At 29.5% G+C, this 121,896-nt stretch overlaps 2 protein-coding genes across 5 annotated transcripts; one reads left to right on the forward strand and one right to left on the reverse strand.

Moving 5' to 3' along the window:
* Positions 1–41,584: 41,584 nt before the first annotated feature.
* On the forward strand, positions 41,585–71,506 carry LOC129962476 (zinc finger protein 782-like). Of its 4 annotated transcripts, none has more exons than XM_056076208.1 (8): positions 41,585–41,826; positions 43,742–44,024; positions 45,152–45,496; positions 46,737–47,008; positions 47,380–47,615; positions 55,271–55,508; positions 58,789–59,214; positions 61,385–71,506. In XM_056076208.1, the coding sequence occupies exons 2-8, from the start codon at positions 43,778–43,780 to the stop codon at positions 62,129–62,131; spliced, it is 2,511 nt and encodes an 836-aa protein (XP_055932183.1). In that variant the 5' UTR covers positions 41,585–41,826; positions 43,742–43,777; the 3' UTR covers positions 62,132–71,506. The 4 variants fall into 4 exon arrangements, with proteins under 4 accessions (XP_055932183.1, XP_055932186.1, XP_055932184.1 ...); XM_056076211.1 differs by having other exon boundaries at positions 43,774–44,024; XM_056076209.1 differs by lacking the exon at positions 41,585–41,826 and adding an exon at positions 41,887–42,334.
* A 4,622-nt stretch (positions 71,507–76,128) lies between these two features.
* Positions 76,129–119,012, reverse strand: LOC129963500 (glucose dehydrogenase [FAD, quinone]-like). Its single transcript, XM_056077925.1, has 12 exons — positions 118,906–119,012; positions 116,267–116,413; positions 113,751–113,956; positions 111,849–112,038; positions 111,272–111,403; positions 104,045–104,166; positions 102,173–102,340; positions 97,071–97,215; positions 90,903–91,051; positions 87,253–87,430; positions 79,532–79,763; positions 76,129–76,387 (listed from the first exon to the last, which is right to left on the reverse strand). The coding sequence occupies exons 2-12, from the start codon at positions 116,406–116,408 to the stop codon at positions 76,231–76,233; spliced, it is 1,821 nt and encodes a 606-aa protein (XP_055933900.1). The 5' UTR covers positions 116,409–116,413; positions 118,906–119,012; the 3' UTR covers positions 76,129–76,230.
* Positions 119,013–121,896: the final 2,884 nt, after the last annotated feature.

The raw sequence follows: 121,896 nt of genomic DNA on the forward strand, positions 1-121,896 counted from the left end.
ACTGAACCCCTTAACGACCCCGCAAAGACTATTAACAATGTGGGCGACAAGCTGGTTTTCGGTGCCAGCTAATTTAGATAAAAGTTAAATTTGGATTGGTATTTAATGTACTGTTTAAGGTTATTTTACAATAGTAAATGTTATTTTCTCTTATAAATTTTGATATGGCTATCTTACGAATAATTACGAATAAATTAAAATTCACTGAAATTTTTTGTTTAAATTTGGGTTTAATAATTTCTCACTAGGTTCTGCAGCCTCTTAACAGAAGACTAAGCAATCTATTCATTTAAAAAAATAGTTTGCTTCTTTAAAAATATTCATAATGCAAAAAAAAAAATCAAAATTCCATTTTATTTATAATTCTAACTTTAGTATTTCAATATTAGATACAAATAAAGCTTAATATTAGATTACAAATAAAATTTTAATTAATAAAATTCTTTAATAAAGTTGTAAACTATAAAAATCCTGATTTATTTTTTTAATAAAACAACTCTATAATTTTTCCCTTTTTCAAAACACTTTTCGCGTTTAACTAACTGGTAGGTTTTTCTTTCAGGAGTGTTTCTTCAATATATTTGAAAGACTGTCTAAGGCGAAGATCCAATTATACATAAAGTTTATTTGTGGATCTGAAGAACTGGTCCTGCAGCTACTCAAACATCTGATGCCACTTAATCCAAATGGACGACCCATTTGATCGAAAGTATATCCTAAAACCACCTGTTCACTTTACAAAAGACTCATTGATACCTTCAGGAATGGTCTTTTTTACTATAAACTTTTTATTTTATATATATTTATTTATTCCAATACTGTCCCGAACATTTTGCACCTGTATGTACAATTTGCTTAGAATTTTTCTGTATTCAAATTTATGAAATGCTCTTCTTTTTTAACACTATTCCTTATTTATATTGTATTATTTTTATGTGTGCTCCTGGTCTTTGTTTAGTCAGTGTTTTATTTTGCTTTTGCTCAATTTTGTTTTTTTACTTTTAAACATTTTTATTTTCTAATTTTACATTTAAACTTGTTCTATAACCAAGCTTTGTCCTTTGGCCTCCCACATTTTGTTTTTCTTTTCAAAGCACTAATACTGTCTTTCTGATAGTAATCATCTTCTGTTGTAGATCAAATACTTTCAAAAGCCGTGGCCGTCGTAGATCGTTCTTCGAATCTTTTTTTTCAAAAGGATTCGATTCACTTTTCCCGCCTACGATTGCCCATCACCTCTGATTGGGAATCATCACGATTCTAGATGCAGGGGCATGCAACGGTTCTAAAGTCAAAGCATACTGGAAGGTAAAATATTGCATCTGCCCCGATTAAGCCCAAAATATCACAAAAGAAACAAGAGAAACTTTTCATATATATATAAAAAAAAGTTCTCAACAACATGCATTTCCAGATAGATTTTCCCTGTCCGGCATATTCTGATGCCCCTGTAAAACCCTCTCCTCTGCCAGCAGGTTACCTCATCAGCAAGTCCACTCCACCTCGGAGGAAAACGACCTCCTTTAAGGCGCAAGAGGAACAGGAACAGAAATAACAATCACAACTCTGCCTTTGCCTTTTTCTCCACTCTAAGAAGATAAATTTCGGGCATTCGCAATAAAGAACATATATATTTAGACAGATAGAGAGATAAATGGGACGGGGAGGGATCTCTTTGATATTCTAGTCGTTGCCCTGTATATACTGCGTTTTTTTTATTCTTGCCGGGCTATTGTCACTTTGGCGGACGGAGAGGGTGAGTCTTTATTTTGGACCGGATTCAGCGTCCGGCAACTCCCGAGTGGGTTTGCCTTTGCGCCCTCAAATCACGCCAAATCCAGCCAAAAAATGGACGACTGATTTTTTTTTTTTTTCGTCATAAAAGCTTCATATTGAGAAGTAAACATTTTTTAATTGATTTTCTTTTTACAGTTTATTCTGTAACTTTATAAAAGAGTAAAAAATAGATTATATTTAGTTGTCATGATAATATTTTTCAATGCCAACATAACCTTTAAATATCTGTAACGATAATAGTTAAACAATGTGTTTCGAACTATGATTGTTATTACAGTAATTTTTTATTACTGTAATTTTGACCAATTCATTTGCTAAAATAATAAGTTACAAGAATTAATGCATGGGGATTGGAAATTTAATAATGATAATCTCCTGATTACATCTGAAACAAAATGAATATTAACTTGAAATGGTTATAACTTTTTGATGCTATCATTTGTGCTGTATAATCACTTGTGCTTGTTTATAACGATGTAAAATCCGTAGAATACTTAAACCTGGTCCACCAATTTATAGTTTGGAAAACGTCAGCAACAGCTAGTAACAAATTATTTTTTCTCTTTTGCAGTTGAGAAATGTCCTTGTAATTATGATTTGATTCCCAAAGAAGAAGGAACCAATTGATATCATTCGCTACCGATTTATGCCAGAAATTATCAAAGTAATATATCGCTGGGATTGTTGCTGTTTCATGTATTATAACATCGTTAGAAATAAGTTTTACAAAATGCTGGGGACTACATCAAAGTGCTATAAACATTTGAAAATGAATATCTTATAGAGGATGTCTATATGATATACACTATTAAAAATTCCAACCCATTTAAATCAAGAAATACTGACGAGTTAAGCAGTTGAATACGTTATTAATTTGTATTTAAAAAGTTATATTAACATTATAAAAATACATTTGTTGCTTTGTCATTAATAATAATATTTAAATTATTTAATAGCTGAATCTCCAATTCAAGCTAATTTTTGTTGTTTGGATACTGGTATTATCATAATATCCGAGATGTTGCGAAAATATTCTATTCATTTAGATTACAAGTATTGTATTTTATAATTTAATTTCAAAATCATAATCATGAAAGAACATAGGAGACTCTACACTGAATAGGAAAACAATAAAAATGGTTTCGTATAACGACGTTCAGTGAACTTGCGCATATCATCTTTCTGATAAATGGGTAAATCATCCTTTTTTACAAATCGAATTTTTCTCATAAATAATCAAATTTATAGGAAAAATCTGAGCAGCAACTATTAAGTAAACGCTCTGAGAAGCTGATCAGTTTATTTTGCAAAGACATATATTTATGCAATATAACCATGTATACTTTGAAGAAATACATATATATATATATATATATATATATATATATATATATATATATATATATATATATTCAAGGTACACATACAATCCGATATTTACGAATTTTAATAAAAAAGAGAAATTAAGAAAGAATTGAGTGATAGAATTAGTAAATGTTGTATGAATCAAATGCGAAAATGCTTCTCCAGTCAAATAGTCAATGAGTAACAATAATAAACAGTCAGTAAAGTCAAAATAACAACAATAAATTATTAACAGCAACAATACCCAACCGTTACAATAAATATTGAAAATAAAGAATCAGAGAATAATATGACCACTCTTGTTTCAAACTAAAATTGTCGTGATAGAAAAAAATATTGAAGAATGAAAACTTGTTGTAGTTAGCAATCTATCAACTTCCTTTTCGTAAAGAAGATTTTAATTTCCGCTTTTGGTTTTTCTCTCTCAAATTTAAAATATCGCACGATTTCTGTTTTGGATGATAATATGGTCAATAAAGGTGATTCGGCCACTTCTTAATTTTTCTCAATAAATCCATTTCTGCTATGCTGTATTCCAGTTAACTAAAATAGTAATAATGAAAAGACGTAAGTAAAATTTTTAGGAAGTCAACTTATTTATTTGCACCAGAAATAACACGATTTCGAACGAAAAAAGTTCCACGCAGAATAAAAAAAGTTTCCAATGTGATGGCAAAAATTCTAACTCCCAAAAAGTTGGAAACTATGGCCAAAATCATAATGAGATTAAAAACAATAATAAGAATTATTTCAACATTCAATCTTAGTTTCATTGCTGCTATTAATATCCCGCCATTATTGCTATTATTATCCCGCCATTTTTCTCCATTGATGACAATCAAAGTATCAAAAATTGACTACTCCTACCCATCCTAAAGCAAACAGAAAAATCTGAAAAACCAGATTCCCGCAACAATATTGGAAGGTACTAAAGTTGAGTCCTAAAGACCATCACTGCCCACGGTAAAGCCTCTCCCGTAAGAGACATATCCAGTCATGATAATCAATATATGAATATTTGTCTTATTTTTCCGTATTCAATATGTTTCAATTTAAGGCCTGTTTTTAATAATATTTTTAAAATTTTATTATACTTTACAATTGAGATTTAATTTCAGAATCAAGCAATAGTTAATTTTTTTAGGTACGTTCAATTTTAAGTACCGCTGCTCTTTTCTTTAATATAATTGTATGTAGAAAGATATAGATAGAAATTTAGAGAAATACATTGCATAATGAACTCGAATGGTGTATACCTTTTAAAATAATAGGGTTTATGAGTGTGTATATATATATATATATATATATATATATATATATATATATATATATATATATATATATATATATATCGAAACTTGAAGTTTAAAAATATTTTGCTGGGGACACCATTAAAAGCAATTCCCAAAAAATATTTTATTTAAATTTTAGCGACTATTGATCTACTGATTGGTCGCCAAATATGACCAATTAATGAATAAATTTCGGGATATTAAATTTATGGCAAAGCTAGAGCACTCTTTCCATTCAGGAAAGTCAGTTGAAATTCGAAACCTAGTCCCGACTAAACCTAGTTATTTCAACTAATCGAAACAGCGACTGCTCACAGACTGACGAATCCGTATTCAATCACATTTCAACATCTCAGCCTTGCGAATACAACAGTTGTGATGTTATGAGTATAATAGCAACGTACTGTATTAGTAATATTACCCATAATTGGTAAATGCCAGGGTGGAACGATTTAACGGCTACTGACTGAACCGAGTAATTCAGGTGTAGGAATAAACCGAATGGTTTCCGCATTGCTTTCAAAGCAATGACTGCTTTTAGAAATTCTGATTTGCAATTGGAAGCAAATGATCGTAAATCAATATTCGTTTTCTAAACTTAAATCCTCCGTCAGATAATACCTTTTTAAACAAGAAAAGATCAGTGGAAGTGGAAGACGGTTTGCTTCAAATAGCTTTTAGAAATCAAAGGATTTTAATTCTCAATAAAGACATTTAATTAAAACCAGCAGGAATGGTCTTCTCATAACTTTCTCGTGTTCACATGAATGAGGATGTTATTTCCTTCCTCCCTCATTAAGAAAAAAAGTGGACCTTGGGAAAGGTTATAAAAGCCACTAGTGCTCGAGTTTTGTGTTCTCATGCACTTTCAAGTGCATTCAGCACACAAATATATATATATATATATATATATATATATATACAGTAAAGAATTATAAATGCATTTCACACAACTTCTTTTGCCAGACTAGTACCAAACTTCGTCAACGCCCAATTTAGTGATCATTTATGGATTTGGTGAAAAAAATGAAGGTTCTAGAGCATACAAGAATAAGAGGATATCTCTACTAAAAGTCGAGATCTGAGATCTTTCTATAAAATTCTATACCCTTTTGAAAGTTATATAAGGCGAAGCGAAGTGCTTATACGAGAAGTCAAGTGCTGCTCCTGAACCAGCTCTGCAGTTGTCTTACACTGAGCGCTGCTCTTTTATTTAAAATTTGGTTAATATCCATTACTGCTTTGCGTATATCTTTGCAGAGTTTACCTTACATTAACCGGACTATTTCTGTAATACCTACTGCTTAAACCTTTATTTTTCTCTATCATCTGTTAAAAACATTGAAATGTGAACGTATCGCTATTTGTTTTTGAAATTATTTTTCCAATTAATAACATTAGAAAAAAGTCATAACTTAAATATCTAAATTTTAAGAAACAAAAAAAAATATTACCTTTTTATTGGCATTGTTTTGATTTTCCACCGTGTATTTTCTTGAATATTCACAAATTTTCAAGAAATGGCTTCTAATAATATTTCAGGTTTGATGAATTGTAAACTTTTATCATGTTATTTTGCTTTATTATTTTATAAAACAACGCAATGCTTTCACAAACTTTAAATTTTCCAATTTCAACATTTTGTCTTGGGGATTATTGAAAAGCATTCTTTTCTCTTTAATTGACTTGATTCCTTCTCATCGTTAATTTTAAACTTAAAAATGAGCAATCTGACCAGAACAAACCTTTTATATGACAAGTAATCACAAACATGTTTTTATTTTTAATTATTATTAATGCAACTATTATTGAAATGGCTGCTCTTGAACTTCCTTTCCTTTAATTATTTTTCTTTCTTTAATTTACGAAACTTTATTTTTGTTCAAATTTTTCTTATTTTAAAAGAACATGGAAAAATATTAATTATTTTGGATTGTGGGATTAAAATGTCTCCAAAACGTGTTATTATAATTATAAAATTCATAATTTAATCGCTACTCAGTTATATTCCTTGGCACTGAATTAACCGTTTGAAATAAAGACCATATTCTATCAAACTTGCTTTCTTTATATCCAACGTTCGTAGGAAAATGAACATCTTTACGTGATATGGTTTGAATTAGAAAATCAAGTAGTAGTTTAAGTTTCACTTTAACTAAACCTTTTTTAAAAAATAGAAATTAAATTAAAACCAAAAAAACATTGACCACCACGAAATATAATTGCGCACTTGGAAAATACTTGGATTACTTATATGGATTACTTGGAAAACTTGCGTACACTTATATGGATTACTTGGACCTCCTTCCCGCCGCATGAAACCGTGGACTTGCGTTAAGGCCGTGAATACTTTGCATTGCAGTAATTAACAATAGTTATGAAATATTGATGTTTGGCCTGAATCTAGCGCTTTTATAGAATCATTTTTGGTCATTAATTGCTGACATACTTATACATTGCTTAATACGCAATTACCAAAAAAGAAAATCGAATATATATTTTGGAAACTGTTTTCGTCTGAATTGAAACCAAATTTTGCCACAAAACTACAATTATAGTCACAAGATCACATCGGATTTCATTGATTAAAGTCGTTGCATTTATAAGTTATTAAGTTTACATGCATACGAAAGTATATATCAACAGGTGGCCAACCTGTAGATTTGGCTCAAAATTTGATAAGAATCTGCATGTTAGAAGATAAATTTGTGTACAAATTTCACATTTCTAGCTTTATACATTTTGCAATTATCGTGTTCATTTATACTTGAAAAGCCGAACAGTCGGATTTCCTCAGAACGGATTTCATTCAAAATTTGATGATAAATCTTTAAATGTGGTGCTAAACCTGTATACTATAATCAATCCGTCTTATTCAAAGTGTTTTTGAATTAGATATTGAATTAGTAGACAGATGGACATTATTCCCGAAATGTGTTTTTCGAACCCAGGGATGTCAGAAACGTGGGGATTTATTAAAATTTTGGGTTTGTCTTGTTTGGCGATTATGATACTTTCTATACGAGAAAGTAAAAAAACTAAAACATAGTAAGCACAAAAAGAAAAATAATCGTGATACACGATTCATAGTGATATGATCGTGTATCACGATGAATGAACCGACCGCCTTTGATGATAAGCTGTTTCACCGTAAATATTGATTATATTTAATTTAAATTAATCTCTTATTCATAACTTGATGTACATGACGATTCTCTCTCCCTCTCTCTCTCTCAAAAAAAAGGAATTTGCCTAAAGAAATCGACTTTTCATGACTCTACAGTTCCAATCAAAATTGAAGTTTCCGAATTATTAGAACTATTTCTCAAATTGCTTGCTGTCTTTTGCAGTAATTTCACTTTATGATTTTCTCATATAATCTGCTCATATAATTAATAAAATATTTCTTTTTTAGCATTCAATACTGAAAGAAAATCATAAATATTTGATGAAACAATAAAAACTATTCTTGAAATTCAAGTAAAAGACATTTCAAAAAATTGATTAAAATTCTTTTAAAAAATAGCATGCCAACTAAATAAATACGATTAAAAAGACAATTTGTTTGATTTGTACAAGGTGTTAAGATCAAAATTGTACTATAATATTTTTAAATGCCGAAAAAAAAAATTCGAAATTCGAATTATTAATTAAATTTTTTAAAGAAACGGTTCAAAACGAAAATTCTTTCTTCTAGACTACATGTATGACGAATTTTGTATCTCTGAGTCTTATCGTCTCCCTTACAGAGGCCCCACACACATGCACACGCACATAAAGAAAGACACATTTCCTTTTAAAAGTATACACTTGAAATTGATTTAAAAAAAGTACTTTGAATATATAAATTGGATTAGAAAGACTTTACACCATAAATCTATTGATCAACGATACCATAGTTGTTGATTTCATGTAATGAAAATTTACAATGTGTAAAATTAAAAAATATATATATTCTAGACAGTTTTAATAAAAATACTTTTTGGATTGTTAATTCCCCATTTATTTCTCATATACTCACCTTGAGCAAAGATTTTTAGTCACTTTCGAAGAAAAACCTAATCTGTCTAGATTTAATCCGAAAATAGGTCGGTTAAGAAAGAGATTATGAAAGCTAGTTGTGTTAAAACCCATAAAATGGATGAACTCACAAAATTTATAACTTGGCATATTATTTGTAATGTATGTAATAAATTTAGGATAGAATATTTATTTCGTAGAATAGTTCATTAATTTTTATACATTATAGAATCTGCAAAAGAAAACAAGTTATTTGTTTTTATATACAATATTTATATTAATATTTAGGCGATCCATTTTTTCATGATATTTGAATCACTTTGTAATAATCAAGAAACTCTCAAAGTGGAAGAGAATCAAAAGATTCAATTTTTCTTATTCATATTTCATTTTAGACATTCTAGTTTTGAAGAAAATGCTGAGTGGTAGGATTCAAATTCTAAAAACACCAGGTCTGTTTTGAACTTTTTAAATTTCTATTATTTTTAATTATCTCTAAATTGCTGTCTGCTTTTAGAATCCAGTTTACTTTGATTTTGCTCTTATCCTATACTTTATACTTTTTTTTAACACTTATGAACTTAATTTTTAGAAGCTTGAATAATTTCTAATCTCAAAACTTTTTTCTAGTTTCTATACTTAGAAATGTTTTTTATCTTAATTTAGAATCTATTAAACTTTCTTTATTCAGAAACATTTTTACAGAACGTGGGGCAGAGGACTATCTTTATAAGATTCAGCCACCCAGCTTGTCTAAGAACGGCAAGTTTAATTAATAATTTTTTTTTTGTACAAAACTAAATTAGTAACAATAAAAATTTTTATATCACCTACACAGCTTAGAAGGCCCCTATCCCTTCTTTACTTTACTTTTCACTTGAACTTGTATATAAAGAAAAAACGAAAGTTAACCCCTTAACTTTGTAGTTTTGTCTGATTTCCAATATTATGGCATTTTCATTTTGGGAATGTGTTATCGTATTGGTTTAATTATGATTCCATATAATACTTCCGATATTCATGGATTAAAGCTCGTTTTTGTATCGAGTTATAACGGCTGTAAATAACTTTATTTTGGATAATAAATTTCAAAATGTCGTGAATTCGATGCACAAACCACTTATAAAGGGTTAAACGCGAAGAACAATTAATTCGACTCCCTGAGAGAATAATAAATATTAAGATGATTTTAAAGGTTTTTAGGTTTATAATAATAAAGTAAAGGAATAAAAATATTAATATCTCCTTCTGTTTCTTCTATTTCTGTGCAGAAGCAGAAAGTTCCACCCTCTGTTCCTTCCTCTTCCATCCTCAGTAAAATCATAGGAAAACAGCATATAGTATGTGTTTATATTAACTAACTACAGAAAATCTAAACCTAAAACTAATTTTAACTAACTCATTTTTAATAAATTATAATTTCGTTGATGATGGTTATTCACGTCCTCCAACTTCCGAAGTTCGTCGAGATCAGTTTAGTTCTAAAATTTTTAATTTCCATTGTTTTAGCTTTTGACGGGACCTTTACAATGAATACAGACTTCCACTCTTCCCACTCTTATAAGTAAAGACGAATGGCTTCAAATTAAATGTCTCCTTGGGTCATTCACTTCCCATAACGAGCTAAATCAGATTTTAACTTAAAGTGCCCCTTAGATTTTCGAAAATCACTTTGACCAACTGAAGATGTCACATTTCCCCATTATTATAAACCTTCAACTGGATATGCTAAACTAGGAGGGATTTATAACTCGTTAAACAAATTCTTGTATGTATATGCTGAGTGATGTGCTATTATAATGCATATGCCGTGATGTTATACACCAGGGTGGTCAGTCTTTGACCTTTATGTATGTATTTTCATGATTTCGATAGCAAGTAGTAAGAAAATCTCAGCCAATGAACAAACATCATGGAAATGAACATCGTAATTCTTACAGACCAAACTTAGGTATTTCTTCATTCAAAGGATCAACGTATGAATTACAAATCAGCATATTGTACCAATAATTGCAATGAATTAAAAATTATTTTCATTCAGTACTTCGCATAACCAAACGTTACACACAACAATCAGATGCAAGGTATCTATCTATTTGATACTTTCATCATCAGCATCCTCATTTAGGAAGGAGGGGACTTGAAATGAATAATTAATATAATTATGAGGCGTTGTAAATTAAATTGGTTAAGCTGCCAATTTCGCTAAATTGAACTAGGCATCATATTTCTGAAATTCAACCAATTGATATGTAATTCAGACAAGTAAAATTCTTTTTGAACGTGTTTTCCCATTTCAATAAGATATACAGTTCGTTCTAACAAAATCGTGATTTAATCGGATTCTCAAAATGCCCTTCAAATCGTGAAATGTAAGTAACCCATACTGAAAGCTAGCAAAAATATTTCTGACAGAAATATAGAGACTGATGTAAATTTCTAGACGACAGCCGCATGTTTATATTCTTTTCTATATTTTATTCGAATAATGCAGTACTTTTGACAATAGAAACAATTATTTCCTTTAAGACAAATTAAAAATATTCACTTAACAAAGATGCCATATTAACCAGCAACATTTTCCCACACGACAAATATCAGCTTATTTGCTGATCAACCATCTGAAACCGGCATGTAAACAACAATTCTGTTTACCAAAGCGGCGATAAACATCGCCAAAGCGCAGCCTGGTGCCGAAGACAAATAACGTCCTACAGTCCACTCCTCGCCCTATCGAAACGAAATCCGTTGCTCATGAGGGCCATTAGGCCTCGCCGTTATGCCTAATCTCCTGAACGTGATGGATCCAGGGCTCCCTGCGCCCCCGTTGCCCCTGACAACCGTCTGTCCGTCATTCGTCACTCCCAGAACTGTCTTCCCAGTGAAAGCTTGACCTGCATTGGGAAGCTTTTTTCCACATAGGTTGGAGTAAACTGTACTCGTGGACGGGGTAACTGTGCCATCTAGTGGATTCCAGGAGAAATAAAAGATGAGGATAGAGGAGTTGGATGTTTCCGTTGTTTAAAAAAAATCATGAAAATTGGAAAAATAAGAGAAAATCTGCTGCAGTTTTAAAAATTTATAAATTACTTTCATAATATTGTCTTAATATTATAGTTTAAGGTGTTATTGTGTTTAATTACAGTAAGATGATGAACAGAATTATATTAACCATCTAAACCATCCATAAGTATAATTTAAATAATTTTTCACAAAATTTTATTTTATTCGGAAAAAATTGAAAATTATTTTCCTTCAGTAATGACAATTTATGAAAACTTTTAATTTCACCTAAACAACTTTTGAATCTTTTATATTTTAAATTTAAATTCAATTAGTCTTAGATTAAAATAATTGAAAAAATACTGTAAAAAATATTCATTATCTGAAAATAAATAATATTTGAGAACAGTATTTTCATATAATACCCTGTATCGAATTTCATGCAGTCATCTGTAGTAAAATTTGCAATGATTTTTTTATACAAAATATTCTTTGTTATTCTTTTCTTATTCTTTTTCTCAACGGAACAAAGAATGCTTTATTTCTAAATAATATCACTTACTGAGGTTTCTTTTTTGCATTTTTCATGATGAATATATGTTATCATGCACAGGGAATTTCAATATTTTGTTAATTAACATTTATATTATAATGTTATTTAGCTTGGAAATATCTAAGTATTTGATGATAATGATCTTAACATAATTAAGGAATTTTAGTAGTGGTCTTTCCAAAATAAATAACTTTTATTCAAACCCTCAATATTTGTCAAATATTATGCAAAACTTGACAAGTATACTGATACATATATGATATCATGTATAATTTCTAAAAAAATGCATTTTCAATTACCATCTTATTTCAAGAAACAGTAATAGTAAGAACAGTAAACAGTAATTTTTTTAAATATTAATATTTCTGAATATATATATTTAAAAAATGAACTACAATTATTTATTTAACTGTCGGTAGCAGAAATTAATAAAAAATTTGTAGATTAGATCTAGAATAGTTATTAGCAACATATTAGTAATTATAGGAGACATCTAATAATACTATTTAATATGGACTAAAATATATCGTGTTAATAAAAGTATTTAGTATTATAGATTTTGCTGTTACCATCATAAAGTTAATTAATGATGATATACTACAAAAAAAAAAAAACCTTTTAAAGCAAAAAGGGAACGAAGCCTATTTTCGTTATTATTAATACAGTTTAGTTATATTAACATCCCGTTTTATGCAAAACTAGGACTATTTTAAGACGGATCTCGTAATTTTGAACAGCGGAGAGATGAGGAGGACGACGCTTGAGATGGTACCCACCCCCCCTATAAAAATTACCATGTCGCTCCAGCAGGAGATCATTTGGCCACTACAGATTTAACACGCGCCAGACCAGCTTACATGATGGTTCTGCAGTGGAATCGGATCTCGAACCTAAAACCCTCGGACCCCTTAAACGAAACCTTAGCACCTGACCTCCAAGACCCAATTAATAAAGAAGATATTCACCGCTGCGTGGGTATATATATGTGTTGTCACTATACAGGGCAGACCGTCAGCATTAAAATTACTAACTTTGGCTTAAGTAAACTTTAAAAAATGCACCTCAGAGCAATTTTTTTTGAAATTTCAATTAACTAAAATCTAAGCGAGATTTTAGGGGATTTTTTCCTCGATAACTTCCGAAAAAATAACTATCCAAAAATATTTTTCAACAAAACATAACTGTCAAATTTCAAAAATACATTTTTTTTTTTAATAATACAATTTAATTGTCTGGACATTTTTCTTCCTTTTTCTTAAGAATTTCTTAAAAAATAATTTTCTAACTGCACCCAAACCCTTCTTTTATTGAAATAAAATTCAAACCGTTTTCGTCATTTCATTAAATACTTATTCGCCTAATTTCCCTCCATTGCTCAAATGTGTTGAAAAATTTTGTTATTTAACTGCTCAGTTGTGAAAAGGTCCTTTGGCAATAAACCGGAGTTCGCTTTTGCTTTCAAAGCCTCTAAAACCTGTCATTATTTCTTGATTTTAAATTATTACCTATATAAGTAGTTTCTAGGAAACAACTATTACGATAAATTGAAATAATATATTTAATTGAGCATTATCATCAAGAAAACTTGTTTCATTATATATAAAACGAATCAAATTTTTCTAACATATTCTAAATACTTCAACATGAATTTTGCTGATTGCTTGTAAGTTAGTCAACCAAGTGCAATATAAACCAGTGACGATTATTCCGAAATTTTCTTCCATTCGCTCTAGTAAAATTTTTATCTCTCACTCTCCAATATAATAACTGAAAACGTTGGATAAAGCAATGGATGCAACAAACGCTCTAATTTATTTTTAGAATCCCACATGTGAGCATTTGTGATTTGTAATATAACGAAGAAAATCGGACCTGAAATTTTTAATTGTTTGACTAATTCTTTCAACGACAAAATGAAACCAAAATTTGACAGGGAATCATAATTTCGGTAAGAAAATTACGAAACAAATTTAACTTATTCAGGTTGGTAAGTTTTTAAGTTATTGGATTTACATACATGTGCAAGTATAGATGGGCGGACGATCAGGCTTCAAACATTTTATTCAAAATTCTATTCAAATTCATACTTTAGGTACAAAATCAGTGTATCCAGTTTTTGACATTTAGATCATAAAGTTCTGTAAATATCGTGTTCTACTTATTTGAACAGAGAAATTTCCTCTAATGGATTTCATTAAAAATCCATTAGAATTCTAAAATTTTGATGCTAAGACCATACACCAAATTTCATCTGTATAGTTCCAGGCTTTTCTGAGTTACTGTATCCACAAACAGACAGGCATAATTCCTTTATTTTTTGGCGGGGGGGGGACTTCATTGAAATCTCCAGTCGAGTTCGAATTTTTAGACGATTACAGTTCTTCCTCTTTGCATACTTCGTATAAGAGAAAGTAAAAAATGCACTTGACCAGATCTTACTACTCTACAATCGAATTTAAAAACATGAAAAAAATTCCAAGAAACATGTTCTAAAATTAAAGTACTCGATTTTAATTTGAATGCGCTTTAGCATATATCCCTTGTAAATCAAGTGAAAACTAATTTGTTTTACGTAAAAATATCGCAAATTAGCTATGGGAGAGGCGACGAGAGGTTTCCCAAAATTGAAGGTCCCCGAAACAATTTTCCACTTTTCTTATTTAATAATCTGGCCTCTCTCTACTCAGCATCAATAAGACAATTCGAAAAAGATGGACCCAATTTAAAGAGGCAGAATAACACAAGAAATCAAACAAGATTCGCCGTAAATTTCTGTTTCAGAATTGTAAATTACAGATAGTGGAAGTTGCATTATATTGAAAGTAATGCGATGAGCAAAACGAAACAAAATAATGCACAATGCAAAAAAGTCACATTTATTAGACAGTTATTACAAGAAATTCTCAATAGTTGAAATTATTCATTGATGGAGGTACTTATGAATTCGAACAATAGCACACTTCAGAAGCAGGCCACCAGAATTCCTAAAATTCTGTTATCTCTATAGTCCATATGAATTTTATTCATATGGAATCCAAACGGACTTCAATGGGTTCTTGAGGTAAATTTAAAAAAGATTTTAATGAATACGTAAATTTATAACTTCTATATAATTTTCATGTTTTCATTCGCTCATCACATTCAGCAGCATTTACTTTACATGTATCACTAATAGTTTTCATCTGCAATCCGATAAACTAACACAATTTGTTTTATTTGATCTGTAGTTGTAAAAATGGTGCCAGTCATAATTTGAATGCACATCGGAATTTGTTAACTGCAAGCTGCGCCGTAGCTGAGTAGGATGTAGGTAGAATGTTTCGTATTCCATTCGGGTATTAAAAACTAGAGATATTGACCGACATTCTCTCTCCCTTTTCGCTTGTAACTGAAGCTCTTCTTCAAACTTGTCTAATTGCATCTTGAAGACCTTTAATATTTTTAAGTTTTAAATATAGTAAATATGTTTTTATATTAATCCAGCCTTGTAATTGGAGACCAAAACCAGCTTCACTATCAAATACCATAACATGACACTTCGACTACAGCATATTTCTGCCCTTTCACGCATGGCACCTCCCCTTCACGCTTTTTAATTGGAACGGGTAAGAATAGAAATTAAGTATAATTAATACAATTCTGGTTGGAAAAAAAAATTAACTGTTTAGCCAGGCAACTCCAACAACAAAAAAAAAACGAACTTCCACAGTTTTGTTGCAATTTCGAGTTATATACAATATTTAATAATTGATGGTCGAGCTAATAGGTTCAGACCAAAATAATAAAATGTAAATTAATTAGTAATTATAGTATATGAAAACTCGTAACCTTTCACTCATCAATTCAATTTATTAAAAAAATTATTTTGAATAAAAAATTATTCAAGAAAATTGTGAGAAATATATATTTACTAATCACTTTTGGCTACTAACCTGTTCGTCCATCCAATTAGTAATGTCAACCATCTTTGATCAATTATATTTTGTCATAAAAAAGGACGGATTATTTTAAATTTTACTTGGATATTAAACACGAGCCTTCTAATTGGTTAATTTTGAATAGGGCGAAATATATCCAATTGTTGATACTGTGTGTTCTATTAAAGTTTTATATTATGGCATCTCTCGAAAATGAAAAGGAGAAGGCATCTATTGATTACGTATTTGCAGTCATTTTTCAAAGGAAATAAAAATGGGAAAAATCGGTTGGGTGGGTGCGGCTGGAGAAAATGTCAAGATTTTATTTCCCACTTAGAGAATATGCGCTAAAGCAGCGTTTTTGTAATTTTTCACAAAAATGGAGATGAAGGGGGGGGGCGACAGCATATGGCAGATAATCACCATTGATAGCCTCATTAAATTGAAACTATGCTAGGCACAAACCCTTCAATGAGAAAAATGGTAACCATCATATTTATTAGAAAATACTAATAATTATTAGTCAATTAGCTTGTTGTTGTTATAAACGAACTTCTAAACCAGTTACAAAAATATTTTCAACTTTTATATCATCCCAAATTTTACAGAAATCTTATATCTTTAAACGAGCAATTCTTGTATTTATACTTATTTCATGTATCTCGGAAACGGCTCTAATGATTCAGATCAAATTTAATGTTTAGATAAGATTTTCTTTTTAAGTTTATCTATATAAGTGTATTTCCTGAAAAAACGTAATTTTACACACACACAAACAAGCGCGCGTACGCAAAACATTTTTTATAACTAACTATTAGTGTCCAAGAGATAGCGCCACAAGTTCAAGCAGAACCTAAACAAAACGAGGTAAACATCTGAGTTTCAGTAAAAATCTTATAACTTTAAACGAACAATTCTTGCATATATATATATATATATATATATATATATATATATATATATATATATATATATAATTATTATATATATATAGAATTATTTATTTCGTGTGTTTCGGAAGCGGCTTTAGCATTTTTTATAATTAATTAACTATTAGAACATTTTACTATTTGCTCTCATGCTGACAATGTCATAATAGCGTTAACTTGGACCCGATTTCACAATGGTAAAACAGAGTGTAAGTTCAAAAATATAAGTAATGATAGATAAGCTATAAAATGAGTACTGTAATATAACAGATTGTTCAGAATAACATGTTAAATTAAGTGCAATGATGATTTCTTTTACTTAAATGACCAGTTAATATGTAGGCAAGATTAAAAAATGTTCATATGTAATTAGTATGTGATTCGTATCTAAATATTTTTCCAAAAAATAGGTATAAAAAAAACTGCCGAAGTAAGCTCGGTCTCCCTCGTACTAAATAAATTAAAATGAAAATAATATAAATAAACAATTTCAATCCAGTGTTTATACGTTAACCCAATGGCCAAAAATATCACTAACATGATTAAATAAGTCTTACTTTTATTATTAACAAAACGAACGCGGGCAGATGATTTAGATATATCTGAATGAAATTCGACTATTTTTGTCGTTAGGATATATATGTAAATATCGAAAAAACTAGACTACGTAGTTTTATTTTCATAGTTCATTTACCGTCACATTCGAAACATAATAATTATTATAAAATAATTGTTAGCCAAACATAAATAATAAACGAAATTCTACTTTTTACATCTCAAAAGCTGATCGCCTTGGAATAGATAATAGCATACTCAAAATTTCATCTCTCCAAAGCGTATTTTGGAGAAAGCACTTAATCAAAATGCATGGTTCTTTTATCAATGAACTTCAATAACATGTTTTGAATTTAAATAAAATGTGCTTACTTTAACACAATCGTACCAATTCCTCATACAGAAACATTCAACTAATATTAATCTTTGCTTTTATTTTTAATTCGCTATGATTCAATTAATTTTTATCATGCGTTAACATTCTTTGCTCATAAAAATTCGATTAATTCTATCTCTTTTTTGCGCTCTTAATTCGCAACGATTCTATTCTTTCACATTTTTCTAATGATAATCTTTCTTCCATTTTAATAAGAATTTTTTAATATTTGTCGTCGATGCTACAAATCTATTCACTTTGGGAAATGTCCGATATTTCATGGGAATGATTGTGCGTTTGCCCTATATTAACATTTCTCCATACTTGTTATAAATGAACTAAGGACCATATAAAAGGATAAACTGCGCAGTTTTTCAAAATATTTTCTGTTCTATTTATCTTAAGACATTTTCATTAAATTTTTTTAAAAAAATTGAAGGTTTTCTCTTAATTTTCATGTTTACGAAAGTGGCAAATTAATCAAAAACTAGAGCGAGGGATCGCCCCAAAACTTTCCCGTCGTACACTCTCTAATAAAGGTGTTATACCAGAGAGCGCCTTGCATGGCACTGGCCTAGAATAGAGGAGAAATGTTAATCTTTGCTGGGAATGTAGTGTTTTTAATGAATCTATCATGTCAACTTTGGTGAGTTATTTAGCTATTAATTATGGCAAAAAGTTAATAACATCTGAAAATTGAATTTGAGATTTAGATGTACTTTTCCCAGCCAATAAAGACAAAATTCAATTTAAAAAAACCTACACAAAATACACTTATAGTTACAAAACCTCATATCAAATTTAATATATTTGACTCATTGTGTTGTTGAGTAATCGCGCTTACATGTTTCTGGAAGTACAGACCGACGGATGGTCAACCTTTCATTGGTTTTGGTTCAAAATTTGATAGGTGTAGATTTTGATTGTATTATACTTATTAAGGAATTTCATGCTACTATAGATGTTAAATCTGTGTACCAAATTTTATCGACCTGGTTCTCTTCATTTTGTAGTTATCTTGTTAAATTACATTCGAACAGCACGACAGACAGACTTTCTCTGAATGGATTTTATAAATCTAGAAATGAGGTGTAAAGATCGCATAACAAATTTCATCCATCTAGCTCAAAGTGTTTTTGAGTTATCTTTGTCGCAGACAGACAGACGAGCGGATATTTTCCAAAAATGTGTTTTTCGAACTCACGGAGATATAAAACATGGAGATTCGTCAATATCTGAAGTTTGAATTTTTTTATTTTACTTTATTTTTTCTATAACACGTATACAAGAAAGTAAAAAAAGCAAAAGATTAAATTAGTCATCTAATATTTAAAAATGCATGTAATTTTTCCTTTGATGTGAATGGCAACATATAAGAAATAACGTCAACAAATGTATACAAGTTTTATTAAATAGTAACCTTTTTAATGTAGTTTAAAAATTTAGAGAGAAAAGGCGAATATGTGATAAAAAATAATCTTTCCCTGTAAACGGTTTACAAAAATGTATTGATATAAAAATACATTTTTTTTGTGTGTGTAAGATCTCCATCATTAATTTTATTCATTGAATTAAATGAATTAAATTAACCACAGGCTGTCATTTGTCGCTAAATCGGTATTATAATGTTCACTTATCCGAGGACAGATAGGAAGAGTTAATTCAATACTTTTTCCCAGCTAATAAAGTTCTGAAATATGGAGATTCACCAAAATTAATATAATTTCATGAAAAAAAATTTAATCCCTAATATTAATGCTTTTTGACGGTGCTATTGAGATAATATGTTCTGTCAAAAAATATGCAAATTTTATCAGAAATAAATGAATGATTAACTTGCTTATTCTTCTTCATACGAAACATAAATAAATAATGTTCATTCTTATATTCCTCAGAATACTAATATTTTTTATAGTTTATTTATTAATTGCTATTACTGATATATCATAAACAGGATATAGTTATGAAACATTTGATGCTTGACAACATGTTATTTGTGATTAAATTTAGTTAGCAATCATGTGTTTTGAATTTAAACACCTAAGATTAGTCAGAATATTTTTATGATTTTTCAAGCAATTTGCAAACATTTCGGAGGAAATGGACATAATAATGATAAAAATTTTTGAAACCATTGTAATTTTTTTTAAACTTATAACTCCACTTATGAGGGGAAACAAAAACACACAGATAAAAAATGAAGATGAACTGAAAATTTTCGAAACACATTTATGATTTACAAGCAAATCAAGGAACAAAAAGTTGTAGATGATAAAAATTCATTTTTTTAACTTTTGAAACACGAATTAATATATTTATTTATGAAGTTGATAAATGTTCAAGATTAATTCTATATTGATACTCTACATTTCTTGTAATTTTTATTGCAAATTTGACAGATTGCAATGGATTTCAAGTCAGTCATAAATGCTGCATAACTAATGGCAAATATATTTATTTTCCCCTATGGTTAATTGGACTCGTTATATTAATATCCAATTTCAAAACTGCATGACAGCTCTTTGGAGAACAGATATCATGATTTTCAAATGATAATGAGGAAGATTTTTGAATAGTGATTCATTTTCGGAATATTCATACGACGAAAATAAGAATTTCAAACCCCGAAAATAGATTTTGCGTTCACAAGGTTCCAAACACGGTTGATCATTGACAGAATCGTGTCTAACGTATACTTTCTTCGATTACAAACTAGGTATCAATATTACGGATATCATGATTTTTCAATCGTGATCAAATGATGTGGACCAACTGAGCAGTACTTCACTTCCTGGATATTCACATCAGATAGATTGCGAGAGATTTAAATCCCTGAATTTGTGTTCAAGCTCACGTTTCCGAACACAGATTGTCATCAATAGTGCTGCATCTAAGACAGGCTATTTTTCATTACGAAGTCTGATTTCCGTTGAATTGCGTTGGTTTAATAGCAATTCTGCTCGATAGCATTGATTGGCTTCTTGAACGATCCTTTGTTGTTTCTCATAAGATGTATAGATAAAATCTATAAGTCTTAAGAGATATATCAATCTATAAAATATATATGCCCTATCTCATAGGATAAAAATAAAAGGATATCAGATCATCTGAAATCAGATCTGATTATCATGATGTTTTGGCTGAAATTAGAAACCAATAAAAAGAGGAATTTCTCAAGAATGTTCTAAAAAAGTACGAAAATATAGCTAATTTTCTTTAATTTGGATAAATTATAGGACTTGTGTTTGCACTGTAGGACGAATATCAAAATATACTGTTTTTATTATCAGTTATTATTATTTGATTTATGTTAATACAAATGCAGTATTTTTATATTTTATTTTCTTGTATTTTTCAAGATGCACGCAAAGCATCTTTGATTATATTGAAGAAAGAAACTGGACATCTTAAACAACAAGTTGATTGCATTCCTGTGTTCTGTATTTTCAAAAGCATTTGTAATGAGTGCTTCTGCTGCCATATCAATCGATATTACCAAACAAAATCAGTGTAAAATGTCATGCTCTAAAGCATTTAATTAAAATTTTACAAATAATGTTTTTTTTCTGTTTTATATTAGGATTTCATTTTTATGTGCTTTAAAATCGCTAAAATGCTTTCTTTCATAGAGAAAAGAAAATTTTATAATCAAATTACGAGTTGAAATAGTTTTAGATGTTGAGTTAAAAACATGAAATCCGTAAATACCTAAACAAAGGCAATCTTCAAACGTTTGGCAGATAGAAGTCTACAAGAGCGCCTATATTTTCATCTTTATCTGGTTGCAAATCAGTGCAAGCAATGAAAGCAATAGTTTTAGAATTGCGAAAGTTTCGAGAATAGCACAGTTCACCACAGAGCGAAAATACTCAGAATGTTCAGATAGTTGAGCTTCTCAGTGAAGTTCGCATGTCTAAATTAATTTCATAAGTCACTTTTGTAATGCAGTAATTTTAATCCTCTTAGGATAGAAATCTACTTTAACATATCCCTTGAATTTGTAGCCAATATAATAGTCCAAACAAGCAAACGAAGTAGTTTTTCTTGCAATCCTTCTTAGTTATCATGAATTTTGATTTTACCGACATAGCACTGTTGATACCTTTGACGATGTGAAGGGGTACATTAAAGTAGATATCAACCCTCACACAAAAAGTATTGCCGCAATGCTCGGAATATAATATGGGTCTCTCTCCTCATGTTCCGACCAGTGGTTTAACAAATTAAATGACAAACGGGACATGGTGTTTTTTTTTTTTTTTTTTTTTTCCCTTTTCGCAATATTTGGCTTTAAATTGAGACATGAATGTGTCAATATTTTTTATCCAGAGATATCCCTTAGACTAGTGTTCGGATAATCTACAAGTCCTTTGTCTTACTTGCCAATGTACTTCTGGGCGTGAAAGTAAAATAATTGTACCGGATTATACGAATTAAATAAAGTGCAATAAAATATTTTTGTTACAGAATAATTAAATAAAGGTTTGTTAATCAAAAATATTATTTCAACGATTTGGCTTCTTTTATATATGATTTAACAAGTAAAACTTTTTTTAAAACATTTTTTTGCCCAACTCTGAGTTTTCTTATCCAATACAAGAAACTGGAAACTTATTTTAAGCAATTATAGAATAATTATTTCCATCAACGAGAATTTCCATTTCCATTGTAGAAAATAAATTTTCCCCAAAAAAATATTTTCTCCCTCAGTGTCTAGTGATATTTTTCCTAAAAGCAAATAATGATGCAGTTTAACTTCATTTAATGTATACCCCTACTATAATACATTTATCACACTTTCCTTTTTAAAAGAGAGGCTTGTCCCCCCAAAAAAAGATAAATATATATGATGATAAAAAAATATCTTCAATATCCACCTAACAATTTCTTACTTCGAGTGATAAAACCAAACATAAGAAAAATATAAAACCTGCCTCCAGGCTCTTTTTTCCCCCCATTACTCTCCTAATGAGCGCATGCAGTTTTAATCGATGAAGCCTCAAATGATGTAGGAAAAACCTCCTCCCTCCATGTTTCTTAGAATGGTTGTCCATCAAACGACCATCGCGCAGTGGCGCAATCCCTCCCCCACCCTCCCCTTTCCAGGGGGGATGATGTCCCTTTCCTCTTGCCACCAGAAACAAAGTTGATAGCCACATCTTTCACACGTCACTCATGATATAGGACCTTCCACGAGCTGTCAGGCGAAAGTTGGAGGTTCTCTTTCAGGAGGGGGGTATTTATTGGTTTCTGGGATGACAACCCGCACTGTTTGACTAAGCAAAGGCAAAAATTGACGGGGTGTTGAAAAAGCAGATTGCTCATTTTGCAGCTGTTGAGACAAGAGGGGCCTCGAGTTGTGGAGATTTCGCTTCGAAAATATTCGGATAAAGAGAGTGTAAACATGTCGCCAAAAATTGTATTTTTGTTTAAACCTGATGACAGAGACAAAATTGATCGACCTAAGAGATTTTAGATTTTCTGCAAATGCATTAGTTTTAAGAGTTTATGAGTTATTTCGGAGGTATCAAGAACAGATCGATATGCATGATCAATAATGAATACCTGACAGTGACTTGATCAGGTATTCATTAAATTCGAATTTCCAAATAAAACGGATGCTAAAGACTTATTTTAATCCCGAAGTGGATTCTTAATGGCGAAAAAAAATGTGAAATTGAAATTGACGACAAATTCTGAAATGAAATGAGGCAATAAACATATCAAAAACTATATAAAAGAAATAACAACACATCTTATCGCATATTATCTGTTGAAACTTGGAAATTGAAGACCAAAAGTACTTCCTATTAGGCTCAAGGATATCGAATATTAGTTTATGATACTAAACAATATTGGAATATCGTATATCGTTTGTACCATAACGCATTATCTCAAAATGAAGCAAAACATTTTACATCTATTATCACAAATTGTCAAGAAATATTGTATAACATTTATACATATGTCTATAGTATAACATTTTGCACAACCTGTGTTCTAGTAGTGAAAATCTTAACCATTAAAATTTTGTTCTACGTTCCTTTTATAATTTTCATTGATACTGGTTTCGCTCCTAAAAGACTTTGGGTATAGTTAAAAAAACTTTAGGGATTAATCTTTAAGTTAATCAGTTTTCTGCTGGTGATGCAAAAATAAATGCACCAATGAATGTTTAATTAATTCTTTGAAAAAAATTATGATTACTTGTTGGAGAGAGGCACCATTTTTATAATTCAAATCATAAGCAAAATGCCAAGAAATTTCCATTAAAAATCCTTTATGTTATTGCAATTTGTAATAAATTATAATATGATGATTACAATAACTATCGTGGTTAAAATCAAATGAAAAGAAAAAAAATTGTTGCACTTCTCTATTCCTATTCTTTGCGATTCTATTTTATTACTATCTCTACTATCATTATTTCTCTGTTCTCTATTATAAAATTAAAAGTAGTTCCCAATAAATCGCATTTTTCTCTATAAACATTATAAAAAAAAATTGCATTATAAATGGAACAAAAGTTATTACCAATTAGAAATAATTTATTACATGATTTTTATTTTGGTTGTTATCTGTGGCAACCATCTATATTCGTATCTCTGAATCAGAAAACCATTTTCTCTTTTCTGGACGGTCCCCTCACTCGGGAGGGATATGTGAACCTGAAGGACTGAACGTGTCTTCCAAATCCCCACGCTTATAAATGACAGTGATGGGTAACCCTGTCTGCGGATTCGAAGTTGACAGTCAGAAGTTTATCAACTCCGGCGAGTGTTGACGATTATTGCCTTCTCTTCGCGTTATCTTATACTGCTGGCTTTATGGCTCACCCCTATCCCTATCCCCTCCTTTTCATTTGGAAAGAATAAATAAAATATCACTTCGTCATTTTAAGCTCGAGCTTGAGCTGATTGTTATGCGGTTTCTATGCCGAGATCGCTTATTATTCCTCTTGGAAATGACTCCTGGTATCGTATGTACGTCAAGCAGGAAAAATAACTCACTCAGCATAAATTCCCTTTGTTTTATCATGCTTAATTTTTCTTTGGCTGTGTAGTATCTGAATGTATTTGTTTGTTTTTGGCGAAGAGGGAAAAAAATGATAATAGTTTGAAACGAGATTTATGTAATGGGATTTCAGTATCGTGGAGAATAGAGGAAGTTTATGGAGGTCGTTGAATATGCAACGAGACAAAGCAATTGCAAGGGAAGACGTTAATTGATCGTAAGGTTACGCTTTAGGGTTGTTTTGAAACATGCGAGTCTATAAACAGTGCGTAGCCTCAAAGTAACATATACTTTCTACAATGGCCCTTATCTGATTATGTAACCCTGTTTAAGAAAGTGCTATTAATTACCACTCTTTTGTAGATTAAAGTTAGTTTCTTCTATGCAAAAACAGAAAATGTTACGTATTAAAGTAATCCGTTGTTACTCGATCTAAGTAGAAAACAAAAGATATTATTTTAAGATTGTAAGTTATCTATTCTTAACTCAATAAAATTTTGGAATAATTTTTTTTAATAATGGATAATTAAGAAACTACTTCTTAATAAATAATAGATAACTAAGACACTATTTCTTAATAATGCTAAAAAATTATATGTATTGTATTAAGACACTAGAGTTGTGTCAGATTATCGAAAACCAAATTTGTGAAATTTACTAGCAAAACTTAAGTATATTGCACACAATGTACCAAATTAGCTTAAAATTGTGCTGTATATAATTTGTGTCACAAAATATAATTTAAAAACTTTTTACTTACGTTATGTCAAGATCATTGAAGTCCATACGTAATAACATGTTTTCCTTTTAATTCATCCATTGCCACATCCAAAAACGCAGGATTATAAGATGCAGCGATTGATATAATACTGAATTACTGAAAACATAAAAAATAAATAAATAAAAAGGAAAGCTTGTAATGAAACTGGACAGTGTTTTTTTAATGTGTCTTATTATTAAATTTGCTTTCTTTATTCAAATGCTTCAGGCTAAAGAATTAAATAAAAAAATGAAAAAAATATAATACTGAGGAAAAATTAAAACCGGCGGGTTCACGATAAGCGACGCTTTATTCTGTTCGAAAGCACAAGATACATGTAGAAAAATACAATGCAAACTTACACAAGACAGAATTTGTGGAAAACTGCAGGACACATACAGCAAACAGAAATAAACAACCGCTATAACACAAGTTGTTCAGGGAAAATACGCTGGAAATTAGCACTTTAAAAAGAGAATTCACTTGACTACTCGCTAGTTGAATCGACTACTCAACTATTGAATGACTCTCGTCTGAGTTTCTTCACTTTTTATTCCTTACATCTCAGAGCATCAAATGTTCTAGAACAGATACTGGAACTTGAGTTCTAATGGAACTATCAACACCAAATTTGTCACCAAGGCTTGGAGCCATTGATCCCATATCCATTCAGCATGCATTAGAATTATCTGTAAAATTCTCTTCCTTACCACGAAACTAATTGCACAAGATAGCAATTTTATAAATTCGTAACAATATTTAAGATTTTTAAAATAATTTAATCACTTTTCAATGACGATTTTACTTATTCGGATGCAGCTATGAAATAAAGGATCGACTATCTTTTTTGGATTTCGAGTTTAGAAATGCAAACTGCCCTAAAATGTGTGTACTTTGTTCTACAAAACTGAACAAATTATAATTTGTAACGAACTTCACTTTTTAAGAAATGAAGGAACGAAGAATGAAGAATTAAGGAATGAAGAAGAGGAGTAAAAAGTTGCATGTTTAATATGTTGTCCTTCAGTCAGGAAAAGAGTTTTCTGATGACGGACCACTTTTTTTCTTAGAGCCAAGTATCCGTTCTTGGTTTACGTTCTATCAAGCAAACAAAAGTATTTTGGCATATGGGGGTTGTTACTGACAATTACTTGGTCTTATGAAGAACAATGCGTGCAGGTTACAGATAGTTTCTGAAGTGTTAAGGAACTGAACATATATTTGCCTTTGAACTTATTGAGCGTAGAAATTTGTACTGTCTTCACAAAAGAATCAGCTGTTATTGTTATACCCAGTGACAGACAAAATAGATAAAAATTATTATTTAAATATTTTTTTGTAATATACCCTGTTTTTCAAACGGACTAACATACATCAAATAATTTATCTTGACACCATACAAATCTATTATAAAATTCATAATCACACATTTTAAAGAAAATCTATTTGGGAATTTATAAATCTGTACTATCTTAGACTCGTTAGTCTATTTTAAATACTTTATATATTGAAAATGTATTTAAATAATAATTTTCTGCTTTTTAGTCTTGTATGTACAAAATTTTATAATCGATTTATACTAACTTTCCGCTGAAGTATACCCGATGACAAAATTTGTGCCAAACAGAAAAAAAGGTAGCTAATTTGTATTATCATCCAGTTCTGAGATATATTGAGAGTTTCAAGTCTCTAGCTTTCTAGAAGTTGCATATTATTAGAATAATTTGAAATGGATTGCAAAGTTTATATCGAAGAGATAAAAAGATTAAAACGGGAGTTAATAAAAATTTGTTAAAAATTGATTAAACAATGAACACAACAACAACTTATCGATGACTTCATATCGATAATGAAAGTTTTGATTAGTTTAAAATTGATTACCAAAATTTGTACCGAATAGACAAATATGCAAATAAGAAACTAAATTAATATTTTATGTCATCTAATTTTGAGCTATACTTAAAATTTTGAATAGTGTGCATATTGAGAAGTTAGTTAAAAATTGATTTCAAAATTATGTACCGAACAAAAAAAAAACACACAGAAAAGAAAACGAGTTAATAAAAACTCGAGTAGTTCAAAAAAATAAAATATATTTTCTCTAACAAGGAAGGGTTATTTTAACTGTCCAAACTAGACTTATGGAGCGAAATTCGCTGTAACTACAAAGTATTTTTTCTTTTATGATCCTTCAGCTTCAATAATTATTATTGTAATTAGATATTATTATCCAGAAAAAGTTCATAGTGAATAAGTATTTTATTTCTGTTACTACTTCGTTGTGCGTTTTTGTGTAGTTGAAACTTGATTTCAGTATCTTGTAATTTTGTTACATTATGACAGTGATTTTGATGACATAGAATGGACACTGAAATTTGTAACAAAAAGTCTATAAATTGAGGGATTATGAAAAAAGAACGCGAGAAAATTTCATACAATTAATAGAGTTATGTAATGAGAATTTCACAGAAATGGGAACATGAATTAGAACCAATAGGAGTGATTTTTCTGAAAAATTTCTCGCATACTTTCCGATAAATGTATTTGTGTAATACTGACACAGTGTCATTGACGAACAATAATTACGAAAGAGCCTAATAGCGTGTGGTCTTTAGTGGTATTTTTTGCGATTAATTAATGGGAAATACATAAACACTAAATTTCCAAATGCATAATTTTGTTGTTTGTTGTTTCTTATGGCACTTGCCATGGACAAGCCCGCTGTTACGAAGACAGCGATTTTAAGCCGGTGGGGGAGCGTTTCTTGTTTTTATAGTAGCGCCAACTAGGGTCAAGAGAACGACTTAGCTACACACACATCACAACTCTTTTTACGCATTTCATTTATTCATCCACAGATCATAATTTAGACCTGAATCAGAGAACGATCACCCCTGATCCAGTACCACTAATGGTATTACTCTCGACATGAAGGACTTTGTGGCCAAGACAGATTTATACGCGCGTCAGCTACCAAGCATGCGGGGAATCTTCGGCCGGTGGGGTTCGAACTCACAACCTAAGGGACGCGAATCCAACGCTCTACCAACTAGGCTATCCCGGCTCTATACGTATTTTTAGATATTTGTGTTCCCAAACGATTGAAACCAAAATTAGACAAGGAACTGCAATTGTAGCAAAAAAATTTCTTAGTAGAAAAATAGTTTCGTATAGTAATTATATATAGTATAGTAAGTATATATAAGTAAGTAAAGTATAGTAATTTTTCGCATAAGTATTGTAGTGTAAAATTTTTCATATAGTTAAGTCACTGCATTTTTTAAACTACCGTATTTACGTGCTTGTGAAAGTACAGACAAACAGATGGCCAAGCCTTCGATGGATTTGATTCCAAAATTGATAAGTATTTACCCTTTAGGTATTAAATCTGTGTACCAAATTTTATTCATCTAACTGTCTTCTTTTTGCTAACGTCTTATCAACTTATATTCAGTTAACCAAATAGACGGATTTTTTCTGAATGGATTTAGTTAAAAAATTGAAGTTAATTTTCAAATTTGAAATAAAGACTATTTACCAAATTTTATCCTTTTATCTCAAAACATTTTTTTAGCTAGCCGGATAAATATTATGTAAACTCAAAAATTCCGTTTCAGATCCCCTTACAAACAGAGCGAAATTATTCCAAAACTGTATTTTTCGGACTCTGTCAGTTTCGTTGAAATACGAAATCGAATTTTTCGGCAAAATATTGGAATAATAAAAATACCAAATTAATTGGCTGAATTTTGGTCAAAAATTGTTTTTCATTGAAAACTCATTCAGTATTGAAAACACAGACTACGTTGAATTTCATCATCAAATAGATACATTTAAATGTATTGCAAGACATTTAAAATCAACTTTAAGTCTAGTGTTACCCATATTATCTCTGCGACTTAACAGTCATTCAGTAATTTTCTAAAATTGCAAGATATAGGTTTACTAATTCCTTTTATTTCAAACTAGCCGCCTTGGCCACCAGCCGGTTCACCAATCTTAATGCTCGTTAAAATTTTAATAATGAAATATTTTATGTAACTCCTATTTTAATAGCTTGTTCATCAAAATATTTTAAAAGTACAAATTTTGATATTCACATAATTCATTCATAATATTATAAAGGCCTTCAACCATAACGTAATATGTATCTCTCTAATTTTCTGTTGGCTCCAGTAGAATTTATGCTTTAAATTAAAGTGGAAATGGTTAAATTGCAATTAATATAAGGAAATTTTTTACTGAAACGAAGCATTTTTATTTAAATATGAGTACAGAAAACGGAGTCGTCCAGTATTTAAACTAAACCTTATGGGCACTAAAGAATATCTTTCTTAATTTATGTAATATCTCAAGAAGTTTTCTGCAAAACTTTCTCAGATTCATCATGAACAGATCAATTAATTAACAATGTTTAGTTTTAAATGCATGAAACTCTAAGAAAATAAACAGAATCGTTTGAAATAATCGGCCGAAAAATGTAAGCCTAGCCTCATTACTGTTGGGGGGGGGGGGATGAGAACTGAAACCTTACTCAGTTGGCGATGGGGAAAATGAAAAGATTTTTTGGCGGGACAGTTAGTTTTTAATTAATAGTTAAAATTCTAATTAAAAATTTTAAAAAAAAAGAAACCCCAGCTTCACATTCCCGACCTCCAAGGTATACATGTACCAAATTTGATAGCTGTAGGTAAAACGGTCTGGCCTTTAGAGCGCCAACACACACACACACACACACACACACACACACACATTGAGCTTTATATAAGTATAGATGATACTAAAAAGTTTTATGAAAACTTCTGTGCTTCCATTAATTATCGATTTGATTTCCCACTTGAGCGATTCTATAGAAATTTTAACATTTTTAAAAGTTGTACACACATTATTACTCTTCGCATCTGCATTCTTGCTCAAATATTTTAAATATTTCTTTTTCAAAAATAAAATCTGTAATCCTCTGATCTTACTGGATAAAACTTTTAATTATTTTATTAAGCTAGAATTTAGCTATTTAAGCTAGAATTAGTAATGAACGTATGTTAATCTTTAAAAAATACATATATTTTTATTTTTAATTTTGTTTCCGAAAAGAATTCGATTTCCTTCATTTCCTCACCATCTATTTCGTTAAAAATCAGTAAATTAAGAAGTTATAAAAACTTTAGAGTTTGTAAAAAACAATACGGAATCATCTCCGATATAGATCATTGCATTATTTCATTAAAAAAAAAACTTGCAAATCATAGAAATCTAAAAATAAAAGTTGCTGACACAGCAACTTATAATACAATAATTACTTTTCAAAAATTTTAACAATAGAATTTTTCCTATAACGTTTTAAAACCTATCAAACGGTGATTATAAATCTTCAGCTAACGTTAAAAGCAAAAAGTAGAGGTTTCAAAAAGTATTTAAGTAACAGAAAATTTCAAAAGACTTTCAAGCAAAAGATATGTTTCAATATTTATAAGATAAAATAAATATTTAAATACCTTTCTTTCACAGGTTTCAGCTATTTTCAATTTAGTCTAGTAAACAAATCCTAGAACCGCCATGTTGGTTTGCCTGGGTATTGCCGCGCATGAGTAATAGAAGTTTATTATTCATTTATCAAATTTTATTGTTTAATTAATTTTCGCGAACATTCACTGAAACCCTTTTTTATGCGTGAAAATAATTTTTTGTGGACAAAATTTGAAGAAAATCCATGCGGTAGTTTGGATTTCTGTAAGGAAAGAAATAAAAATTAGCGTTTTAATTCCATTTACACACATTATAGTCTTAAAATCATTTAATCAATCAATCAATCAAATGTTTTGACGTTTTTGATGCAGTCTTGCTATATTTATGTCCTGCCTCATGCTTCTTTACAAAACATTTTTTATAATCAGGATTGAAACTCAAGCGCTAGTGCTATACCGATGTAATAGCTTTTGAATTTTATGTATATATGTTGTTTTTGACAGCACACGAAGTTCATGCTTGGTATTTGCTGGATGTCTACAATAAATTTTACATCTGTCTTAAAGTGTGTCTAGATTACATATTCTAATTGTACTCATAGCTACCTTTCAGACTTCACAAGCGTTTCTGATGATTGAATCATCAATTTTTTATTGAAAAATTTGCTGTGTCTATTAAAAAATGACAGCCAAACAAACTAGGATTCAAAAACGAAGATTCAAATTTTTGTTTTGACGGAGGAATAAGTAATCGGTTTAGCATCAAAGAAATGTAAGATCTGAAACTGTTAGAGATGGATGTGGGAGAAAAACACTGAAGACTGAATGGAAACCTTTCCATTCAGAGATGACAGCTTTGAAATGAGTATCAATTAAAAAAAATAATCATATCTATATTAACCCTCTGACTGAGTAAGTATCTACAATCACTATTTAGATGCGATGTTTACAAATAAGTTAAAATATTTTTCAAAGAAAATGAACTGATGCTATATGTTACTTGATAATAATATAATAAAAATCTGTAGTCGTAAACATAAACACACTAAACTGCGAAAAATGTCGGATGTAACAGAAAATGGACTGATTGGCAACCCTCGGAAATCGTGGGATACGCAGATGGAGAGTTAAATGTTTGCATAAAAATAATTTCCAATGCTAATATTCTTTTCTGGAATTTCCAGAGTGAAACGGAGTAACTTAAAACTTCACTGTTGATCAAACTAAAAAAAATGCAGCTTTTAGATTTTGTAAAACAAATAATGGTTTTGGAAGCCCAATGGTTGCAGGTTATTATTATTTTTTTTCTTCAAAAAGGGAAAAAACTTGAATAGTTCTGATGGCTTAAAATATAATTATCATGATTTGGGTTGACAAGAAAAATTCTCTGCGAAGTGTCACTTAGATGATGGATCTGTTAAAATAAGAGGCTGATTTCAGAATTATTAACAGAAAGCTCTTGGTTTTGTTTCTGAAAAAAGGAATTCAGAGATATTATTTCTGATCGTATTTTACATGTTTAACCTTTTGGGGAAACAGAGGAGTAAATATACTAATAAATTAATGTTTATGTCCATATATAAAGTTTAGAACGAAACTCTAATGTTATAAAATTCTAGCCCAATATTATAGAAAATACCCATACTAATATTACTGTGACATATCCTAGCAAGATACATTTATTAAAATGGGAAACATCCTCGGGTGCAGAACTGGCATCCATATTTATTCTGATGGTTGTATATATCAGTTTAAGAATATGATAGCCGGCGTCCTGGCATAGGGGTAGCGCGTCTTCCCCGTGATCTGGGCGTCCCGGGTTTCGAGTCCCGGTTTGGGCATGGTTGTTCTTCTGTTGTTCTATCTGTGAGATGTGTGAATGCGCCCTCCTGTAAAAAGGGGTTGTGCAAGCAAATGAATGATGCGTGAGTGGCAAAGTCGTACTCTTGGCCCTAGTTGGCGCTGCTATAAAAAATAAGAGACGTCCCCCTCAGGCTTAAATCGCTGTCTTCGTAACAGCGGGCTTGTCAGTGGCAAGTGCCATAAGAAACAAACAAACAAACAACAGAATATGATAAAAACCACATTAACCTTTAAGTATTGTTATAAAATTAATTGTTTCTGATTTTAGTTTTTTCTCTTTCTTGATTCCCAATTTTCTTTTTCTTTATCACTAATTTCAGTGTCCAATATATGATCATTTATGTAATCTAAATAATTTTCTTTACAAGCTCTATGCACGCTATCCCCATACTCAATCTTAGAAAACTGAATCAGTTTTTCGAAATTATTGTCAAAATAAGCTATGCTCGTTCGAAATGAACATGCCATTCACCATTTACAGGTTAAAGCCATTTGATTTGAAGATATTTTTTAGAAGATTTGAGAAACGCATTTTCAGGATAAAGAAATAGATTTAAAATGAGTATTGCAAACAATGTTATGGTACCATTCAGTAGGCTTAGAAATTTTGAATGATAAAATAAAAATAAGGCTAAAGATTAACATAAAACCAAGAACAAGACAAATGATTGCAAAAATATCGTCTGAAATATATTGCCAGCAGGCAGTTACAAGATATGATATTTTTTTCGTCGGAGATTAATAGAAAAAAAAGCAAGTAGAGACTAAGTGGCATCACGAAGCTAATTAATGGTAAAAGTAAGTAATGTATTTCATTTGAAGATACTTTTTTAGATGATTTAATGCAGGTAAAGATAGAAAATTTTAGTAAAAAGTTAATTTAATCTACCATTTCCAAAACGTTTACAGCTTGAAACATAATAAAGACTCAAATACATAACTTGCCCCCTCAAAATTAATTTAAACCTTAGCAGTCACCTGGCTCACTTGTGATTCACACCCAATATCTTATTATCTCACATTTACTATCTAATTAGATTATCCCTTCTTTACTACAGTTAAGAGATAAAAAAGACGGGAGCATCTAATTAGATAGGTTATGCGAATCACAGATGTAAACCATGAGAGCGAACGTGTTAACTTCTCTAATTTAACTCAGACTAAATTAAGTGGACTATTACTCTCACCGAGGAACTTATTTTTCTATGCAATGTTAAGAAATATTTGGTACAACCAGAGTTTAACCCCCTGCTTGGCACAATTTTCAAAAATCGCCAACAATGGTCTTGCGCCGTGTTTTGCGAAATGTTCAAAAGCGAGGGAGCAGATGTCCAATCATAACGCATAATAAAGGCGAAAGATAATACGTTTGCCAATCTAAAGAAAACGGTGGTTGCCAGCTTTGGCGCGTTATCGCAACTTGGCGAAGAAGGGGGTTAAACTCCGGTTCACCCAAATATATTTTATTAAAAAACTGTCTTTAAATGTAAATTAAAAATTCATCATTAATCACATAGCGATTTTATTAACATGTTCCATGTAAATTGAACACCGCAATCATTCAATAAATCAATTATAATGATGAAAGATATAAATTCTGTTATCAAATTACACTTTACTTAAATATAAGTTAATGACAAAATAAATATTATGCAATAGACCATTTTGTGTTGAATCAATATTAAATTAAATTAAATTAAAAACTATTGAATGCAGCAATTGAGAAAAAGGCCTCTTCCCCATAGAACCATGTAATCAAGTAATAATGTTTGAATCCAGATATTCTACATTCGCTTCAATTGACAAAAGCTTTTCAAAGTTCCATGAAGATATTTCCAAAAAACAATGCATTAGGGTGCGAATCGTTCAACCAAATCAAATGGAGTCTTAAAACAAAACTTGGCATGAAACTTTGCATCATCGAAAGAGAACAATTGCTTAAATGTTTACAAAACACTAAACAAGGTCCGCAAATATAAAAAGTGGATCAAAATATACATTATATGGGAAAAAAAAAAAACTCTCTACAAATACAACGTTCATGGCATAAGATCCTGTTCATATTTGTAGCAAGTTTTTCTACATTTCTTTTAATTAATGGAGGAATGTCTCATGAAATAAAATGAATTGATATAAACAAGCAGTAAAAAACAAATTATATATTTAACAGTTTTCTATTGCAGAAATTTCATTGACCTTTTTTTTAAGGCTGTATTTAGCTTAAAATAAATGATTAGAACCATTCAGCATAGAAAGAAAGAAAGAAAGATTTGAATGTATGCCAATGGATCGTCTATCACTAAGAAGGATCAGTTAGTGAAAAAGAAGAATAGTTACTATAGATACATTAGGTTCAATTTGAGGAAAATTTGCAACTTCATCAGAGATAATTAATATCTGCATCAATTTCTTTACCTTTTCTTATTTGAAGTATGCAAAGAGTTAAAAGTGAAACTATTTAATCTTAAAATCCTCGAAATTGAGATTTTGACAAATCTGTGCATTTCAGACTTTCTTGAATCCGAAAAATATATTTTTGGAATTATATATGTCTGTGTGTGAGTACGATAACTAAAAAAAAATGCTTTGAACTAGATGAATGAAATTTTGTATGTGGTCTTTGCAAAAAATATCTAATTTCTCTCAAATTTTAAACGAAATCCATTTAGAGGGGGTTATCGGAATACAACTACAAAGCGAAAAGAGCTAGATGGATAAAATTTGGAGCATACATTTAACATATAAAGTGTAGATTCGCATCAAATTGAGAGAAAATAAGTCTAGGGATTGTCTGTCTATCTGTCTGTACTTTCACAAGCATGTAAACTTGATAGCGCAAAAACATGGTGGCTCAACTAATATACAATAAATATAAGAAATTTAGTATGTAATTTTATGATCTCGATTTGCCGAAAAAAAGCTGTTCAAAGTACACATTTAGTTTTCTGTTGCTTATGTATTAGCAAGATCTTAACGCACTCTAATAGGTTTTTTCGTAATTAGCATTTGCCAATGGTATGTACTTAATAATATATCAAGCACATTTATTAGAATTTATAAGGATACCCCTTTCGCCAGTATTTCATCACGCTGCACTACAGACACGTTAGTGGAACAGTTTATAGAAGACCATGTGATATTTAGTATTGGAAAACTTTGGTTTCAAGCAGTGTTACCTCTTTTCTCTTCCAAAATGCATTTCTGAAAAATAAATTAAAACATAAGAGTATAGGCCAACAATGGAGAGCAAGAAAAATAAAGGAATACGAGATTTCGAATGCTCAAATAAATAGTGTCAATTTTTTTATATATATATTTAGAATTTGGTAGTTACAAAACAGTTATTTGGAAGACTTTAGAAAATAATGAAATATTTTGCTGGTTTTTAAAATTTATTTTATAAAAATTAATTATTACATTAAAACTAATAGATACATTTAATTTAATAAACAATATACAGAAAAATTAATTACTTATACTGAAAAAAAAACGTAGTTGTAGCTTTTTTATAAGCACAATAGAATCATATTGTGAGTTAGAGCGGAAGCTTTCCCATCAAGAAAGAGCTCATTTCGGTTCCCCTTTCCTTGAGATCAAAGCAATATTTTATCAAAGTTTAAAATTCTTATAATGTTTTTTAATAATTGGAATATTTCGGTCTAATTGTAATCGACTGAAACATTCCACAATTTTTATATTCAAAATATTGAAGCTGCTCTAGTAATACTAACAATAACTAATTAACAATAACAATAGACAGCGCGCTCTAAAGCCTTGTAGCGCTATGAACAGGGGGAATTCAGAATAGGGGATGGCATGTACAGCAAACTTTGATCCGTGCTGTTACATCTATCCAAAAATTATTCCAAAATTTTATATGTAAATTTTCTTTATGTAACGTAGCCTGTAAATAAATAACTGCTACACAAATTCGAACTTTTTACTGAACCCCTTAACGACTCCACTATACAATAATAATTAGTAATGTGACCAATTGTTAAGCCATAATTATGTTTATTTATGTAATTTTATGAAATTTTCTTTCGATATTTTTATGAAAACCCAAATTTACTTTTGCTTGTAATAATATACAATTTCAATGCAACATTTTAAACCCAACATTTTAAAGCATAACTTTCGATATATTTCTTGAAACAGTTATGTTAAGAACACCAAGATTATTATGATTTTGAAGTAAAATAAAATTCCGAAAAATAAATTATTTTCATAAACAAACTTTCGGAAAATTGGTGAAAGTCAATTTAGAAACTTGTTTTTATAGACAAGTAATAAAAGATTTTTAATTATAGAATGATATCAAAAAATAAATATTGCTTTCAAAATCCTTCCATTATCTCGAAAATAAATAAATTCAAATACAAAATCAGTGAGCCAATAATAAAAAAAAATATCAATACCAATTTTGCCTTTCAAACTCTACTAAATAGTATTGATCGAGTGAAAATTACTTAAAATTTGTGAATATACACTATATAGAAAAAATGAAAACATGGAATTCATTTCGTTTAGCCAAAGAAATAAAGTGCAAATTTCCTATAAATAATACTCAAAGCATAAAGAGCTTAATAAAAGTACACAATGCCAATTTTTCATGTAAACCATCAGAATCAATGCAAAAACTTCTTTAAAAAAAGAAAATGATAAAATTCAAACATCTAGGGATGGAAATAAAAACTAAAAACTGTGGATTAAAGTTTTATAGTTTTTTTTAGATTCTAGGAAGAAAAATAGATTGAAAAGTAATGACAATATATTGTTTTGCATATTTACACGATGAAAGAAATTCGTAGAAAAACAGAGCTGTTATAACAATATTTGAGAATTTTAAAATGATATATGTGATAAATTAACTACACGAGAGGGCGCTCTGAATTGTTACTGTGATAACCAGCAATTGGAGAGCAGATTTTAGAGTTCTGCTGCGAATTGGTAGGAGCGAGGATAGAACCTGGAACCTTGTGGTTCACAGCCGAGCAACATGACCACAATACAAAAGCAATTGCTCGTGTGACATAAATGCTAACTGGCTTATAAGCTTTCACCACAGTTCCCTAGATGGGAGAAGAGACGGATGTCCGCCGAGAAGGGTGCGACCGGAAATTGAGAAGACATGATACTCCGTGGAATTCTTGCGTAGAAGAATGCCTCTGCAAATGCCCAGTGTACCACGCGTAGGTGGAAAAGATCCTTTGAACAACTTCAACTGTCCATCTTCATGTAATATAAATTCCCTCTTTATCATTGAATTCTCACTTGTAAAAATCATATAATCCTCCTTTGTTAATCAAGAATAAAAAGATTAAGCTTGTGCATTTTGCAGTGCTCGCCTTAGGAGGTGCATGTCCAATCGGAAACAATTTGGTCAGCACTTTTTTTTAAGTTGCCCAAAATTACGAAAATTCTAGCCAGAGTATATTTCCTCCAACCTTTTGCAAACGTATTCATTATGGAGTGTTTTATATTTCATGATATAATGAAGAATCGAGAAGGCGTTTTCGACGTTTTTACATCTGTTTACGACATTTTTACAAATTAAAATTTTATACAGACCACATAATAAATTTTATTTAATTAAGTTTTTGCCTTTTAAAGTTATACTATTCACATAGTTATGGACAAATAGATAGATAGATAAATAGCTATACCAAACAGATTTAGTCCAAAATAGGGCACAGATTTACAAACCTGAAGTTAAAATCAAATGCTAAATTTATTCCTTCGAGCTTTTTACGTTCTCAAACTATCACATCTGCAGGCATGTGGATCATACACGAAAGGAAATACATTTTTTAATAGCTTTAATTATTTGAAAATTTGATGGAAACTTATATTTTTGGTGTTAAGATCGATTCCAAATTCAGCTGTTCCAACCCCAGGACAATCTCCCCTCCCCATCTTAAACTCTAGATTTCATATAACAAAACAGATGCCAAATTCAATAGTCATCACATTTTAGATTATAATTCCAATAATGGCTTCTAAGAGATTCAGTAAGATCTAAAATGTAAAAATGTATCAACATCTCAAGGTCGACTATTTTAAACTGTAGTAAAAAATATTCTTTGTGTATTTCCTTAAGTAAAAGTTAAAAGAAAAGGAACGCTTTCAAATTCTTAATCCTTTCCGGTGCTATTAACATGCATTTATATGCATATCAATGGCACTAGTATTATGCTAACCAACATTTGCAAACAGCAACTATTGGAATAATATGCTTTTTTATACATTTCTGTTTGCAATTTCGCCGACAGAGACTTTGATTTTTGGTTCTTGTGCTTTCGAAGTTATCGTAGGAAAGTTTAAAATTTCGATTAATATTTTAAATAAGAATTCGATTAATATTTTGGAAGAATCTTTCATATTGAACATCTAAAACTCAGAAAGTAGCAAATCGAATTTGGTATCTGTATGTCTAACGATTTGTCTTGTAGCGCGCATTGAATAATTTTTGCATTATACATTTCATATCATGCAATTTGCAGATAGCACTTGGGTTATAAATATTATCCTGTTAAAATCAGTCTGACATAATAATGTTTATAGATTGGCATACTATCTGTAAACTGCAACATGCATGATGGAAAAAAAAAAGTCCAAAACACTCTGAAAGATTCTTTGCTTTAAAGCTACAAAATCTGGATCACAGTTATTTTTATGTAGTAAATTTTCAATGAAAAAGAGTTTTTCGAAATTTTAATTAAATTATTGATTGAAAATTAGTCGTTTTCTCTCAAAACCTGCTAAATGTATTTAGGCACGAAAATTGCACTTGCATAACTTTAAAATTTAAAAATAAGCATTAAGATTATATCACTTTTGTTTCAGTGAAATGTGTCTCTAATTTTAATAAATTTTTAAAACTATTCTTATGTATATTTTACAACAATACTTTTCATTGGTTTAGTTACTACATTTGTATTCAAGCGTGTTGCAACGATGCTATTTACACCCTTTGCATAGACATTAACGCTACTATGTAATTAAAATTCATTTATAAGATAAAATAAAAATTCCATCTAAAAATTATCACTCTACAATGTTTCGGTCTAGAAGTCCGGATATCTTGAAAAGATTTTTCTATTTTTGTGAAATTTAAAGAAAAGTTTAAAGATGGTTTAATTATTCTAAAGATTTCATATCATTCTTCCAATTCTCATGAAACAGTGACTTTTACTTTTCAACTACGTACTTCAAAATTCTTTTTCAGTGAAAATGACCCATGAATGGTTTGATGAATTCTTTTCTAAATTGTAGTATATTATTTATTTATAGCATATAATATTGCAAATACTCTAAACAATATGTTATAAAATTATTAAAAGACTAAATGTTTGAGCGCAGCATAATCAAATGCAGTTTAATTAAATTTGAAAATTAGTGAGCATGAAAAGCTATATATATAAATATAGATATATATAAACTTCTTACTTGCTGCAGTATATCTATTTGTAGAAATATATCATTAGTTTCTTTTTTACACACTCGTATATAAAAATTGTATATGATAATAATGCTACTCCAAATTTAGAAATATTTGTTTAAATCAGTTTCAAACTTTTTTAATCCGATGATATTTCCTTCAAACTCTTCTTACATAGAGTTTCAGGTCCGCGTCTCAATTCCACCGAAGAACCGTCGTGTAAGTGGGCCTGGTGCACGTTAAATCCGCCGGGGCCAAACGTCCTCCCGCTGGTGTGGTGTGATGTGGAAGTTTGGAGAGGGATGTGCTAGCTCAGGTGTCGTTCTCGTCATCTGACCGCGGTTCCAAATACATGGTCCGTCCCAAAATAGCCCTAGCGTTACTTTAAAACGGGACGTTAATAAAATTAAACTAACCAAATTTCTTACATAGAAGATATTCCAAACCAAAATATCTCCTTTCATCCTTACCATAATTATAATTTCTTATTTTCTCTAAAGTTGTACCCATCATTTTGTAAATATTTTACTTACGAAAAACTTATTGATAAGTTAGTTATCAAAAACAAATAAAAAAAATTAAACTCTTTAAATTTCTTTTCAAAAATACCATTCAGTATTAAAAAAAAAAAAATCTTTGTGATAAAAAAAATGTTTTCATTTTGACATTTCGCATTATTTTCTTGCTATGATATATTTCCATCGCTTTTTTACAAACATTCCTTCAAAAGGTAAAAGGAAACAAAAAAATAATTGTGATCTTAAAAAACTCATTAAAATTTCCAATCTATTTTTTTTCCTCAAAACTTTTGGAATGAAATGACATTAATAATATATTATTCTGCTCAATATACAAATTCTTATTAAAACTTCTAACAATTTTTGTTGGATGACTCGTGCGTTTGACAGAAACGAAGAGGAAGCTCGAGTCTGAAAGAGAGCTAAAGTGCAACGGGCAATGTCGCTTGAACTCGTTTAAACACTGACCAAATTAGGATACAAATTTAGGAATTGCATTTAGGAAACAAATTTATTTTATTTTATTTCAATCAGATTTTTTTTTGATCAAAAATTTTTTGTATTATATTTAATAATTCCGTCTGCTTTGAGATTAAATCAATAATATGAAACTCTAATGAACAATGGAATGTTCATCATAATTCGTTTATCATTCCTTTCTTTCAAGTTATTTCTGAATTGAAGATGGCAATGTCTCCTTTGTTCATGCAGTTCGCTACGTCATAAATATTTTAATGGAGGATAGAAATGTCGTATTGTAGTGGTTCGAGGTTGTCGCTAATGCCCTTTTCGGTTTTATGATATAAACAATATAATAAATAATTCTCCGGTGAACAATTATTGACAAATTTTTCTTTTTAATCAATGAATATAAATTTGGTATTTTCTTGACAGTCTAATGTAAGGGGACGCTTAAAAAAAGTGTGTCGGACTAAAAGATAATAATCTCCTACCCGTCGTAAGTAAAATTTTCGCAAACTAGCCTCGAAACTAGATTATTGCTGTTTTAGTACCGAATCGCAATCCTATACCTCACACACAAATTTGAAATTATATACTAAACACGTATAGAAATGTTACATGCCTGAGGGCGATATTGGAGCATTGCGAAATTTTTCAGTGTCATTTTGCATTATTTTTAGCCTTAAAATATTCATTTATGAGACATAAAACTTAAATCATCTTGGGTGATGTTTCATAGAAAATTATCCTAAAGTTATATCTGTTATGTATCTTTATATGTGAATTGATTGATCTTTTTAATGTTTCATCGAATTGATATCCCCGATCGAATGTGTTCAATTATGAGGACTAATACATCTAAAGCTCAGTTGTTCTATGATAAACCTGACTCCCGATTTGCTGTTCAGTGCATTACTGTTATGAACGGCAAATGCTTCCTTCACTTATTTGATAATACACATGCAAAATTCGGTTTCACTTGAGCTCAAAGAAAACACTGTTTGGTAAGAAAGTATTTTAAAGAAAAATCAATTATAAGTGAATTTCAGTTAGAGTTATTAACATCGTTATTATTAAAAACATTTTACACAAGGATTTAGTGATAACATTCATTTGAACTAGAAAATTGGTTTTGAGTGGGCTAATAAGTATATTGCCTGTGTCTGATTTTAAAGTCATACTTAATTTATGACCAATCAATTTTTAGCTTTATCTAAGATTTAAACTATTTATATAATTATATTTACACTAATGGTCATAAGAATTTGAATGTCATCTAGTATTTAATATAAAATTGTTAGTTTTTTAAAACAATCTACTCCCATTCTTTTTTTTTTCATATTTTTTTAAAAAAATTTACTTCTAAAATGGACATTATTTACTTTTCTATTCCCAGATTCCTGACCACAGAATAACAGGAAAGGCATCCTAGCTAATTCATAACTATAACTTGCATAATTTTTTGACTTGATAAACATATTATTTCTTCATTTTATGAATATTTTTAAAAATATTTTATTGATAAATAAAGATAAAGCAATTACTAAACCTATATTTATCTCAAGACAGATTTTAGTATTTGGTAAAGCTACTGAATATTTTTGAATATATCTCCTCTTCACATTCTTCCTATATTTCTCTGTATTTTACTTTTCATATTCATTCATAGCATTTAATAAAATATAATGTAATCATCTTTCATGACTTCTATTATTTTTATTTTATTAGAATGGATAGTGATTTCTTTAAAAAATAATTTTTGAATTGAATCCATTATTATATTTTATAAAAAAATATTGAAAGTCTTTTAATGCTAAAAGTTGTCTTTAATTATAGTCCATAGTGTCAAATAGCATATTCCAATCACAAAAGATATGAATGCAAACTTATTAAAGTTTCTGATTACTCCATTATTTTATTGTAAATCATTCTGTATTTTATCTGTGCTCTGATTTTATTATTTTTAATTAGGGACCAAAACTTTTAAATCGAAATTTATTCTTAAATTGAAGTTTTTCACTTTTTATTTTATCTGCACCATCTTTAATGAGGCTTTATTTGAAGAAGTCACTAAAATGGATATCAATGAAATAAACAGAAAATAGTGTATAATAATACACAGTAATTATTAGGCCTTTATAAATTATATTTTATAATAAGTATAAGAATTTTAAATTAAAACTATATGTATTTTTATTATACATTTACATCTAAATATATAGATTTCTGTAAATAATGTTAAGATTGTGTTTCTTTTATGAAAATGTATTGAATAGAACATTTTATATTTGCGGCAAACATTTTTCTTTAAAGTGCACATGTTAATATCAAATGTTCTTAAAGTTTAGTATTTTTCGATTGGAAAAATATTATTTTTATATAGTAATTTTTTTTTTTTTTTTGCTTTCTAGTGTGAATGATATTTAAGCTTATTTTGTATTAGAGTTATGGAAACAGGTATTAACTTACCTGAACCTGTGGAATATGTGGATGCAATATGCTTGGATAAAGGTATAATTTTACCAGATGGATGTACTACAGCTACAATTACTACAGTAGATGGAGAACCTGTAACATTCATTGTTTCGCAACCATTGGTTGAAAATGAAAATTGTACGAGATCAGAAGAGGAAATAATAACTGCTGATGATGCATCCAGTCGTAATGATAACGAATTAAATCTTCAAGAAAGAGGTAAGTATGTAGTTAATTTGTTGAGTGCTTTTAATACTTGGTTTCAATAATGCAAGGCATTGTACTGACTAAAATATTAAAATTATCTAGTGATTTCTGAAAATTTTGTTGCTTTATGTTGACTATAACAATACCCCAAATGAAGTTCTGCTGTTTTATCTTGACTATTTCAAGTAAAATTCCATTAGTGCAGTAACATTCAAAATGCGGATCAGATTTACTCATTATGGCAATTTGCTTATTATGGAATGTACAAATTTTCAAAAGGAAATTGCTCTGGATAAATTTGTGCTTATTTTATTAATTGTCATATTGTGGAAAATATTATATTTTATGTCAATATTTTTTTTTTTGTTTGGTTACAGTTGCATCCAGGCAGGACCAATTTGTCCTGTTTTATTTTTTAATTTTTGCACTTTTTTTTATATAATTTTGTAACAAAGAATAAATTTTTTGTCATTAAGAATAAAATTCAGAAGAAAACAAAATATTGTTTGCATGAAAAGTGACCATTATGATAATATGCTAGAGCCATATTCTGAGGATAAAACAAATACAATAATAATTTTTGGAAACTAGTTTCTATATATTCAAATGCATTATTAATGTGTGTCGTTAGTCAGTGTTTATTAGTTCAGTGCTGTATTTATATCAGTGTAATTTTTAATTTTTTAAAATTGTAACTAAAAATAAAGGAAATTCTATTTAAAATGACATGAAATAACTAACTCTTGTATTAAGATGAAATTCTATACCCATTTCTTTCTATCCTCCAAATTATTATTGTAGCTATTTAGTTGAAAGTCTTTATTTATCTTTAAAACACATACAAAAAAAAATAATAAAGAATTGACTTGAATATAAAAGAATGTATTGTATATGGTCCTAATTAAAAATATTTGAAATACTAAAAATACAAATGATTTTACATTTATTGTAAGAAATATACAGCTTAAAGAATTATTTTTTTTCTCATTTTCTACATAATCTGCAAATTTTTATTTTTGGAATTATTCTAAAGTAATATAATTTTTAGCTTTAGAGAGTCTTCCATTCCTGAATGTATTCTATATTCCATTTATGTTACATGTACATTAACTTATGATTTGATTATTTCATTTTTATAGATAATCGGCCAACAATCTATACTGTACATTATCCAAATGATGTGCAACAAGAGGAAACAAATTATTTAGAACAACAAGAACATGATATACTAGAAGAAAGTAAAACTGTTATCAATCAAGAAAATTCCGTGGAACATGAAATTTTAGTATCCCAACCAGATATTGAATCACTTACTCCTGTGAGTAGATTGGAGGATTTTATGGATGTTGTTACTACTTATAAATGCAAATTTTGCCGATTTTCTTGTCCTTGGAAATCTGGATTGATGTCTCATATACGATGTTGTCACATCAAAGAAAAAAATTGCATTGTGACTCTTAAATCAGAAAATAAAACTAAGACAGGTTGAGTATTTTTCTCTCTTTATTATTTTCTATGAAACAAATGTTATGAATATACATATCATTTTTATTTTCCATGTATATAATGCACATTTTTTATTTTGATATTTTTGAACTAATAGCAATTCAGCAGGTGATATTTGCAACTTGTTGTTATGAAGCTCGAATTTATATCATTGCAGCTAAGTTATCAATATTTTGTCATTTTTTAACTGCAATAAATTTATAAAAGACAACAACAACAAAAAAAGAAATTATGGTTTTAATTACACATTTCATGTAAAGTTCTTCTAGATTGTTTGAAATTTGTGCACACTTCCTATTATTTTAATCTGTAAGAAATGAGTTGATAAAGGCAAGTATTGGAAAAGAAAGAGAAGGGGGGGGGAGAAGAAAAGAAAAAGAAATAATGAAATGGAATATACTTTTTTAAAGCATATTGATTCAAATAGTATGCTAAATAAATACACCATGTTTTGTTAATTGTATAGATGAATATTATGCAATATGGTTATATATAGCCATGTTGCTAAACATAGCTATATATAACCATATTTTTAAAAAAGTTTAATTCAGTTTTTACTTTTGCATATTTAGCTTGTTTCTTTCTTATATTGGGTGATTAACATTAAATTTGAAATCAGTTAATATGCTTTTTATATACTTTTTATCATGTTATGTTCTATGGTTATTGAAGTAATATTTTTACACTGTTAAGTACGTTAAGAGACAGAAATTTCTGAAATAAATATGTTATTATTATATAAAAGAAAAAGGGTACTTAAAAATATTTCTTGCAATATTTTAAGATTTATTGTTTAGCATGCATTGCCTTATATTGACTAGAATTCACCATGTTTGTAAAGCATGTGAATACATGATTTTTTTTATTTAGTAGTTTGTACTACCATAATTTTTCAATAAGTGCATAAAAACAGGTGTTTTTTTTTCTTTGGGAGGTAAACTTTTTTTCAAGATATTTTATTTCAGTTAATGGATAAGTCCACCGACTCTCAGTTTTGAGTAAATGTTTTGTGTATTATTTTATTCCAAGATTTTTTTCTGTATTTAAATATTTTCTATTTTTTAAAAATGGACTTTGTGTTTTTATGATATACTTCAAAATTATTTTATAAATCTTGGAAAAAGTAAAGGAATATATTTATTATTTTTTTGAAAATTTAGTGTGCATGTTAAATAGCATCTCTAGTTTAGAATTGAGAAATTTTTCTGTTTCAAATAGAATCCTTGGATAGTACAAGAAATGATGAATTGGCAACAGTTTCTAAAGATACGGATTCATCTGAAAAAGTTGCTAATGTAAAGGAAAATGAATCTTGCAAAGAAGATAATATTGAGGAATCAATAACTGTGATGAATAGTGAAAAAGTTGATGCAGGAAATGAAAGCTCTAGTTCTCCTAATTCTCCTTTGAATGAAAGGCACATTTTTCTGTGTGGTCAGTGCAGTGATGGATTTGCTTCTTTGGAAGAATGTAAACAGCATATGATTGATGTAATTATGTTATTTCTTAAATATTTATTTTATGCTGAAAATTAAAAAAACAACAAAAAAACTATGTAATTTTATAGAGGATTTATCCTTGGAACTTAAAAAGCCCAAAATTTTATTCATATATGAAAAAATAATTTGGATTTTTTTTTTGTTGAAAAATGATATTTAATTAATAATTACTGAAAATTTTTGATATGGGATAAGATTTCTTTTAAGTGGAATGAAGAATTGTTTTTATATGCAAAAACTTGTTTTTTTTAAAGTAAAAATATTAAGTTTGCAGTGTCAATTTCTTAATATTTAATTGCTGAATTTGTTAACCTGCATAACAGTGAGAAATTATACACAATTTAGTAACTATATAATTTCAGGATCATAATTTAAGACTTGCTCAAGATAATGAAAAACCGCTTCGGAAGCGTGGTCGGCCAAGAACCCGCCAAAAGAAAGATGACTCAAATCAGCAAAAAAAGAAGATAAGAAAAGAAACCAGTCCTAAAGAAAGTAAAAAGAAAAGAACTACCTTATTTAAAAATTTGGAAGATGAATTAGATTGCTGTATTAAACGAAAGCTTCGTACGGGCTATGTGAATGACCGAGCATTCAGGTATTGTATTGTTTACAAATAAAAAATTTCACTTCATTTGATACCTATATAATAATAATATGCTTCATGTTAACTTAACAGCAACCAAATTACACTCAGAACTTCAGAAAAATTAAAAGTAAGATTTGTAATTCTTTTCTGTTTTTGCCATGCAGAGCTCTACTTGAATCACATTTATTTTGGTGACTTTAACAGAAAAAAAGATACTTAGTACCAGTATATATACTGAAGGATAATTGCTGTTAAACTAATTGGAAAATCATCTTAATCTTTTGAACTGAATCTGAATTGTTTCATGAATATTATTTGTATATTTCTGATAATTGTGAAAGACTTTAGTTTTATTTTGCATAACAATTGTACATTTGCATACTCTAGAATATTAAATAAAATACCCTTGTATTTTGTTTGTAGTTAAAAAAAAAAACAATATTGAATTGGGTTATATAATTTTTTTCATAAAGTTTCTATTCAGAATTTTATTTTGCAAATTATATCCACATACTGTAAAAATGTGATGAATTCAGTTGGAAGAAATTCATAGTTAACACTCTTTCTGTCCAAAATTCTCCTTGGTGTTTCTTTTAGCATGCAGATTATTCACAAACCACCTTGCTATGTGCCAGTTAATGGGATGAAACTTCATTAATTTTTTTGTTGATGGAAAATGACACAATTACCTCCTATTCTGAATTCTTCAGAGCATTACTTGAATCAAAAAATTTGATACCATTATCAGTGTAGATTATATTCTCTTCACTTTTCCTAGCAAAAGTCTTCTCAAAGCCATTATAAAAGTTTCAATAAAAAATGAATTGACTAATTCAGAATGGATAGAGCGATAAATGACATAGGTATAAATAACACAATCCAAGTCTTTCTCCATATTGTTAATACAAAAAAATTTCCAAATCAATTTGTCTGACTTCAGTGACTGTAGCAACTTTTATTCTCTCTTTAAGATGAGATGCTAAAAGGACCGTATTTTTAGCTTTGAATCTCTTACATGAAATATAACGAAAGCTTAATTGTTTTGATATATTACTTGGAGAAATAACTTGATAAATGCCTTTTAAGGAAATGAGAGTTCAGAATTCTACATATTGCAGTTTACAGTGCTTCGGTTATATTAGTTAGCAGGTCATTTCATGATTACCTGTTAGTAATATTAAATGTTTAAAAATGTCACCTTCGTCTCCCAATATAAGCGTAGTTCTCATTCTAATAATGTTAGCTTTATCTTTGAATATGTGCATAGTTTCGAAGAATTTCATTCCGCTTCACACAAAAATTTCCTTCTGAAGTAATTTTAGCACACAATTTTCAATAATTAAACTTCCTCATTGGTTAAGTCATGTTTTCTGAAATTCTTTCCAACTTTTAATGAAATGGAATATCTAGGTAAGCTTTCTTAACTCTTTAACATCCAAGCACTTTTCAAGTGGCACTCCCTTTAACATCCAGACTTTCTCAACGTGTCTCTGAAAGACTTTCTCAACGTGTCTTCCTAGCTGAGGTGCAGTTACCCTCCGCACTCTGAAGTAATAAAACTGTCGACGCTCTACCTTGAATAATTGCCTTGCGGTTTTCGACAACGAGATTCATTTTCTATCAGCTTAAGAGTTTTATTCTAATGTATTTATATTTTTTAGTGTGAAGTGTTTCGCTCATCATCTTTGTGGGGTATATTTTTTTACAAAAAATTTGAAATTTATTCTATAATTTTTTTTTTTTTTTGTAAGTTTTATGTTAGGCTTCCAAACCATTTAAATAAAAACTGGCTTTACTAGGAATTTCAAAAACATCTTTATGTTCCATTTAATTCTCAATAGGCTTTTACACTTTTTTTATTTCCAAAATTAAGTAATATGTCATATATTACCATGTAAAAAATTTTTACATAGTAATGTAAAACATACATTATACATATATCAATGAAATTAGTACATTTTTTTACATAGTATAGATGTCAATGCTTTCCAGTGATAAACAAGGTAATGTTTTAAATCTTCATTTAATACCGAAATAAAAACAATCGTTGGATAAAAAAAAAATGTTATTGCTCTTTTTGAAAGATGTTTCGAAAATAATATGTTCTTTCAACACTCAGCTAAGATTTTTTTTTATTGTCTTAAGCATTTTTTTTTTTAGTATAAACGATTATCTTTATTGAATTTTTAAATATAAAATATTACTTTGCATTTTCGATAGTGATACTAAGAGAAAAGTTTTAGAACTTTAATTAAATTTTTAAAGAAGTTTTCACATTTTTTTTCCCAAAACCTTACGCATTCTTGCTTTTACATTAAATAATCGAAAAAGAATGTAGGGTAAATATAAATTCCAAAAATATCTTTATTTTGCCACTCATTTTTACTAATCTTTTAAAATATAACTATTAAATTTTTTTTCTAACCAAGGGAATATATTACGTCAAACGTTATATATCTCATCTATCGAATTTTTTCGATAGATGAGATAACATATTTTTAAAACTTCATTTAATAATGAAATAAAATTCGGGGGAAAAATTACTCAGTGAAATATATTTCGAAAATACATTCCTTCAGTTTTCAGCCTGAACATTTTACTAAAACATTACATTCTTCGTAAACTAAATATGAAGATTTAACACATTTAAAATTACATTAATCTAGTTTTCTATAGTAAGTTTTCTATAGTATTGTTAAGACAAGATAAATTTTTGAACGAAAGCTTCATATTAAATTTCCACAAATTTCCACACGAGGGAATCATTTGCAAATTTTTGATAATATGTACATTATATAGCATTTTTGACTCCTCATCTCTATCTCTCTCGTTCATCTGACCCTCGTTAGTTTCATCTCCTGCTTCTTTGCTTAGAATAAACGAGAGATCAGCTAAAGTATCATTTTTTGGCCAACCATCATCTTTGTTGATAGATCACTGTCACTTTCATCAGAATCAAGTAAAATTGCTTTAATTTCTTCTTCAGTGTGTTCACGATTTCTTTTACTCATAATGAAGAAATAATAAGCGTTTCAATAGAAAAATTACTCTGATAATCCAAACACCCGATTCACAGTACATAAAATAAAGAATCAGAAATTCACAACTGAAGAAAAATGTTTAGAATGGCATTCTAAAGAGGAACTCAGTATTTATATAACTTATCTCATTCTTTGAAGAGGGCGATACATCCAATCTTTTTTTTTTTTTTGTCTTTTAATTCTATTTTAAAAGCGGTAGTTTGTACACGGCCTCAGAATTTCCGACAGTCCTTTGATGAAAGAATAAGATGCTTGGAGTGTAAAACGACTTCCTTCCATAGTAACAACTGTCGCTACCCATTTTGTAAGAAAACTGCGATGTGAATAGGCTGCATTGACAATGCAATGGTTTGTCTTTATATCATTACAATAGTCTTACTACTGAAAAGGGCTTCTGATGCTTGTCCGAAAAATAAACAACGTGTCGGTATCCTTATATATCATTCATCGTTACCAGAGAACTTCAGTGGAAAATTTCTTTTATAAATGGCCATAAAATCTTTCCAATTTTGAGCTAACAACACGTGAAAACAGAAACTAAAACCCTTTCAAAATACAAAATGTACGCCAACAACCCATTTAGTGAATTCCTCCTCAACCCCTACCGCCCTAAGGCACAGGGGAAACTACTGTGAAAAAGCCGCGATTGTCAAAGATAACGAGGACCTCCAGGAGTGTTCTGTAGAGTAGCCTCTTTTAATACCCATCACCCCTAAAACGGCTTACAGCCGCCCCAAACCGCCCCACGTGGATGTTATAGGGTAAATTCTCAAACCGCCCCGCTGGAATAGAGAGGGTTAATGTCTTTGTGTATTTTGAATAATAAAAGAAATTTTGGAAAAAGTAAACCGATTCATGCTTACACTGTTTACTATTATTTATCTTCCTGCATTTTTTTGGATTCAATAAAATTTTTATTAGCAACTTATGTCTCATATATTGGCTTGAAATCTCATGACTTCTGTAACTATTCTGAACCTTTGCACCATCTGCTCTTCAATAAAATTGATTATGAAAAAATCTCTTGAATGATTATCCATCAGATTTATATGATATAGTATGAAATACCAGTCCTTAGAATTAATATACTTTCTTATCTTTCTGATCCTGTTTTCCACAGCTGTGTTTCAAGGGCAATTTTTAAAAATATATATATAAATTAAAACTGTTGCGGAGTAAGTCCAAAATTATACTGTGTTAATTTTTAACTCTTGCCCATTTGCAAGTTACTAATACCATCTGGATATTATGTAGTTTGCAGTTCTTCTGAAAATTGTATTTTTTTTTAACAAGCCATACTCTTGATTTGCTTGCTACTAACTGTTAAGAAATTCTTATTAATGTGAAATATAATGATATGTATTAAATATAAAATATATGGATAACATATTTAATGAAGAATTAATTCACTATCTTTGAAAAGATCCAAGACAAACCTATGTGGAATTTTGCATTTTTTTAAAGTAAATGCATATGTGTGAACTTATTTAGAAATTCATTGCACATATATATTTTTATATAGCAGTAGTGCATCCTCCCAGTAAATTTTTTTTTTTTTTTCCCCTCTCTCTCTCTTTGGCAAAATGATCTTTGGTGTCAAAATGGTTAGGCTCGTGAATCCTATTGGCCATACATTCATTGAATAACAATTGATTTCTTAATAAAATTCAACTTTGTTTTAAAATGTTCATTTGTTTCGGTATCATAAGAAAGTCCTGGAATTGGAATAAATTTGTGTGCTTTATCTATAATTCTTTTTCACTAGTAACCCAACATCAAAGTTCAAATTTGGTTGAAGACATCAATTTCTTAATTTCACTAATAAAGTTGACTCTTTTCTTTAGTTTTGAAACTTGTAATACAGTTAGATGTCTACATTAAAAGATATTTGAATTCTTTTTTATCCCTTTTCATCTAGAACTCCCTAGATTATAGACTGTCGCTGTTTCTTGTAAATAATGCACTAAGAGAAGCACCAAATTTCATTCAACAATATCTTAAAGTGATCATACTCTCTTGTCTTTAAAAATTCTTCCACCATAAATACATTAAATAATATCCATCTTTAGTGTTTAGATTGACTTGAAAAGACTTTTCCATTTCTGACTTTATGCGTTATGTTTTGTTAAATTGCATTATCAATTTTAACATCAAATTTGGTACCTTTTCTAAACAATTTTTAAAGTAGTTAACTTCATACACTGAATGAATTTTTGTATTTGTATCACCAATTTTTATTACAGGAGGATGCATTAAGTACCTTTATTCTCATCTATACTTATAAATTTGATGATTTCAGCTCAAATCTGCTCATTCTCTTAACCTTTCAGATTGAGTATAATTTTTTTAGTAGGAATTTACTATTTTATGGTTGATTTGTTGTTCCAATTCTAGACGTCCACTTTCCCACATCATACTTCATATATCTTCATTTATTTTAATAATTTTATAGGACAAATCACCAATTTTTTTCATTATTGTTTTTGTTGTGATTTGATTTATATAAGATCTCGTAAGCCAATGGCATCCAGAATCATAATTCTGCCTAATCTAAATTATGTGACAAATATTAATTATATTACACAATTTGCCTTCTTATTTTTAAGTGTTAATCCAAGTTTTATTTTGATATCTACAAAATTATTTTCAGAAGCTTCCATTGATCCAATCAGTAAGGGCCAATGCAATCTGTTCTTATTATTAAACCCTTTTTAGGTATTTCATCTCCTCTATTATTATTTTTTTAAATTGGATAAATATTAGGATCATGTACATATGGAATACCACTACATATTTTCATTTCATCTAAAATTGAAATATTATGCTTAAAATTTAAACATAAACTCTGCAGTTTGTTATTACACATATTGTGAGACCTTTGTTTGTTTTCACTGCCTTTGCAAAGTCCATTACTGATCTTTACTCGAACTATTTTTCAATTCTAGTTTATTTCCAGTATTATTTTTTCTTTTAAAAGCTTCCTGAGCACCAATATCAAACAATCTTCACATAATTCTGGACTTGTCATTAATGAGAATTTTCCTAATACCATTAATAATGATCAGGATTTTTTTAGTTATAAAAGAAACTTTGCATCCAATTCAGATGTGTTATTTTGTTTTGTTTGTTATTTGTTATTTGGATGCATAATATTATGATGTTTTTTGCATGCAGTGTATTTCAAATAGTTTTTGTAAATCTTGGAATTATGAAATGTCAACTGTCTTCAAATAGACAAAAGCAGTATTTATTGACAACAGACTGGCTTTCAATTGACAACTTTTCTTCTTCACTATTTATCTTTTCTTCTCTAGTGATATATTAGCATTTTTAAATATCCTAATGTATTATGAAATGATTTATTGCAAAATATGCCTTATCTTGTATTTTGTCAACTCTTTTTCTTTCACTAGAAGTGCAAGCTGCAGTGAGAATTTAATTCTTCTGTTTGGTACTTTTAAATTCCACATATAAAGTTTCTGACTGAGCAAGTTGTATCCTATCATCAATTTCATCTTCCAATTGGTAAACTTCTAACAGAATTTCCAAAATATTCATTGCCATATCATTGTCAATTGTACTACAATTTTTCTCAAGATTCCCGATTGAGATCTTCTAGTAGAGCTGACAACTAAGGAGTGCAATGTTATCTTGCACTTTTCTGACTTGACTCCTAATGTTTCTAGTGTTCATAGCTGAGTCTGTATTTTGTCATACATATTGTCAAAACATAGAAAGAAATAATTTCATTAATATTTGCTCATGTTAAAATAAGATTCAAAAATTCGCTAACATAAATTTGGATCAACAAGCAAACTTTGACAAAGGGCTATTTCAGCTGTTCATTAAGATTCTGGTTTTTGTCTCCAATATTGGAAAAATTCTTTACTAAATCACTTACTGCAAATCAACTTCTGTCATGTGCAGAAAATACTGTAAATTGTAATCCAAATTCAAGCAATCATTCTCATGAATTTGTGTGAATTGTCCTCTGCATCCAAGCCAATTTATATCACTATCAAAAAGGTTTTAATTTCAGTTTAGGGAGATGAAAACTCCATTTTGTTTCATTTAATATCTTGTATATAATTTTCTATATTTGTTATTAGAATCCATTTTCATAGCATATCATTATTCATTAAATCTATGTTACTAGATAAGTCATCTTTGAATTTTTTTATTTTTAATCAATTTGCTCTAATTATTTCATCTAATTCAAATAATTTTTCAGGTTTATCATTTAAAATATCAAATATTGGTACCAATTCCTTCTTTCTTTCTGTTTCTGCTTTACAGCAATTTAGACTTCTTTTAGAGATTTTGTAAGTAATCGCCAGAGTTCTGCTATTCCCCATTTTAAAGGAACCACAATCCTATTCAAGGATGTAAGTTTGTTAAAAAAAATTTATAAATATTTTGGATTTTATATATTTAAAGAAATTTTGAAAATGTATTTTATAGCAAAAGCAATATAATAAATACATTGAATTTATCTGAGTTGTAACTAATAGAATACATATAAATTATTTGTCTATGGATAATGAAAAATAATTTGTATTTATTACTTTAATATACTAATATTTTATTTTTTAGTAGAGTATTCAAATAAATTTATCTTTTTAGGTGTACTCGAAGTGGATGTGGACATCGCTTTACCTCTGATTCAAATTTAAACTATCATTATAATTGTCATTCATCTGGTGCAAAGCAATTTACATGTCCTGAATGTCGTGAAGAATTTGATAATTGGCGAGGACTTGCAATGCATCTTTGGAGAGAACACACAGTTGATATTGATTTACATTCTTGCACTGAATGTAGTTACAAGACTTTTAGCTTCTTTAAATTAGATAATCACAGGGTATGTGTAAAATTTTATTCCTAAGATTTTATAGAAAGTAATATTTGTAAATTCTTCTATTTCTATGGAAGGAAAACAATTGTTTTTTATCAATGCCATTAGATAACAGGGTTTTGAAGATTAATAAGTTGAAAGTCACTTTAGTTAGACATTGTTACAGGTTTTGATTTTTAAATTTAGTTTTAAAAAATTAAATATTTCATTATTAATTATAGTTCTATTTACTATTCGATATAGCTATTCAATATTTGCACAACTAAATTCAGTATCTAAAATAGTACTCATATCATTTAAAAATGTATTCTCTTTAGGTTCATAAAAATCTTTTGAATGTCTAATAATGTTTAATATATAAAATTTTTTATGTATCATTATTTTTCCAAGTACTTTTTCTGCATGACTGGATACATAGGAGCATGTTATAATTAATCTCTTTTCTTCTACTATTATGCATAATTTGTGTCTAGTGTCTCCCAATATGTAAAATTTATTTAAATTATCTATTTTTCAGTATATCTAAGCTATAATCTTATGAATCTTAAAATGCTTTTGAAGTGTTGAATTGTTATTATTATTTTTCTTAAAGTTAAAACTTTTTCTTTTTGAGTGAAGATATTTGCAAATTTAATTTTTTAATTATTTTGATTGGAGAATTTTTATTTTGTTTTATAATGCCCTGTAATATACTTGTAATATAATGTTTATTTACTCATCAGGGGAAAAAAAAAAAAAATGTTATGTTGTGAAAACATGTTGTTTTGGGAATAGAGTTTTTGTATATCAAAAAAGAAAGTCAGATAAAAGTATTATATTAAAATAATAAGAATAATAGAACTTCTACATGGACCCAAATTTAATAGATTAAAGAATAGAAACAATTATTGGCAATATTATGTAAAAATTATCGGTTCCAGGAAATTCCAGAAACTGCACATACTTTAGTTCTTTTGTTGTATTATTTTTTTATCTTAGAAGCAAATTTTTTTTTTATTTTAAACAAATACAGATTATTTTTTTCATGACAATATGAGTAATATGAATTGTAATAAATTATTAACTGAAGAAGCACAAAATGGATACCAGAAACAGTTTGAAAGTACAGATAAAAGCTTGAAGATAAAGAAAAACTGTGGGAATCATGAAAATATGAAGTTAAAAAATAAAAAATATTTTAATCATTTGAAACTATTATAAAAAATCAAATCAACAAAACTTTGCGTATCAAGAAAGAAATTGAAGTAAACATCTAGAGTTAATTCAATCAAATATTCCTTTTACTTTCGTATATAAGCCACATATATGAATTAGCCTTGCAATGGGAACGTAGGAAACAAAAGTTTTACAATTCAAATGTATTTTGATTCTGAATTAAAACTAATAGAATTTATGATTATCTTTTTTATAGAAAGGTTATGGAAATTTAAAGTTATCTTTTTAATAGAAAAATTATGGGATAAAGCTCAACTAAATTTTTTTCAGAATATTTCAGATGGTTAAATTCATTGAGGCATGTGTTTTTTCGGAATGGGATTTGTGATATTGAAGGGGAAAAAAATGGTTAGATATAAAGACCATAAGTCATCGAAGACTATTGACTTTGAGAATTCATTTCAAATCGTCCACCTTAGAAAACAAAGATGGTCAGAAGGTATTCCAAATTCAAAAGGTTTGAGTTAGGATTACTTTTAACTCTAATCAGATTACTGGAAAATTTTCTACTGAAAGATTGTAGTAGTAAGTTGAATCTGTATTTTTCAAAATATTTTGGATGTTTCATTTCATTAATGGAGTTTTTGTGTGACTATCTCTTGTTTAAAAATCCAACTCTTGGCAACTAAAATTTATATTGCAATAAAAATGTTCTTATGTAGTAATTTGAAATTTGTAGTAGCAAATTTGAATTTTTTTTAGATAATATTTTAAAAAATATGTTTTGATATAGCTCAATCATAATTAATACTTCTCAACTGAATAGAGAGAAAATTACAGTTACTGTAAGAAGGCAATGCATGCATATTTTTTTGCACAAAAATACGATGTTCATGCTTATATTCATAATGTAATGAAAGTATGGAGATCCTTAAGAAATGGTAAAGCATGTTATCTCACAGTTTTTGTTCTAAAATAATATTGTTCAATTAGGATGAAAATTTTTTTTAAATAAATGTTTCTTTTCTTTTCTCTCTCTCTCTTTTTTTTTTTGAAAAAAAAAAAAGAAACATTTTTTTTTTTTTTTTTACATGTACTGTCATTTATAACTTTCAACTATAGAAAAAAAAATATATTTATCATTGTTAAAATTCTAGAGAAACTGATATGCAAAGTTGGTAAACTCTTATAACAACATTGTAAATATGATGAACAATTTTTGCTTGAATAGATTTTTGATTCACAAACATTTTATTCCTTACACCAATAAGTTTATTTGAAATGGCCTTTTACTTTGGCAGGAAGGATAAAACTGGTTGTTCAAATTCTGCATCTTGATGAATATTTAAACATGGTCGAAAATCTCTCTCTTTTGTTGTTCATTGGCTATTAGTTATAAAATGAGAGTATTGTATGTTGAAAATTAATCTGAAATCTCATCAAATGTAAGTTTTAGTACTGATATTGAATTTATCTACTTTTCCAAGTTTAAAAATTAGGATCTTCCTTTTTAGCAAAGTTTCTGACATGCATATATATAAAATGTCTTTGTCGAAACAAAATTAGGCCAAATTTGTTAATCACCTTTTGGCAAGAGCTTGTCAGTTTTGACTGTTTAAAACATATTTGTGGTTCATTGCTTGTTCGTTATACTTTGATTATGGAATATTATATAGGAATAATTCATCTGTTTCATGTGGGATCTTGTTAGCTGTAAACTTTCCATGTAATATTAAACTTATCTACTTTATTTCCCAATTATTTTATTTGAACTTTTTTTGCTAATAAACATATTGATAAACATAACAGCTTTTTTCTTTGTGACTAGACTTTTCACTGTCATCTAATTGCAGGCAAAGGAAACTAATGTTTTTCTGAAGTATTTTATTAATAAATTACTTATTTAGATTTGATTTCTCTGCCCAAATCAATTTTCTGAATTGGGGAGGAATACAGTAATCTATTCAAGACTATTTTAATAGGTATAATGGTACACCGTTTATTTTAATACTCTGTTATAGAGCATAAAATGTTACTATTGAAGAAGAAATTTTTAATATAGTTTTTATATTTTCTTCTAGAAATATAAATTTTAGCTAATCTTATTTATATATTTCTTTTTTCTTTTCAGAAAATCCATAGTGAAGAAAGAGCTTATGTTTGTGATACATGTGGCAAAGGCTTTAAGCAGATCAGCCAACTTCGCAACCATGTTGTCATTCATTTGGATCGTAAAAATCTGCCTGAGAAAAGATGGTACAGTGAACAGGAATGTGATATTTGTGGGCGTAAATTTTCAGATACTAAATGCTTAAGAAAACACCAACAAGCTGTCCACAGCAAATTAAAACCTTATATTTGTTCCTACTGTGGACACCTGAGTGCTCGGAAAGCTATGCTTGAGTTGCACATGAGGCAGCATACTGGAGAAAAGCCTTTTCTGTGTGAGCATTGTGATTATCGAACAGGAGATCATAATTCTCTGAGAAGACATAGGATGAGGCATACCGGAGATAAGCCATATAAATGTCCTCATTGTCCTTATGCTTGCATACAGGTGAGTAACACTTTAAATGCTAATATTTTCAAAAAGTGTATTACGATCATTTTTAAAATTATTTTAATAATTTTTTATACTCTTAATATGATGCAACTTTATCCAAAAGTAGTAGATAATTGCAAAATTTTGAAATTTCTACAATGACATTGGTGACTAAGTTAATTAGTTTAGTAATATTATCGTTTTTTAAAATAAATAATGCTTTAGATATTGAATAAGTTGGATATAATTTGATCAAAGCTAACAAGTTTAATAATAATATTGTAAGATTTAATATTTAAATTGTTTTTATATTTACTGCTCTTTAAATATATGTACCAATTATTTATTTTTGAAAATTTATGTTCGGGACAAATTTTGTGAAAAAATCTAACTAAATGCTTTTGCGATAAATGTCATAGTTATTTTGTTTTCTGTGCATACATAATTAGTTAACACTCTTATATATAATTAATCCTTTTCTACTTGTTTTATCTATCAAAGACTCATAAAAAAAAGCAGTAATGGCTTGGAAGTAGAATATGAGCTTTTTATTTCAATGGTGGATACATTTCTTGATTCTATTAAAAATGATATATAATATAGGTCTGTTACACATTAAATTTGATTTGAAAGGTTAGATGACCTCACATCTATGTTACAGGAAGTTCAGAAGATCAGGCTGCCACTAAGATTTCATTCAAATGCAGTTCTGAATCATAAAATCTTGCATATTGGCCTTTACATTGATTAAAAATTAAGCCTTGATATAGTCATTCACAATAACAATATGTGTGTGTGTTTTATTTTGTATTTTTATAACTTTTTTCGGGATTATAAATTTTACTTAAGAAATATTTATTTCATTGCTAAGAAAACTTTAAGAATTTAAAATGTCTGTTCCTTCATAGGTTCCCTGGCTGAATAAGTTGACTTAGAATTCTTTAATAGGCTAACCTTAATATATTGCATACCATATAGAAATATCTAAGACATTCTTCAGGGACTGAATGTCTTTTGGCAAACTACACATTATTTAAATGATCATAACTACAGATTAGAATGCACTTTAGGAAATGAAACTAAAATGAGTAAACTCGAGAGTGATCCTTAACGGATGGTGCCCAAAACACAAGAAAACTCATTAGTGGTACACAGTGAGTTAACTGATCTTTTTAGTCATTGATACCTTAAATAATATGTTCTATTTGTCATTTATAGTGTGAGTTTATAAGTTTCTTGCCATTTTATCTCACCATCATAAGTGTTGATTAATTAACTGGAATTTTTTTTTTTAGCATATGAAAATTTATTACTTGTAATAATGTTGCTGAGGTAATGATGAATTTTTGATACTTTGATATTTATATCCCCTAGTTTTTAATGCCAAACAAATGAGAATTATCAAGATGGTTGCATTATATATGATAAAGATGGGTATAATCTGAAAAGTGCCAAGTAAAGTAGGGGACACGAATATCCACAAATACATGATTTTTTAATGAGTTTTTGTATATACTTGCATTTGTCTTACCTTGGGGTTTTCATATGTATTCTTCAGAAATTGCAGAATCTTTACTAATCGTGGAATGTAAATGTGGTTATTTAAGCCTGTTTTGAGATAAAGAGTTACTTTATTAGTCATTTGAAATTTAGAATGTTTATATTTGGAAAATTCTCATTTGATATTCCTGTAAAATTTAAAAACTGAGTATTAGTATTAATAATCTTCACTGTAAATACCAGATAGTGAATAGTTGTATTAGGTTTTAATTAGATTGCCTCATAATATTTTATAACTGTTTCTTTAAATTACTTTATACATAAATATGTTGTAAATGAATAATTGTTTTCTCCTACTTGCATATTATTTCATTAGCTATTTAATTGAAACATTCTTAGGACTTCTGAATTTGTTTTTTGATTTTTATAAAATATATTACTTTATAGCCTCTTTGTTTCCCCAAAAATATTGTTTTGGTATAAGTCTTGGACAGCGTGATATTTATAAAACAGTTTTTCTAATTAAGTACTTAGCTTTTACTTTTCTTCACTATAAAAAAATTGTTATAAAAAAGTTTTTCATCCACAAAATTTCTTAGCATAATACATGAATTAAATTTTAGTTATCTGTATTGCATGCTCCAAGAATGCATCTTAAATCTATGTTCTTTTTCTTCAATTTTAGGCAATTTCATACAAAACACATTTAAGGAATAAGCACCCAGGCTTAGGAGGTTTATATTCATGTAATATATGTTCTTTTAAATCTGTAAGTAAAGAAAATTTTTTGAATCACATGTCAGATCATAAAAGACTTTCAGAAAATCTGGACCAAACTACTACTAATCTTTCACAAGCTGAACCAGAAATACAGCTGGAATCCATATCATCAGATCAATCTTCTGTACAGATGCAGCTCACTGATAATGCTTTGCAACAACTGGAAGGCATTCTTCCAGGTAATATCACTGCTGCTCAGCTAATATACAGCTGTCTTAATGCCATGAGCCAAGATGGTAGTACAGTGAATCTTCCTCCTGGTGTAACTGTGAATATCCCTCAGTCTGCAAGTACATCTTCTGATGGCACACAGACAATTACTATCCAGTTACCAACTAGTCAAGAAATGGAGAATGAACCATATTATTTTACCATTCAACAACAAGATGGTACGACTGCTTTGGTACTTCCTTCTGATCAGAACACTGAAAATGTGCAGGAAGCAGCTGACATGGAAGGGGTTCATTTGACTGATCAGGACATTTCTAGTGCTGCTGCTTCCTTAAATTGCAATGTTCTTGCCGAAGAAGATGGTGCACAATTACAGGGTGAGAATGCAGATTTAGTCATTGCTCATATAGAATCATTGACCGACTCTAATAACTTTAATGAAATGATAACAGGTACTGAAATACGCCTTCAGAGTTCTTAGGTAAGATTAGAAGAAGTCATCATGTGTGATTTATTCATAATATCTGTGATTTTTTTTTATTGTTTTGTAATTATTGTGCTGTTTTAAAAAAATTATATATCTATATATATGTGTGTGTGTATGTATAAACTCTTTGACGGAAACCAAGACCAAATATTTTAAGACAGAAGAAAAGTATTTTTATGTGCATAATTATAAGTTTTTGACTTGTTTTATTGTGATTTTATTTTGTGGAATTATTTTAAATTGTTATGGTTGTGGCTTTAGAATTTGTGTATATTTGTTTCTAAAATCTGTTAGTTTTAGGTACACCTATTCTTTTTAGTAAATGTTAGTATTAAAAATTGAAACTTAAAAGTGACATTAGTGCAGTTTCATTGTTAGGCAACTTACTGTTAATAAATATTTGGAAATCAACTAGCCTTCTATAAAAAGAATAAAAAAATTTCAGCGTTTATTTATAAGGCTGGGGGGGGGGGGATTAATAAAAATAGAACTAAATATAAAAATGCTGCTTTTTTTTTTTTTTTTGTTAGGAGTTCTATTTTAACAGTTTAATTAGAAAAGTGATTAGGTCACACATTAAAACTAGATTTATTTTACATGATAACAGATAAATACGGTGTAGTAAAGGAAATGGTTAAAACTTTAAAAGATAATATGTAGAAGTAATATTTTGTATAGGGAATTATAACACTAGAACATGGTAAGCAAAAGACCATAGGAAAAATCAATTTAATCATGATGTGTACAAAATTTAATATTTGGTGCTTATAAAACAACTACTACTAATTGCAATGTATTATCATACCTGAGATACTTGCAGTAAATTCAGGATCATCATTTGGATTTGCTAAATTGGGCTTTTTGCAAAAACCTTGAGAAACAGTTGCTAAAAAATGTTTTCAATTTCCTGTCTTTTCAATTCTAAAACTGAGGTCATTTTTCTTCTCATCTATGTATATTTATATCAGAATGTAATTTGCTACTACTGTGTGAATTAAAAAAAATGATAGATAAGTTCAAAACATTTGTTTTCAGTTTATTCCACCTTTAAATTAAATATTAATACTAATTATGTTACTAGAATATCCTGGTTTCCTAATTATGTTCAAAGAATTATGGCATAATTTAATTATAAGGTGACATTTCCATCGATTTCTTTTTCAAATCGAGTTTTGTCATCCTGAAGATCTTTAATGTGATAATGCTACAATGATTTTTAATATCTCAACACTTTTTGTATAAATTTATTTTATGAAGTTCAGTTTTTTTTTGTTTGAAATCTTTATCATATCTGAACAATGGAAGCTTTTACAAATTATTAAGAATTATATTGTTATAATTAGAAAAATGTAGTTCTAACCTTTAATAATAATAGTAAATCTATGTAATAAATCAAAATCTTAGTTATTTGAAATCATCAAATAATAAATTTCAGAAAAAGCTTGGTGGAATTTTTGAAAGGTTAAATCAGTGGCATTGACAATTCAGATTAGTTGATTGGTTTTAATACAGCGGGCGCTATTCCTGTTCTTAATTTAATTCTAAAATATTTAACAAATCATACTGTAATACAATTTTGCAAAAACTAAATTACTTAGAAGGGTTTGATTATTTTATTCTTTGACTAATTGAATTTTGTTTTGATGGAACTTGGAGATAACATTAAATATTAAGTAGGGTTTTCTATTTTTTTGGATTGTTAAATTAAATGATTTTTATAGTTAGTCACAGGACAAGTATTATTAACATAGTGTTATGTCTTTTTTAAATACCATTACAGGTTTTGCCATTTTTATTTCCTTATTTGAATATTGTTAATACTTTTTAATGTAATTAAAAAAAAGATACAGTGCTTATTAAGTAAAAGAAATAATTTTTCTGGATATTTGAACATAGAAAAAAATTATTGGACAGGAAGAATAAAAGGTGAAAATTTTATCTTGTTTGAGTTTATTTACAATTATGTTTAAAAATATTTAATTGTACTTAATAATCACAAAATGATTTTTGTCAGTGGTTAATTCATCATAGACCTTAGTTGTTCCTTTCTACTTTTGCATATACTTAGGCTTGTAGACATTTTTTGACCATTGCAGAGGTTATTGTGGAGGTATAATCTATCATGGCATGCTAGTATCTATAATAGCTCTGTTATTTTTTCATGTAGAATAAAGATCTCCAATAATTCAGAATATCTTCAGCATTAGGAAGAGAGATTAGAACCTATTATATCAAGATAAACTGATTCATCTTGTTTTGTGTTTTGTTCCCCTTTTATCTAAATTTTTCTACTTCTTTTCATTTTATATATTTATGCTGTCATTTTACTCTAATACCTGCTCAAAATTAGGCAGTGTATTATTAGTCTTTTTCTTCATTGTTTTTTTTTTTTATATACATTGATTATTCAAGTTGAAATAGTCTTTCATAATGTGAGAAAATGAGCTATTTTAAAGTATTGTCATGGTGATTTTGACTTCACCACATTTTTGGTATTTTGGTGATCATATTTAGCACTGTATACTTATTTGGGAAATATAAGGCTTCAAATCTTGGTTCTCAAGATAATGGAGAAATTTCTAAAAATTTCGATCCTTCACTGCTGCAGAATATAAAATGCTTTAGAGTTTCAGAGCTGACATAACTATTGAACCTGGAAAATATACTGATTTTTGTCGTTATATAGTGCATTCCTCGTGCTCAATTTCAGTTTAGTTTTCAATTGCACAAGCATACTTCTTACATTTGAATTTTACCTTAAATGTTTTAATCTGGGGAGCTGGTGTCTTTTGCATTTCCTTTCACTATTCACTCGGTGCTACAGCATTTATTATTTTTTCATATAGAAATATAGAAAATACTTTAATTGTTGATTTCGATGAATCTTTGAGACATCATTTGACTTAAGTTTTTTTATTGAAAACAATGACTCTAAAATATGTGAGGGATAAAATTTGGTACAAGATCTTCAGCCAGAGTTTACTATCTACCAATTTGGCACTAAGTACGATTAAGGGACATTGACTGCCTGTCTGTGAACATGGTAATTTCAAAAATACTTGAATGTTTGATATTAGTTCTGTTGTTTTATAATCAGAAATGTAGGTTGTGTTAAATTTTAGGTCAGAAGCGCTACGATTTACATGAATGAAATTCCATATTTAATCTTGTGTCCGATCAGCCCCATTATTTAAGTTGTGAGATATTTCGACAATTGCAATGAAAAACCAACTCAGGAGAAAAGAAATTCATATGCAGATTGAACCATGACGGAAGAAGGAAATTCACATTTTTATTTCATGGAGCAAACTCACGTTTCCAGATATTCGCTTCAAAACGGCTGCAAGAAACCATTAAAATGTCTTTACATGTGGGGAAACAAGTAATATATATAAAATTTAAGTTAATTCCTACTTAGGTTAACAATTTTTTTTTAAATTTTAGTTACTTTTTATTAAATAATTACAATTAATATAAATATGTATATACATATACATATGACAGAATTACAATTTTAAGTGGAAAAATAGAGCTTGGCAACCAAATAGAAATTCCTGACAAATTTAATTAATTAATATTTGAAAAAAAAACTGTATTATCATCAAGTGTCATTATCTACAAGTTTAAAAAAATGTATTTGAACTTGAGTGGATGAATAAAATGTATTTTATTAACGATTGAAAATTTGAACAATATATATAGAGAGAATGTGAGCTAATAGTAGGAATTGAATAACGGGAAAAATGGAGGAAGAAGATGGTTTCCAAGTATATGAGATATTTAAGTACAGTTAAAAGAAGGCTAGTGATGAAAGGCAGCCAAGAAAAATGATGGGAACAGATAACTTATATATCGGTGCTTCGACAAGAGATTGAATAGGATCACGTTGTTCAGCAACTGCGTAGGCAACCGGACGACAGGCGTTTTTAATTTTTGCGACCAGAAAACTAAATATAATGGTCTGTTCGTCCGATATCCGGTACATTCTCTACTGCTCATGCGATAGGAAACGTTTATTTTGTAAAGAATTTGACTCGAAAATTGCCAGAAGGTAGATGGCAGCATCGTATTGGTGTAGATCAAAAATATGATATCATACCGGTAGTACGTTTGGGAGACGGGGATTTTTTCTAGAGGGAGTCAGCGTGGTGTTGTATTGTGTTAGGTGGTGTTGAAAGTAAAAGGCATTGATGCCTTGTGATGGTGTTCTATCTTGTGGATTAAGATAATGGTCGTGAGAATGGATTTACAAATATTGTAATGTAGGAATTTCCTATTGTTTATATGTTGTGAATGTTTTTTAATGTTGTGTATTTTGTCCGACTGTGATGTTATAAATAAACAAATTTAAAAGACAAATTTAGCCTATTCACTCGGCTGTATTTTCATGACATCACAATTTGATCAAAAAAGGGGCGAGAGAAGAGACGAAAAGAGATGTTTTCATTTAGCTGTAGGGTAAACTGAGATTATAGATTATTCACCGAGTTAGGAGACATAAAACTGCTCACCTTTCTGCGTACTGCCCCGGAGTGAAGTCCAATTGTCGAAAAGTATTATTAACAGGATCCCTTCGGGAGCACTTTGCATACTCAATGACAGAACATCTCTTCAATGGAACCATGTCTTTACTGATGAAATACGTTTTAACTCACAAACGCTTCTCGAAATCAGTTGATATGGCAAGAAGTAGGGACATGTTTTCATCTCACTGATGTCAAGGAAAGGCTGAGCTATCCTGGTGTGCTTGTTTGAGATGGCATAATGATGAAATTCAATTAGAGATCGTCACTATGTAGCCTTCTCCATGTTCATCTGTTCCGAATTGCCGTAAGTCAGGATTTTGTGTTCATGGTCTATAACACACGTCCACGTGGATCTTGCTGTTAATTTCTGGAAAGTAGATATCCATCGAATGGATTGACTAGCGTTCTCCTCCTATTTAAATCTCATGGAATATGTTTTCAGGGTGCTTTTGGAGAAATCTGATGACCAATCATAGCATTCGGAGGCCAACAAAAATCTGACGCAGATGCTTATAGAGGAATGACATTTTTGCTTTAAGAATTGCTTATAATATTATTCTGTGGGTGTTCAGACGTGTTTTGCAACCATTTCAGTTAAGGATCGTCATATCTCTCACTAATATATATCCATTTGTTGTTATCTCCCGTCCAGATACTATTTTGCATCGCCATCATTTTGTTACAACAAAATTGGAAAAATTTTCAAATTTAGACTCATTAGGTACTTAAGAAACGCATAATGCGGTGTATTGTATCATACAGACACGTCGAAGATGAATACCCTCGTCCCGATTTTATCGATACCTATAAATTTTTACTGCCTCCCTGCCCACTAGGGTGGAACGATAAAAATCAAGTTTTAATTTGTAATAGCGTTGAAAAGTTGTCTTTTAGTGTAGATAAAATAAATTATTAATTAAAAATATTGGAGTAGGTCTTGAGGTGTCGTAAGGACGTTAAAGTTTCATAAAAACACACTTTTTGCAACTTTTTAAGGATTTTTTTGTGTGCCTCGATTATGAAATAAAAAGCTTTAAATAGACGTTATCATATGAATAAAAATATAAAAACAGTTTTACTATAGCACTAGCATGGCACTGAATCGTTGCCAGTGCGGTTGCGCCGGAGGTAAGGCCGAGATTTGTCTGCTTTCGGTGGCAAAGACAAAGTGGTTTCAAATCAGTAGTTTTGCCGAGTTCAGTTGAGTTCCGCTCCGTCTATTGTATAACTAATTTGTTACGTTAATCAGTTACACTACAATGAAAGCTTGTATGTTTTGCTGTGAGTAAAAATCGCTCAGTCTAAATTTGTGAAGACAAGACAGATTATTGGAGTGCTCTATTTTTGGGAAATTTAGTGATTTGCTTGAAGTTGAACTCACTACATACGAATCTAGTGCTACTGTTATATTAGACATAACCTCAAAATTGCTTCAGAGAAGGATCCTTTTGTAAGCAAAACATGTGACACTTTAATTCCCATACTATATCAAATATTCTATTCTCGTTGTTTCTAGCAAAATAATTTCACAAATGATAAAAGCTTGTCATGATAAAGGCAGGAATTTATTAAAGCCTAAGTATAGAAAATGTTCAGATAAGTTTGATTTCAACCTCACAGGATTTAGAGAAGAAACTAAACCTTTATTTCATATTGCTGACTGGTGTAAAAAAAAGTGCCAGTTATGGAATAAAAGGTTCTAAGCGATCAACGCTCTAACAGGAAAATGGTTATAGGTAATATTGATATAACTACAACACATGCGCTTTGAGGAAGAAAGAAGCAAGAAAGAGTAAAGAACTACAGTAAATAAAAGTTTTATTAAGAACGGACAAAAAAAACAACAAAAAAACAGTGCATCAGAAAAGATTACTGGCGACAATGACAACGCTGAAGAACAAAAGTTTTTCTTACAAAAAGAGGCAAACCAACCAGACCCTTCAAATAGAAAGACGAGATAAAACTACCAGCTGCCTGTGTGGTTTAATATTAAGTTAATGTTAAATTAGCTTTCGTGTACTCATGGTTCCAAACATCTTTTTAGCCTTATCTCATATTCTCGCTATCTCTCTGATGATCTCAAGAACGTTATAGATCAGATTATTCAAAGAAATATTTACTTTGCTGATTTAGAAAATATCCTTTTGTCCATGCTAGGTGAGGAACGTAAAATTCGAAAAGAACTTGGTTTACGACGTGCTTTAAAAGCAAGAATGGAATGTAAAAGAATGAGGTAGTTTAATGTTCCAAAGATAAACTTCGACGCAAAGGATTACATCGACATGATCTCATGTCTTGAAAATATCGTAACTGAACCTCCTTTGTTAAAACATGTTTCCAGTGACTCTCTGAAAGACTTTATACGGAAGGCACTGAAACTGAACCAAATAGTATAAAGGGACTCGATTATCGACTTTCTCTGGCTTTCTTGTCTCACGCAAGCAGTGGAAAGAGTTGGGAGATTGGTGGCCGAATCGGCTCAAAATGTCTGTGGTTCAATCGCAAGAGAAGGATACACAAGAAGAAAAATTAACTCGCATGTGAATATGCCAAAATTTAATTAAAAAAAAATAGTTTAATGTGGCAATGAAATAGAAACAAACATTTTCCAGCTGTAACATTTGTAATCATTAAGGATACAGAAGTAAGAAACGCAAAATTTGACATAAAGATATTTTTTCTATTATTATACATTAATAATTTTTTTTACCAGTTGTAATGTATTTAAAATCACCTTTTGTAATATTATATGAACGAAAAATTCATAAAAATATTTTATCAAAGTGAATATTTTTTCAATTTTTTTACAAACTTTAAGCTCCTTGCGGCACTTCAAGATAATGTAATATTGCAACCAAATTTAAAAAAAATGTTTTTGAACCTAAAAGGCAGCTTTCCCGCACTATTACCAAACTAAAATAAAAATAAATAAATAAAAACCCTTTTCGTTCCATCCTACTGCCCACCTTTCACAGTAAATTAAATACGTGTACAAGTAACCTTATAAGGAGAACTGAAAAATTCTCAAAATAAATGTATAAAATCGAAAAGAAATTCCGCTGTTTTATTTGGTCACCTCTCCAATATTAATTTAGAATTATATTTACAAGCATTTCTCATTCGCATTTTTTAAGTCCTCAAATTAGACAAAGTTGTTTTAAATCTCATTTCTCTTGTAGACTTTTTTAGCACTGGCCATTATAATTATCAACCAACGGGAGTGGTCTCCGAAAACTTTCTCGCATACTCTCCTAATAAGGATGTTATCCCACAGACCGCCTTGCAGGGCTTTGACGTATAATAGTTAGGAAATAATAATCTATGGCGTGAATTTAAAATTTTTATTGAATCTATCGTGTTTTCTTTGGCAAGAGTTTTCGCAATTAATCTCTAGCATGCGGTTAATAGTATCCGAAAATAGAATTTGGGGTTTAGACGTATTTTTCCAACTGATTGAAATAAAAACTTGACACAGAACTACACTTGTAATCACAAAATCGCATACCAAATTTGATATACTTAAGTCGCAATGTTTTTGAGTTACTGCGTTTATATGTTTCTGAAAGTACAGTCCTACAGACGATCAACCCACTGGATTTGACTCAAAATTTGATAGATACCTACACTATAGATGTTAAATTTGTACATGGAATTTTATCTATCTTACTCTCTTTATTTTAGTTATAGTATTAAATTATATTCGAATAAACAACAGTCCACCCCTGATTGGATTTTGTTCAAAATTTGGCAAAAATATACAGATTTGGTGTTAAGATCATACCAAATTTCATCCGTCTAGCTCAAAGCGTTTTTCAGTTATTTCTTACAGACAGACGGATGGACGGACATTTTCCAGAAGTGTTTCTGTCGAACTGAGGATGGTCTGAAATGTGGAAATTTGTTAAAATCTAAAGTTCAAATTTTCTGACGATTACAATACTTTCTTTATACTGCGTTTACGAGAATGTAAAAAATGTCATTATTTCTTTAAAAAAAATAATTCAATATTTATCATGAACATAACATTTTTCTAATATTTTCAGAATATTAACAAACTGACTGAAAGCAAGCACATCAAAACAAATGTTAAAGACTTAAATGTAACTTTGAAAAAAATTACTGATTGCATTGATTCAATTTTTGAAATCAAAACATATCGTCAAGTTTTATTTCCAAGACCATGATATTAAAATTTTTATTTAAAGATTTATTAAACTTATATTTCAATTTTGTTAATTCTGTAATGATGTATCAACGACCTTCACATATGCCAAGAAAACATTTTTTCAAGAATAAAAATAATAAATGAATATTTGAGATGTAACATTAATAAAGAATGATTTAATTCCTTAGACATTTTATCTATTGAGTTAAAAAAAAACCCTAAAATGTGATGATATTATTAGTGAATTTGCAAATTTTGGAAAATGAAATAAATACATATTAACTTTATTATAGAAATTCGCATGCCAAATTTTATTTTATAAGTTAATGAAGCAGCTATTTTTGTGTTTTATTAGTGAATATTATGTTTGTTAAAATGCTAAATTTATTAAAATAATTCAGTTACTATTTTTGTGTATTCCTTAAACTTTTGCTATACCAACTTTTGTAATATAATAAAAGATAGTAGAATATGATTTTGTTGCACAAAATTTGTTTTAAGGCTCCCGGCAATTCAATTTCACACTGAACCCCGTTTTTATGCTGGCGGGTCCTATACAGTCTATTAAAGTTATTTCAGCTGTAATTTACAATTTATGTTTCTTATTCTTATAAATCTGTAATATATTATTTTCTACTTCCCAGAATAAAATGAAAAGAGAAATATTAAAAAAAAAAATCCTATTGACAGGAAGTACAGGTGTATAAAGAAAAGCGACACCAATTATTAAAACATTTTATTGGATTGATGTGTTATATGCAAATGATGTAATTGTGCTTTCTAAAGCAATGTATTAAGGTTATGAGCTTTTTCTCTTTACACTGTTTTTATTAAATTGATTTTTTAATGATCTTTTTATAACTGCAATGCATATCTGATAATTAAGAAACAGAAGTGGTTATATTTGTTTTTAATGATGGCATTTATTTTAAAATCAATCTTGAATTGAAACATTTGCTCAGATTTATTTTTTAGTCTTCTCATCTCAAAGCATGGGAATAGATTTCAGTAATTAATATCTTGTAATTGTGTATAAGTGGTGAATAAAATTATTTTATAATTAATTTTATTGCAATCGTTTGTAGTGTGGATACTTAGTTACATTACATTTCAGAGCAGAACATCTCATAAATGAACTAGACTAGATTATGTCAAATTTTGAAAGATAAAAATTTCATTACGAAAATTGAGAAAATGAAAAGAATTGTCCATATTTTTTATTGAATGTAATTGTTATAATACAAGTATGTTGAATTAATCAATCTAAATATTGGATATGTGAATTGATGGATTAATTGCTGGTTTACATTACTAGAGTTAATTGGAATTGGAGAAAAGTTAAAGGTCTGTAATTGAAAAAGAATATTAACTATTATACTTTCGCAGTCATGAGTTTGAGACTGGCTTTCACAGTAGAATATTATGATTTTGTGCTTGATTCATCCTAATTTCGTTTCCAAATGCTTTTGCATTTTCACATGCTTTATTTAACTATGGTTTACAGTTATTATGTCATTAGCTTCAAAACCAATTTCTCTAAAAATCACCCTTAAATAGGTACAAAAATAGGTATGTTAAACTTAACATTAAGGGCCAAGCATCTACTTACTCAAGAGTGGTAGAGAAGCTTGGAAAGGAAGTGTTGGTCCAGATGTTGGCTTCATCATCTGATTACAGCTCAAAAGTTAGGAAGCCTGTCACAAAATTACCTTCGTGTGGCTTCGGGATGGGCTTTAATATAAATTAGCAAATTTAGTTAGTTAGTAGTTGAATGATTTATTTCTATCTCATCTTTAAAGCAATGAAACTATAAATTCATAGTATTTTCTTAAAAATATGTACATAAGCATATCAAATAGTAACGAATTTATTATATTCAGATCATTTAACTAAATTATTATATTAATAATTTATATACAATACTAACTGCTGTACTTGCAGCTTCTCCTGCATCATTTGTATGTAAAGAAAAACCAAAACATATTTCCAAGTTGTGCAGTTTTCTTATATTCATTACAAAAAAAGATTTTAACCTAAACACTCTAATTAATTACTATTCTAAAATAAAGATTTTAGTGCTACTGATTGACATATGCATGTAGAATTCCCACTCGAGTTTGGTTACACATAGAATTGTGGGTGAAACTTGGAATTTCGAATTTCATAATGGCATTCTTGAGATCTTAAAATTTAATATATTTGCAATGTCAAGAAAAAGCAAAGTAAAGCCTTTTTGGTTTTCGGTACTAATTTACCTATTAATTGAGTCTTTTCTTAAACAAAATAGGTCGTCATCCCCTAATTCCAAGAAATTAAAGTTAATATACATGAAAGACTTCGAGACGGTGTTTATACAAAATAGTTTTTTGGAGAAAAGTTTTGAAAGATTATATTGATAGGTGATTAAATTTATTCTAGTTTCAAGTTTCATCTATGAATTGGATACTTTAAACAGAGCAAGAGAATATGGACAGGGTAATTTTTTTTTTTTTTTTTATTACAAGACTGGTAACAATGATTGTCATAAATTCCAAATTTTCTCAGTAGGGTTGAATAATTAACCATCCGGGTAAATTAGGTTGTTTTTATGCCATTTTTTTAGGAGTAAGGGATTAAAGGTTGGACCATCTCTTAGACACTTTATTCTTGCTGTTTTGATAAGTTTGGCACATAATATGAAGCGAGATTTTCTGTAATATGTGATAATATCTTCAACTGCAACCTTTTCAAAGTATGGGTTTGACCGTTTTTATGAAGAAATTCGATTCCTCATACGAAAATTTTGAATGTCCTGGGACCCAAAGTAATACTTCTTTTCATTTAACTGATATAACTAGATTTTTCTTAGCTATTCTATGAATAACTGTCGGTGAATTGAAAGATAATTTAAGAATTACAGGACAGAGAAACTGCTTATTAGCAAAATTAATTTTTTTCTGGAACTGAGCGATTATTAATTGCTTGACTGATCAGTAAAGCATCGATTATATAGTTGGATTATCGAAGGATTGTAATAATAAGACGATTTTAAAATGTTACAGAAACAGTATGCCAGAAGTTACAAAAATTAAGTAACCTGCAGCTAGATAATTTTTACATTACATCATTGTGGCATTGGGAATACCATCGCGTATTTTGAAAGTATTTTTTTTTGTCTGTGTTTATTTACTTATTTTGGAAATATTTTTCTCTTGGCACAGATTTTACTATCGGTATTTACACATATATAAGAACCTTGATAAAGACATTATTGGACACAATTTTTTTAAAAATACTAAGATATGAGAGAAATTATTTCAAACTCAACATCAACTATTAGGAAATTAGGTCAAGAATTAGAAAAATTTTAAAAGAGTTTTTAAGATGAATTACTGGGAAGTACTGTTTCTGTCAAAAAGTTATCGCGCTCCAAGCTGGTAAACATTTTTCGATAGGTAAGGTTACTCAGACAACCCATGAGAATACCCACCTGGATAATCACTATTTTGTCGGTGTTTAATCCTTTATTTGCTGAATTTCTTTAAAAATTTGTGCTAATTTTTAAATACTTAAGTGCAAATAAATGCCCTAAAATAGAATTTTCATTGTAAATCAAAGTCATTAATTAGATGGAAAATAATGTGGGATTTCGAAATACCGACAAAACTTCACTGAAGCATTATAAAATAATATTATATTATTCAGTAATATGTCAAATATTAATGGTAATTTGAAAATTATAAAAAGTGAGACAATTTTATTAGATAATTCTGTGCAGTATAAAAAATATAGTAGAGAAAATTTTAACTTACCAAAATGCAAATACAAATAAATATTCTACACATGCAAATACTTGAATGATATCCAATCCTCTAGGCCATCTTGACCTGACATCGTCTTGTATGCTTGTCTTTAGCAAGCTCCCAAAAGAGAAATAAACTTGTGCTGCCATCCAACAATTGAAGAATGAACTTCAAAATCCCAATGAGCCACAAAGCATTTAAATTTATACAGTACCATGAGAAAACTGACGGGTCTTATAAACTTTCGTCACTAAATTTAGGGTTAATTAGAGCAGTGATGGTTTTTAAACCCAAATATGTTTATAGAAATTATTGTAAATGCTTTTTTAGGTCAATACAGACACATCTCCGATAAACCTGTATCCGATTACGCTTACCAGAACGTTATCAGATTATATCTGGAGTATTTACTTTACAAAATCTAGCCAAAGACGAAATTGTGAACCGTTTGCTCACGGAAGGAGTGAATACGTGTTTCATGTATCGTTCATTTCTTAATATGTGAAATACCCATGTGATTTGCACAGCTCATGGAAGGAATTACTGCAAATCTGTCCAACACACGGATGTTCACACTCTTCAAGGGCATTCGTATCTCTCTTCCAATTCTTGTAGTAGTTGACGAAACCATGATGGATTGAAATACAAAGCGTCAGAAATCTCTCATTATGCAATCTTTCTGCTGTGTAGTGCATCATCAATTAGACTGATGTTATCGCTCATTCTATCAACAGGACCAGCATAAATAGTGGTCCTAAGTTTCATAATAAGTACTATCCATCTTGTTGAATAGTATGACTTCATATTGGCAAACCAGTTAATGAATAGATAATGTATTGAATATAAATCAATATCAATAGGAATTGAAATATTATATCTATATTTGTAATTTTGACTTAAAGGAATTTGACTTTTTAATTCTTTAATGACACTGAAAGGTATTTATAAAAAAATATGCCTGTATTCTATCATTTCGAGTAATAAAATAAATAAATAATGAAGAATAAAAAAATGGATATTACATGTGATATTGTCACTGAAATTGTGGATATACATCAAATCTCATAAGGAATCTGACAATGAAAAAAGAGTAATTTTTAACAGAAAAAAAAATTATTGTTGTAAATATTGTCTTCTTTCATCTGTTTCAAACAATATTTTTAATATACGGGTTCTCATTTATATTGAATAAAATTATTATAAGCAGTTTTTTACTATAGTATTTATTTAGCTGTGAATTGTGGCTTGCGTTGAAGGAAAATATTATAAGTTTTCAGAATTTTAACACCTTTTTTACAAGAGCATGATAATTTCCTCCGATGAAAATATTATCTGCATTCACATAACTAATTACCTGTTCTTTGAACTGCATAATTTCTTAAGAATTAAGAATGTAAATCGGAATATTGTTTTAATATTTGAAATACTGTATTTTGTTACTGAAATTAAATGTCAGAAACATTTGACTCTGTTAGATTTCTTTACATTTTTTTTTATTCCATACAAAGATTTCGAGGATTATAAACAATCTGGTAAATATGTTATTGTATTCAAAGCCCCGCTTTGGCATATTTGAGAATTCACCTGCAAGTTCATTTCTAAATTATGAATAATTTAGCATTAGTCCTTGCTAGCGTTAGTCCTGCACGGCATTGAGTCCTTGATGATATCCGATGCTTTTTCTGCAACCATTATAGTCGGGATGTTTGTGTTTCCTGATGGGATGATGGGCATAACTGAAGCATCAACAACGCGGAGTCCTTGTATGCCTTTCACTCTGAAACAATAGCAACAAAATAAAAAATATGAATAAATTTATTGAATACAAACGCAATCGACATTGGAGTAAAATATTTCAATGCCAATTGTCTTTAATAGCATTATATTACAATTTTGTTGGAAACTATTTTGATCTAAAATAAGCACCAAAATCTATTTTATTGTCACAGCAACATGTACACATATTCCTAGGTAATTTTAATTTTATATATTAACTCAATAACAGAGACGTTGTCTACTATTGCGTTGATTTAAAATTAATTGGTAGGAACTTTGCAAGCAAAAAAAAAAAAAAAATTGGACATTAAAAACTTTTCTGAAACTTTTATAAAATGTTTAGATTTAATTAAAATCCCCCCTGGGGCACCTCATAATTGAGGATGAGAAGCTTCTGGCATGGTGTTTGGTTCTAGCCACCTTGGTGGGTACAGAAAAAATCGGTGGTCAACTCCTCTTACCGATGATTGGACGTGTTTCCCAAGGAAAGGGTTGTACCGTGGCCTGTGATGGTTCTTAGAACTCAGCCACAGTTCCCTCCAGTGTTGCAGTTGCGGCGGTCCGGTCATTCAAATTTTTCCGTGTACCTCAGAGGCGGGTCGGAGCAGCCGGTTTAAGATAAGGTTTGATTTAAACAGCCCATCTTTATTTCATTAAAAAATTTTTTTTCTTAAAATTATATCGCCGGAATAATAGAAACAAAAAATGTATTAAATACCGGTGCAATAGACGTGAGTATAATCTAGTAAATAAACTAATGAAAATTATCGTTGCAAAATGTTTCATATTTTTTTATTAAATTAGAGAAAAAATTGATATAACTGAAAGGTTTCTTTTTAAAGTTGTGTTAAAATGATTTTTTCCTATTAATATGCTAAAAAGTTATTGAGAAAAAGCGTTATATTGCTAATTTTTAATTAGAATTTTGAAAACATTTTTCTTAGTGAGAATTTGCTACTCAAGAGGGACCCACCCCACATATGTCGAAGTTATTAGCTCTAGGTATAAATGCCCGTCTTATTGAGCGTTCTCGACGATATTTTTCAACATGCATGTCATGATAACAGACAATATGCCTATCTTTAAACATAATAATGTTAAAACTGTTTTTACATATTATATATATATATATATATATATATATATATATATATATATGTACGTAAAACACTATACTATATTTATGCGCATGCTACAATAAGCGTAAAGATTGCTTCAAACATTTTCATACCTCATATACTTTGTGTTTCAAATCTTCAAAGTATCCCATAATAAGTCATAAATTTTTCCAACTTTTTTTTTTCATTTTATTACAAAAATTTAAAAATCTAAGAAATGCATCTTTTGTTTTTTATGACAAAAATTAACTAAAGAACTGGTATTAGGATGATAATTGAAGTGTAAAAAAAAAAAAAAAGATTATTAAGGAAAATATTTTGTTAATTTAGATCCGATATATTAATTATTTTGGTTTCAATACTTAAGATTTTAATTAAAAATATTGATTTTATTAATAAATTGGAAATTAATAAATTGATTAATAATCATTTTATTAATCAATTAATTTTAAAGTAAAAAATGCATTTTTTTGTAATTAAAAATTTTTTTCGTGTTAGTTGTTATCTAATTGATTATTGTAAGCTGCGTTAAATATATACAAATGCTGTTTTATACAGGAATTTTAATTCTGAGTCTTTTTAATCATAATACGCGAGTTAAAAATTTGAAGACTGCGTGTTATTGGTGACCGATATTGAAGTTTCCTTTTAGACAAGCGATTGTCAACGGTGACTCGCGTTATTCTTTCATCTCGTACTTGTTACTAATTTTGCACTTTTCGTTCAGGCTACGCCAGTCATTGGTGAAAGGCAATATAATTTAGACGTCGAGCTTTATCTGACTATAACGGAAGCCAAGAAACTATATGGATGCCATATTATACGTTAAAGCATTTTCATTTAGTTTTCAATCGCTAAATAATTTCTTTAACAACCTGCTTACAAGGATGAAGAATATTCGTAAAAAAAAAAGGCGTTTGCATTCTCCAACTATGCTAGCATTACGATTCCAAACAGCCGGACTTTCAAAATATTCTACGTCAAAAGTACCCCTCATTCCTTTGTAAAAAACATAATTGCGAGCAAAGAATTTTATTTTCCTTTTCGGCATTCCATTACTGAGTTGCGATGAATCTTAAATATTCGACTCTTGAAATTATGATTATCTTCTTTATAAATCCGAAATGCAACTGTCAACTAATCAAAGTGAATTACAGTATGCATGATTAGCGAATTTCGCTCAAATCATAATGATTGGTTATACAAATCTATACATAAACAGCTTTCCTGTATTTATAAATTTGAGTTTCTAAAATAAATGTTTCAATGTAAATTTGTAATTAGCTCCTCTAAAAATAAGCAAATCTATGCTAATTTTAGTTTAGAACACGGAACTTTTTTGTGTACACAGATGATATAAAAAGAACATTTTACTAATTGACGTTTCCACACTATGTGGGCAATACAAAATTTTTTATTTTCAATCTCCATAGATCCCCAAATGCTTTTATATACCTGTCTACTTTATGTAATGATACTTTGTGATTATATGTATATGTCTAAAAGCTATATTTAAAGAAATAAACGCTCATTCCACCTTTCTAGGACAACCTGTACAAATATTTTTGTTTTTAATGTCTAGATGGTTTACTGTCTATTCAGGAAAGCTTAATACATACAATATATATCTGAGCTCCAATAATTTAGATTGTTTTTATTTTAGCGTTTCAAAAAAAAAAAAAATTCATTTAGATTAGTATCCTGATTTGAAGTAAATAAGAGCATAATTCCTATTTTTCAATCTCTTCAAGAGAACTTGATTGCAATGCTTCCAAGCTCAATTTCATTCAATTTCACTGATTAATTTTAATAGATTTGTACGCTGAATCCGCCATCATCCAATTCCGAGCCTGTGTTCCTATTATCAATCCACCTTTCTCGGCACACAATTTCGTGAACAATATCGTCATGAAAATTTTTCAGTTGTACAATAGTGAAAATAATATCGACTAATTCTATTGTATAATTGCAGCGACAGGGCTGTCATTATAATTAATTTAATCTCTTATTGGATGGTGGTGACTTACCTCAATTCAGGGTCGACAACTGTGGTGGGATCTTTTGGATCTCCCATCTTAGCGGTTCCTACTTGATGATTTAGAGTGAGAACAAAGCTTTTTGCTAGCACCCTCAAGTATTCGTCTCGAAGGAGGTCTGGTATTAAATCTGAGAGTTTCGGAAGAAAGGTTTCAAAGAAGCGTTTGGCACCCACTTTCTTCATAGACTTACTTGATCCAATTTTCAGACAAGTCTTCAGACCTTCGAAAGAAATATAGCACAGAATTATAAAACTTTTTTTTTTGAATATTTTGTTTATATGATAGAAATTGTAACGATGCAAATGACTAAAAATTAAACTTATGGATACTCAATCACTTTTTTTTTGTTTGATTTCTTTAGTAACATGAAGTTAAATGATAGTTTGGGATTATACCTTGTAATTTTAAAGCGTAGTTTGTATTTAAACATCTCATTTTGAAACAACACGTGGGATAGTGAATTCTAGATATTTTGCAAGTTCTACCAATCTATTATTACACTAGTGTTATAGATGCTATTTGCTACAAGCAATGACTTGGAGACTGATAAATAAAAAAATTGTTAACTCAAAAATGCAAAAATAAAGTCGCTACAATCTAGTTATTCCAGACCAGATTTTGAAATAGGGATAATTGCATAACAGTTTTTATCGCAATTTTTTTTAAATAATAAACTGAACTTGCAGGAGAAATTGTCTCACATACTTCCTAATAAAGTTGTTATCCCTCTTTTAAAGTTATTGTCCCCCTGTTAAAATTGTTATCCCCCCTTTTAAAGTTGTTGTCTCTCTTCTAAATTTCCATTTCCCTTTGTAGAGCTGTTGTTGCCCTTTTAAAGTTGTATTCCCCCTTTTAAAGTTATCTTCCTTTTAGAGTTGTTGCCCTCCTTTTAATGTTGTTGCCTTCCATTTAATGTTGTTATTCCCATTTAGAGTTTTTATCCTCTTTTTAATGTTGTTAGCCCCTTATTAAAGTATTTAAACTCTTGAACGCCTCAAGTGTTCAGATTTAATTTTTAGAAGTAAGATCAAAAACTTGTTTTCTTTTTAAAAATCGTCACGCTTTTGAGTTACCACGTCTGTTTGCATGAAAATATACAGACCAACAGTCGGGAAACTCGATGTTGATTTGGATTCAAAATTTGATGCGTTTCTAAATTTTAGATGCTACAATTGTGAGTTAAATTTTATCTATCAGACTGTTATCTTTTATAGGGTTCATGGATATCTGGACTAAAATAAAAACTTCCTATAAGTATATTCCATACAAGTTTAGTGAAAAGACTGCACCACTTTCTTCCGATGCTTTGTCTTTGTTTACAATACTTTTGATTACAATACTTTATCTTTGTTTACGAGAAAGTAAAAACATGAATCAAACCGTAAATTAAATAATCGGTACAGTTCTAGAAACGGGTACCATTTGGCGATCTTCCGCCAAATTTTTCTCGTCAAGCCCCGCGGAAGCTGTAATCTTCAGAATTTTATTTCTCAATATTATGACTATTTTCAAGAGACGCTGACGACTTTATCTTTAAAGTTTGGCGCCGAATTTGGCGGTAGCCGTCCCTACGATTTAGCCAAATAATCCAGTATTTCTGTTGTTATTATAATTTGTAGCAGTTGAATTATTCTAACTTCTCTTTTGAATAGTTGGCGATGCCTGATTAGATACGCATCCCATAATGGATTGCGATTGTAAATAATGAGATGAAATGCTGTTCTGATAACGCGTTAATGACTTGTCTTGTCTTGTCTTTTGTGTCTTGTGTTTGTTTTGTGTAAAATGTTATTATTAAAGAAATGTTCCTGAAAACATGGATCCTCTTGCTTTACTACACGGATCATAATGATCTCCATTCCACCACACATTTATGTATTTTATCGCCAAATTATTTTGAATCTGCAGAGCCGGGGGTAAATATCTGCAGTATTCAATAAATTAATTTTGAGAATTCAATCAAAGATATAAATCAACAGAAAAGTATTATTTTTAAACATAATTAAACTAAAAATTCAAACTCTAAGTAATTAGCATAAAAACAATTTTAAAATTAAAGCGGAAGAGTGACAAATACAATCTATGATTTGCTTATTATAACACAGCCGGCTTCATAGGCATGCGCAGGACAAAAAAGATGGAGATTATCCTTCAATCAGTATTTCAAGTTATAATGAGTAACATTTTCTTTTCATGTATAACCTCTGAGCTCAATAAGTCGATTTTGCCTGGCGACCCAGATATTGTTTTAAAGGGCAAATGTATCGACTGTATTTAATATATGGTTTAGGCATTTCTTTAATTTAAATTCCGCAATTAAAAAATATATATACAAAGGAGGTAACCAAGTGTCCCTTGTGCCCTATTAAAGTATCAGTCTACCTACGGAATAAATTTTTGAAAAATCCCTCTAACGAGCTATTTCAGTTCATTTTCTGGATCAATGAGATTGCAAATAATGAAAGATGTTCATGAAATTCTGAGCCAATTGAGATTCCATAAAATGTGCCAATTTTAGTAAAAAATAGTGAAAATTTCAACAAAAAGCAAAATATTCTACGAAAAATTCCATTGCACATATTCTAATTATTTTAAAACACAACATACTTACAGCTATGGTGAAGGGAATAAACTAGAATCTAAGAAGTATTTGCATTTTCAAAAAAGTTATAGCTAATCGAATATTTCTGTATTGAAAATTACATTAAGCAGCTCTAAAAGAAAAACTGCTCAGTTCAAAGTTATATCCCTAGTTCTTTGTCTTTGGAATACTTAAGGCAGCGTTTCTCAACCTTTCAGTATTCGTGGCCCAGTTTTCAATCATAACTTTCATCGCGCCCCTCCCTTACAATAAAAGCTATACAACAATAATGTATATTGAGTATTTTGGATTCTGTTTTTAAATTATTTTTAATTAACTGCCAAAACAAGAGTAAAAGTGAGCCAACGTTGGCGAGAAACCACATCTTGCATTTTGGACAAGAGGACAGTGAACAGATGAAGCGAATGAAAGCGGAGAAAATTTAAATATTATATTTGAACTGAAAGCCAAATAGGGAGATAATGTTAAAAGAATATGAAAGTAGAAAAATTCATCAATGAAAGTTAACCTAGACGGGGTGAGCTAAATTTAGAAACGGGGAATACATTTTTTAGAATAATAAAAGAAATAAAACAGAAGCATGACAAAACGAAAGTGAAAAAAAAAGGAATGTTTGTGCAAGGGAATCCACGCGACCGAGGCCGTCTCGAGAATGCGCGGAGCAAATGTTTTCTCATAGGAAGAAGGAAAATATTCGATACGAAAGTTTCAATTCCGGCCAGTCTCATTCGAGTCGATCCTTTTATCGCTATCGAATCAATTGTGAATTTGTATGTTATATATGCTTTCGTGTTAATTGCAATTCACCATATAAAATATTCACGGCAGCAGATTTATGCAGACTCATGAATAAATTTTTAAGCAGAAGTAAGCAAGCATTAGACGATAGTCAAGCATCAACAAGTACACAGACGAGCGTGGTTCCGAAAATAAAATCAAGGAAATATTCTCAAGAATACTTAAATTTTGGGTTTACCAGTACTGAAGTAAATGAAGAAAAAAGGCCCCTGTGTATCATTTGCTCAAAATTGTTGGCCGCAGACAGCATGAAACCTAATAAACTTAAACGACATTCGGAAACGCTTCATAGTGAGTACGTCAACAAACTCAGAGAATTCTTCGAATTAAAATTAAAATCATATAACAAGCAATAACAATCATCAGTTGTAACCGTAGTAAATTATATAAAAATGAGACCCCTGAAATCGAGAATCTTTTCCGCATTTTGTGAAGATATGGGTTCAGTACATTCAGCGTTACTATTTTATTGCGAGGCAAGATGGTCATCACGTGGGAAATTTTTGCAACGTGTTTATGAATTAAGAGACGAAATCGCCATTTCCTAGAAGAAGAAAACAGACAGGAGGCCGAGAATTTTCGCGATAGTTTATTTGTTATGAAATTGAGGTACTTGGTCGACATATTCGAGAACTGAGACTGGCTATTTCTAATATTAAGCCTTCCTTCGAAAAACATTGCTCTGCAAGACAGGCCCAAGGAAGTCACTAATAATAATAATTATTAAATTTCTTTTTAATTTAGTATGTTTTGATTAAGTAAGTTGTTTTACTTCAATAAGTTATTAAATTTGTCGAAATGTATTTTGTTTTCTATGTGTATGTGTGCTTTCCTTTCAGTCATATTTTCTCTTTTTCTCTTTTAAATAATATTTTCTCTTGGATATTCTCGCGGCCCCCTTCTAATGTGCACACTAGAAGGGGGCCGCGGTTGAGAATCGCTGACTTAAGGTAACGCATATGCAAAATTTCAATATAATATATTAATAAGTTTTTAAGATATCATGTTTTGCGTATGAAATTTTTTACGAAATCCACGTTTTTCAAAAAATTTGTTTAAAGTTTTCATTTGCCGTGCTGAAAATGCTTTGCAAATATAAACAATGTTCAAAAGCAGATATAATTGCCCATATTTTCGGCATAAAAACTACTCAAAACGCATTCTAATACGCGTGGCTTGCTGATAGAACGTATTATAAAATAAATTATAATTCAGGGAAGCGTGTATTTGACAAAATGTTGAAAAACATTCAACTTCCGGTTTCGCTTTCAGCTATAGTGGTTTATAAAAAATCACATATCTAGGTTTTTAATTATCGTAGAATTAAAACGCAAATGTGGAAACCTAAATAAATGGGTTTTAAAATAAAACAATAAAAAAATTGTGAATTTTGACCAAAAACTGCCTTTTAAATGTAGGCAGATACTTTTACCCGCTTTAAACTTTTTTGTAGTTTTTGTTGCACTTTTAAGTAGATTGCTTACAGAAATATTACATATTGCAATATTATATATACATAGGAAATATATTTTAGAAATTGCGTGGCCGAAAAAAAGAGACTTTTGATATTTTAACTTCGATTTATTTCATGTGGCATAATTTCTATAGATAAAAAGCGGCAAGAGATACGTCAGTCTACATCGCGACACGGGAGTAAAAGAATCAAAATTTTTCCCTTCAACGATTTTACTATGAGAGTTGGATGGGGATTTTTTTGACACGTGCTTATTCAGTAAAGAAAATCTTGGGTATCCTTGAAAGAATGTTGTAAACATTAGGAGTTTTTATCCCTTTCCTCGAAGTGTGATAAAATGCTGAAGTTAACAGTTTTATAGAGCACGTGTAATATTAATTAAATAAAAAAATGGATTTGGATCAGCAAATAAGAGAACACTTTAAAATGAAGTTAATCTGGATTAAATTAAGATAAAAATTAGGAACTCAATCAGAATATAAAGTAGATTAAGAGATATCATTACATTATATACTTTAAAAAACTAAAATTTTAACAAACAAATAAGCAAAACCAAAGAAGAATCAATTTTGTCTTTTTTCATCATTCGCCTACCTTTCAAATTTAGTTTTACCGAAAAGTAAAAGAAGTTTTTTTTTAAAAATTTGAAATATGCTATCGCAAATTTATAGTTATCATGTGAGAACATTGTTCTTTTTCTAATCATAATCGAATTCTAAAATTTTTTCCGACGCCAGAACCAGTTTCAACCTGTTAGAAACAATCACCTGACAACTTCCAAAGGGCGACGACTGCGCATACGTCGATTTTTAGAAAAACTATGATCGGGCTCCCCCCTCCCCCCCAAATATATATTATATATATATAATATATATATATATATATATATATATATATATATATATATATATATATATATATATATATATATATATATATATATATATATATATATATATATATATATATATATATATATTTCCTCCTATGTTTAAAACCGTTCGAGCTCCAAAGCTTTCTTTTCAAAGCTGTTTTTTTTTTTTTTTTTTTTTTTTTTTTTTTTTTTTTTGAAAATTCGATTTAAACTGGTGTTTGGAATGATCACGTGACTATTGTATTGCGCAATCGTAAACGTTTGGAAAAGCTACGGTTTCTTTTCATCTCAAAATTTTTCGAGCTCCAAAACTGTTTGCCTGCTGGAAAAATTAAAATTAAAAAAAAATGTAATATATATACATTCCTCGATACCTCTCCTTGCTGTTTCGTGTTGATTCCCATTTTCATCTTTGCGCTTCTTCGGACGATAACTTCTTACGACCCATGCCCTTTATTTTCAGCCTACGCATTTTGAGGCTCCAAAAATCCCTACCAAATCAATTTCATGTTCGCACATGATGCTGATATTTGAAAGAATTAAACCTACTTTTTATGTTGATGCTTCGTTTATTTTAAAAATGCAGGCATCACCCTGAATATGATTTTGATTACTACAATTTAGATATTTAATCTTAAATATTACTGGAGGCTCGTTTTGTGACAACACGAGTGCCATTTTGGAATGAACGTCGTAATTTTGAACCTGCATCTACCATCTAGCTTTTAATTATAACTTTATCTCTCACTCTGATGTGAATGCAAGTTAAAATTACATCCCCCTTTCAACAACAACAACAACAACAAAATGCTAAGGATTTTGCATTTAAATTGGGACGACACATTTCACGTGATTAACTTTAATGCAAATTGGTTCCAAATATTTTATACAGTGAAATGAATTTTTCTAGTCACAATATTGTTGACATGTTCCAATTTAATTCCGAAATTCATTGTCCAATTGATGCTGGAAAAGTAAATATGACTTGAAGTGGCAGCATGACGTAAGGCAGCGTAAAAATGCTACTTCACATATATAGTAGCTTTTGTCTGTGATGCCCTTATGAAAAGGCTCCATTGAAATTATTAAAAACAGTGGGAATAGTCTCCCTAAAACTTTCTCGCATGACATTGGCATAAAATAGTTACGAAATATTACCTTTGGCGTGAAATGAGCATGTTTACTGAATCTACCGTGTCATCCTTGGCTTGTTTTTTGGCGATTAATCCCTGACATGTGGTTAATTGTATACGAAAATCGAATGTGTTTTAGACGCATTTTTTCCCCAACCAACTGAAACAAAAATTTGACACAAAACTGCAATTGTAGTCATAAAATCCCATACTAAATTTGATATATTTAAGTCACTGCATTTTTGGGATCGCGTTTACACGTTTCTGAAAGTACAGACCGACGTACGGCCAACCCATTGTTGGATTTGACTTAAAATTTAATAAATGTCTACGCAATAGATATCTTAAATCTGTTTACCGAATTTTATATCTAGATGTCGTTTACTAAATTTACTAACCGTATACTAAATTTCATCCATCTAGCTTGAGTTACTTGTTACTGATAGACGGACGGACATTTTCCAGAAGGGTTTCTTTGGAACTCAAGGAGGCCCAAATCGTAAACACTCGTGAAAATCTCGAGTTCGAATTTTTTGAAGATTATTGTACTTTCTCCTTACTAAAAATATGAGAAAGTAATAAAATGTCTTAAAAACTTTTATTAATGATTTTATTTAGAGATCTGTTGACACTTTTACCATTATAGTATATTCAGCATTGATGAGTCACTGAAATAGTTGAAATCGATTAATGGAAAGTTGTATGGATTAGTGGATTACAATCTGACAGCTACTTTAATTTTAGGCTCCTACTAGTGATTCACGCCATGGGGCTATTTTCGTATAAGAAGAAAACTACTTTGCAAATCTGAAATGTAATTGCTTTTACCTTTAACAACGGCTTCAACATCTGCAGGATCATCGTAATAGTTGGGATCAATTAAAGGTGGGTCATAAGGGTTGGTGGATTGCAGTCTGACAGTTCCTCTACTTTTGGGATGCAATATGCTACTCAAACATGCAAACAAGGGATCATTTTCGTACGGTGAGATAGCCAAATCGTATAACTGAAACAAGATAAAATAAACATCACAAAGTAAAAGTAATTTTTAAATACATTTTTTTATGGGTATATTTACCAGTTATCTGTTTTTGACGAGTATAAAAAAAAGCGCAGACTTTTGAGTTATGACGAGTTTATTCGTCAGGAGTAATAAATAGGGACAATTTACAGTTTGAGCTACATTTTTAGTAAAAACTCAAACGTATTTGTAGCTTTCAAAATGTTGAAAATACTTTGAGGCCAAGTCTAAACCAAAAGATCAAATAAAAGATTATTATGCGTTGTACCATACTTTGCTCATACCCTTCTCTAAAGTAAATTATGTTTCTTTTCGTTCATATGAAAAAAAATGTATGTTAGTTTAACCCTTTTAAGGGCCATTTTTTTTCTAGTCATATTATGTTTAAATATTTTTAGGCTTGAAATTAGAATAAGAAAAGGGATTCATTTAGCTGATTAAATAAATTAAATTTAATTAATTAATTAATATTTAAGTAACAAATCAAGACACACCATTTTGTGTAAGATAAAGAACTGAAGTGTCTTAGTTTCTGTTTTACTACAAAAAATTTGTCAGAACGTATGCCAAACTACATAATTTCATACAAAGATTGATAAATTTGGTGGGAAGCTTACTTCCCACCGCTCTAGAAAGGGTTAAGTAAAAAATAAATGTGATTATTGAAATAAAATATACGTTGTAATAAAAAAGTCATTTTATTACAACGTAATTTCATGTTATACATACTCTGTATTTAACGAGTATACTCCTAATTGCTAAATTTTTGCGACACAATTAGATACGAATTTTCCAAAAAATTTCAAAGCAGTTAACTGGTTAAAAAGGGTAAATTCTTAATTTCCTTATTTTCTATTCTTTAATGCATTTTTTATTTGATGATTGAAATTAAGAAATACACTAAATGGCAAATTGGAAATTTTACAGAAGAGCATAAAGCAGTTTAACTCCAATTTTGGTAATTATTGCCTTTTCCAGGTTAACGACACTTACTTTATTTTTATACTAGTAATCCTCATGTCTGCTCTGATGATACTACATTCTTCAGGTGCGACATCACTCTGCTTATGACACTGGCTACAACGACGCTTTTTTCAACAACTATAATCAATTGAAAAAATCCGATGTTTCCCAGTTGTTCAAACCTTTGTATTTACCGGCTTTTGACACCAGAAAATTCTTTTCGCATTTTCCATTTCCAGGTTTCAACTGATGGTTAACTTTATGGAAACTCTAAATTGTTCAAAAATTCTCTACCAGTTAGTGTGCGCGCAATGAGTAAACATTGAATGAAATCAACTGGTTAGTTTATAATTAAATTCTGGGAATATTATACTAGCGCAATGTTGTCGACAACACACTAGTAGAGTCTCCAATCAAACAGCAATTTTTAAACAAAGTCTGAGATTTTCTCTGAGATCTTGACTTTGAACGACACTCACATGCTATTTTCTTTTCATGTTACGAGACATGATTTTCATTTAGCGCAATTTTTCCGACTACTTTATTGTTTTTTAATGTTCCATGATTCTTTACGAGTCCAAATTTGTGCAAATTCTGATCTGACAAATTTATTATCTTGAACTCATGTATCCTTTCTTTCTTCTTAGAGAAGGGGACGGGGTAATGAAATCGTTCAATTGTCAAGTAATTTTATAATTAATTTTAAAATTATTTTAAGTAAATTGTAAATCAATATATATTAACTACTTAACTGGAATAAAAATTTCGAAGGCATCAAAAATGACTCCTTTCGGCATTATATTCACTTATGTTATTTAGTTCCAGAAAGCATTAAAATGAAAAGTTTTCGACTCTGATGTTTAAGTATTCACAGTGATTTACATGAATAACTCATAATCCATGATTCATTTTTTACTGAAGATTTACATTTTGGTCAATGTTAAATTAGACAAATTCTTCCTCGGAAGATTAAAAATTAAACTGAAAAGAGTAAGAATTTATTTTATATTTCAAATTTCCTCTCCATTTTCTTGATTATAATATTTCTGGCTCTGTATGACACAAGCTTTGCCGAAATACGTCGTCTGAGCTAAGGAATATAAAATAACAATATGGCTTCACAGTAGCGATCACTCAGAATGGGTAAAAGCATTTCTTTGGACAAAAGGCCCAATAAAGAAAAACCCGATAAATATTAACATTTTATCACGTCGCATTATAGGATTTGTGTTATATAAAAAAACACTGAAAGATAGGCAGTTATACAGTTAGTATATGTAGCGCAGTTAAATAATGGGGGGTCGGGGGATATGTAAATAGAATATAATGACATTGTTCGTCACTTGGGATGTGTAAAACAATCGTTTTGACGTAAGGTTCAATAAAATAAAACCAGATAAATATTAACATTTTATCACCAATCGTGTTATAGGATTTTTGTCATATAAAAACATAGACTGAAAGAAAGGCCAATAAACAGTCAGTATATGTCACACAGTTAAAATATAACGGGATGTGGTATATGTTAATTGAATACAATGACATTGTCTGAGTTATTTAAAAACCAAATATTTCCTTTCCTGTCTTCCTTTATGAAACACTTTTTCAACAAGTTGTAAACTGAGATTCATACGATAAGGGATAGCAACTATTTTTACATATTTTAATCTTGAAATTCTTTAGGCTTTTATTCTTTAGTTTTTTAACTTGACTATTTTTTGTAAAGTTTTTTTTGTCTTTGAACAAAAATGAATTTGTGTGTAACATTTTAAACATATAATACACCACTTTATAGAATTATGCAAGTAATCACTTTTCACGGTAGATGGGTTGGGTGTGTTACCATCTTTATATCCCAGTGATGTGAGTCAGGCAGACGTTTTAATTTTAATTACTTTGTATTTTAAGTACTGCCTATGTTAAGAAAAAATCTTGTAAATAATCCTCATCGCTTGTGCAAGGCCTTTCTTTTAAGACAAGATGGAAGTATGCAGTATCTCTCTACAGTGTTGGCGTCGCCATTGTGGGTTATATAAAAATAAGAAATGAGATACCCAACTCCTTGCTTAAGCACCTAGAGAAATCTCTTATTGTGGGATCGAATTACCTTTATTCCAGTCTTTGGAATAAAGGTAATTCGATCCCACAATATTACCCTATCCATTAGAAAAGAGGGAATCTAATTAATTCAGTTCTTTCTTAATTATCTTCAATTGATAACTGGTGCCTCTCATTCATATACATGTGTTGTCTTCCTTGTTTTGATATCTAGGTTATAAAAATAACAAACCAGAACCATTTCTTGGTAACAGAATGAAATTATGAATAAAGCATATAAAAAGTATGAATAAAACAATTAAGAACAACTCATGCTCTTTTTATCGGTATGGTGTGCGTCTAAAGCAAGCAAGTGTTGGAAGTAGGTCAGATATAGTTAAAACTGTGACATACTTAAATATCAAACATTCTTTTAGTTCCTGAAAGAGATACTTACTAGAGGTTTTAGACCGGTCTGATACTTTGCGATTTGTTTGTTTATTTCTATGAAATAAAGCTGATAATCTGGAAAATCTTCTCTTGGCGAGACTCCTTTACCATTCAAGAACGCTATCACTGATATAAATTCTACGGACGATAATGGACCTATAAAAAAATGGATATGTCTAAAATCTTTTTAAATAATTGAACACTTTTCTTCAAATTCATACATACATTTCTTCTGGAATTAACTATTGAGATCTAGTTATCACACATCTTGAACGTTGATACTACTCCGTTAGTGGCATCAATAATCCGTAATATTTGGATTCGAGAATTTTAAATAATGCTTTTCTTAGTGTAAATATCCATTATTTCAATATTATATTGCAGTGAAAATTTCAGAGACGCCAAAACGGCAATTTATAGCCAAGCATGAAATGCCTGAACTATTTATGAAATTGTGGCAAATATAAATCTTTCTGTGCATGTGCTGCCTATTGGCGGCTTTTAACTGACCGAATGTAAAACCCTCATTAATGATAATTATGCCTAACAGATCGCAAATCAGCTGCCAACATAAAAAACTAAATTTTAAATCTTTAAAAAAAAAACCCTTTCTTCCTTTCAATTTATAAAGAAGCTGCTTATAACAATGTTACTCTTAATTTTTTTCTTATATTTTCATTGCATTTTTTTTATTAATATTTAAAAAATTTCCTCCCTTCTCGAAATTTTAGCTGCTTATAACAATGTTATTCTTAATACTTTTTTATTGTTTTCGGTTATATGAAAAATTTGTTTTTCATTTAAGTGATTGTTTTGAAATTAAAAAGGCCTACTATTTTTATTGTTACAGCACTTTTCTTATTGTTATTTACAGTTTGTCTGTGGGACAGTATATCTGGGCAAAACCCAGAGAACTTAAAATCATCTTGAATGCAAGGCAATTTTTAAACTTTATTGGTAAAAGGATTTATTTCAAGTCTTTAGAATAGATGATTATAATTGCATTTTAAATATTTTATTTTGTAATAAAAATGATTAAATTTCTCCATTATATTTTTACTGAACGACACGTTGCATTTCTTTTGTTTTTGTACAAGTTCAATATTTATTTTATACTTTTGTATAAAATATACAATTTAATAAAAAACAATGGTATTTTTAATTTTGCTCAAACTGTTTCTTAAAGCAAATTTGTATATGATTCCTGTTTAGATTTAAGAGCTATAACTCAATATATGTTAATTCTTAGTTTTTTTTAAGCCGTATGTGTTAAGATGCCAACAATTTTTCATTATACGATTAATAGGATAAGAAGTCGTATATAATAAGTTAGAATTCATAACTTGTATATTTTTTTCTATTAAGTGACTAAAATCTAATACCATTTAATATGTAAATAGATTTTGTTTCCATTATTTATAAATAATAAGATAGAGAATGTTGATTACTGAAAAAAATTGGATTTGGATTTGTTGGATTTTATTGGCATAAGAGCAATGGTGTTGACTATGCTGTGCCAAACTGTATTCTGATTACTGAAAGGAAATTATAATTATATACAAAATAGACGTAATATAATGCATGCTGTTGCGCCTCGACTCCAAATGAGAAGAAGAAAAGAAGAAAAGTATCTGTATCAACTGTGAGTCTTCGAGATTTTTAAAGAAAGTTTCAACAATCGTAGGCTTAGGTCTTTGTTAAACTTTTCTTTTCTAGCTTTAAATTCTCTTGCAGCTTTCCTTACCGTAAATAGGCTTGCATATTTTTCTCCAGCTTTTCCTTCATTCCATTTGACATCGTACATCTTGGATAAGTGTATTCATGGTATTGCATATGATTATGATCTATGTAAATGAAGCGAGAGGTTATAGTTCTAACATGATTTTACCTTTTGTTTGAACTTACATAACATAGAGAGTTACACATCGAATTGTACTACACCTATTGGAAATAAGAGAAATTCTCAAACAATTATTTAAGTTTGTAATTTAAGAAAATATTACTTCAAAAATTTTACTTTCTAAGTAGAAAAGCGTTTTCAAAGCTGCTCCATTCGTAAATAAGATCTGAATTATAAATAATAACAAATTTCTACAAAGTGCTAGCAAATATTTCCTGAGAAAATTCACCAGTTTACTGAAAGGTGGCAGTGCATACCGAGATTAGGGTTAGTAATCCGAGATATAGTATGTCCAAAATACAACAGTCTCCCCTCTTTCTTATATGTAAGCACTCATTTATATATCACTTATTTATATATATATTATATATGTTACGAATCTGTAATGCTGCTTCCTAGAACAGTTAGTTCTTTCGTAGGAAAACAGCTCTTTGGATGCTGTTGGGATGCCGGATCAATGACCCCTAGGCATAGCGAGAAACTTAGTGACTATTTGGTGACTGTCGTCACAAAATGGATGATACTAGAATGTTCAGGAATTATGGTGGTAGGACCAATAAGAGGCAATTTATACTTGATTGTTCGAGAATCTTCTGTGCCCTGCTCTGAAAAGCTGTAAAATGCCGGCTATCGAAGCCAAAGTCAGTCTCATAAAGAATCGTATAATGAGTCAGTGCGGAATTAGTTAGATTAGTCCAGCCAAACCAAGTGTAGAGTGGAGCTCAAGCAATTAGTGGATTCAGAATTGGTACAGTGCAGAGAGTTTTGGAGACAATTATTGAAGCAGCATCGAGTCATGTGGGGAGTATTCAGTCGTTTAGTAATGAGTCGGCAGTTGGATACAGCTAAAACGAGGAGACTGTGGACAATAACAGGTATTTAGACAGATCTCGGTGAATAGACACGCAGAATTCTAATCCTGCTGATTTCTGTCTGGTCGCTTTGTGTGCTGTGACTGTCGTTTATTATCGATTACTACTTGTGGGCTGCTGTTTGTTCTAAATGTGCTGCTGCATATTGCTTGTGTACATCTCGTCTGTGTATTTGTTTTAATAAACATCGTTATTTGCTATTGAGGCCTGTTGACTGTGTAAAACCATACCGCTGTCGATTTTAAGGAATTTTATCAATATGATTATATATATATATATATATATATATATATATATATATATATATATATATATATATATATATAATGTAAGCACAATATTTTTTTCAAAGCAGATGGCAGATTTGAAGACACTTTGCATTTTCAAATTCGCTTTAATCAATCCCGGGAATGCATAATTTATTTCCAAGAGGCGCGGGGAAAGCACGTCCACTCACAGCAACAGATCAGGCAAGAGAAGACAGAAATAAATTAACCCTGGTCTTATGTAACATGAAATATCGATAGTGAATATATTTTTTTACAGTGCTAATATGCTATTAAGATTCTGATAGGGATTTCTCCATGCGCCAAACAAGCAAGGGAAACGCAGGAATCTTTTTAAAAAGAATTTGTTTAGATCAGTAATTTTTATACTTTAACTCGTGGGAACCGCTGACGAAAGCATTTTCACATAGATTCTCTTGAATTAATTAAATAGAATAAGTGGAATGGGATCAGGAAATAAGTGAATATTTTAGAATGACTTTGATATGGGCTAAATTACGATGAAACTGGGAATTGATTTGGAATTGAAATTATAGTTTAAAATATCATTACATATTATATATTATCCATTCCTCAAATACCTCAATTTCTAACTTATATAAGTTATTCTAATATATATTACTCACACTATATATATACATATATATTAGAATAACTTATATAAGAAATTGAGGTATTTGAGGAATGGAAAATAAAAATGATAATATGCTAGAGAAAATTTTCAGATATTGCGGATTCTTACGTGACTCCATTTTGAAAAATTACATTTTTTTAATGAAGAACAAAAACAACAAAGAAACAAACAAAAAAAGGTCATTGCATTTTTTAGTTTTTAAAATCGACTCTGCGCAGTTCTTAATTTATAATATATTAAAATAATAAATGTTGAATATTATTTAATATACGATCTATATGTCTTTTTGTGATCCTTCCAACCTACGTACAAGCTTCGAGCTGCAAGTGTAAATTTGGAAATAATGAGGGTGTCTATTGCTTGAGCAATTATTGAGTACATTAAAAGCATCCAATTTTTTATGTAATGCAAAGAGCATAGTATTCTGCAACTTTACCAATTAAAGTAATAATTAACTAATTAATAATTAAGGCTATCTATGTTCTCTATGATTAACAATTTACCATAGAGAACATAGACAGTATTAAGAAAATCTAAAAACATTTTGAAGGCTGATGAATGCTTATTCACAGGAGATGGAGTTTTCAATACCCACAATCATTGTTTATATAATTTTTTTTTCTTTCTCTACCAGCAATAATATTCCGTGTTCTTGAGATGCGAAAATTAAAATGCAAAGCATTTTAATCCAGTTTTTTTACGAAGGCCCTTTTACAAATGGAAATACACAGGATATGCTTTAAATAATTCTATAACCGATTCAAAAGTGAGGATGAGAAGCTTCCGGCATAATGCTTCGTTCTCACCTGGGCTGGTTACTTTCCATCGATGACGGGATGTATTTCCTTCGGGAAAGGCTGTACCGTGGCTAGTGTTGGTTTTTAGGACTCAACCACAGTTACCGCTAGTGTTACTGTCTTAGCGGTCCGATAATAAAGTTTTTTTCTCGTGTGCCTCAGGGTAAGTTAGTGTAGTTTTATGATATCCGCGATAAGGACATTGTCATTTGTAAAAATTTTGTATTATCCATATGATAGCTTGTCAGAACAAGGTATAAATGTAAAAATAAAGAATCCTTGACCAAGATTTGATAAACAATAAGTTGGTTTTAAAGAAACCACGGAATGTCATCCCTTGAATTGATTTGCTTGATTTTAACTTGTGAGGGAAAACTACAAACATTGGTTTATACTATTAATCCATTAATGCTTTCGGCGTGAAATGAAAGATAAAACAGGCTGGCAAACGAATTTGTTTGCATGGTATATGAAAACTCATTTTTAATTGAATTTTGTTTGCTGATTTCAAATTTGGAAAAAGTTTTTATTTGTGTAACTAATCAATGTGATTAGAAACTAAATGGTTTGTAAATAGAGATAAATACAAATAGAAAGGAGCAGAATCTCAAACCACATTTCGGCAATGTGAGTCACGACATGGCTAATGCTAATTCTGAAAGTCATGCGTGTATGATAAAATCTCCATCAAGAAGAAATAGCTGTATATACGGTCTGGGTTGCACAGTTCAACTTAAAAAAAAGGAGAATACTTAAGAGTGATTATTAAAAAAATTACAAATATTAATCAAATCGATTGCAACGGACACCGTTGCATAATGTATAACATAAAATTTATTTCATGGTGAACTCGGTTATGATGGCTGTGTCATTGATACTTGGCTAACACTTTCATTAACATGAAACTTATTCATGTAATTCTGCAGAAATATCATGCCATCCCTCTCTAGAACTAGAACTCAATAGCTATTTTCATTAGTTTTGCTGACTAAAAATGAACCACAATAACGTATCTCTTTTTTTTTATTTCTGTTTATGTCGATGAAAGTTGACTTCTATTAGTAAATATTGTGCTGCATATTAAACATACTTATCTATGAATGATTGACTTTTGCTTATTTTCTATCTAGAGCATGTTCTCAATTAATTTTTTTTTAAAAATAGCTTTAATAAATAACATAAAGCATTAAACTTTCAAAACAAATCTATTGGTGATTGATGATTTCTCATATTGTTGTTGTTGTTTCTTATGGCACTTGCCATGGACAAGCCCACTGTTCGAAGGCAGCCGATTAAAGCCTGAGGAAGAGCGCCTCTTGTTTCTAAAGTAGCGCCATCTAGGGCAAAGAGAACGACTTTTAGCTACACACACGTCACAACCCTTTTTACGGGCGGACTTTATTCACTCATGCACAGATCGTAATTTAGACCTGAATCAGAGAACGTACCCCCAGTGGTATTACTCTCGACATGGAGGAGTTTGTGACCACGACAGACGCGTCAGCCACCAAGCACGCGGTCTCGTATTGTAAATGATGAAAACACAATTATTACTTAAGGTTATGCTAAAATATCCCCAAAATTTTATTTCCAAGGTTAAAGGAAAAGCATGAAGTAAAGGTTTGAATTGATGTTATGCAAATACCCTCCTTCTGCGACGAGATAGAGTAAAAATTTGACTATACCTGTCCTGTTATTCACATAAGCGTTAATGTTTTGAGGATCCTGGAGTTTTTCATCTATTGTTTTTGAGTCGAATGTGAAAGGTAACGGGCAACAACAATGATCTTGCAAGTTATTCCCAACTGGCAAGTTTGCAATAACTGGAATCTGTAAATGAGCGGAAAGCACAATTAAGAGCTATTCAACTAAATTGGAAAAAGTAAATAGTTAAAATAATACAGCTTTTCTTTTATATGAATTGCCTCTCCCAAATATTACCCTACTATCAATATCTGTCGCTTGAAATAAAATAAAGTAGATGGACCTTTAATCGTTTCCTTATTATAAATTTCAATTCCATTGAACACACTTCTTCAAGAACCCCTGTATCATGCAGAATTATCTTTAATTTAAAAGATTCTTAATTTTTTTCACGCTTTTATTGGCACTCAAATTCGAACTAAGAACTGATGATACTATTCTTCATAATTGATAGTTATCATGCGAAAACAATATGCTTTGGCTTGAGGTTTTTGAAGCCTCAAAATACACGGGCAAAAAAAGTGTCGATTTATCGCTTTTGAGGCATCTATTAAACATAGTATTGTTAGAAAATAACGAAAGGTGTCACATTTGGCGATTTATTGTCTATAAAAAGTTACAACTTCGTGCGAATGACCGCCATATCCTTCTGTCTGGCCAATAAAGGGCAGGGTCGTATATCAGGTCAAGGCGAAGGGAGTTGTCAAAAGTTATATATTATATTAATAATAATATATATATATATATATATATATATATATATTAAACTATCATTTTCAATTTTTGTAGCTGGCAAAAAAAGTTTTGAAGCTCGAAAGAATTTGAGATGGAAAAAACAATCGCTTTTCTAAAAATTAATGATTGCTCAACACAGGTACATAATAATTCCAAAGTAGTTTAAACCAAATTTTTGCCAAAAAAAAATAATTCTGGCCTAGAGATAAAGTTTTGGAGCTTGACCTATTTTGAGATGGGAGAAAGAAAAAAAAAACGAACCTACCGTTTTCTAAATATTGACGCATGTGTAATCTGATAGTCACGTGATTGTTTAAAACCGGTTTTAAATGTTTTTCACGAAAAAAAAAATGGGCTCAAGAAAAAAAATTTTTGAACTCCACTGATTTTGAGATGGTCAAAAACCATCGCTTTTCTAAGCGTTGGTAATTGCGAAATATGAATCATGTGAGAAGATGTTTTTCTGTCGGATTGATACCACGTGACTTAAAAAATAACATAATAACTTAAAATTTGCGGTAGCAAACTTCAATTTTTTAAAATTTTTATTTATAGATTATATTGGCATTCTTTCGCGTGTGTATATTATTATTATTATATATAATGTTCGCTTTGTATTAATGCTTATTTAATGCTCGCAATATTAATTTATTTTACAAATTTGGCTTATGTAAAGAGTAAATACATTTCTAGTTGATTTTAATTTAATATTTTGAAAATGTAAACGACATGGCAGCTTCTTATGAAATATCCTTTCAACCATGCGCATTTGAAAACAATGGTTTGCTCGCTTCACTCCAGCTATTGTCCTTATTTTTCAACTTCATGAACATGACTAATTCTAACTTCAAGATATGGAATACCTTTTAGAATGATATTTAGGTTCTTTTCTTCGGTCATGTTTTTCAATTATCTTCCAATAATTTGTCAAAATTATTTTTTACTCTTGATCATGCATGTGGTTAAAATATATTTCTAACTTGCTTATGTACAATTACAATGAACTTGGTACATCTAAATGAAATTATCTCTTTTTTTTTGTCTGTGATAATATCTTAATGTTTCTTTCCAAAAATTTCTACTCTAGTTTCAGCATTGTTGAAATTTTACTTCCAAATGATTCTATCCTGAAAGTGTTAATTGCCTCACAATCTCTCATGAACATCCGACTTCGAATTTATTTCACATACCCAATGCCAAATGATTCTTTTTCCTGAGAAAATTTGCATATACATTTGTGTGTAAAAAAAAATGTTATAAATATTATCTGACCAAGATAAAATAATAAAAAATACAATTTTTACATTAGTTCCCCCTTGACTTTAGTACATGAGCTCAGTAAAATAATCACGACGCAGTAAAATTTTAATGAAAAAAGTACTACTTTTCTACGGTTAAAATTGAGCGAATTATGAAACTTTGAATATAACTATTTTAGGGCATTTTAATAGTTGAATTCAAATGTCAAAGTAAATTATTTATACATATGCTAATAGATTATTTCCAATTATATGACATGAAAAGGTATTATTACTTCTTTGGAAAGACTTGTAATAAAAAATTATTGGTTTAGAAGATCTTTAATGTCTTATTTTTAATCATTTTATATAACCCCTTGGAGGATTTGAGTCAGGGATGTATCTAAATTATTTATTTTAGTTTTATTATGATATAAAATAAGAAAAATCAAAGTTTTATTAGTTACCTATTAGTTTATGAAATTAGGAAACACTAAATACATTACATAATGTTCACTTAACAGCACATACACTAAATAATGTTCACTTAACAGCACATACACTAAATAGTGTTCACGTATCAGCACATACACTAAATAGTGTTCACTTATCAGTACATATACTAAATAGTGTTCACTTATCAGTACATATACTAAATAGTGTTCACTTATCAGTACATATACTAAATAGTGTTCACTTATCAATACATACACTAAATAGTGTTCACTTATCAGTATATACATTAAATAGTGTTCACTTAACAGTACATACACTAAATAGTGTTCACTTAACAGTACATACACTAAATAGTGTTCACTTAACAGTACATACACTAAATAGTGTTCACTTAACAGTACATACACTAAATATTCATTTAAGAGAAACTGGTAAACATACTAATGAGTTAAAATAAATATATTTGGAATGTTCCTGATAAATAAAATTATTGTTTAGTTTCAGACAAATTGAAACAATTTCATTATATTTTTTTTTAGCGCAAAATGTTTCTAAGAATTGAAAATGAAGGTTTATTCAAAAAAAAATTATATCTCCATATACACACATAAACACATAAAAATACTTTCCTTACTTATAATGTTATTAAATTATGTTATGTTTTTTCGAGATACAAATTAAAAAAATCACAGCTTTTGCATATTTAATATAACTAAAAAGATTAAATTTGTGTAAGGTTATTTTTAAAAAATTAAATTTGAAGAAAAGTCTACTATATCGGTAATATTTTTTGTCTTGAAGAAATTACAACTAAACTTAAATATATTTTCATTTGAAATAATAACATTTAAATAGGGGAATATTTCAAACTTAAGGAAACAGGAACATTTAATTTCTTACTAAGAGAATCTTTACGAGTTAAAAATCAAAGATGTACACTAGTCACTTTTAGTTATTGGAAAAATTTTGTAACATACTGTTATGAAAACTTTTCTAGAAATCAGAATTCGGTGCAATGAGCATACTGTTAACAGAAACCAACAACCTCAACAGCAAATTATTCTACATGAAAGCATGAAAACACTATTGCAAAACACAGTCGAAACGATCACATGAACAACATTTGCTGTAAACAACAGTACACAATCAGCAAATTAGTAATAAACCGCAGTAACAGCATAAAGCATTCGGAGAGAACTTGCGTGTGAGAAACTTCATTCAATTACTATTCACATCTTTAAAATCGTCTGCTGCTTTCAAGTAACTATTCACTTGTGCTGAAGTTGCCTACTGCCTCACTACCGACTCAATAACTGATTTTCAGCTTTGTAATTTGGCTTTTATAATTTCCTTGACAAATTCTAGAAAATTATCGCGTCTCCGCTTCTAATCGATTTATCATCAAAGTTCCAGCAATTTCTGGAATCTACGATTTTTTCACCAAATTCACTGCGAAATCACCAAACTGACGTCAACTTTATCGCCAAACCAGGAAGTCATTAAAAAAAGCTTCCATTCAGCATTCATCACAACTACCTTCCTTATCAGAAGATTTACTGCATTGAGAAGAGACATTACAAATAGTAAGAATACGATGAAATAAATACCAAATGATTTGATCATTGAATATTTAGAGCAGAATATGAAAGAGTGTTCATTAGGGCCTTTCTTTTTCAGTGATTCTTTAACTTCTAATAAATATACGGTTTACTCATCTGGACAATAATCAGATAATCCGATAAAGTGTCTTTCGCTATGGGATTTGTCAAAAAAGGTGTTTCGGAATGATAGGATTACAACAAATCTTTCCAGTCACTTTCTTTTCTTTCCTAACCAATACAATTGAAAAAAAATCATTGGATGCAGAAGGCCAGGATGGTCAGCGTTAAGTCTATCAGATTACTTTCTTACTCGCTATTTAAAAAAAGAATGTCTAAGTATTTTAATTCACAGATAGAATGGATTTGTCGAACGTATTATTCTGGCAAGCAAATCTATAACGCTAAGCATGATGCATAATGAATAAGAAGAATTTGATGCACAGGTCATTCTTGTATTTGAGGCGAACGAAATGATTTTGATAAATTATTACATTTAAATGACCCTTATTTCAAGTATATGAAAATGTTTATTGTAGTCATATTTTTAAAAAATATTTAATTTAGCGATAAAATGATTTAGCACTTTTCATCGTGTTGTTTAATGTATGAATTATTTATATTTTATTATTTCCCATTAAGGAAATCTATTCCAGAAGAAAATCTTTTGCTTATTTACATCAATATACTGTTACGCCAGTTTTAATTTCATCCAAATATTTTACTCTTTTATAGCACTTAAAAGGAATTTGTATATTTCATTTATAATTTTATACCCCAATTAATTTTGAATGGTTATTAAGCTCAGTTTCAATCATTAAGGTTAATAAAACTTGGGGATTGTATAAAAACTTAGATTTCGACTTTTCCAGCATTTCATTTATTGATATAAATACAATAAAATCTGACTCTTTACTAAATGGAATGCTAAGAAATTAAAGCTAAGATGAACCGTATTTGGACATTCTTTGCACAGCATTTCATGGATGTAAATTACAACATTCCATAATAAGAGTGCTTTGGCATGCGTGAATAGTAGAAATCTTTATACTTTACTTTTAGCTTTTTAAGATGTTCTTTAGGTCCAATTCCGGAAAGCATAAGAATTTGTGCAGTATTAACTGTGCCAGCTGACATGATTACTTCTTGCCGCGCTCTTACATTGTATTCCGTATTTCTGTAGTCGAACTGAACGCCAACAGCTCGTGAACCATCAAAAAGAATCTACAAAGATATAAAATACAAAAGAATCGAAAAACTTTGTAGCACTTAAAGATCTCGGAGACTTAACATTATAGAGAAACGTGACATTGTATTTAAATAAATATATATCATAGCCATAATTAAAGCAAATGTATTTAGAACTCAGCTATAAAGGATGCAGCAACATTTCGTATACTATAGGACATTTGGGTATATAAAGCTAAAACTACTTTCTTTTTCCCTAACTGGGTTAAAAATAATGCTCAGCATGATTTTTAATAGGAAAATACATATAAAAACTGAGTTTTAATTGATTCCGTAATATTTGATGTATATTTTAATTCTGGTATATTTTTAGTGTTGCAATTTTTTTAACATTTACAATTTTCCTTTTTCCAAAAAGGTACACGAATGTGGAATTATTCAAAATTTTTAACTAATAGCTACTGTTTTGAGATATAGTAAATTTGAATAAACGTTAGTTCCTTTGTGATCATGTTTTAGTTTGGACATTTCAGAATATTGATCGCTTATAGCTAAAATTTATAACCAGAACAATAATAAATTTTCTGCCACAGTGCAAAAATATAAAATGGTTAGAAACTTAAGAGATTATCCAATGACAACTGCAGGCTTGAGAAAAGCGTTTTGCGTTTTGACAAATTATCCATTTTGGGTGTTGCTGGAATGTGGGCGTTTGTTGCAATACAGTGAATTAAAGGCGAAACTGCCGTTATTGCCATTATGATTTAATAGCCGAAGCAAGCAATATTCGATCAATATCTTAGATATTGTATATGGCACACATATATATTACAGTATGGAAACTGACACATTATTTGCTGAAATTTTATACTTAAATACCACGAAATTAAGAACTGCTTGAAGAAGGTAAGGAATCTGACAGAACTTCCTCACAACCACCGATTTTGATGTTCGTACCTCGTATGAGAATCTACGTGTCGCGACTTAGAGTTATCTCATGGAGCGAGGAAATGTGCTTACATTTCAATAGTACAATGGATCACAGGGATTTGGATATTTGAAAATACTCACTAAATCCGAGAGATTATTTTTCATTCTTCAAAAGTAATTGTTTGATGTGGGTTAATCTCATCATTGATTGTGGATCTATGTATATTTGGGCAGCATGGGAAGATATATAGATAATGCTCAATTATTGCAGAGGATATTGTTAATTTCCTCAACATGGATGCTTACAATCTATCGCATTAATGCGCTATTAAATGCTTAGACAGGATACGGATGAAGATAATTATCTACATAAACGTATCAGAAGAGCATGAAAAAATTAAGCAGAAACGATTCTACAGCTGAAGACATTGAATACTGGTAACCATTTGAATTTATTATTTAAAGCATATCATTAAAGATTTCATATTTATCAATTTTTCATCGAAATGAAATGCCATTAATTCCTTTATATATTATTTCATAAAACTCAAACAAACTTTTTAAAAAGCTATGCGTGATAGAGAAAAAAAAGGAGGCTACTCGATACACTAGGCTGATACTTTGTTATGAGGTTTTTATTTCATAAATATAAATCAAATTTTGACTTTTGCAAGTCAACAGAAAGAGGGAAACATGATCGATTCTTATCATTATGTGACCTAGATGAATTTAAGTTCTGTCATATTAAGGAAATACATGCAAGCTCAAGGAAAAGCATTTCAGCTTGTTATTACATTCGCTATATGTTACCTTTTTTACATGAGCTCCTTTAATAATATCCAGATTAGTGCGATTTTCTGCCGGCACAAGATATGCTTTGGCTGTACTACATCGTTGTCCATTCCTTATGTTACCCTGCAAGTCATTAAAACCTAAAATTTCCAAAAAGAATTTATAAAATTAATGTGATAGCATATTTTAAACATGATGATGTTCATTAGCTAGCATACAAATAGCAAATAGTGGCATGTAAACTGAACGAAGAAAATTCTTACAAATCTCTTTATATGTTGAACCATTGGATCTAAGTATCAAATGTAGAGTGACGTTACAGTACTGTGCAAATTAATTGGGACAAACAGATTTTTTAAGAAAATTGTTCCTTTCTCGGGGATTTTCTGCCTCAAACCGTTTTCAACTGCATTTTCTTAGAACGTGTGACTGCCCTTGACTAGTCTAAACCGATTTCACCACGTAATCATAACATGTCGAAAATTTTCCCCTTCAATTGCTGTAAAAAGTAGTCGCTTGTGTGAATTGTCTCCTTCTGACATGTATTAAAAAATGGATATCACTCCCAGGAAAAGGACTAGAATTGTTACCCTTAGTTAGCCTACTTCTATGGCTGTGAGGGATATTGCTGTAGTAATTGGAGGTGGAAAATCCAGTGTTTCTAGGATTATTAATCAGCAAAAGAAAGGACAGTGTCTCCAAAATGAAAGAGTAAATGTGGACGCAAACGCAAGACCATACTTCGAACAGACAAATTTCTTGTACGAAATAGTACAATGCATCCTTGCAAAACAAGTAGAGGTCTTCAGAAGGAATTATTAGCTACTGGTGTGAGCATGGATTCATCGACAGTTCGATGAAGGCTTAGTGAAGCTGGGAGAATTGCAAGAAAACCAATAGAAAAACAGTTATTAACACCTGCAATGAAGAAAAAACATTTGGAATGGGATAGGAAATATCAATCCTGGACTGCACAAGATTGGAAGAAGTTTGTATTCAGCGACAAAACGCATTTTCTTGTGCAAGAGTTTCGACTAAGATTTGTCAGGCGAAGTGGTGGAGAACCCATCAGGGAACAACATCTTATTCTAATAGTTAAGCACCCTCAGAAACAGATGTTTTGCAGTTATTTTACTTCTGAAAGACCTGGCAGCTTAGTACTAGTTGAAGGGATGATGAACTCTAAACAATACATTTCTATAATAGAAAGTAAAATTGCGCCTATGATGCAAACGTTCGCTGGTAGTGTTGGTATCTTTCAACAAGATCTTGTTCCATGCCATCCTTCTAAGCTAATAACAATTTTTTTAAATCAAAAACAGAAAATAATGGTTTTGGATTGGCCTGGTAATTCTCCTGATGTAAATCCCATCGAAAATTTGTAGAGCATTGTAAAGAGACATCTGAGTAAAATGAACTGCTCACCAAAAAATACAATGACTGAGAATGCTATAAAAGTTTGGTTTCGTGATGACGAGATCAAAGATTTATGTTCTAATTTAGTAAAATCCATGCCAAACCGTGTGCAGGATCTCATTCAAGCTAGAGGAGGACATATTTTGTACTAGATTGCTATACCGTGCATGTAAGTTAACCTATACTAATTAAACAACATTTGTGAAAATTTTTGTGTTTGTCCCAATTAATTTGCACAGTACTGTACTTCTGGAGTTGTAAGAGATCATTAAAAAGTTTTTTTAGAAACTTTTATTAGATTTTTAAGTAAAGATTGGCATTTTAAAGCAATTTTAACATGTTCTCTGCAAGGATTAACAGCTATGATTCGGATAATCTATTTAATTAAATGAATTTTTTTGCTGTAATCAAAAATGGGTTATCTGTAATAGAAAAGCTCAACTACTTAGATAAGTGCGATTTTTTTCTAATTAAATAATGGGTGACTCGCGACAATTATCGTAACAAGGTTTACAAATAATTAGCTTTTCAATATTATAAGTTTTATTTCCACATGATTCTATACTCTATTTTAAAAATATTTTAAAACAATATCTTACAAAATGATTCCCATTGGTTTAGTTATTACTAATTCTTTAGAATGATATTAAATACAATTTTTTATGTTCACTTAGCATAATTTAAGAGAAAATTTTAAACGATGCAGAGACAGATGAATCAAATCTAAAACATTGCAATACTTCGATCTTTCGGCATAAAGATTTGAATCTCCTATAATTACTTTTAGGAGTGGCATTTAATTCTTTCAAATGAGTTGGAATTGTGATATTGATAAATTCTCTGAAAATAGTGATTGCTATTTTTTAATATCTCATTACCTGCATTCACTAAAACTAAATTTGATTCTTATCCTTTTTAATTCTATACTGTCTCTATCTGCATCTGAATAGCAAACATTTGACATGTTTATCATAAAAGCATAACAAACTATCGTAATCATATTCATAAATGTGCATTCATCAAACTTTGGCAAAGCACTCCAGCAAATTAAGGCTTAGTCCTTTAATTTTAAGAATATTGAATATAAAAATAATCAGCGAAAAGAATACATAAAATAAATAGATTAATAATTCATGAAAATAATAATAACTAGAAATAAGCAACGAATAAATGAAAAGAAAAAGCAGAAATATAATATAATGGAATATAATCAGATGTTCATTACCCCAACGCTCCGCAAACTCTTACGCATACGCTATTTTGAAAAGTCATTTTTCATGTTAACCCTTTGCGCTTCATGGTCACCATTCAAGACGGTGCATCATTTTGATCTTTTTATTTATTTATTTTTCAATTTTGATTGTTAAAAATACCTACAGAATGGTAAAAAGATGTAAATTAACTTTTCGGGAAAATTCAACTTGTAACACTTATATATATTTACTTTTCGCAACAATAAACAAGCCGTTGCATTAGGTGAATAATTTTGCATCGAATTACTTTTCCCGAGTGCAAAGGGTTAAAATGAAAATCTTTCCCCCCTTTCAATACGCGATTTTCCTATTAAACGTGCTACTACTCAACTAGGGATTGCAATACCGGTATACCGGGATACCGAATACCGGTATTTTGAGCCATTTTACAATTTCGTAATACCGGTATTCACAAGTTTAAATACTGGTTTTTCGATATTTACTAGAAATTTTTTAAATTGTCTCCACTATATGTTCAGGGATCGCCAACATAGCAAAATAGTATAAGTTTTTGTTTTTATGTCTCCCTAACTGGCGAAATTAATTAGCTAATTAATGGCTTAATTAATTGCTTACATCTAAATTAGGAAACATGGTATATCCCTGAAAGAAGATATTGTATCCATAACGACTAATAGAGCAGCAGTTATGAAAAAAGTTGGAAAGTTGATTGGTGCAAATCAACAAATGTGCAATGCTCATGGAATTCAATTAGGACTAATATATGTATTGTACCAAGAAAATAAAGAACAGAAGAATCCAAATATTGTGGATATAGAGACTTCGGATTCCGACATTGAAGAGAGTAAGAGTGAGAGTGATATTGACAATGAAGATAATGACAATGTAACTGTGGAAGAAGATATCGCTAATGAGGATGAAATATTAACTCATCAAGAATTGCTTCCTATAATTTATAAAGTTCGAAAAATTGTTAAGATATTTAAACGTTCCCCTACAAAAAATGCTATATTACAAAAATATATACTAACTGAAAATAAAACAGAATATATGTTAATAAAAGATTCTAAGACAGGTTGGAACAGTTTACTCCTAATAATGGAACGGTTTTTGAAATTTAGAAATCCAATCCAAAAAGCAATAATCGACTTAAACCTGCGAATTAATTTTTCAGACAGTTAATTCGACTTAATATCCAGAACTATATCAGCTTTACTTCCAATAAAACTGACTATAGAGGCATTATGTAGGAGAGATTTTAATTTATTAACAGCTAATGCAACAATAAATTTCATGTTGCAATCATGAAAGAACAGCACACATCACTATATGAAGAATTATATATTACATTGAAAAATCGCACAGAAGAAAGGCATACAGAAATAGAAAATGTCTTATGGTATTTACATATTTATAATAATTTTAAAAATGAAAATGAAAAAGAAGAAAAGAAAATAATCAATTCAAATCTGATTCGAGTTTATAGTAAATTTTCTTACAATTTTTTACCCACAAACCTATCCACATTCAGAAGAATTCAGTTCAGTTATCGAAGATTATGATGACACTAATGTCGATGGTGAAAAGGAATTGTCTCTTGAACAAAAATTAGAATTAGCGATAAATAAAAAATATTCAACGAACCAAAATAAAATACAGAAATCAGCTATATCCAAAACCATCCGACGAGAAATTGATTTATTTGAAGATGAGGGATTTAGAGGTAAATACTTGGAAAAAGTATATCTCGTATTGCTAACAGTATCACCAACTAGCGTAGATGCCGAAAGAGCGTTTTCGACAGCTGGTCATTTTTACACAAAATTACTTTTCAGGCTTAATGGCAGTACAATTGATGCATTATGTTTTTTAAGATCACATTTCAAAAATTTGTAATAGTACCACAGACTGAATAGTGATATTTACACTTTTTTTGTGATTTAAATAAATAAGTTGTTCCTTTACTTTTTTGTGATTCTTTATATACTGTTATAATTTATAAGTTCCATATTATTTTTTGTGATATTTACACTCTCTTATAAAACTGACAAATAAAACAAAGAAACACCTGTGTTTTCTTTCTTTTTCTAAAATTTCTAATACCGGTATTAAAACCGGTATCCCGGTATTAAGATCTAAAAAATACCGAATACCGGTATTGAAATTTTGGTCTGGTATTGCAATCCCTATACTCAACACTTTAACATATTGTTAGTTTTCGCCCCTCACATGACGAATGTATCATAGTATAATTCAGTTATATCTGTATTCTTTTTTACAGTCCGGACTGTCTATAATCCGGCTGGTGGATTAGAAAGAGTCTATTGCACATAAAAAAAAATCTATCGGCAAAATCGTAGGCAAAGATAAATTCTTTTACATCTGAGTTACTATTTGGCAACATAAATTGTTGTTAGAAACAGTCAAAATTAGTGCGTGAAAATCAGTTTTGAAGTTCTAACTTCTAAGATATTGCAGTTATGGAAAAATTTTAAAAACAGAAGTTGATCATCTTAATGGACCCCTCATTTGATTAATTTCATTTATTTTTCGATCCTCAATATTAAGAAAGTTATAGCGAAACGAAAATTTCCAAAACTTACCATTTCCACCCTCTTTGAGCTGAATGGGCCATTTACGAATGTGTCCGAGATTTTTATAATTCTTACAATATGTATATATATATATGCTTACGATACATAATTTAAAATCATGTTGATGCGGATGAAGGAAATTTGGTAAGCGGTTTTAATACAAAATTTGTAGATTTCCCAAAACTATTGACGAAATCGATCCTAAAAAGTCTGTTCACGGGCGTATGAGCACAATGTGGTATACAGTTTGTATCATCAGAATTGCAGATCTGTGCCTAATTTTGTTTCAGATTTATTACTAGTTGTCTGCTGATCTACATATTCGCATTTACAAGAGCATAATAACTCAGAAACACGACGGCTTCAATAAATTTAGTGCGTAGTCTAGTAACCAAGATTATAGATATGCACAGAATTTTGCTTTGAATTGATGGAAGAGCAATGTTCTAAATGCGTTATTGGTTTTCTTAATCGTACTATGAAGCCCAAAACCATCCTTTCAAACTTAGGATGTAACTATATTAATCTACCAAACATTCTAAAGCATTGCTTGATTATGAGAAAGACTGCATGTAGATGGATCCTTCAACACTTAACTGCAATGCTAAAATGTTTTGATTTCAAAGACGAAGGAATTACTTTGTGGCTTACTAATCTACCTATCTTATTATGATTGTATCTTGCTATTCTTACTATTTAATTACTTACTAAATTTAAATCACTATTTAAATAACTGTATTTGTACCTTACTATTCATACTGTTTAATTACTTACTAAACAACCTATATTACTGTATTTGTACCTTACTATTCATACTGTTTAATTAATTACTAAACTACATATATTACTGTATTTGTACCTTACTATTCATACTGTTTAATTACTTACTAAACTACCTATATTACTGTATTTGTACCCTACTATTTATACTGTTTAATTACTTACTAAACTACCTATATTACTGTATTTGTACCCTACTATTTCTACTGTTTAATTACTTACTACACTACCTATACTTCTATTCTTACCATTTAACTTAGTAAACGAATACTTACTAATCTACTTAAGTTAGATACTGAACTGTGCTAGAGATTCTTAAAGCGATAGACAAGTTCATTCAAAAGTCGATCAATGAATGTATTTACCTGCATGTTTGTTATAAATCTAACTTGCCTGTCAATAAGTAGACTTGTCCATCAATGTTCTGGGATGTGTAGTGAAAGATCGCATTTTAATCGCTGATCTGTGCAATGATGATATACAGTAGTAATGGAATCACGATTTCTGAAAGATTGACTGGTTACGAGAAAATCGTAAGGTGCGGAGCACACCGTACGACTCAATCAAATTGTTGATATGGTAGGATTTCAAAGATGAAGGAATCACTATGTGGTATTCGCTACGGAGCTGTGGTAATAAATTTTATAACCATAGACCTTTCCAACTTTAACCATAATATAATATAGCTTCATGCATTCTACGACTTCCACATAATTTACGTCAATATTAGAAACAACACACGAGCAGGCATCGAAGAACGTTAGGCGTTTCATTGAAGGCAAAATTGTTGTATCATCTGTAATTAGATGGTTACCTCTATTAAATTTTTAGGTTTTGATTCTTGTAAATATTGAGATAAGCATTTCCTGTATGATTATTTTTACCTTATAAATAAATGCAGCAAGTTCTGTGAACTAAAAAAGTTCTATTAACCATATAATCTAGGAAAATAAATGAGAACTTTTACACAGAACATCTTCGACAGAAAACATACACTAGACAAATACTAAAATATAATTGAAAACAAAAGTGTTTTGCAATGACATCATTTCTTTTCCTTTATGCAAAAAGTTGAGTTGTTGCTTTTCAACTGTTTGTCAGAGGGAAAATACATTTTAGTTTAGATTCAAAATGAGATATAAATATTATTATAAATAAAAATTGTTGTAACTTTTTTAGAAAAGGAAAAAAAGAAGATTTAAAACAGACCATATAAACTTGAATACTTAAAAATATCTTACCTGTTTGACGTGCAGCATTCGAATCCAGAATTCTGTAACCAAGTTCTTGCGCTGTTTCATAAAGAGGGCGCCTAATTTCTGATTGGTATTTTGGATTTTCAGCAGTTATTGGTCCACCAGTGGCATGATATCCTAAGAATTTTCTTCTTTAATTAAATATCTTTATTTCACATATAAAGTATACATGTATGCATTGATTAAAATATTAAAGTATTGATAAAATTATTCTTAGTAAATAAGAATTTTAATTCAAACTTTGTACTCAAATATATTTCTGGATTTCGATTAATTGATTTCTGAAAGTACTGAAGCATTATATTGATATCGAGAATACACAAGTGCATTAGGTTGCAGAACTCTAATGCAATGAGAGATAAACTTAAAATTGGTTAGAAAATTTCATATTTACAAATATGTAGTGAAGTTAAATATAGAAAATATGAGAAAAGATTTTTTTTTTATCTTAGAAGATTTATTTATAGAGGCCTGATTTAATCCGGAAGTAAGAAGGCATGAGAAACATAGTTGATCGTAATAAATATGGAAGCTCTCCGTAATTCTGAAAATCGTATTTTACCATTGTTTAAATAATCGGAGTTCGTGTTGTTTTCCAGCTTTAAAAAATATGGTAACACATCTTTGTAACTCCATCCTTTTGCCCCTTGCGCTTCCCAGTCATCGTAATCCTTTTTGTTACCTCTGACGTACAGCATGGCATTCAGAAGGCTGGATCCACCAAGACCTTTCCCGCTCGGCCAGATCACTTGCTATAAATAAAAAAGCAAAGAGAGTTGGTTGTTAGCCACTGAATGAAAAAAAAAATGGACTCAATATTACAGCTAATATCTTTATAAACTATTTACAGCTTGACGTGCCATTGACATAGTACAAGTTTCAAAATTATTTATTAAAGTTTTTATATGCAAAATAAACATTTATAATCTATTTTCTGTTTCACCAACAATAATATTTTTCTCTTTTTTTAATAATTCAGAAGAAACGGAGTTTTGAATAAATGAAAGCTTTTAGAAGAAGTGTAATCTCAATACTAATTTTTTAGTTGTATTAACTGAAATATTTTCTTTATTTCATCTGGATTCTCAAAGTTAATCGAGTATAGAATCAGATCCTCGGAAAGCTATCGGAATAATTTCTTTTCTTTTTTTACAATATAATATTGTAATTAAGTACTGAAAGTGATTTAAGTATATTTGAAATAAATGGACTGTTTCTTTCATTTATGTATTAAAATAACCTCTGTGTTTTTAATTTTCAGGTATTTTTGGTCGAGATAAACATGAGATATGTTCTTATAATTTAAATAAAATTTCTCTGATGATAGCTCTTTGCATATATTTTCTGCATTAGATTCTTAATGTCTTACTTCCATTTTAATTGAAACTAAGATGCTAACAAAACAATTTAATTTTCAACGTTCTTTTCCTACGTAAAGTTTTTGTAATAATCATAATCTTTTAATATTAATTTTTAACATTTTGTAGTTAAATTTAAAAAAAGGATACTTTTTTGAGAGAAAAGGAATATTATTTTCATCGTAGAGTTCTAGAAAGAAATTTGTAATAATTATTGATTTTTATTCACTACTTCGCTAATTTTATTTTTCTAATTCTAGCGATATTTGTATGCAGTGGAATACTCTAATTCTGTTATTGGTATACATCTTCGAAAAGCGTTCAAAAACGTAGCTTCTAGTTAAAATTCATATCAAGTGATGTCATTTTATTATTCATACGAAGTCCGCAGCGTTTCAACTTATGCATTAGAACAATTCATTTCCCTCCTTCCTTTTAGAACTGTAATGATTTTTAGTAAGTCTAAAGGAAGAAAAATAACTACGTGAATACGAATTTTTAAGATTCCGGTTATTTTTATGAATATTTTTGAGGAATTTTTGTAATTTATGAATTTTATTGTTAATTATGTTATTTTATATGAATTTTTATGAATCTGTATGATTTTTGCCTATCTGGCATCCACTTTTATATATATTATTATTGAAGCAAATGTTCGTTTTCTGTAAATATTTAAATAATTAACTGAATGTAATAAAACATGTAGGAACCTGACCAATTAATTATATTTGATGAAATGTTAATATTATTCTTTTATTTTATTATTTACACAATTTCTAATTTTAACAAACTTATTTGACTACTAGGAAAAAAAAAAGTTTTTTGAATCACCTTTCTTGTGGTTCTTTTTCAGCCAGAGGTTCTAGAAGGTTGTCTAGTGTGCCTAATTGGAGATTAGCCAATGCTTACATCATTTCAGTGTGAATTGACCAGTTTATTAATGGTTGAAAGAAAAATTCTAATATATTATATGTCTTAACAATATCGGTTTTTCAAAATTATTTAGAATACGTAGTGGATCAAATTAATAACTGTAAGAGAATTTTTCTCATTCGATAGAACATTCATGATTTTTTTGATTAAATCAATTAAGCAGTTGTACCCACCTGGTTTTCAAGAAAGTATGCCGCATGCTTTTGAGGCACTGTCTTGTATTGCCAGTCAATGTCTGTGAACCAAAAGAATCTACTCAGAGCTGGTACATCATTTAGCAGAGGTGGCTTCGTTGCACCAGCCTCCAACAGCAACACGGACACACATGGCTCTTCGGACAAACGACTTGCCACCACCGATCCAGCGGAACCACCACCCACTTTGTCAAAACAAGAAATGCATTAGTTGCCAATTCGACTTTTATTATTTATTTATTTATTATTTCAATTCAATTTAAGTTCTAAGATTTATGATTTTCCTTGTCAAAAATTATATATCTGATTTTCAAAAACATCAAGACATCTAGAAAATTATTTATTTTGATGTGTGTTGAAATTTGCGAAGTTTAAGCCAAAGATAGACGTTTCATGTTGCATATTTAAGTCTAACCACTCCATTTGAAAACTAGTTGTCTCTTACCATATTAATAGCAATGCCAATTCACTTTTAATAACTATATCTTATCATTACAAAATAAAGTACTAGTTTAAATTGCAATTCAACATTAAATATAGAGTATTTTGGTTATTAGGTATACATGCACAGCGAAGGAATTAGTATAATCGGTCCAGTTGTTGAGGTTTGGGATTCTGTTATTTATTTAGTGATATCTGACGAAGAAAAAGTGGTGGGTGACTAGTGATTGACTTATCTTGATACCGTAAAATTTCATATTAAATAAAAATTCGCGAAATACTTATAATAGTTATATGTTAAGGACAATGTCAAGAGTTTCCCCCTTAGAGAATATATATGGAAGTAATATTTAAAAAATTTATCTCAATAGTTGTAGGAGGTCATAGATGGCATATCTAGAAAATCATCATGAAACATTCATATAAAATTGGAGAAGTCGCAATTGTCTTCATTTTTGTTCAGTTTCTTCAGTTTTGCCAATTTATTTTAATATATGAACTGATTATATCGCTAAAAATTTATGAATTCGACAATTAGTTGAAAATTAAGAAATAACTTTGAAGAGAGGATTTGGAACAAACAGTGTTGTTAATGCCTATCAATTTTCATTGTCTCATTTCGTAACACATTTTTTTAATGTTCAAATTATTGTTAACATTCTGATAATATACTTATAGTATGAAATTATTGCTTATAGAGGAAAAAAACTTTTTTCTTTAGTAATTAGGTGTGTTCGAAATGAAAAATCGAAATCGGATATGAGGGCCTAATTTCCTCTTTTCAATTAAAAAAGGCATTACACATAAATATCTTTAATGCTGCCTGGCTAACTATGAGAACCAAGTATTTAAAAAAAATATTTTTTTCACCATTTAACTTCAGAAAAGATGCAAAAAGACGTCTAAAGTTTGAAGGAGGATAATAATTTAAAATTCTTTAGATATTATAAATTTTGATGTACAAACAACATTCCCAAATAATTGGAACAATGTTTGAAGAAATGTTTGAGATGGGATAAATACAGCGGATTTTCCTTATTAGAAACTGATTTCATTCTTTTTTTCATTCTATAATTCTATTTCCTTGTATTTATATAGTTGAATAACATTGCAATCCAAAGGAAAAGCAAGAAAATTGAATTATAAATGCTATTAGTTCAATAAATCTTATATACCCAATCAAAAATTAAAAATTACACTTAATTTATGCTATTCCTTATTATTTTGATGGCAACAATACATATTTTATTAATATTCGTTTTTTTAGAACATTCATATCAAGAATACAAATGGAAACATTTCCAATACCAGATGCATGTAAAACAAAGCCTGAACAAAGCTATTTATAAATACTCCAATCGAATTTTCATAAAAACTATTAAAATGTGGAAAAAATACACAATAACAATTTTATTGGGTTAAGCTCATGAGCTGTCTATCTGAAACAGGCTTCTAAGTTTGCACATGGATATATTATTAGACAAGTGTTGTGCAAGAGCTTTAACACCAGTTTTGTCTGCATTTAAATAAAAAGCTATCAGTCTGAGAATGATACTTTAAAGTAAGAAGATAATGTTATTAAAATAATTTATAAGATCTAGAAATAGTTTAATTAGTTCAGGAATAAATTTTAAAAAGTCCGAATTTGGAAAAATATTCTTCATTTTTAGCAATCATTTTGATATTTTCTTTATGTATGAATTATATAAAAAAGAATAGCTGGTAAAAGTGAAAAATGAATGTGCAATTAATATTTTGTTTCAGTTTCAGTTCTTAAGCCGAAATTCGTTTTCTGATGATTGCTACGTTCATGAGCACTAAATATCAGAACGTAAAATTTTTTTTAAATATAGTTTTAAACGCTTTTTTTTGAAAATTGGCCATTGTAATAACAATTGAAATAATAGAAATACCCTTTTAGAATAATTTAATTAGTTGAATTCAGACTATATTTCGCATAGTTCTTCCAAAATAAGAATAATTTGAACATTTTTTGATATCGGAAATGTTATAGAAATTGAATTAAAAAAAATGAGAAGATAGTCAAAGCTTACCTACGATATAGTCATATTGTTTCTTAAAAGTCGATGATTGTTTTGGGGCGTTTCGTTGTGTCGCCAAGGAAAGGAGAAGCATGGGCAAAAGAGGAGAGTTCGCCAGGGGCGTGGGATACGCCCTTTCTGCAGTTATGTTCATGGCAACTAGGAAACATTTAATTAGTTGAATAATTTTCAAATACACATATATCTCTTAAGATATGTTAATGTGGATTACTTGAAAAGAACTATACTTAATTAGAAGAAATTTGAAAATTAAACAATAGAGTTATCAAAAAAGGAATCGAAAATCCCAATGGGTACGTGTGGTGAATATATTGCTGTGCCAAAATCGGAATCTGTCAGAATGATTTGCATTTGTTTATGTGATCGTATTTTTTCTAATTCATCTGCATATAAATCGATTAACTATTATATCAATTGAAATATAGTATAGTCAAGATTGCAAAACAATATCGAGCCAAGCACAAACCTGTTCTATTAGGTGGTTGCATGCGTTTTGATCATTGTTTCACTTTAAAAAGACATTTATTGAGAAAAATTGGTACAATATATATCAATAAAAATATTTCCCATTATTTTCTATAATTTTTTTCCATTTTCGACCAATAAGTCTTTCAAGTGATTTTCTTCGAATTTTTTTGGTCCACCGGACCGTTCTTTGTCATTGACATGGAAATCTCCACTCCTAAACCGTTGAAACCAAAACTGACAATTGAGATATGACGGAACAGCATCACCATAAGTTTCTCAAAGTGTCTGATGGGCTTCGGCAGCAGAAGTTTCCACAAATCAAATTTTTCTTTAGATGGTAATCTTTCAAGATAAAAAGAATGACTTCGTATCGTATCTTTTCGCTGTCTTGTTGTCGAGGCGATCGGAAAAAAGGGGGATTTAGAATCTTGACAGTTACTCCAAAAAAAAGAAAGAAATCGAAGTAAAACAAGCAATTAGAACGGCCAAAATTAAAAGAGAACCCATGAAAAATTCTGTGCTTCATGTTAAGGCATCCGAAGAATTAACAGCAATCAGGAGATTTTTCTGATTCCACTGATAATGGAAGTTCTGCAATAGTTTTTATAAATGATACTGTTGAAAAATGTGATGCTTGTTAAACCAGATTGCATAGCAGAATAACGAGAAAAAAATGTAGCAGAAAATAGACATTAAAGAGAAATAATATATTGTTAAATATCTAAAAACATTGAAATGAAAAAAGTTTCTGTATTATTAGGATTCTGTTTATTAGACAAAGAATATTATGCTTAAAAAAGTCTATAATTGTTTCAAAGCCGCAAAGTATGTAGTTAATGTTCGGAATGAACTTATGCGTGCATATCAGTTCTCACAATTTTAAACAGATTAATAACTCGGTATTTGTACGTTGAGAAAAAGATGGGCATAGGTACACAAGTCTCCCCTGTATCTTTAAGTCACTGCTTTTTTTTTTAAATAATCGCCTTTATATGCTTATGAAAATAAATGCCGACAGACGGTCAATCCTTCGACGAATTTGTTCCAAATTTGATACCTATCAACATTTTAGATGTTAAATCCGTGCACCATATTTTATCTGTCAAGCTCTCTTCGTCTTGTTACTTATACTGGTAAAAGCGGGCAGGCAGACTTCATTAGAATGGATTTCATTGAAAATTTAATAAGAACCTATGAATTTGGTGTGAAGCTTATGAATCAAATTTCATTCATCTAAGTGTTTTTGAATAATCATGTTTACGACAGACAGACAGATAAAATTTAAAAAAGGTATTTTTCAGACACGGGGTGTGTGTGTGTGTCTAAAACGTTGAAATTCGGCAAAATCATGAGTTTGAATTGTAATGTTTACAATAATTTTTTTTATATTTGAGAAAGTAAAAAAAATATATATTAATGTTGTTATTTTTTTATCTGTACATATCGCTATAAACGCATCCTTTACAAAAAAATTCTTTAAACTTATTTTATTTTATTCCTGTATCTTTGAGTGAATACTTGAGTAATATATGCATCAGCAGTAAAACACTTTGAATAGGCTAATTTAACTTCATTCTGTTTTAAAATGAAGGGATACGAATATATTAGCTACCTATAACTTTACAACAAACTTTAAAACATTATTTTTCATTGATAAATGTAAAATATAAATATTTGAAACATTTAGAATTCCTGATTTTAGAGTATACAAAAAATAACTTTATAGACGCTTCTTTGGGTTTTCGAATGTTAGGAAATCAATACAGCAACTTTTCCTTCATATAAAGATTTCTTTACACAGAATTACTAATAATAGCATTTATTACTAATTATTAACATTTGAACTTAAGTTTTTGTAAAATATATTTATCAATGAAATTTGAAAATGTTAAGTTCATATTTAGAACTATTTAACTAGATTTATAGGATGTACAATGTAACTTTTCTTTTACTTTCAATTCAAATTATCACTGATTATACCCAAGTTTTATTAAAGATTATGGGAAAACACAATATCATATTCATGATATAAGACAATTTCAACTTGAAGAATATTTTATGATACTTCAACTTTACATTATTAAGAGCATAAACAAGTAATATAGTTTTTTAAAAGTGTAAAAGCTAGACTTACTAGAATGTCCCACGCATAAACTACTTACTTCAGTTTCGAGTGATCTTTCAATGATTTGCGTAAATTTAAAAATGAATACAATATATAAGGTTTGAAAACAATTGTGCAAATATGTTATAACGGTTTTGCATTTAAAATGTTATTATGTTTCTCAAACCAGCTGTGCTATCATTTTATGACATTTCTGCTTGCAAAATGAAATCCTGTTCCTCCTTGATTTCGACATGTTTTGAAAGGGGCAAGAGAAGTGAGTTCTTACTCAATTAGATTTTGAAACTATGTAATGTAAGAAATTTAACTTGTGAAACTTTTTTTCTAACTATGTAATGTAAGAAATTTAACTTGTGAAATCAAGTTATATAATTCAGAGAGAAAATATGCTCTATATTACAGATTCAAAAATATTCAATATTTCAGTAACTTATGGCTTATCAGTTGATATTTAGCGTTATTATTCACATAGAAATAACTGAAATTTCTCAGTAAAAACTTTATTTTCGAAATAAATAATTCGAGTGAAAATATTTCATTTCCATGTTGAGTTTTAAGAATACATATTAAATTAATACCTAACTTCTTTATGTGAACAGATGTCCTTTAGTCATATTAATAGCATTACATAAAATATAAAATTAAATAAATGTTAAATTTATGCGAAAATATAATTTCATATGTACTCTTTCGAAATAAAACAAAGTTTTGAAAGAAGTTTTAGATCGTAGCCGTATTAAATTTAATGTGACATTTGGCAGATTATTGCTGAACAAACTTAAGTGCGACTAGTTTACGGTATTTTTAAGTTTAATCAAAATATAATATAAGAAAGGTTAATTATTGGAATTCTCTAAATGTCATGTATCTTATAAATTGGTTTATTTTTCATGTATCTTATTTAAATTGATAAAAAAAAAATTTGAAATTATAGGGAAACTAAAAAAATGTAATTAGAAAACAAAGCAAAAAGCAAATATCCGTTATTACATTACAAAAAAAAATGTCCATTTCTATATGATACAAATTAATATTTTACAATAAAAATGTGAAATGAAATAAATGCCACTTTATTTAATAAATTTAAGTTGAAAAAACGCATTTAAAAAAGTGTTTAACATCAAACTGTGTATTGTGGCTGTGCTGGAGTAAGGATGACCGATTTAGCCTCCTGCTCTACAGGTATTTTCTTTGTCTTACTAGGTGGTGGGTTATAAAGTCCAAATTCTAGGTCAAGGCCTCTAAGGCGATTGCTTCTGCGTAAATCCGTTTCCACGCAGACTGGAATCGTACCCGGCGCCTCCACCAAAGAATGTCACGTAGATGCTATTGTATAGAACTGAATGGCACACACAAGAGGTAGAGATAAACCAATTGATTAATTGAACTTTGAACTGAGAATACAGTAACTGACAAATCTTCTGCTTTTATACAAGCAGAGAAAGTTCCAGAATACTCTTCTGGAGACAGTAAGAAAATCCAGAACACTTGTCTGGTAAATTAAAGAAATGTCCAATATCTTTTGGAACATGAAATAAAGGAAAACATAAAATCGAGGAATTAAGTATTTGCATATACTATTAATTGCATTGTCTCTAGCGAGATTCGAACCCAGGTATCTTGACCATCAGACCAGTGCCATGACCATTCGGACATGGATATTCGACTGTCTTTCTTCAATGCGGCAATATCCTAAGAACTTGTTTAGAATTGAAGATATTCCAAATCACAAAATTTCTCTCTGGCCAGTTGTAATTACTCAGAGCAGTGGAAGCAACCAAGGATTTATCAAATGTATGTGTTAAAGTGCCAAAATATGTAATGTCTTTTCGTGAAAAATGTAGTAAAACTTCAAAATGTTGCAATGTGATAGGCTTGAATGACAAGTAGGTAAATTTTAATTTCTGATTTTTTTTATCTGAAAACTTATTTGCCTTAATTAGAAAGGCATAAATTTTGTTTTGTACAACTTTTATTTTTCTATATAATTTGAATAAATTTTTTTTAATGGCAACCTCATTATTTTTTCAGACTGACAATTCAAGTGATTTTAATTCTATTTAGCTTAGTTAATTTTCCTTTTCATTTACAATTTTTCTATGAAAGAAGTTTAAAAAAAGTATTAAATAACATTTTTATATTTTGGTATTGAAATAACATTTGTGTAATTATTTTTATTTTGACATGAGGCTAAAAAAAAGTTTAGCAGAATGTATTTATTGTAAACTTCAAAAAAAAAAAAAAAATCTTTAAAACTTGAGATTATGCAGGCATTTTTGAGTACTCTTATATGAATAGTTTCTAATTATTTCACATTTCATAAAACAGTAACATAAATTTTACTCCCATTAGTTTGAGTTTTTTTTCTTTATTATCCTAAACATTATTATAAAGTTTGCTTACACAGTCCAGTATCAGAACAAAAATATTATGCTTATGAAGTTCTATAAGACTTTCGCTTGTTAATTACTCATCTTCAATTGTCAACAAATGTTTTATTTGTACTTTTAAATGAAGCGAAATCTCAATTACTATTATAATTGTTTTCTAGGTTCATCAAATGTAATCAAAAAGGAAAAGTGAAATGTATAAATAAATGTATAATTCTTTATATGTAGCTGAAGATTCAGTTATACATATATATAATATTTATATAAATGTGTGTGGATTTTTAGAAATTTCAAACTTTTCAAGTATTACATAATAAATAAAGTTTAAATAAATTTTTTATAAATGTCTTTGTGACAATATTATTTTTTCTTGTAAATTATAAGTCATACTTTCAGGATTTTGCTTGGGTGTATAAGTCCTTACAGAAAATTCAGTAAAAAATTTGCCACAAATCTAAACCTCACTAAACATAAATTATGAAAATATTAGAAATTTGAAGTAAGTTATTAAATAAGAAGTAAGTTTGTGCTTGTAAATTGTTGTTTATTGAATATTAGCTAACACTAACATTTATAATGAGTTATAAAATTAATGCAATATGAAGTAACTCTGTAAATTAATAGTAAATAAAATTTCC

Source organism: Argiope bruennichi, chromosome 3 (genome assembly GCF_947563725.1).
Source record: "Argiope bruennichi chromosome 3, qqArgBrue1.1, whole genome shotgun sequence".
Classification (NCBI taxonomy): domain Eukaryota; kingdom Metazoa; phylum Arthropoda; class Arachnida; order Araneae; family Araneidae; genus Argiope; species Argiope bruennichi.

Bases quoted from the DNA above. Each gene is read 5' to 3' on its own strand.
- LOC129962476 (XM_056076208.1), top strand. From the start codon at position 43,778: ATGGAAACAGGTATTAACTTACCTGAACCTGTGGAATATGTGGATGCA. The intron at 44,025-45,151 runs GTAAGTATGTAG...TCATTTTTATAG, and splicing joins ATTAAATCTTCAAGAAAGAG to ATAATCGGCCAACAATCTAT. The intron at 59,215-61,384 runs GTGAGTAACACT...CTTCAATTTTAG, and splicing joins GTCCTTATGCTTGCATACAG to GCAATTTCATACAAAACACA.
- LOC129963500 (XM_056077925.1), bottom strand. From the start codon at position 116,408: ATGAACATAACTGCAGAAAGGGCGTATCCCACGCCCCTGGCGAACTCT. The intron at 113,957-116,266 runs GTAAGCTTTGAC...GTTTTGACAAAG, and splicing joins ACAATATGACTATATCGTAG to TGGGTGGTGGTTCCGCTGGA. The intron at 76,388-79,531 runs GTAAGTCACCAC...CTATTGTTTCAG, and splicing joins GTTGTCGACCCTGAATTGAG to AGTGAAAGGCATACAAGGAC.